Below are 116,214 nucleotides of genomic sequence, written 5' to 3' on the forward strand. Positions count from 1 at the left end.
GGGCTGGAATAGTAGATAATTTCATTGTTGGTCCTGTTATTTTACCTGATCGGCTTAATGGAGAAAATTATTTAAATTTTCTGAAAAATACGATGCCAGAATTGCTGGAAGACTTAACTTTAGCTCTGAGGCAAAAAGTATGGTTTATGCACGACGGAGCTCCTCCTCATCATTCTGTTAATGTTCGAGCCTTTTTAAATCAGCAATATCCAAACAGATGGATTGGCAGAGGTAACAACGCTCCAGTACAATGGCCACCACGCTCTCCAGATATGACACCTATGGATTATTTCTTTTGGGGAAGCTTAAAAGAAAAAGTTTATTCGACATCTGTAAATAATAGAGATGATCTGTGGCAAAGGATTCAGCAATGTACAAATGTAATTAGAAATGATAAAGAAGTTTTTCAAAGACTACAACTTAATTTCTTGCATAGAATTAATCTATGCAGGCGTCTAGGTGGCAGTCATTTTGAACCAGTTTTAAGGAAAGTTAATAATAATTAGTTATTTATTATAAATTGTAATTGAACTGTAATTAAACTGTTTTCTTTAAAGAAATTATTTTTAATAACTGATTGTTTCTACTATTAAATGTTTTGTTTATGTTTTATGCGTTTATAACTTAGAATGCCATTTTGTCGAAAACGGCTGGTTTTAGAGATATTAGCATGGTATACTTTTTTTAAGTAAAAAAGGTGGGAAAAACATTTCTGAAACTCAAAGTGACGTACACCGTGACACAAAAAAGTATTGGCGACTTAAATGTATTGAAATAGCTACTTGTGGCGCCCCCTAGGAGATACAACGAAATCGACGATAAATTTGGATTTCTGGTCCCGAGAAATTCCGAAATACAAAATTTCCTGAAGTTATTTCGAAGCAGTAGAAATATATTAAAGAAAATGTGATTTAATTTTCCACCTTTGACGCCCTGTATCTCGGTTATTATTAACTAAGGCACTAAGGCAAGTGTAGTTAAATCGACTTATTTTGAACTGTACTCTACGTGGTAGAGCGTTGTACACATCTTTTAGGGACACCCTGTATTTTACCTACGAAATCCTCTATTTAATTTTTTTCTCTCTGTTTCTTTAATTCTCTTTTTTAAGGATCTAGAGTTTCATCTTACATCCGCAAGAAATTTTGTATATGGTATTTTTTCTGTTTCAATTTTTGTTTCCTGGTTTTGTCCTATAACTCCAACATTAGGGCTTTTACCTCCCCAAGTCTCAGCGGCACCACCATTCGCATCTTACACACCGCCTATCATTTCGTCATTTCCTAATCCACCAATTTAACAAAATCAACGTTCCAGTACGTCATCGTATTAAGCCCTACCAAAACTCTCCCAACACTGATCTCACATTTCATGCGGTTTGTCACCAGTCTCCACCTCAATCAAGCATAAAACTCCGATTAATGTTTCTTCGATGATTTTTTCCTGTAATATTCTTCCGGTCATCGACGTATTTCCCAGGGGATTCCCGACGTCGAAACAGTGAAAAACCTCGACCTGATCAGTTACGTACTCAAATCGCGGTTATTACCTCTCATTACGTACAGAGTTGCGAGATGAAGACACACCAATATTAGCAATATTAACACCGACGAATGAGTCAATTAACTTGAGTTAGCGTACCAGCTCAGCAAAAATAAACCGTTGACACCTTTGTTGCAAGTCGACAATAGTGGAATGTAAGGGAAAGCGCCTCCCAGCACGGAACCAAGAGAGAACGAGCCTCCGGCTCCTAGGGGGCGTGGAGGCGGCGGGGGACTTCCCCGTCAGGAGGGACGACCATCTACCAGTGAGTTTGATGCAAGAGCGGATGAAGCCCTGAACCCGAAGCTGAAAATTGCCCTAGCAGAAATGTGCCCTGAGAACCAAAATCCAGCCGAAGATTGGGCCCCCACCAGCAAGCCAAAATGAGCTTAAATAGTTGAGGTCGCCCCCACCAAGACCACCGACCGAAGGTACTGTAATCAAATTTGAAAATGAATGTGAAATAAAATGAAATTGCCGGTTAACGAGGAGCCTTAATGGGATTTTGAATGCAATAATAAGCATTAATGAAATGCGTTGTTGAGTGACGCAAGTGAAAGGCGTTTCCCGCGGCACTTACTGCATCTGAATCAGTTTTGGACCTGCATTTAAGACACCTCAGCGAGGAGAACTACTGCAAAGTAGACCACGAATGACGTCAATGTTAATTTTTGGCCTTAGGGAACCGCGTTGATCGGAGCTTGGTATCACTTTTTGCTCTGTCCCAATCTCTTTTTCTAGGACAAGACCCGAACCGTTTCTATTGAAAAAACCTCTAGAACCTCTGAAATAATAACAAATAGACTCGTGTAATTAGCTTATTACCATAATACGCTATAACCAGTTTTATTGTTCGAAGGCAGATTCTCGGAACGCGAGCTCTTCGCATAAAGTCTGACCTACTCGAAACCGCTTATGAATAAAAATTAATTCCTCATAAATCCAATTACCATGGTTTACTAACCACTCGATCTCCGACAGTTTCAGAAATAAAAATTCATAATATGTACATAAATCGCTTGTAGCTTTGAGAAAAATCCGAATTATATCGATGGCACAGTTCTGACCTCGCAAATCATAGTGAATCACGTTTGGTCCAAACTGGTTGCTTGACAAATCCATTTCTTTTTAAATAGATTATCAGGGTCTTCCACAGAAGATCCCTCCGTGGAAATCCACTTCAGTCCTCCTCGTCCTCGCAACGCGAAATCAAAGAAGACATTTCGCACGGAGGAATGAAATAACTGTAAAGTTTATCGCAGACTCATGCTGTTGGCTCGAAGACGTCCACGTGCTGAAGGTTTTTGAAGGAAAACGGAGAGGCATTAATTTCATGTAAGTTCATCACTCACTAAACCCTAATAAATCGCAAAAATCGGTACCATAATTCGTGGACACCTTAATTACGGAGCCTTGGAAAGGTATTTGTCCAATCTACATTTGCCTCAAAATTGCAAAGAATAGGGGCTACAGGGACCTCGTATCTCAGAAACTAAAAGAGATTTTGCAACGCGATTTGTGTAGGGTTATGGAGGAACAAATTTTAAAGCCATTTGCGCCATAAGTTCCCCAGATATTGCAGGTTAGTAAGAAGGTCTAATGTCCACCAGTTGTTCGTTATAAAGTTATTTTCATCAAAATTAGGGTTTGTGGAAGCGCGAAAGGCCCTCTGAAAGTGTCTAGCAAATGCGTCCACTTTATTTTTGTCAATGCAACATTCTGTTCCATGTCCGTTAATTAATTGACTCGTTGATGGTATTTATTTTTTTGCATTGTGAGGTTTTTTTTTTAATTTTTTGCCAGTAAAATTTCCTTTGTCTTGTTAGATTTCTTGGCGTACTTCCAACCATTTGTCCTGTGGACATTGGTCTATCAACGTCTTTCTATTTCTGTTGAGGTTGTTAAGTTTCTTCTATTGCTAGTAGTCTTCAGATCTTGTTTGACATTTAGTGCAATTCTTGTTAACGGACCATTTGTGTGTCATTTTTAATTGTCAAAAATGGCAATAATAACAACCCGAAAAACCTGCGAATAATGGGCACTTTATTGTACGTATTTTGGATCGCTTTCAACGGAAACGTTATTAATAAAATTGAGAATTTCCACCTTGAAATAATAGATTCTTTGACCACACTCGCGTTAAAAGTCAAAAGGGGACTCACACCTCACTTGAAATAAATTTAAAAATAATATGATTTAAACAAGGAAAGAATGCGCTAATTTTACCCAATAGACCATACCTCCCTTATTATCAGAGGCATCGAAGAGCTAAAAAATAAAATGCCAGCAGGAAACGTGCCCTGATTTCATAGAAAACGCAATATTTTTAAAGTTTAGAATAGTCTATAAAGGGCCCGAAATTTAAGGGAAAACACTGCAATTTTTTGTTTCACCCGGTATGCTGTGATATTAGACTTTTATTAAAAACGCCAGTGCCTGCTGCGATTCTTGAAAAACAAACCTTTAATATAATACAAAAATCATTCAAATCGGACAAATTTAGAAGTTATTTTAGTATCAAATTTGTAGCATATTTTTAGCGATGTGTTAATCTTGTTCAGGAGTTAATCTCCCCTTCTTCAGGTGAATTGCGTTCAGATATCATGGATCTGCCTCCTAACGTGTCCCAATGAGCGTTCAAACCTGCTATTTTATGATACATATCTGCCCTCTATCTCACGAATTTCCCACAGAGGTAGCTCAGTGAGCATTCAAATATATCTATGATTTGCTTAGGCAACTATTAGTTCATCACCCCGGCTCGACGCCAAAGGCGTTGTTTTGTAAGCGTCGCGACGACGATGAGTGTATATATCCCAACAAAACATGCCATCACCGACCGATTTCGTTTCTCCAGCAGAGGAGAACTTCCGATGTAATGTTTCACTGCTAAGTGACTTGCCATATCTATTTTCAGAGTCTTGAAAATACGTTCTATTAGCCAAATCCTTATCTTAGGCTTACGTGGAAAATTCGTGGTGACGAAATCGCTTTTTAGATCGCAAAAGAGGAAACTCAGAAAGGATGTCTGCGGCTCAGAAAATACAAGGAAGTTTCACTAGCAGGAAATGCTCAATTAAGCGAAGCAAATGCCAATTTATTTTGCGTTAGTTCCTTTTTCATTTATCGTAAACGCAGAAGTTGCAAAATTTCTGGGAAATAGCGAAAAACGAGCTGGAAGAGGTGAAAGTCAAAAGCAGTTTCACGACACGTGGTTTTGGAGAAACGCGTAACAGGAGACTGATGCTTTTTGACAAGAAGGCTTTGGAAGCAAAACAATAACGCCTCAGTTGTCAGTATTAATGGCGTCTCCGCGTCTCCACCCGTTTCGCTCGCGAAATATATCAAATTTCGAGTGAAAATATGGACAAAATTTGGAAAAGTTCGTGCGGACTATAAGGTAATTTCATAGAAACGTAATGAGTTCTCGTACAAGATCATGCCTGATTGGAAACCGGTAAAAAATGCACTTTTAAAATTCGATTTAATTTGACAATATTGGAAATATCGCGTCGTTGACGTTCAGATCTTGGAAGTCTCACGACAACCGAGTGACGTAAGCAAAATGTCAGTCGCAGACATGTGACCAAGTAGTGCCGTGCTGAATAGAGCGATACCAAATATCAATTTATTATTTTATTTTAAGTCAATTGTGATAGGATTTTCAATTTTTCAGGTTTTTGGCTTTTGACTAGGAGTTTTGAGTCTTTCTCTAATTCTGATACGAAAACGCCACGAGCTTCATTTTCCCATTGTTTAAATGTTCTAATTCGAGATATCGCTCTTGCATTATTTGTCACTTTAGGTTTCATTACAACAAATAATATAAATTTACATAGGCTTAGTACACCGGAAGGCAGTATAACAATTGTTTATGAATTTGTAGAGTTTAATTTCGTTATCATTGTATTTTACTTACATTTTCCGCAATTTCTAGGAAAATTATTGGGTCATTGTTATATCATCTAAATTTTTTAAACATCGTGGTGATGAATTAGAAGAATTTGTTCTTGATGAATCACGAAAACTTGAAGTTGAGCTCGTTGATCGAATTAGATCTTCAGTTTCGTTGTGATTAGGGTGAATTGTTATTACTTGCAGGACTACTACGTAGTGTTCTAGGTATATTATCTGATTTATCCTAGTTTTGTACTCTTGCTCTTTATGTTCTGGAGCGGATTTCTCGAAACCCCACAAGCTGATTTGTGGCTTGGTACTTAGTTAAGGCACCTATTATTTCAGAACGTTTCAGGACGTTGCTAGATCCCACTTCGTACACCTGTTACAACAAATGGCCCGCAACGTCATTTGTTGTAATGAACCTTGGAATAGCAAACTCAAAAACAACTTCTCTTAAGTAATTTATTGCAATGTTAAAAAATGTACCTCAATCAGGTTTACAACAACGAAGAACTTGGCAACGGAAGCACACGTCAACGCGACGATTCGACAAATAGAGAGTTTACAAGATTTGCAAAGTTTTTAAGTACTAAAACCGAGGGCTAACACATAGACGTTTTACGGCTGATATCTCTTCAAAGTGTAACACTTAGAGGAATGGCAAAATCGATCTTTTATTGGGGTCTTGTCGTTTCGCTGATTTAACGAGACGTGGAAATACCCGAACTGTAGTTTTTACAAAAGGAAAGGGACAAGGTTTTATTATACAAGGCAGCCGGTGTCCGAGGATAAGGGATAATAAAAACTGGACATGCCAGGTATATTGGTAAGAAAATGGTGATGTACATAGACGTAGCATAAGGGCATATTTCAGTTTTAACTCAGAGCCAAAATCGGGTTATTCCCAAAAAAGAAAGGAAACTGAACTAACCAATCCAAGTGTAAGTCATTCAACTAAGCCCAAATATCCGCGGACATTATTCGCTCCTCCACCTGTTGTGTGTTGTAACTAAGAAGAATGACTTTCAATTATTAATATAAGTGGTGCTGCTATTTTTAGTTCAGCATAGCTTCCTAGTAGTGGGGAAAAACCCAACGTTTATAGTTGTTAAACAATGAAGCGATATATGGTATAAACGCGATGACGACCATGCGGTCGGACGAAGACTTTGGAAAGCGAACCGACGTCATCGGTCATGAGGTTTTTGCGGTGACGTCACCAATCGAGTAGAAAGTTTGTGCGAGAGGCAAAGAAGACATAGATTGCATGGGAAGCGTCGTTAAAGTATTCTATAAATAGGTGTTATTAAATTGCCAAGACGTGAGCGAGAAAGGTATAATATTATGCAAATCATCTTATGCGCAGAAGAGATATTTGGCAACTCTGCCACGCATTGTGGGTTCAGTGTAATAACTCGACGCATTTTAGTCCTGGATTCTTTCCGCAGAGCACATTTCTTCGTCCCCTTGCTCTTGTAATTAAATGGATTGTGCTCTATGAATTACTTTCCCCTCGCTAGCCAGTAAAAACCAGAATAAACGGCAAAATTCAGCATTAACACATAGACCTAGTGACTCCGCAATTTCGTAGCGTGTGGTGCCATCCAGACTTCACCGAGTTAATATTCCAGAGGTCTGCACTTCATGGCGTGTGGCGCCGCATTTCTTATTATTTGAAGTAATGGCATATGTATCACTTCCTTTTTTGTGTAGTTTCATTAGAAAAGTCGCTAATTTTCATAACTACCCCTAATACAGTCCGAAAATAAATGTATTTGCGGATACCTTCCCCATTTCGAAATATATCCAGTAATGCGTGGTGAGTCATCTTTATTCGTCCAAAAATAGGTCTCAAGCAACAAGTGTCATAGGGGCATAATTGGGGGGAGGTTCTGATTCATCGCCGACTGTAATGTCCGGGAATCCAGGCGCTTTTCCAGGTCGACGGGCCGGCTCCAGAGTTGCATGACTCATACAATGTTAAAAATTGAGTCTTCAAAATCCAAATTGAAAATCCGACACGAGTCGCATAATGCTAAATTATGCCGGACAAGTGGGGAATTCCTTAAAGGTTATTGTATGTAAATGTCACTTCTTAAATTCCGAAAAAGACACGTTTAAATGGTTCCACAAATTGCTGCAGTTACCAATAAATTACTTGTTGGGGAATACAGCGGCTGACCTGGGCTGACGATGGTCAAGTTCAAGGTTATTTTTGCCGTATGTAAACGCATGTCACTGATTATTTAAAAGGACAAACGTCTAACCGACCATTGACCATGGATCGCCCTGTATAAAATCAGTCAGAGAGGTGCGCAATGAATTCTGCGAGAAGCGGAAACTGGGATTTCCTTACGCACGAATCCACAAAATGGGGAAACTATGGCTTATGTAAATGGTATCGCGCAATCCTTTATAGTTAAGTGAATTTTTTATATTAAATTGTCAGGGAATCTGTTGCGGTAACCGATTGCCCCTTTAGGAGATTTATTAGAAAAAGATTTTGAAGATTTACTGTACATAATTAAGGGACAAATGAAAATAAAACTATGAAAGAGCTAAAGAATTTTATTTATTTTATTATGAAATAAAACAGAAAAAATATGCGCAATTAAAATGGTGAGAGAAAAAACATCCAGACACTACTTTATTATTATAATTTGCTTGACCCGTAAATCACGGCAACTGGAAGATTTCCAGGGCTCGAATTTTAAAAATAGGTTTCCTCTTACTGCTCTATATAAATAAATATTTTTGTTAAACGAATCATTTTATCACAGGGATTTCAAAACCAGCTGGATAAAAACGGACGACGCAAAGGATTGAGAGATAGGGCAGAAAGCTTTCGATAATTCTACGAAGTTGATGGAGGAAAAGGAACACAACGGAAGTAAAAAAACTAAACATTTCGCTTTATTGTCGTTATCGGTGTGTATTGCTCGCGTCCTTGGTTGATTTTGCTTCGAGAATTATGTTAGTTTTTGATGTGTAGGTGTGATCATACGTTTCGCTATTCGAAACTGGTTACAGCGAGTTTATCCACATTTAAGGCCACAATTTTACTGCGTTAACCCACTTCATTCCTACGTCATTTTTTAATATAAAAAAATCGGATTTGATTAAATACGGTTTTATAGATTACTGCTTATGAACTAGTAAAATTCCACTAAAGTGGAACAACTTCACAACTATCCCCTTAACAATTAAGCCACTCAGCACTGCACTGAATGGGAACAACTGGTGTGCCGTTTGGTGGTATTCCTAAAGAAGCAGAGCTTTTTTTTATTATTCCGGCCAATTATCTAACGCTCTCACAATAATTCTTATAACGTTTTAGAACAATTAATAAATTCGCTAAAATGCTATGAAAGGGCGAAATTGTTACAAAAAAATTCAAATGAGTCAACGAATGCTACAAGAAAATGACTAGATTAAATACTTAAATACAATAAAAGGTGTTAAACGTGTGTTCTCCGTGTTTAGGCATTAATTTTCAAATTAATTGATGCAATAAAATTGCCCATTAAAACTTTAACATTGATACCGGATCCTCATAAAAATAACAAGCGTAACACAATACCAATTTCAATGAAATAGCAAATGCCAATTGGAAAAAAATATATGTGAGATTAGATTTGTAATTTTTAGGCTTCACGGTTTGCTCATTGAGTGTCTAAATTCTAATAGCGGTCGCTGCTAAGAGTAATGTCACTGTCATTGTCAAAGTCTCTTTAAGTTCCATATTTGTTTACGTTTCCCATCGCCCTCAGCGATAGTTAACATTGCGAACAAAGGTGTACTTTTGCGCATCAGCTAATTAAAGTGTCTCATAAATTGCAATTTTAGCAAATAAAAGGCGTTTTAAGTGATATCTCACGGCATCTATAGGGTGCTTACAGCAATATGACATAATAGTGAAAGCTGCTTTAAGGCATGTCACAAGCGCATTATGCTCAAAAATACACCTGTAGTTATTCTCAAGGCCCATTAAACATTTTAAAATGCCACCGATTTTATTCGGAGTTTGTACCCTTGACAATTATTTCCAATACGTCATTACACTGTTCAGCCTCAAGGGCTTGTTTTTTGTATCCACCCTTCTGGGCATTATAGTTTGTGCTCCTGTGTTTTTTGTAGACATATGCCTATTCGAGTTTAGCCCGGAAACAAAAAAGGAAAAAACGAGGGAATCATGAGTAGGCTTCGGATCAGCATATGGTGGAAATGTCCAAAGTTTCCCTAAATATACAGTTCAATTCGGCATATTTTTTTGTGTGAATGAGCATTTAAGTTTAAGTAAGTATAAGCGATTTCGTTGTATGGCTGGTTGCCGAATCATATGTGTGATGAGTAAAACCGTCGCGATGCAATAGTAAAATAGAACTCTCCACGAGATTGACATGTTAATCTCGTAGATGCCGGCGCTGCATTGATAGGCCATTTTAACGTAATTCCCCGAAGAACATCCTATTCCAAAGAGTACAGAATCGGGCCCTGAATTTTAACGAAACAAATCACGCTCTGTTGCCAGTAAAGCGTTTCTTTCAAAAATCTTGCAGACATTCATTCTTTACACTTAAACATACGGTTTCGTTTAAAATTGTAGTGATTCAGTTTAACTCAACTGTTGTATGTTTAAAGAATGCTTAACTGTTCATTGCAGCACAGTGTAGACAGGCCTGTTTACTACTTTTTAATTCTAAAAGATAAAAGAATTGAGCGTCGTGTTGGTTGCATAGTAGTGTAATTGGTTGCAAAATATCACAATGTTATCTTCTACATATAAAGCCTTATAAAAATACTGAAAAAAACTCTATATGGCTTATTCCTACGCTAAAACTACTATTACAAATATGAGAAACATTAAGAGTTTTCGATTTTATTGGCTATAATTAATAAATGCAATCAATACAAGACTTGAAAACGAGAAGTATTTTGATTCGAAATTCAGAGATAAAAGAATTCTAATCAAGGTCGAAGTGCGCTCATTTTTAAATACTTAAATATGATAATCTAGAGTACTATTCCTTTTAAATCAGTCTAACAACAGGAAACGGTTATACCATACCGAAACCTTCGGTTCCTTCACTGATGGCCAGAAGTAGAGCTTTTTCGAAGTGCTCGTAAGAGTCGTAGTCTGGCAGGCAAAGTTGATTAAAACTGTAACAAAAATTTGATCAGTAGTTAAAAATTGATGGAACATGGCGGTAGGAATTTCCCCAAACTTACCACGTATGCGCAGTGGGTAAATTTCCAAACGTGGGAGCTGCGGTAATTTGAAATCTTGGAGTCAGTTCCGCGAATCCGCCTGCTGGTAACTGCGAGCACCCAGTAACAAACTGCAACAAACGGGCTATTTCCTCTTGGGTGAAATTACCGACAGCCGCCCAAAACCAACCCACTACTCGCCTAAATTCGGATGAATCTCCGTTTAGAACGTGATGGGCACGCAAGTCGGCCGAGCTGTATTGGCCAGTTCCACAGAGCAATAGCTGGAAGGCCCGTTGGGAAATTAACTTTAATTCAAAATTTCAGGGTAATTTACTTACTTCCAGTTCGTTTTCGTCGAAGATGCTCAGCAAATTGTCGGGGATTAACTCATTAAGACCTTTGAGGAAAGCTTCCAATTCGTCTTTGACTTTGGTGGCCAGCTTATACTGCGCCAAGGCGTCTAAGTACTGCAATTTTGTGCAGTCTTTCACTCGAATTTTCGTTCCGTTGGGCACCAATTCGACCTGCAGTTGTACAAGTTTATAAACAATAAAGGAAAACCTGTTTGTAGTACCGCTCTGTCCAACTGCCCTGTATCATCATATTCTTCTTCAACAAAATAGACCTCAGTCTCGATTTCGTCTATATTGTTTTCTAATAGGTATTTAATTTTGGTTAAATAGAGATCCGGATCATCTTGCTCGAAATACTGAAAAGTAATAGTAAATCAAAAAAGCAATAAAGCATGAAGCTCAAAAGTACTTTGTAGTGAACCCGAAGACCAATGACTTGAGCCAAAAACGATCTCGTAAATCTTGCTCTCACTAGTTGCCTGTAGGACCCTCCCAAAGCAGTTTCATAAAGACATTTGCCAACCACTACACAAAGGAAAAAATATATTTTTGGGGAAAAGAAGAGATGAATATGGAGCACCTTTTCCAGCAAATTCGTAATGCTTCAGTTTCAAACTGGGAGGTCTATTAGGGTTGGGATGAACTAGCGACTGTTGCCCTTCGTGGAAACTACAAAATAACCCATGTTTGGCGTCAAAGAGTTGGGCGCAGATGAGCTCGAACCATTCTCGTTGCAGTCCGCCCCAATCGATTCCTGCAGATAACAAAAACGGACCATAAAATGCTTATTAATCCTTATTTCATCATATAAAGAAATTCTTAGCCGTTCTGTTACCGTTACTTCACATTTAATTATTGCGTGTGTATATAGCACTACCTTGTTCTCCTGAGAACGTAATTTCAAAATTCTTGCACCAGTCCGAAACTGAAAAGTTTTTGGTGGATTTCATACTGCTTTCCAGCAATTTATCCCTTTTTACTTCCATCGCCAGCTTCTCACGGTAGTGTTTCTGGTGGTATTTTCTCACTTCGTGATAGAAAAAATCTTGTTTGTCCTGCAATACTTTCGTGAAGATTCGACTTCATTTCTGAGGTTGAAATTGCTTACTTTAAAAGTTTCAGAACCTCCCATATTCTTGAGCAGAAATTGCGCGAAAGTTGCAGCTATAACGTTTCGCTCCTTTGAAATTAGCTCAATTCGCGGTTGGCAACCGTCGTCGATTAAAAATGAATCGTTGCCCTTGTCGGTCAGCTTGAGAGTTTCCGATTGAAATATGAACTAAAAAAGATGTGTGAGTTACGGAACATGATCGCTTAATGGAGTAGTACCTTAGTCGATGGGCATAACCTGAAGGTGAATAATCTCTTTGGTATAAATCTCAGAATTAGCTCTTTGACTATCAGTTGCTTCGGAGATACGTAACACAGCACCTTTTTGGGCTTAACTAGAACGTCGCCTTTGACGCTGATCAGTTTCGCGTCGTAGCAGATATTGTGGCTTTTTATCGCCACGTTTTTTTGGACTAAAGTTGAATCCACACCTGAAACACTGTTAATAATCGAAAATCGGGATTATCACTAAAACTTACTGTTTAAAACGATAATGTCGAAGTCCCCATTATGAAGCTCCGTCCCATTGTACTTAATCGTGGCATGGTAACATCCCTCTTTGGCAAATTTCAACTGAACGCTCACTCTGTTTGTGTTCCAGTCATAGTCTAAAGTTACCGAATAGTTGTCCTCGCAATCCATTATACTATTTTGCGAAGAGGTTCCTAAAGGAGTTATTTGAACTAAATAACCCTGAAACAGCTGATTGATTAGTCTTTGTATAGTTTTGGGACAAATCCACGTACCTCTGTGGGGGTACGATCGGAATCATATTTACAAATGTTGCCATACTCATCTCTCGGCTCGATGAATAAGAGATGAGCCACGCTGGCTGTACAAACTACAGTGCTACAGTGTCTGATCACTACAGTGCGTTGTGCGTACGCCGGTCCCGCCACGAACGCTGTAAAAAAGGGGCTTCCGGCCACGTGATGGTTATTGACCATGACCGAAACCCTGTAGAGGTTTCTTTGCAATTTCATTTTCAGTAGAGCTGAATTTACTTACCGGTATTGGCCGGCATGGCGGACGGTAAACATGACTTTAGCCACGTTTGCGCTATTAGGGTCAGTCGGGGACCCCAGTTCTGTTATTACATTCAACTAAAGAGGAGAGGAATTAATTAAATGAAAACACAGAAAAAAGTAACCAACCTTCCTGGTACCCCCAGTAATATCTACATTAAAATTGTCAGTATCACAGATCGGATAAGGCTGCCCATTGCGTTGATAAAAGTTCACAGTGAAGCACGTGGTTTGCCCTACCGGGTGCGGCAAATTCCACTTGAAATGCACCTTTAAGGAGATATTTAATGAGAGAAAATAATAATTGAGAAGCGAACACAAAAACCTTGCAGTTAGATGGATGGAGGTACTTTCCAGTGACATACTGCAATAAGGTATGCTTGGCTTCCGGAGCTAAGGACGGCTGCGTCATGGCTGCTAATGTGACCAGTCCAGCTACAGATACTGAAACCACCAACATGCCACCTAGGAACACCCCCCTCCCAAATTAATGAAAACCTGAAAACACTCCATTACGAAATACCCCATGTCCAAGCGTCCTGATGGTTGCTGCTCTTCACCACCTCCGACCAGAGATCAGCCTTCAGTCTGTCCAGGTCCCCTTTGGAAGTCGGCAACGATTGCCGCGCCGCCGACCAATCCCCTACGTCTTTGTTGAAGACCTGCTTAGCCTTGTTGTCCTCCAACCAATAAGCGTCCTCCAATCGGGTCACTCCCACTGCTAACAACCTAGCCAAGTAACCTTGTAGGCCATGCCTGGCCAACCAGTGGCGCAACACCAGGCGTTGTTGCAGGGCAGCGGCGGCTTCACGAAGACGCTGCTCATCGGGAGCTGGGAGTTCTGGCAGTTCTTCGGGTTGGGTAGCAAGAGATATACCTAGTAAAAACGGAGTGATATGAGTTATGTTTAATCGAAGATAATTTGACAGTCGAAAAGTGGGCCATTTCGCTCCTAGGGCAAATGTTTGGAAAAATTGGAATGAGCGCTCACTCTGAGCTTGAGCGCTCATGAAGCGGGGATGGCGATTTTCTAATGGTCTAGATGGCTGGAATTTCTAGTCTGAGCGTTTGCCATCTGTTCGGCGAAGTTTAAGGGAAAAAGCGAGCCCTAAACTTGGCAGAGAAGTTTGTATATATAAACTTTGTCCCAGTTTCGGTTAATTGCTGGCACGGTCTTGATTCGCGCAGAACAAACCAGTTGTTACATGAACAACGTTAATAAATCATCTAGGACATGCTGCGACAAGGCAGAACACATTTACCTTCTAGGAAATGAGAACAAAACGAAAGGGTGTAAAACGGTAATTTAAAATTTACCATAATATATCAAATTTCGCATTTGAAGTCGGCCGGGATTCTCGCTTTGTCGAGAGATGCAGCAAGTTGCGACAATTACTGCAAATTGGAAAATGTACGGTTTAAATTGAATGAAACGTTGACAAGGTAGCAATTATCCGTTATAATCCCAAAACACGCGCTACGTGACGCTGCAGAATAATTCGATATTTCGGAACAAAAATGGAGCATGCCACCGCTGACCTCATTAATAGTCAGTGTTGGCACAAGGAAAGTTCACTTGCCCCATCCATTATGGATAGCAACAACAAATCCAGAGCTTATCGACCCTAGTCAAGCCGTTTTCTTCATCGATTCTAGATTATATTTGTAAATAATCAATGACCTGGTGTCCCTGAGGCACTTACCAGAAGACACACTGTTGGACGGTTGCATGGTCATTCCGATTGAGCATATTTCGTTTTCGTCGTCGAAGATGCCGGACATCGTTCTCCGTACTTACAACTATCCGATATGTTACTTTCTAATGGACGATTTCTGTAATATGAGGACTGTTTCTTGTACTAAACGATTTCATCACAAAAATGGATTTTTTTAATCAGCTCCGAACTGCGTCCCACAGGAAAAAGGCTTTGATGACCTGTTTATTCGTTACAGCTCAAAAACCGTCCAGGGAAAAAAATTGTGCGCCCATGCAGAGATTTATGAATCCTGGAATTTCAGTGCCACTCCGGGAATCGCTCTGAAGTGGTGTTTGGCTTAGGCAGAGAGGTACAAGAAGTATAGAGAATTTCCACAAGCACCGGATTCCTTGGATTATTAATTAAACCTGCCCTAAGGGAAACACTATAAAGCTGTATTCACTCGAAACTGAAGTTGGGAATACACTGGAAATCAATGGGCAATCATTACTCTTATATGAGTAATGATAACGGATGAGGAAGGTCAGAAAAGATATTAATATTCCTGGCTTCAAAATAGCATTTTAAGTGATTCATTACTTCCATTAGGTCCTCGATTAAGTCAGACTCCGAGCCAAAAAGGGATATGGATTTTTTGATAATGCACTGAGAAAGTTGATAAATGGACGTGAAGATTGATCGTTGGTCAAGTAATTTTAATGCGAATTAATGATATTTAAAGAAGATACACGAAAAGAACTTTTTTTAAACAATTTGAAGAACAAGGGAAACTTTTTGAACTGGAGCGGTTGAACTTTTCGGAAGAAACCGCGGTGGACACGCGCGCTTCGGACAGGGCTCCGAACCTGGCCAGTCGTCGGGACGCCGTGGCAAAGACTGCTGCAGCCCCGGGGTCTTCCAACAATGGATACGCGACGCAGTGACGTCATACATTTCCACGTTGCAGAACGACGAAGCGAAGACCCCTGCTGGGTGTTAGGCTAATGGACCACTTAGAGCTTTACCTCTAATCGCTCTAATTGTCCGACTGAGGCAGGGTTAATAAATGACCGTTACGTGATAAGGGATGATTTTGCTTTTGAAATTAATAAGATTGAGTCCCTTAGGAATCAGGCAAAACAAACACGAATCTTCTAAGTTTTGATTTGCGAAATATGGCCTGAATACAGATGAGTCCCAATGGGAGCGAAGGTGCTGAGACTAGAAAAATTGAAATAGTCAATTTAGCCTAATGGGATGCTTCTGAAACTCCCGATTTTATGTTGAAGAGAATATTGCCCTTCTTAGGGTTTTTGTAGCTCGCTGCTTTGCAGCCCTGGCTCTCACTCAAGCCCGGAATTTAAACCTCACTTGCAGAAAAAAAGAAAGATAGATTAGATTTATTCTGAGTGGGAGCGTCTCAATATCAATTAAAGCGAACTCGGAAAATTCTATTTACAGATTTCACTAAAATTGTAAGAAAATCTGATAGTTGGATCTGTAAAGTTGCATTTAAAAACTCACACCGTTGAATGTGAAGTTGCACTGAGTCGCCATTAGACTGTCATTGACGATTAACTGATTTTATGTTGGCACTCATAGAAAACCCACAGCACGGCATCACCGATTGCGTTGCAGATTTCCCTGTATATGAGCACTAGGGGTTTGCTGTCATTATAACATTAGGGCATTTGCTATGGAGGTCAAAATTTGTGAAGTTCAGGCTTATCTGATCTCTGACTTGACAACTCTCAGTCTTAAAATACATTGTATTGAATTGGATGGATTAATAGTAGTTCTCCACTGCAACCCGAGGTTTACTGTGGTCATTTAAAATGCAAGGGCAGCTATAAAAATTTGATGAGATGGTTTTTGAATATATGTTCACACTCAAGGATCAATCCATAAGTGGGTTTTGTGTTCCACTCACTCAGAAGTTTATTCTTTCTCCATGCTTAACGTTACACCATTCAAACAACCATTTCCTATTTCGAATAAAGGTCTTGTATGTATTTATTCCACTCAAAATGTCTCTCTTTCATTGATTTTCGTCCAGCACTGTACATATAATCTCTCACTTGTCAAAGTTAATCACTTGACTATGATCAAATCTTTCGATAATTTTATTTGGTTTAATTTTAGATAAAATAACCCACTAATACTTACCTAACAAAGGACTCCTGGATTGCTATATAGTTGTCAGCTAATGAATATGACCACTTGTGCTTGGGCACTTGCAATTTACACAACAATTAAATATTACAGGCAATCAATAAAGCGGTGAATTGATTGATTAATTGTAATGTTTAAACAACTTAATAAAGATAAGGAAGCGAAGTTATAATGGTGGTGGCTTTTAGCATACATTAAAGGCTACTTAATTAACTGAATTAATTTGAAGGCGACAAAAAGAAACGTGTCTGGGTTCTCAACTTGAATTGTCCCTGTTCAATTGTTGCTTTGTGCTCTTACATTTCTAAATCCCCTTGGGCGTGTTGGAGTTAAGCGTTTGTTTATAAACGAAATAAACCTATCATAATTAAGGGAAAGCTTACCGTTTCTTCTGAAAACAACGACGTGCCTTTCCAGCCCGAACTCTTTCAGCCACTTTAGCACATCCTTTTCCAGAGACTCTTTCACGTTTTTGGACAAAGAAGCTCGAAAACTAAAATAGACTGTAGGGATAAAAATAATAAATGAAATCGCTAACAATTTGACTTTGGCACTGTTCTGCATAATAATAATTACTGTGGTGTTTACATTTTAAAAACGCGAATAATGGGATGATTCCGGTCAGGAAACTTATGTGAAAATAATCAAATAACAGCTGATTTTGATTGATTAGTGTTTTCAAGGGGAATCAATAGTTAATAAGTGTAGCGACATCTGTTGATAAGGGGTAGTAATGTTATAAATTGATTTAAAAGGTCTTTTGTTCTCTGTCCGCTAATGGGAGTTTTTATACAATTTACATTAGAGGGCGTAGCAATACCTCTGACTGTAATTGAACTATTTGATGTTTGAGGTTTTGTTATGATTTAAAATATGATTTCTTATTTATATGTTTTATACTTAAAATTGTTAAGTAATAATAGGACTATACTGAAAAATTTCATCGTAAGTTTCAATTCTTAAATGTTTCATCAATATCAATCAAAATCAAGTTTCTTCAATAGTAGTAATTCAGAGTCCGAAATCTAAGTAGATACTTTCATTAGCAAAGGGGTTTGTGTTGGCCCCAAATTCAGAAAACATTTTAATTCAATTACATTTGGTAAGTCTTTTAACCAGCCTTCCTTATCTGCGTTAATGCTGCTTAAGCCAAATCTTAATTCTACAAGATTTCTGCTTTATCGCTAACCATAGCCTTTTTGCATGTTATCCACAAATTATTTAAATTGAATCCACATAGATTCTATTGGATACCATACAAACAAAACTTAAGTTAAATATCTTTTTCTAAATATTTAACTAATTTAACTAACACTTTTTAATTTTTATTTTATCTCAATTTTAATATACAATATGATCAAAGGAATTCTCAAGTTGCCTCTCTTCCCTGATCTTTGTTTGCAATAGCAGGCTTTCGAGAACTCCGATCCTAACGTCCATGTCAATAATTTCAGCCTTAACCTTTCCAATGGTTTTCTTGATGTTCACTAAAGGAGCTAAATAGAACGAACACATCACCACCCTTACTTTACACTGTGTAAGAACATACTTCCATCCGTCATGGAACTTCCCCGTTCTTCCATTTGCTGCTTTATCGATTCTACCTTGTCATTCAGGTTGTTGAGCTCCCGGTTTCGCTCCGCAACCCCCGTGCTAATGCTGCGGTATTTCTGTTTGATTTTCGATAATTGATCTTGCAAAGTCCTTATTTTTGTACGAAAAAGTGTCAATCTTACTAGTTTTTTATATATTTATAGATTATTTACCTGTAATTGTCTAAAACGGTTTCCAGTTCTCTATTTAAGTACTTTTCTCTATTCCCAATTTTGTCTAGTGTGGAGCTGATTTCTTTATGCAACTTTTCCAGTTGGTTTTTGGTGGGTGTTAAAGTCTCGTCTATGTTATTTTTGTAGTTTCTCATTTGTTCTAGATGGGACCTAAAATTACATTTTAATCACCAATTTTCCCAATCAATCCAAAAATACTACCTCCAATCCCTGTTTTCATTTTTAATTGTAACCTTCAGTAAAGGAAGAACCCTTTCTACCTCCAACTTCCAACTCTCCTCATCAATGGTGCTTTTTAAGTCAATTTGTTGCAATTCACTTTTAGCCTAAAACTCATTTTTATGTACAATACTATTAACCAATAACATGAACACACAAACTCACTGGTTTGATATTGTCTAATCGAAATATATTTTCATCATCAGAATCATCAGAATAAGCAGCAATCATCTCTTCCTCAACTCTATCTAAATTAAGCTCAGACTCATCATCAATAATTTCAGTTTCTTGCTCCTTTTCTTCAGGCGGATTTGGTCTGAATTAACACACATTCTAGTATGAGTGATTTGGAGGACATTCAAAAGAAACTGGTCAATTTTTGCCAAATCCTACCCCAGCATGTCCAAACATGGAAGGATACTTTAGTAGCCATGCAAGATCCTCTAAGGGCTTTATGCAACTTTTGTGAGCAGCTGCATTCAGTGGAGGAGGCTCATATAACATATATAGAAAATTTTGAAATCATACAGAGGGACTTACAAGTGAAAATATTAGGTTTATATGCACTTCCTGATGGGAACTGAATAGTTGGCTTACAAGAACAAGTTTTAGGTCATATAGAGGAGGAATTGGAAGCTTTAAAACCCCAAATAGAGCGACTTAATAAATACAATCATGACCTGAAAAATAAATTGACAACCCTGGAAAGGGCCACCATAGATTTAGATTGGGATTTGAAATCTTCAGTTTTACAGGGCAGCCCCATCCAGCCACCTCTAGACAAACTATTACAAATGGCATATGAGTTTTGGATATTCTTTTCAGAAGCCTTAAAGAATATGAATAATAATTTGAAAACAGTTAATGTTAGGGATGAAAAGTCAATGGATAAATGCCAGAAGGCCTTAAAAGTGGATTTAGCAGATAATAATAAAGTGTATGCTCTTTTAGCAATAACCCAGTATATAATAAATGAAAAGGCCGTGATGTGAATCAGATATGTCTTACGTTTGGAATGTGAGGTTTTGCTTTGTGATGGCAACATTAGCAAGGAAATCCAGAACCTCGACAACCTGCTCTCCCACTCCTTGTTTCAACTTATTTGCAGAGAAACCTACTTGCATTCCCTTCAAATCTTCCATTATAAAGTCTAATTTATATCACCCAAAGATTGAATTACCATTTCCTTTACTGCAGCTAAAATGGTATCGATAGTAGTGTTTGGATCATCAAATTCCTGAGGAGTAGAAAATTGTTTGCCAGCTTTCCGAATCAGCCATGCAGCTAGTATAGTGAAGAGATAGAATTGCTCTCCACTATTTTTTGTCACCACAAAGTAATATCTATGAGATATAGAATGAAAATTATAGAGTGAGAGGATAGAGAAGTGAAAAATGTAATATTGCTATTGGGTTTTACGTACTTATGTATGGGTTTGAGCTTTATTTCACTCAAAAAGTCTACTTCGTAGTTGAGTAATTTGAGTTTGTCGAGCAAATATTCCATTGCAACAAACGCAGTGTAAGGGTTTTCTTGTTCCTTTTCGGGGACTATTTTAGGCTCAATACGAATCATCTTTACAAATTTTTAAGTCTTGAATTTTAGGATTCTATAGAATAATTGAAGTTAAAGGTTTTTAGATCGATTGATTAATTTCCAATGTTTGTATCCTAATTTTGAAATTTGGCGGATAAAGTCACATGACTGTCACTGACGGGTAAATTAGTGCCGAATTAATACATTCTTGTCATTTTTTATTCAGTGGTAATAGAAAAGGACAAAATCACTTTCTGGTTTACTTCAAAAGTGACGTGTATCTAACCTCTAAAATGGGTTTTAAACCTAACCTCAATTTTTGTTTTATTTTCATTAAGTTAAAATATAAAATGTGATTTTGTTAACCGGCTCTGAACATAAAAGAATGTTAAAATGAACAACTTTTACGCAATATTGGATTGTGCTCCGGATGCAACTGCTGCCGAAATCAAGAGAAACTATCAGCGTTTGGTCAAAAAACATCACCCAGATAAAGGAGCACAGACAACCGATAAGTTTCAGCTCATAGACAAGGCCTACAAAACTTTAAAAGACGAAAAGTCTCGGAAGGACTATGACTCCTCTTTACTTGCCGATAGATGCAGGCACGAATCTCGTATTTATGTGGAACTGTCCAAAAACAAGTTAGTTTTAAACAACGAAGGTGTTGCTTTATATCCTTGCCAATGTGGTGAACAATTCATAATTGAGCAGGAACATCTTCGTGAGCCTGAATGTATTATTGAATGCAGTGAGTGTTCAAATTGTGTCGCAATTAGATAATACCATAGACTGAGAAAATATCCTTTTAATGATATATTAAAAGTAATTTATACTACGTTAGTAGTAAATCAGTGTATATTTGACAATAAAACTGTCGTCACCTATTTCACTTCCCAAAACAGCTGTTTCACAGGTCGAGTGAAACATAAAGAATCAGTGAAGGCAGACCCTAAAAATAATTGTTGTAATCTCATTATGTGTCTAATGTAGCATATCATTTACCTGCTCCACAGCTAATAAAACTTATCACTCTTAAATTAGGACAACATTCTGTGATCTTTCTTAACCCAATATCTGTGATATTGTGGCAATTGTCTATGCTCAGTTCATTGAGTGTTTGACTGCATTTCCCCTCTACAAATGCAGCAATGCCCTCATCAGTGACCTAGTAATATTCCAAGCAAATGGGGCTTCTAATGGGAAGATTGAACAGATAAATATATATCACATACCTGTGTTTCAGAGATTTTTAACCATTCCAATTCCATATTGCTTAAAAATTCCAAACCTTTGTCAGAGATGTTCTGACATCCCCCTATGTTTATTCCATTAATTTTTTTACAATATGTTGAAAGAATCCTTAGAATATCATCAGTAACAGCATCACTCTTCATAGCAATGAAAATGTTTAGGTTTTTAGTTTGCATTAGTAGCTTTGAAAGGCCTTAAATATGATCAATTTCTATCAAAAGGTAATTGAAAATCTATTAATTAATACCCTCACTGGTGAACTGGCAAATACTGCCATTTTCTGTAAGGTCCAATCTTTTCAAATTTGAACATGAACTCAGTATGTCGAGAATTTCATCACTGACTAATATGCAAGTTAGATTCACTTGACTTGTCCTGTCATTGGCAAAGGCTTTAAGGTAATCATTGAAAACTGGGCTTCTAAGTAATTGTTTGGTGAACTGTAATCTCTTTAGCAGGAGATTTTTAATTGATGAGGGTAAGATTGTGAGTTCTTCCAATTGGAAATCGGTTAAATGGTTTAATATGTAGTCAAGTGTACTGGAAAGAATTTCTTTTACTTCAGGTTTTTGTAAAGGTTTTGATTAAGCTTACATTGAAAACAAGGAATTGACCGAGGACAAATAGTATCTAGTTGACATTGTCGGCGCTATAATTGGATGAGCTTCACATTTTATTCTTTTAACCTCATGGTCTTTCGACGATCAAACGCGTTATTTCACTCAAAAACTCATGGCGTACCGATACCGAGCGGAACTGAATGATAAAATTAAAAATTGTTTTTTCTGTGACGTTTATGATGTCATTCGTTGTTTTGATTTTGCTTAGTTCGTACTGCGCAGGTTTGTTTTCTTGTTTTGACCCACTCGTTACCAGTTTATCAAAAATTTAAGATATTCCAATAATCGTTGCATCTATTTTAAATTTTCGTTAATATGCTTTTTTAAGAAACTTCTAACAAAAAAAATTATCCAGCATTTCCCCAGCCTTAAATAATGTGTTTAAGTAAATATCTGTCAAAGAGAAGGCCGAACGATGGCCGAATTATTGCAAGTGTCTTTGTTCGTAATGGCAGCTCACAATGTGTGGGACGAAGATAGATATTATAGTCCGCCATTTTGTGTCTTTCTTTTCAACACTGCGCGGCATATTTAAAAATGCTATGCTAGTAATTTGGGTTTCTTTCCCCTAGGATTTTCACATTTTTGATTTCAATGGTGCTGATTGGTTAAAGAACTGGAGTGTGGAAGTATATTCCTCCTTCAAGGTTTGTAAGTCAAGGCTTTCACACGTGCTTTCTCACATTAAACTGCGATTTAATGAAGGAAGTGCGATAGGATGCAAAGACTAGGGCCATCAAGGGCCGGAACTGGTTTTCACAGAAGAGAGACCCTGATGGATAATTTATTCAGGAAGGCATCGAGGAACTGCTGCTCGAGGGTACAGATGTAATAATTTTGATTACTGTTTTTCCATTTGAGGATGGGTTTTTCTGCATGGCTGAATGTGAGTGCTAAATCCCGTCAATTTTTTCCACTCTGTAGGTACACATAAATAAATAATTCATGAAATCAAAAACGGAAACGAGGCCTTAAATAAATAAAGAACGAAGACTGTCGGGGCTGAACAAAGAGTTACTTTTAATTCCGCAAGAATTTCGTCCCCGGAATTATCTTAGAGTTTTCCACTTTGTCACAGTCCCGCCTCGTTCGGAAAACTAGTTTTGGTTTAATTAACTGGTCAAATCTTCTACTTTTTTCTCATTACTATACCTTCCCTTTAATAGAAGTTGAAAATTAGTTCGTGTCTATATAAACTTTCCACTGGGAAACAGTTTTCATGGTGACAGATTGCGAAAAAGGGGGTATAAGGGGCCCGCCGAAGACAAATCTTTCGATTGTAACGCACGCACAATATTAAAAACTTGAAGCGACTAGAATGCGTGGACCAAATATACAGGGTGTCCCAGAAATAGGGTGATTCGGCTAATTTTGCCTTAGCCAGAAGTCCCCCCCCCCCCCCCCCCCCCCATAAGAATCCCCCATTATTGGGTTTTCAGCGAAATTAAGCGGTCACACTCGGACTTTTAAACTTGAGGAGGTACCTCAATGCAACCCTTATAAATTTTTTTAAAAATCAGTTCAGGCTAGTTCAGAGAGTTCGACTGAGTAATATATTTCGAAATTTTGGAATTTTTCTAAACCTCTGAAGTTAAAATTTTCATTTTCAATTTTACCTTTTCACCGCTTTCCGCGCACTTTGGGAAAATTTTTAAAAAAACTCACTCAGATGAATGTCTCATTAACCCTGCCACACATGAATCTATTCGTAGCAAATTTCTGAATTTGGTGAGTAGATGTACCTCAAAACAGCCCCTGGGAAATTTCAAAATTTAGTTTCCTCTTCCTTTTTTAGATTAGTTCCTCAAGTAAGCAATTTCGAAGATTTACGGTCCAATGAGACGGTCGTTGGTTTATTACAGGGAGTTTTTGATCTCGAAAAGCGTAAAGCATAGTTCATCTTTTAAAGATAAGTCACGTGTTGGTTACAGCTGGCAATATAAAACATTCCTCCAGTGGCAAATGTTAATTCCTGGCAGCCATTCCAAAGGGATTAATTCAGCAGGAACAGATTACTCGCTAAGCTTAAGCGGATTTCAATGGTTATTTGAAGCTTTCGGGGGCGAATTTTGACAAGGATTCTATGAATTTTATGTATGAAGTCTTATTATATTTTCCTCCAGTGGGATTAAAAGAAAATTCCGCGCATCTGCAAGCGGAAAGTACACGAGTGATCCGTGAAGTGGGGATCAGCTATTCTTAAGAAGTTCCCAGTTCGAACAAGGCAATAAACCAGAATGTCGCTGAAGTGTAAAACCGCAGAGACGTGCAATTACTCCTCAAGTGGGAAAGAGAGTTAAACATCGATGAGGCAAGGAATATAAAGCCATGATATATCCCCCCCTTAATTCCTATGTAGGCTTTATTATTTGCCAAGTTTTCTAAGGAATCGCGTCAGAATTCGCTGGGGAGGAAACTTTATTTTTGTCCAGTTTCCTTTAAGCCGAAAGGGTTGATTTATTTAAGGTTCTCCCATCGGCAATTATTTCGAAGACAATAATCTCGTATTACGTACCCCAACGCATTTCCATTCATTTTCATTGTATTGAAAACTGCTAATAAATTCATTGGGGAGGACAGTTCATTTCTAGTCGATTTTAACTGAAGTTAAGAGGTCAATTTTTGGAGTTTTCTTATGGGCAACAGTTTCGACTACAATCATCTGGTATTCTGAAAGTCAAAGCAATTTCGTTAATTCTGCTCTTTTTATATCGAAAGCTGCTAATAAATTCACTAGGGAGCAAAGTACATTTTTGCCCAGTTTTCTTTGAACCTAAGGGGCCGATTTGTGGAGTTCTCAGATGGGCACAAATTTTGATCGCAATAATCTCTTAATATGTAACTGGAAGCACTTCCGCTCATTCTCCTCTTCTTAAATCGAAAATTACCAACAAAGAAAACGTCTGCATGTTTTTTTAAATAATTATATATTACATTTTTGGCAATTTACATATTTCCTATAAAGCTTACAATTGACGGCTAAAGACATCCGCTTTACGCTTAAATATGGTTTTCAACACAACTAACAAATCGTTAATTTCGTTAATTCAAAACACTAATTATACAGGGTGTCCCGGTTCAATACAAACCTTTTTTCCGAAGAGACAAAACAAATTATCCACAAACAAATCCGTCTCCCTGCGAAAAGTAGCAACAATAACATTTTAGCTGAAATTATTACCGATAAATAATCAATGGAGTGACATTTAATAGCTTCCATGAATATGGAATATCCCGGTTATTGGTGATTAAATTTAGTATTTCAGTTCCATTTTAATTTAAAATAAATAATACGGCTAATGGTCTTCTGTACACCATTAGCGCAACCATGTAATAGCTCTTTAACCATAATTAAAAACCGCTGAATATTATTGAGATTTACCTATAGGGCTAATTTCAGCCCTTAACCCCGTCCTACAACTCAGTCATACTCGACAATAAAAACCTTTAATGGAGCAGGTATTTACATTATTTATAAAACAGCTCTAAGTCTCCTAGTTTATTGCTGAAATCTTATGTACAGTGACCTTATGTATTTACTTTATATATTTACATGGCAAAGGTTATGTATACGGCTGTTAACGACTTATCGTTAACACTCTGGAGTAACACTTGCTTAGGTTCCCTAAACTCAAAGATCTGGCAATAGACTTCGCGACTAACATTAACTTTTATCTACAAGAACTATCTGATAAGCTTTTTAGTCGTAGTTTCTGTACATAAAGCACATAAATGTTATTGTAAGCAATGGAGTAGCAATACGATGCACCGTAAAGCCCTGGGGGGACTTCAAGGGCGAACAATCCTTGTCGAAGGGGCTAAAACTAAGTCACCTCTCCCCGTATAGAAAAATAATAGTTTGGAAGGCTTTGGCTTATTTCTGTTTAAAAAGCGAGTGTCATATTTGGGAAAGTGGGTAAAATTTCTTGTGAAGTCACATCGGCGGGAAAATCGTCCGGAAAATGCGAATCTGCTCCAATAAAATGGAGAGATGAATTTTAACTTGGAGTGAACGAACTGTAAAGATAGGAAAGAAGCAGCATGGAAAATTTGTATTTTATATTAAAACGAAAACGACTGCTGGCAAGAAGGCTGAATTTTCATCGTTCCATACCTTTTTCCGGACATAATATTTTAATATTAGCTCTGCCATGTTCCGGGTCTCAATTTTTTTCTCTGCGATATCTCGCTCGACAGAGATCGAAATTAAATATCCGACGAAAAGGGGGCCAAAGTCTTCCAAGAAGCGTCAATGTATCGTTAAAAATCTTAATTGTTATCCCTAATGCAATGCGTGCATGCTCTGGAACGGATAGTCCTTGACACTCTGCGACCATTTGTTGGCTGAAACAAGAAAAGTTCATTTACCACTTTCGTTTTGGTATGTTAGGGATTTTTCCAACTTTTTTCATTTTGTCGGACTTCATTAATGTTATCCTAGCCGTGACAGATTATGCGAAAAAGTTGGCCAATTAATTGCGGGCCCGGGAAGCAATTAAATGGTTCATGTTTGGCGTTCACGCGTGATTTTCGCTTTCGGTTATTTTGACCACAAATGATGCCAAATGGAAGATTTTTAATGGGAAAAAATCTCGAAAGACCCTACAGATTCAAATTTCAGATTTCCATGTTAAAATTGCAAATTTATGTGGGAGGGACTAAGGCGATCGAGCCGTTCCTCTAAAAATCGCAATTTTTTTCAGTTTTTTGAGAATTATTGAACGCGACATGTCCAATCTTTGTTCTTAGTTGGCTTTCGACCTGGTGTCGGACAATTGACCACGCACAGAAAATTTAACTTCGGATAATCTGAAATACTGCTAGAGGTCCAAACTCGGAATTTCAATACTAAAATGGCAAATTAACACACTGGGGTGTTAGAAATAAAGCAATTGAGCCATCCCTCATCCAAAATTGCTTTCAGGGAATTTTTTACAATTTTTCAGTTGCGCACCTGAAAAAGTTCTCAAGTGGATTATTTAGTGCGATCTCTTGAACTTTTACTCTTAGTCACCTCTCAAAATGCTACCAGACGATTCGCAACGCGCAGAAAATTAAATTTTTTAAAATCTCAAAAACTGCTAGAGCATTTTTTAAAAGGGTCTCTTTTTCGGCCATCTATGACACTCCATGGAAATATATACTATTGTTTCTAGGACGCTGTGTATATGCATTCATTCTGTGTAAGGGTAAAAACATAGTGAAGCGTCGCATCTCGCTGGGTACCTCGAGGTTCACCTTGCTGACCAGTGATGATAAATTGAAGGAGCAGAATCATATGAGCGCAAAAAAAATCATATGAGTTCGCTGAGTTTCGCACCTCATCCATCATATCGCCGTGAAGTTGTGAACAAAATGTATTGTTTTCCAGCGGCCTTGAAACCTGCTCTGTGATTGGTTCCCTCGACCGCCCCCTCCATACGGCAACAGTGCACGTCACGTTTGCTCAGCAGTACCCCACATGTTCGGTTCGATGGAAGGACCCAAGGCACCTTGAGGGTAGAGGAACGGAATGCGTGGTGCTGTTGGAGGAACCAAACTTAATACAAACGAAGCATAATTAACAATAGACACCATATCGAGATGTTTGGTGAGTCACTATCACTATCTGAATCAGACAACATTTTTAATACCTCTGTGTTCGTAAGAAACTAGACAAATGAACTACGATATGGTAAATGACGATGCAAACTTCTTCGCTATGTTCCATCAGCGGCGATGTTCACTTCTTGGCGAGGTGAACGTCGGAGTGCTGTGCTTCACTATGTTTTTACCCTAAAATCGATAGATTCGGGAACATGTTTGCAAGGTCTTACCTTTATAATACATTTCCCTATGCATTGATGGACAGTTGTTTATCTGAAAAAAAAAATGGCATGAATAAGTTGGTATAAAGGTTTTGACCTTCAGCGGTAAAATTTCTTGGATTTCCAGCTCAACAAAATTAATTATTATTTTTCTTGTGTCGACAAGTAAGGGCAGATCAGCCTTGGAACGCTCATTTTGAGCTGATAAGTGAAAGCAGCTTAGAACGCGAAATTTGAGTTGGCTAGCGAGGATTATCAGATCGAAGGTGTATCTCTTGGGCTGAGAAGCGAGGGTAGCTCAATTTAGAACCATTCCGATTCCACGGGTTCGTGATGTTTTACCAGATTTCTTTTCCACTCGCGCCGTGTCGCTTAACTAAAGCATTGAATAAGAGCGGCGCGGGAGCAAGATGAGGGGGTAAGCTTCGCCAATCTACCCCTAAAGTTCCAGAAATAAATATTCAAACTCAGTGACAGCTATAATCCAGGGATGGATTATTCCAAATAGGACCTTCTCTAATTTACCTGATAAATCAGCCACTCTCCGTTTCTTACAACTAACCACATTTTCTCTCGAATTTAGCCATAAACGAAGCTAATACTTGCCATATCCAACCGGAATTAGCGAAAATAAAGGTATATTAGCCAGCTCACCTAGGAGGGCGTGAGAATCTTAATTAAGGGTTCTGGATTTAGGGGTAAATTCCCACGAAAATTACCAGGCAGCGGTGGATGATAATGTTTTAACTTAGCTCGCTAAATATTTCAAGAGGGTCATTTAATATTGCGCTTGTGGCAAAAACACGAGGATTACTCTCTGCTTAAGTTCCAGTTTATCTCTCAGCATAATTAAAACAGTTTTGTAGTGCTAATTTGGACCTAACGGATGGAATTAGATTCCACGTAGCTATTTGGTAACAATTGAGTCCTCGCGTTCCATTAGAGCCAAACATATTTTATTGAGCCCCCAAGTTGCGGTAATGTGGTATAATTAGGCGAGAATGGCCACATTATGCGCAAATTTGCAAAAGTTGGGCCTCGCGATTTTACGTGGTCGTTAGCTTCGGTTCGCCTCACATTTAATCCGAGATTTTACGCGGAAATATCTTCCGAAATGAACTTTGAAAATTTCAATCAGGGCCCCGGGTAAGGAGGACTTAATTTGCTTTGATGAGCTTTTGAGGTAGCTTTTTACCTGGTTCGGGTTTTATTAAAGGAACGAAAATCTTATTGGATTCCCAACCTTGCTCTAGCAACTTGATCGAGCCCTGTAAGTTTCGAAAAGCGAAGGAGGAAGTAATATTTTATAAGAAAGGCCAGCTGATTTATCAGCTAAATTAGAAAAGACGCGCGGCAAGTGCTTTCTAAAATAAGCCAGACTGGATTATGTTGCGCCGACATCCTTTAAGATTCTCCTCCCTGACTTTTTCGGTGATAAATTGCTAATCTAATATGCCCTTTTTCACGACGTTATGAACTAAATTTTCTTTCTTCCGTAAATTCTCGTTTACCAGGTCTTTGAAGTCTCATCCTCACTTTGCGACCTTCGCCCGTTTAAGTGGAAAATTCGGCAAAATTACATTTTGGATACAAGGTAATGCTAGGGATTTTGCGATTAGACTAATGGCTTTCCGGGGCTGAAATACCAGTCAGAACATTTTTTCAACCTACAAAATCCTGTTCGAGCAGAAACGCTCAGAAATACACTGCGCGATATAAAAAAGAGAATTTCCCCTAAAAATTATTCGATTTGAACAATTTTTCCTATGCGCGTTTCTTATACTAGCACAAGTACATCGTTAAAAAATTAAACAAATCTGATGGTTAAAACCTGAAAAAAACTTGATATTATGTCTGCCATCTGCATTGTCTTATGCACTCCTAGAGACGTCAAGGCACCGATCCAGTGGGATTATCGATATCCTCTTGAGGGATCTCATTTCAGGCTATCTCTACGGCATGACAGAGTGTCGCTGGGGTTTGTAAGAGATGGGGTAAATTGTGTAACCTTCTACCCACAATATCCCAGACATGTTCGATTGGTAATAGGTCTGGAGATCGGGGCGGCCAAGGTAAAAAAATGATTTCGTTTTGTTGGAAGAAATCCATAGTGAACCACATGTGGTTGTGGATTATCTTGTTGAAACATTTCTTGGATGTAGCGTTCAGCGGTCATATCGCCTCTAATGAAAATTAAAGGGACTTGCTACCATGAGCTATAGCACCACACAGCATTATGTCTACAGTCGGGCGCAGTTCGCCGTCTTCTCACTCTTCTCCGACCGTCATGCATATCTGGATTTTTGGCTGAAGACTACAGTATCCCATTCCAGATCCCGTTGCACTCACCCTCTGTGCCATTGCAATCAATTTTGTCGATGAAGAATGGTAAGAGGAGGCGCAGGATGGGGTCAGTAAGAAGCTAAGCCAAAACTCCTTATCCGGCGGTAAATGATTCGTGTCCCAATAGGTCTAAAGGAATCGGTTGCACCTGTAAAGTTTTTCATGGACGTATTCGTGAATTATCCCGAACCGCTTCGCATAAATTCTAGAACCGACTCGAAGTTCGTGTTTGGGCTTTCAAATTGCACTGTTTTAACGAAAAATACTAAAAAGGTAATAAAAATAAAATAATGATAGGAAGCAAAAATAATCAAAAGGTAAAATATTAAGAAGACTCCCATAAGAAAGTGGCCGACATTAAGAACTGTGAAGATGTATATATCTTCGTGAGTTAACTGCGACGCCAGAACTTCCGTCTCTGAAGCCCGAATTATTGTCCAAATTTCCTTCTCTGTCTACAATAAAATAAGCATTTGCAAAATTGATGCAAAATTAGAATATACCACAAATTTCCACGAGCAGCAGAGAGATTACCAGGGAAACGAGGTTTATTTAGGGATTATCCTGGGATATAATTGCAGCCATTTGAATAAACAAAATATGTGTTAATGGGGATCGTGACCTGAATTACCTACCCATCGAAGGAGGGAAAGGGGCAATTTAAAACCAATTTAGTAAACCAGGATTTTGGTCATAGGTACTGAGATGGTCTAGATTACATTTTGGGTACACAGCGATCGATAAGCGACCGATTAGTGAAAGGTCTCTTTCGTTTTTATGTAAAGCGATCCGGAAAATAAAATTTCCCCAACAGGTACACAACTTAAGGAAACTTCGTTAAACGTAAAACTTATTAATTTCGGGAGCTCCTCTCATTCAAAGCTGTTTTGAATTTCCAGCGAGAATTTAGATTGGAGGCAGAAGAATTATGAATTTTGAATAAAACTTCTGAAAGACAATGGCGTTTTAAATTATTTCTGAAGAGGAGTTTGTCTTGGAAATCCTCGTGAGATCGGAGTGCCGGAGAGTGCGCTTTATTTTTAGAGATTATTTTCACCGATTTTAACAAAAATACGGCACTCCTTTGTTGCGTTACCAAACAAACAAAAATTAAGCCAAATCGAAATTTAATTAAAAAGATACAAATCTCCGAAAACGGAATTAATTCGGGTTTTACGGCCACGAATGAATGTAAAATTTGCATTGTCTGGTTTTCAATTTCCTGGATGGAAACGAGCGGACAGGTTTTGTGACATGTTTGTCCTGCATCGCTGCTGGAAACGTACATACGTAGTCTCCATTTCCGGCTCCACTGCCCGAATCCAACTTATTACGTTATATTGGCATTTCAGACATGCCTGCCTAAACGGATGATGCATTAAAATGAAAGAGAACACTTTTAAATATTTGCGGGTGTCATTCACAGCGTCCACTTACCACTGGACATCACGCGATGTTCACGAGATGACCTTCGGAGATCCGCGCGGGGACTTTAAGCAAAATTAAAAAATATGTATTCAGCGTTATCGATGGAAAAATTCCCGGCGACAAAAGGAGAAGTTCTATTTCCGATCATTTTTTAAAGAACAGTGAATGTATTAAAAGTTCGAATGAATAAGTCGTCGCATTGGAAACTTTTTCAATTAATAACAGTTTCCCCGAAGTTACGCGACAACTTAAATGGATGCGAATTGATTGATATTATTTCTCGGAAAAATAATGTATCCAATTTTTATTTTTCTCCATTTATTTTTTGTCGGCAAAGTTCATGATTAGCTTACGAACGACGGTTAATTTGTTACATTTTTCTAATTTTCAGAAACTCGCTGACCCGCAGAACTTGGAGCGCTGAGGCGGGGCAGAGCGACGCAGGTTCAACAGTAATGGATGGTAAGTAAGTCAATGAGTAGTCAAATAAGTAGTTAAGTAAGTAGTTAAATAAGTAGTTAAAAAAACTCCCCTTCCCCCACTTCCTCTTCCCACCACCCCGCGACTCGGTCCCAGCGAGGGGGGTTCCGAGGGGTAGCTTTGCCGCGCCGACTTTGGGTACCACTCCTAAGTTGCTTTTTCGATCTTGGAACAAGAAGCTTAGGAACAACTCAGCAAGTAATTTATTTCACGATTAAATTACACATCTCAATCGGGTCTACAAAAACTAAGAACTCGGTTAAGGTGTTGAAATCAAGCCATGCCGGGTATATTGCCAAAAAAGCGACGTACTAAGGTGGAATATATGGAGCCATTACGCGGTCACGTGACATTTCGAAAATGCGACGAAAATTTCAAAAAAATTGAAGCTACGGCTCATACCTCAGAAATGAAGCTAAGCAGCCACATGAAAGTTTGTTAACTCCAGGCCTGGAAAAAATGATAAAATTTCACTTTAAGTTTTTTCATAATATTTTTTGAGAAATTTTGCCGTTTCGTCAGTATCTCGTAACCAAAATTCTGACCGATTTCCAATCCTATTTTTCCATAAAATTCGACAACTACGCGATAGCAGTGGTACACCACGGCAATCGACCCACCCTGTATAGACCCGCCTGCGTGGAACACCCCGTATATATCTCCACTATAAGCAGCCATTATCACCATGAAATTGAATTTTCACCATGTTATACAGGAAAATTTAATAAGCTCAAACCAAGGAAATATTTTAGGAAGTTTGCCAAGTAAGGGTCAAGTTTTATTGTTTCAGGAAGTGCCTTATGGGGCTCATACGCCGGAAAATAATTATTTTTCGCTTAATATAGAACATCGATGGGTCAAATAGATAGAGAGAAATTACCTAATCTTGTAATCTATGACTCACCTCTGCGTTTTTGAAATTTATATTCGTTCTTATGGTCCGCTGATGTAAGGGTTGAATAGGACGTGCATTATTCCCCAGCGGGGCCTTTGGGGCTTCCTCTGAGCCCTGCATTAGCTTACGTAGTTGATAGAGCTGCAAAATGCGAAAACAATCATAGAGTTGCGAAATATTTAAAAAACCATAGAGGTGCAAAATGCATAAAAAGTTAATAGAGCTGCGAAACACGTTAGAGGTCGAGTTCCTCAATACTTTTGCGCTTGTGCGTAAATCTGAATTAGGGAAAATTTATGAACCTAAATATACCCATATTGGGTCTTATTATTTGCAGCTAAATCTTATTCCGAAGCGGAAGCAAAAGGACCTGCTTTTTAGCTAATTGCCACCATAGATTACAGACATAGCTGACTCGTACCTCGTTCTTGGTAATATAAATGGGCTTATTAAGGATGATCCACACCGTGGTCTCCCAGCAACCCGGATGCGTCGTCGATCCCTCGTACGTCATGAAGAGTTCTGTATCAGGCAGGAGGGACCGCAACGAGATGTGCCTTACTGGGGTCGAGGCACCTGAAAGTCGAGGAAAGATATTAGTCTAGACCCCATAAAAAAATCGTCGGTTAATTATCGCGGAGACAAATAAGAGATTTTATTAAAGGGGGCCCAGAATTAGTCTCCAGCAAACGTTAAAAAGTCGCGAAGATCGAGAGCAAATTTAATAAAATCTCTCTAAAAGCCCTCATTTGCATAATGTTTGTGCTTTGATACTGCGCCGAGTTTACATGGAATGTTTTTCTTCGAAACTTTTTTAATCTCAGTTTTTCCAACTATAGTTTCTTTTAAGCTCTTTTAACCTCGTAAGTTTTGATCAATCCCAAAAGCTCATCTAAGCGGTCTTCGCACGCACGTCTTAATGGTCACTGTCGTTTCGGAAACGTAACGGAAAAATGTTTATACATTATGAATAAATTTCACAGTGAATAAGTTGCATTAAGAACGGTATAGGACGTTATCTCGGATCGTACTCCGCAGGCAAATGAAAAGTTGGCATAACAAAATGGCCTATTTATATGCTAAACGTTTGTTAGACTGAGCTATTAGGGGAAGAATTGTCAGGCCAATTTTCCGTTATGTTCCTTTGTTTGACTAATGGTTACAAGGGACTGTTTCTGGAATTCCGTACACAATGCCTTAATAAACATTTTTTCAGCCCCCGAAACAGAAACCATTAAATTTCCTAGTCCAGGGCCCGAGTTGAAGAATCTCGATTCCATTAGGCGAATACATACAATAGTAGCTGCATTTCCAACTAGCGAAGGCAACGTCTTCGCGAAATGTCGCCGGCATCGTGATAGACGCCAAATAGCGGATATGATAAATGAACCGGGGATCACCCCTCGAGTCTCGTTAATTGTTTCTGGATGTCGCTTGTTGTGATATCCCACATAACTAATGGGCTTTTAATATGAGGCCCTTCAGCTCTTTATATTGAGCCTTATAAGTTCACTTTTTGCACCAGCAGACGCCGGCTAAAATCGGCGAACGTGTTGGATTTGCAGAAAATTATTCGAGCAGCGCCATCTGCCGTGCGCAGGGCCGATCTGAACGGTCGGAATAAGAGACGAAGTCGTACGTCGTGGTATTGTCGTGTTGTTGCGAATTTCAAAACTATCTTTCGTATAATTCCAATTGAAATCATATTATTTCATAAATTGTTGCATGCGATAATTCACTCTTAGCATAAATACATTGTTTCCCGATTAATTCATAATTAAAAGCGATATTAGTAGGACAAAATATACATAAATATAATTTCATTACTGTCGAGGGTATAAATCAACATAGATACGGACCACATTTCTGTACAGGATGTGTCTGCTCACGGGAGAAATGGGTTTTAAACCAATGTGGCTGATAAAATATAGTATTTCGACTGCTCTATTTAATTAGCATGGATTGTTTTCTTTTATTCTTTCTCAAACTCGGAATTTTAGAAATTGAAAAGGATCTATTATGTATAGGATGTTTGAATGTTTGCGATTTGTTTTTTGAGGGATGGTTAACCACCTCAAAAGAAGCCGAGCGGACCAAAAACATTCTAATAAAAGTTGTACATCATTTTTTAAAGAATTTTCAGTAAACGGTGATTATTAAAGTTACAGCAGCTCTCGGGAGTTGGCACGTTGTTTCTAAAAATAAAGTCTCTAAATAATTTACAAGATCGCCTATCTCGTTGGTCTGTATCATGTTCTTCCTAAGGCCCTATGAATAAAAATTGAGCGGCGCCAGATCGGGTGACCGCGGAGGCCATGGAAAAGAACCGACTACACGACTAATCCATTGATTTCCTTGTATTTATTATTAATAATAATTACATGTTTTTACGAGCACACACAAAAATAACGGATATACGGGACACGGGATTATTTATAAACGTTTGATTGACATATGATTAGTTCACGTTTCCTCTCAAGGTAAATTAGTGTCACCTTCAGAACCCTACTAATTCGTAAGCCTGGAAATAATTTTTTACCGGTGAAATTTAGGTATTTCTGAGCTTTACGTGGCGATTCGTTCGTCTAAAACATTTAGCTTCCATTCCTCCCTTTCCAAGTGGAGGCAGAAGTAAATATACGAGCATTTCTATGCATAATACCGTTCGTGCGACATAATAACCGAAGCAGGCTAATAATGTACGTGCAAGTATCATTCCGTTTCAAAAGGCAACGTGCGTGATTCCCCGGCATCAAGGCCTCCATCTTGCGATGGAATGGTGTCGTTGTTTTTCATTACATTGTCGCCCGTTCTACATTTTAATGGTTATTTTTGTTGTTTCATCGATCGGTTTTCAGTAGAGAGATTTTCATTTATGCCTCTTTACTTTCCACTCTTTCATAGGAAAAAAAACCATTGTGTAAAATAAACACCACTAACGTTTGCGTTATCGTTAACTGGGTCCATCCAAAAAGGCACTCGTGCGAATGATGAAAAACAGCATCCGGCGAGTTGGAGTCATCGTGTTGTTTATTTGGGGCCTAAGAGCGTCGCTATCTGCGCTGCGATGTTGTGATTTACTGCCAGATAGAGACGTGGCGTCGGCGGCGTCGGATAACGGCAGCAGCCTCGATTTATGGACTCGCGACGCTTAAATATGAACCGCGTTTTAATTATTTAATCCACCGAGTTTTAGATGTTGCTCCACATTCCGGCCGACTCCTAATAGAGAGGCACCTCAATTCGGGGCTGCTTGGGGTTAGTTGGCGATTGAAAAGGTCACACCCGAAACGAGTTCTCTTGATATTTTTGGTCAATTAGTCCCGGCTTTATTTCCATAATCCGGAATCACCTTCGAATAGGCGCTGATTTAACGAAAATTAGTTTGGTTCGCTTCCAATTTTCCCGAAACGTATAATTCCATTGATTTACCGAGTTGGCCAACTTCGGCATTTGCATTTGTATAGATAGCGGGCGGGTTAACAATGCCGCAAGTTAAATGAATTGTCATCGTGTTATATATTATTAATTACGGTCGGTTATCGGATCGTGCGAAAAGGGAGAACGGTCGGGGTAAACGACTATCGAGGTCGGTTTTACTTGTTAGATGATTGTTAACAATGGCGGAATATAAGCCGGCGTTAAATCGGGATTTCGGTTTGCACAGCTTCGACGCCGATGGTAAATAATACGCCGATTTTGGGGATGTGCCGTTTTACGTATCGTTTGTTTTCGAAAACAATTTTCCATTAGGCTAGATGTAACGGTTTCCAAATTGGTTTAGCTGTTTATTTCGTTATAACTTGCCCGTCGAGGATTTTCTTTCGAGAGAATTACCGCGTCGTTTATCATTTTACGCACAAACGGATCGAAGCTGTTTGTTTAACTCTTAGTTTCCATGGGGGGAACGATGGCTTTACGGCCAGCGGCGTTTGTTTTATTTTTACGGCCCGCCGCTAACGGCAACAGATCGTTAAGTTCCGCTAGCGCCCGTTGCTCTCGGTAGCGGCCGCAAAGGTACGGCGGGCTCTCGGCAACGGGCCGTCACTCGCCTCGCGAAAGGCTCGATAATGTTTCAAGTCCGTATAAAACTCGCCTCCCTCGTTGCTTTATACGGGGTTCTCCGTATTAGACTATGCACTTTAAAAGTCGACCAAAAACTTCCCAATCAAAGCAAAAAAGGGGTCCGGAACGCTTTAGCACCTTTTGTATTTTTACGAAAAGAAAAAAAACAACCACATTTTTGGCATCCCTGGGACATTATCTAACAAAATAGATATGGATCTTTTTCATTTTTTTCGTTTTTTTTTCAATTTTTAACTGTCTTACGGGATCGAGGAGTGACAAGGGGTGCTGGGTGGGGTATAGTCCGAAATTAGGAATATGCACCTATTTATATTTGGCAAATTAGAGGATCCTCTTCCCGACCTTTGACACAGATCAAGGAATAATATCTGCTTTATGAGCTTAATATCGCTACCGCTCTAAAACTAATAACCTTATCTTACCTTGCCTTACCACCCCGATCTCTCCCTGCCGCTTACCTTGATTTACCCTAGCTTATTTTTTAAAAATATCTAGTGTTTTAAAAAATTTTGCCATTTGCAAATAAAATACCTTTTTACCCCTATAATTTTTAATCTAAAAAAATAAGTAAATCTTAGAAATAAATGAAATTAGAAAGTACTAACCTGAACTGACCTTAAGTTACATAACTAGACTTACTTAAGTGATTTATGAAATATAAAAACTCCGTATCTTTTTTTTTGTTTTTTTTTCTGTTTACTAAGTTTGTTTATTTAATACAACTAGGTACCAATAGATAACAGTATAGTTTTTAAACTTTGAAATATGTTAATAATGAATTAACAAGAAAACAAAAAGTCCATCCTTATTTTGTTAGATAATGCTTTTACAAGAGTAAACATGTAATTTTTTCATAAATGTAAGAGGTAACGTCACCAAAACACATTTTATTTACCCCACCCAGCACCCCTTGTCACTCTCAGATCCCGTAAGACAGTTAAAAATTGAAAAAAAAAATGATAAAGATCCATATCTATTTCGTTAGATAATGTCCCAGGGATGCCAAAAATGTGGTTGTTTTTTTCTTTTCGTAAAAATGCGAAAGGTATTAAAGCGTAACATCACCCAACAAAAAATCTTTTATTGACCTGACATACAGGGATTTGTTATTAATTTAGCTGACTACTCAATTTTGAAAAATCATATTTTCTGAATGCCCTCCATCAACCTCGATACAATTTTGAATTGAAGTTCAGAATTTCGTATCGTTCACTGAAGCAAATCTCAATCTATCCTTGCAGTTCCATCTCGCGTCCGCTCTTTTAGCTCCGGAAATATTGCTGCACCGCACCAAACAACGACTCTTGGATTGTGGAGATTTTTCGGTAAACAGTTCGCAAGAATTTTCACACCAATGACGAATAAGCAGGGATGAAAAAAAAACAAAAAAATCGTTTTTGAAAGTCGTCCAGCAATCATTATGGAGGTGAAAGGGCGGGTTGGAAACGGAGCTGCAAGGATAGATTAAGATTTGCTTCACTGGGCGATGCGAAATTCTGAACTTAACATTCAAAATTACGTTAAAGTTAATAGACGGCATTTAGAAGACATGATCTTTAAAAATTGAAGTCATATAAATTAATAATATGTCCCGTGGAATTAGCTATATCGGGTGATTCAAGAAGGCGGCTCGCCCTTATAACTTTTCTGTTTTTAAATTTAGAAAACTTAACTTTGGAAACTATATGAGAATAGAGCCGATTGATTGACGTTAATGACGTTTATCTAGCACTTCCGGTTTAACCGGAAATGACCTCAACTTTCGATTTTTGAATGTAATGCCCTATAAATTTATCTTATAAATGGGAAAAATTGTTTTTCGTTATTTAAATGGCTTATACAAGAAAAAGTACTCAATAAAATGACAAATTAGTATTTTTCCCCATAATTCTGACCTAAAATTGTGCCTAATATGTATATCTCAGTGACGTAGTTCGACGTGAAAAAAACACAAATTAACTTTTTTTTAATGGCATATTTTTAGACTAAAAATGGCCTCTAGATTCCAAAAAAATTATACATGTGAGATTCATAAGTCAGATAGCTTTAACCCTTTTGTGTATAGTATGTAGAAAGTTCTCTATTTTTACGACAAAGTCGAGGCACGATCAAAAAATCTCTGAGTTGTACATAGTGATAGTGTTAATATTGTTAACTAAGTTGGTCCTGTTAGAACTAAGATGAAAGAGCTGTGAAGGGGTTGATGTGCCCTTATAGGACGCCTATGTATGTCGCAACCTAGTTAGAAGTGTTCTCGTTAATTAAGAGGGTTTTGCAATCGTTATCTTCATGTGATTTTGATAATTTGACGTCTAACCACCCTTTGTCGGTACTTGTGGGAAAGGATAGCCGCCTTTTGTCGGCGTTGATGAGAAGTGCGGCCGCGCTTTGTCGGCATCTATGAGAAAGTACCGACAAAGTGTCATCAGTACCACGGTAACGTCGCAGGTAGTGTCATAAATCAATAATTGCTCTCTACTCAGGGTACGACACTGTTTTATTACCCTTAGATTTTTTCTAAATCTAAGGGTAGAGCACCCCGAATCTAAAGGGTCCTCTTTCTTTCGAGTGGCTCATCTGAACCTATTATCCGCGAGCAGAAATCTAAATAGTGTATCCGTTAATATTAATAAATTATATAAAACCCTAGACAACGTTAGAAAAACCTACATACATTTAAAAATCGATAGTTGAGGTCAAACCGGAAGTGCTAGATAAACGTCATTAATGTCAATCAATCGGCTCTATTCCCACATAGCTTCCCTCCGAATTTCAACTTTCTAAGTTTAAAGAGAAAAAAGTTTTAAGGACGCCTTCTTGGATCACCCAGTACATTATTATAGTCCAATAAAAAGCTTTTATACTTTGATTAGAAAGTTTTTATTCGCCTTTCGAAGTGCTTAGTCCAATATGGGGAACCCTGTAGAATGAGTCATTCCTTCCCTAACGCCACCCCGAGTATGGCTGCATTAAGGTGGCAGTGGAAAAAACTCGTCTCGTACCTCACCTTTCTCCATTCATTCCGTTTTTATTTAAAAATCGATCCCTCTTCAAGGCATGGAACGGGTCATTCTGTTCCTCGTGGTAACTGCAAGCCTGACCTGCTCGAGGCTCATGTCCCTCCCCGTTCCATAGAGGGAACGTTCGGCTTCTGTTTCAAACTACCGTCTCTCTCGGCCTCAGGGAGATTCGTTCCGTTCCGAATTCGAGCTCAAGCCCCTCTTCGCCGTCGAGATGGAATTTTCTCATACGTATTTCAATCACGAGTCATCCTCACTGCACCTAGAGGAGGATCGTTTTAAATTTGAGTGGAATTCTCGTCTGTCGGCCTCTGATTCATAAGAATGTTGCGCCATTCCTGGGACGTATGTTTTGGAACAGGCCAGAAAACGGCAAGAGCAATTCAAGAGGCAACGCCAGTAATTAATAGGAAATTATAGGCGTGATACGATCCCATCGGTCACGCCACGTTTACATACGACCACATTTGTTATAGCATTCGCAAGAAATCTCGAGTATATTATTTATTACACGGCATTTAGTTGAAGCATCGCGTGCGAGTATGGCGGCACTTTTACCCTAATGAAAGGGGCTGCTTGTTTTCGTACGACCAGCCCTGTTTCCCTGCTTAAATCAAATCGGGCGAGATTTATATTTGAGGTGTCGAGGTTCGTTATTTAGAGGAGGTCGGAGTGGTTTATGAGACGATTCGAATGCCGAGACCAAATCCCTTTTTTTTTCGGAGGGGAGTCCGCTCTAAACATTTGACAAAAGCTCTGCATTAGCGTTTTGCGGTGGTACACTTCCATCGGAGCACTAACGCTTTGTCAAAGGAATAAATAGCATCACGTCATCCTTTACAAATGATGGTGTTCGTTCGGGATCCGACCTTCTTAAAAATGATGGCCATTATCTGGCAGATGGATCGCGAGCAATCTGACTAATGCAAAACTCGGAGTTTCCCATATACTGCCGAGCCAGTGAATATATTTTAAAAATATGTTTATAAGATCGTGATTTATTTTCTCGCCATGTTTCCGCCGCTCGGGAACGCTCCACGTATTCGGTTTTTCAAATGGATGATCGCGATTTTGTGTCTTTTAAATAAATTGAAAATTATTATGATTATTTTCGGTCGTTCGGGCGCGGCGGGCGCTCCAGCACGGCCGAGCACGCGACACGTTCCAGTTTGATCAATTTCATTAAAAATCTCTGACGGATTTCCGCATTTTACGTCCGAAGCAAAACGTCAAATAAAGAAACATATCCGACGTCTCGCTATTTACTGAACAATATTTCTGGTCAGACTAAGGGCTCTTAAGCCGATTGTAGGGAGAAAATCCGCTTACATTCTTTACGACGATTTTATGTTTTTCATCGTTTCTTCGCATCCCACTCCAAATTGCATAAACAGATTTAATCTCGGAAATCTCAATGTGGCATTTTCCTGTTCAGTGAGTTTAGAGAAAATGTTTCATTGTCACAACAGCGAGAGATCGTTCCGCACCTGAGCAGAACTCGCGTCCCTCGTTGCTGTATAAAATTAGCCGCGTTTTTATTTTTAACTCGTGTCACTCATCCTGGACGGCGGAAAGACTCTTTACAAGTCTTTTTGCGGTTTGAGTGGGGCCAGGCTCGTATCTCTCCTTGTTCCAATGAGGGAGTCATCCTGTTTCTGTCTAAAACTCGCGTCCCTCATAGCTCCACAAAGGTGTTCATTCATGTTCTAATTAAAAACTGTTCGTTCTCATTTTATTGTAGGAGCACTTGAATGGATATTTAAATTCCGAGTCATGCCGAGGGGTTACTACGGCTGTTCAGATCTCGCCCCCTCGTGGGATTAGGTGTAACTCGTGTCCCTCGTGGGTTTAGATGTAACTCGTGTCCCTCGCGGGATTAAGTGTAACTCGCGTCCCTCGTGGGATTAGGTATAACTCGTGTCCCTCGTGGGATTAGGTATAACTCGTGTCCCTCGTATTTAGGTGTACATAATATTTTTTATGACGATTTTATGTTTTTCACCGTTTTTCCACATTCCGCCTTAAGGTACATAAACAGATTTAATCTCGGAGACCTGAATATGGTGTTTTCCTTTTCGATGGGTTTCAAGAAAATGTTTCTTTAGCACCAAGCAGAAGCGATATTATCGACCTTGTCTGCATAATCAACGTGAAAACAGCCACTAAAGAGGATTGATGCTTTTGCGCTTCCACGCTCTTAATATGAGATATTATCAAACAAACGGTTAATAGGCTGAAACAATCGAATCCAAAGTGGGGGTTCATGTAAGCGTGGCATTTCTGTTAGTTTAACAGATTCCGCAATAAATCTCCACAGTCGAGCATAGATCGGATCACACTAGGAATTGGATGGAATAGATTTCCACTTCAGGTTGGTTTGGATGCATGAGCCGAAACAAAACCATTGGAAACACGAGACTGCTAACCACGTCAGGAAAGCTGCATGAAAGTGCAATAATAGGCAAAAACGTTAAATTTGCCGGCATATTTAAAACCATTCATCAATGATTTATACAAGAGAAACGGAGGAAGGGCACGAATTTTCAACGGCGAGAAAATAATAATCGAAACCTTAAAGAGTACTTTCCCCTTTTTGAAGTTTCCCTCGAAATTTCCAAAGGGGGGAAGGTACCTTCCATAGGCCATTAACTTTAGTTGTTGGCCGAAAGGGGAAAAGAACAATTGGCGGAAGGAAAAATGACGTTATAAGAGACGCGAGGCAAACCGCATAATGGAGTTAATCAGACAGAAAACCACAGCAATCAACATATGAATGTGGGAGAGCCCCATGGAAAATGAACATTTTAATTCTAAAACTGGTTGAAAGCCTCGTAGAAAATAGAATAGGCAAATCCGCAAAATCAATGAAGAGAGCTGGAGAAAACCCCGAATCTCTCCATCGCAGCTTCATACTGTTCCTGAGATATTTGGCTGATTTTGTAAAATTGCCGGGGGACCTGGGCAATTGCCAGAAAAGCACGATTCAAACTTAAGCTCTTGATGCGCTCTGCAAGTACGCGCAAGCGGGGCTGGAACACCTCTTTCAGGTTCTGGGATGCGGCATCTCTTCGCCGCACGTATTCGCAATCTTCAAAGTGCTCCGAGTCGCGTCTTCAGTGCCTCTGGACTGCAAATAGCGTGCCTTGCCGAATGATTCGTCTCAAATCGGCCATGAATGAAAAATGCCCTTTTCCCTAACAAAAACGGTCCCGGCCCTTAATTGAAGTGGTCACTTAGCTTCGAGTTAATTACAGCTTACGTTAACCAACAAAAGGTATAGTACGTAAGCTTACGCTAAATATTATGATGCATTGCCGTGCTGAATATGCTTTGACATCGATATTCCCCGGAGTGTTTGGTTCAATTTGTAATGTCATGCCGAGGCCCTTTGTATGCATAGGTGGACTGAATTGGCTCAGGTCAATAGTCTCTCCGCGATAGATGTATTTTGATTAATTAATACGATCACATCGGGCGTCCTCAGGGCCTCAAGAGGTGGGTCAAATTTTGTGGAAAAACTACCCCATTGTTGGGTCTATTAACACGAGCCTTCGCAAGCAGCTGGCTAAATTGAAACCGCGGCAACTTGACAATACAACCGTCTAATCTCCAAGGATTAACACCTGCTCACGTAGTGTGTATTTGGTTGATTAAACATAACGGTGCATTGCGGGCTCATGTGAGTTCTCGTAGTTGCTCTCTTGAGCACACTAAATGATATAATGCATTACACTAACAGCGGGACAATAAACTTTGCTTGTGTTGCTGAAACTCTCCACCGCCTGAAGAGTATTATTTGCTGTCTAGGCTCAACGAATTAAAATTTCAAGTACTTAATCGCAGGGAGAGAAATAATTGCGGGCGAGAAAAGGGGCTTTGTGCGCGTAGATAAAGGCTGAGGTCGTGCAGGGGCGGGGGGGCCTGTTGCTGTTTAATTTCTGGAAAATTCCTGCAGGATTTTACGGTCCCGAGTGGGATAAGGGAAAAAAAGGAACTGAAGTCGATATTAGTTCGATTCAAAAAAATAATATTCATGAGTTCGATTGCATGTGGGACTCGTAGCAGCTACACGGTTAAAATAATAAACGTTTTTAATCGTCAGTGACACCTCCCCTGGGCATGGAAGGCTCTCACCGAGAAAAAGAACTGATGGTCGCAGAGCAATGCTTAATAACGCGTGTGTTTTACGCATAGATGCTCTTGAGCGTTCAAAGGAGGGCCGTGACGCGGGTCATCCTCACTCTATCCCTAGAGGCAGCCCAGGTCTTGTTAAGAATTCCACTAATCGATCTCCTCTTGGAGAAGTGCTGTCAGCGTTCTTCTTCGGGTCACGAAGGGGTCCACAGTACATAACGGACACTTTTGGTTATAGAGATTTATGAAAAATTCAAAAACATGGCTCTTTTTTATTAAATTTAGAAACTGCCTAGATGAGGAAAAATTGAATTTTCCCAAAAAATTTCCCCAAATATTTTCCACGAAATAAAGTGTTTTATGAGACCGTGGAGTGAAAAGGGGTGCTAGGTGGGGTAAGGTAAGGTAGGTGGGGCAACCAAAACGTGGTTTTGGAAAATTGGAAAGATACAGAGAAGATTAGCATGGCCCCTGCATAAAGATAACACGTAAAATCGCGAAGGTTAAGTTAGGTGGTAATACTGTCTGTGGTAATCTGCATTCATCCCACCTTATCCCGTTGTATTATCTTGTGCAAGGTCGCCTGGCGCGAAAGACAAGTGGAGCCCATTAGGACTACAAGATTAAACCCCTCTTAACCATCGAAACCACATCATTCTTCTTCAAAATTTTCTGTGAGCAGTTACAAGCTTGATTATCATAAATTAGTTCTTTAGTGCAAAACTAGTTTTTTTAATGTAATACGAACGTCGGATTATAGAAGTTTGCAGATCTATTAACCCGCAAAACTTCGTTAATGCAAAGCAGGAATTTGTTGACAGGTTCCATTTTGGTCAGGAGCAAAATAATGCCCATTTCGAGCGTTTTATTTAATTAATTTCCTATCAACAAACTTGTTTTTTTATTGTATGCACTCTGAAACCGGATTTTGATTGCATTTTTACATGCATTTTTTTATAGCGCTTTTTTTCAAAAATGTATCGATCGATTTTAAATCGCGTTACATCATGAAATGTAGTTATGAAATACCTCTAATTTGAGTCCGTGTTTCATTTTTAAAAAATCGGTCATTTTGCCTTATCGTAAGCAACATTCCCAAGATAAACAAACGTCCAAATATATTATTTTTATCCTATTTAATGCCGGTTTTGAATTTTTTAAAAGTAACTTATTGAAAAGTTATCAGGGGGGGGGGGGGACAATTTAGAGCCGCGCGGCATCCAGCTCAGCGATCACGGCAACTTCAAAAGCTACACACATAGATCGGGAAGACGGGCCCGGATTGCGGAAACTGTGGGGTCGCCGATAACACAGAGCGCTGTGTTTTCCCATGCCCGCTTCTCCAAAGTCAAAGGGACATCCTAATCGAATGTGCAGACAACCTGGCTTCAACATCCCTCATCAACAGGATGTTGGAATGCAAAACGAAGTGGGGCCGCTGTGGCAATGCCATTTCTGCGATGGTCAAAGAAAATGAACGTATGGGGCGTGCTACACAAGAGAGACAACAATCTCGAACCTATACAGAGAGAGGAATGTGTCGCACCACGGGGATGACACAAAAAAGATGACCACAATAAGTAAACTAGACCAGAACATCGCTAAATTTCTAAGCCTCTTCGATACTAACGCTTTATTCCCCGGGGACAGTTCCAGATCGGTGAAAGCTGCTGGAACAGAAACCTGAGGTTTATAGTGGGTAGGCGCCCCAGGGGGATCCCACACTATCCGGTCGCGAGAACGTCAGATGGGTGTGCCTTTAGGAGATTTTCCTCGAGAGAAAAAAAACGAACTTGTTTTACAACGTCGTCAGAAAAAATCGTTGTCTACGCCGCTGGACTGAATGTGAGCCACTGTACGTTGTTTGGTAAATATGGCTCGATCATCATGTGCAGCTTGGGCCAAGGACCTTCGATATGACGCGCAAATGATTCATATTTGTTTACATTGAGGCCACGCACAAAACTGCAGTTTGTTTGCGAAACGTTACGATTTAACGCGATCAACATTTTTAGGGTGGTACCCACGGTACCACGAGGTGTGCGTCACACTTCCTTGAAGCTGCGCAAACCATCCACTGTCGCCTTCGCCAAAATATTCCCACGCGAAGAGGCCGCACGCAAAACTGAACTTATCTGCGAAATAAGACGATTTAGGTACAGCAACACGATGCATCGTTTCAAAGGAAATTTACGGCCTTTCGGCGCATTTGCTAACACACTGGGCGTTCCATAAAAAGCCCACTTTAAGCAGGTTTACTGTCTAATCATAAAATCATTAATTTCGAGCCTCCCCATACAGGGCAAACGAGGCAAAATAGCATTAAAGAAGGAATTTGATGCGCCTAAAATAACCAATAGGGCCTAGCGAAATGTGAACAAAAACAATCAGAGTGAGATTAACGGAATATCATCAACGTTGTTAGTCTAATGGAGTTTCCATTAAACTACAGTTATGCTCGACGGTTGACGGGAAACATTCCGTCACATATTGAATTGCGCTGATGTATCCACGTGCGGAGCAGGCAAGCGGATCACAATACAAAATTTCATAGTTACTAAATTACTCCTAACAGCGCCGCTAATCTGATTATGCAAGATTATTTAGAAAAAAAGCTCGCTGCGTAAGCAGATAAAGACGAAAAAGCCCACAAAGCAGCCGAAAGAGGAACGAGAGCAAAGCGGCTTTGCCCAAAACAATCGGCTTATGACTATGACACCTTCGGCATCCACCAGTAAGGAATTTATGGTGTATTAGATGCAACAAGAAAGAGCAATGTCGATTTTTGTAATTATCGCGCCTGTTCAGGTTGAGTCACCATAAACCTTAACAGTTTTCATAGAAAGGCAATTTATGACACGACAAGGGTTTTTCGGCCAGAACTCGTCTAGACGATTAATTTGAGTCATAAAAAAATTTCTTGCGCTGTTTATCGGTCCAATGGATTCATATGGGTCCTGTATTGACCGCTGATACCTCAGTTGTAGTCCTGGGAAAGGCGCTTTTTGTGGAAGTAATTAGGAAGACAGCAAGGGAGGACGAACTAATCAAAATTAATAAATAACAGAGAATTTGAGTGGAAGTTCACCCCATCAGAGATCGCAATGATGAGCCTCGGATTTGGATCATCCTGTACAGTATCATTCGGTGGACAATGGTATGTTGCCGTCAAAACCCGATCTAACTAGGAAAAACTGGTATTAACCATCAGCCTCGGACAATTCTAGAATTTCCTAAGAAGGATAGTTGAAACCAGTTTTAACTTAAGAAGCGTTAGTTACTACTAGTTTTTACGGAACATGCTTTGTTAAAACTCGTTTCCACTAAAAAAAATGTTACTGTCAAAACCCGATTCAGTAAACACCCGATCTAACTAGGAAAAACTAGTATTATCTATCAGTCTTAGAGAATTCTAGATTCTTCGAGCCAAAACTACAGTATCCTTAGAAGGTTAGTTCAGGTTAGTGCCGGAATTTCCCTAGCTAAAAACGTCCCTAACCGGAAGATAATGGACGCAAGAATTGAGTCATTGTCAAGCATATTACCAAGAATGGCGGTCTACAGAGGCGTGCCATAAAGGCACATTAAATAATATGTTTAATAGTTACACAAAAATTCATGAGACACTTTTGTGCATGTTCCGAAAATTCCAAATAATCTACCAGTTAAAATTAGTTTTAACTAGATAAAACCGTTATAAAGTGAATATTCACTTTTAACTAAGGTTTTCAGTTAAATCTAGTTTTGACTAGGAAATTCTAGAATTGTCCGAGGCTGATGGTTAATACCAGTTTTTCCTAGTTAGATCGGGTTTTGACTGAAATCGGGCTTTGACGGTAACATATACATATACGTGTATGCATTCTTGATCAAAGGCTTAATCGTGTTAATATTAATATTACTTAATATGCAGGAAAATGCCGCTTCGAGATTAATAAAAACCCCGTATGGTTCCGGGTGTACGGGGAGAAATTAATTTTTTTTTAATTAACTTAAAATTAATGAAATTAAATACTGAGGGTATTAATTTGTTTTTCTCCTCTCGGGCATTAAAGTTTCCTAGAAGGGACGAAAACACTTACCTTTATACATCACCCTTTTAAATACGCTCGTGATCAGTCTCAGCTCCCCGTCTGGCGTGTCCCCAATCTGGAATCGTGACAAGAATACATTCGTTACTTTATTTCCTGGCGAGTGAAAAATTCATGGCAAATGTTTCGCATTCTCAAATTCTATAATTTAATGATAATGTAAATATATCGATCAGCGAAGTTAATACCAGAGCAAACAATACAGGTGTAGGAGAACAAAGCAACCCCTTCCAAAGCCGTTTTAGATTTACTACTCTACCGAGTAGTAGTTTAATCCGCCCAAATTCTCTTGCTCTCTGGCGTTAAACACTGTTTTCGCCTCGTTCTAATTGCTAATCCTGTTTTAATTTTAATCGTCTAACTTAGGGCGGATTTGTCTCTACCTAGAATCTCGACGGGTTATGGATTACAATGCGCATTATACGTGAGAGCGGGTAATAATTGAATATTTTCAGTACAGGAAGTCTACATTTTTACTACCCCAATGCACGAATTTGGCCTATCCAAACATCCCCCCATGATGTCGTTTAGCCGCGCTGTGAATACATTATCATCTGTATTCAGGTAACAGCTGATAATATCTAGTTTTATGTTTATGAGAGGGTATAATGCAGTGCAAAATGGGCAAAGTGGATGGGAAGTTTTAATGTCGTATAGTTTGCATTACGGACATTACTTTCGGTGGATGGAAGCTAATTAATTTCGATCACATCATGTCCGTAGTGAGATTTCTTGAGAGATCATGATTGCTCGGGGCTCGAAACGAGTGTTATTAAGTAAAAACTGAGTAGAGACTTAGCGAAATTGAAATTAACCCCGAGTGGTAAAATCTGGAATTCGGAACATTCGCCTTTTTCAATGCTTTAGACCAAAAACAGAATTCCTGTAGTCTGCATTCTGTGAAGAAAACCGCTTTAGAATTCTGGAAGGGAAATCCGTTAATCAAAAAGAACTTTGTGGAAATTCAGCAAAAAGTCGAATGGCGCATTCGCTTCAATTTTTGAGCCAATCGGACGTCGGGAAGATTCAGCTTCTCGGAGAGGCCCGACTGTAGCTTTTAGAGGCTGAATGGTACCTTCAAATATTCCAAAAATGGGCAAGAACCTTAAGATTTAACCTTTTTGCACATAACACTTTATTATGCTGAGCGGAACACATAGCTGCGCAGCACACGGACGATTGGAGATGTGCTGTAATCTTTGTATCAAATTACTGAGAAAAGAGCCTTGAAGAAATTTCGGTCTATCGAAACCCTTTTATCGAAATTGCGAGGAAAGTCCTTAAAACGTCCCTGATTTGCTTTCCCCTGATGGGGATTCCTGGAAACCTCATTCGCAGGTCTTGGAAATGCAGTGGAAACACCTACTTGAATTCGATAATTATGGGTTCTATAGTTCTTGCAGCTTGCCTTGGCAACCCTCTGGGAAATTCGGATAGTTCAGAAATCGCTCGAAAATATTTCCTTTCATAATGACCAATTCAGCCATTCCAAGCACACGTATGAATCATTGATTGTACGTTTTTGAAATAAATCTTCCCATCGGAAAATATCGCTCCATATTTGTCCACATTAACCGGGTTTCACGGCATCGTAGGTCCGAACCAGTGGCCATCGTCCACTGGCAACATATATCCAGAGCATATATCCAGGGATTTGTCGGATCGAAGTGCATCTGGTATGCATTTTTAGCCTCCCATGAAAATCCTTTTTGCGCTTTCCTGGCAAATTACGACCCGCCGTATATTTTATGCACGTGTGCTGCTTAATTTTCGTCCCGGAATAAGTTTTAAATCTCGGGAGATGGATTTACAACTGCAGCGATTATGAATAAAAAACGGACTTAATTTCTTAATTAACTTGGGCTCGATGGGCCCGGCCAAGGCCAATTTGCTAATTACACTTTTACAACGTTGTTGTGGCGAAACTTAATTACGAGAAAATATCTCCGGAAAATCAGTTTTTATTAGGCGGACTTGAAGCGAAATTAATTTTCGTTGGGCACACACACTCGCAAACAAGATAGAAGTGTTGCCCATCCCCATGCCGTGACTAAGCCAAACTAAAACTTGTATCTGATTTTCCTGCATGTGGCCTATTTCAGGATTTTAATTAGACGGAGGTCAGGGACGGACTTCGATTGACTTCAAATTTTCCGGAAATATGATCAGTAAGGTTGAAGCAGATTTGCCCCTTACTCTCAGATAAAATTAACTGTATACAACATTCTCTCTTTGCTAAGGGCGCGGACGACAACCCTTATTGATGTTTCGATAAAAGATGTTACCGTTGCAATACTATTTAAAAAGTAAGCATTAAATAAAAGTAAGCACGTGTATTTTCCTTAACAGAAACCGATGGGTAGCTTCTTGTCCAGGTTGAGACCATATTTTCAATTTTTCAAATACGGCCCTGTTGGAGCTGGGCCAGACCTTTCACTTTTTAAGTACGGACCTGATATTTTTGTTCGCATTTCGGAAGGTTTTTAGTCCCTTATTCAACGATGTACCGCGATCGCATGTTTCAACGTTTCGTTTGAAGGAAGGCTCATCAGGCGTTTTTATGCCATAACAACACAGTCACCAAAACGTCAAGAAAGATTTTCATCCGAGCCCTTAACGAAGAATGCATAGAATTCTCGATCAATTTTAACTCAGAATAGTGTGCAGTTTCAACTCTACCACTAACCAGAACTGTCATTACCAAACAGAATAAAAGAAAAAAATAAAATTTTTCAATATAACCTATTTGCATGAATATTTGCAATTTGTTTTTGTTTCAATTCTGCTCTCCGGAATTGGCATTCCTGTTAAAATGTTACAGATTCATGCGGGTTGGGAGTTTTCTAATTCGAAATTGAATTCGCAGATAATCCAGATCCCGTTCAAACATTTAGCGGGAGGTTCGGCCGGGAGAGCGGCAAATAATTCCACGGAAAATATCGAATACGGTAAACGCAAATATTGAACGAAACCAAACATAAACGAACCAGAGCTCGATCGCACGTAGAAACCGAAACAAAATTGCCGCCCGCTAAATTTATCGCTTGGAAATTAAATACCTGAGGTTTTGCCGCTTTTTAAAATGGACTTTGCGGCTGAAATTCTTGAAATTTTCCGGCGATAACGGGGATTTGTGTGGACCTATCAGTGTTTTTGTGGACCTGGCCTGTGGAGTGGGCATTTTGCCACTAGATTTTGTCTAAATTTCCAAGTTTGTACTCATAATTATAGAACTGGCTGTTTAATTACATGAAATTGGGGTGTTTTTCAAAGTGTCAACACCGACCTCCTTTCCTCCTTAACCCCGACCCGTTTCGGTTAATCAAATTTAAATCACTTGGTATTCAATTCTTTCTTGATTGTAGTTTTTGTAAGAAAACTCTCGACCTTAATCGCTTTATGTATTAAGGCTTTCGTGTCGCCTTGAACCATTTTAAATTTTGCGTCGCATAACAAATAATTACCTTATTATGTGTGCCATAACGAATATGTCTTAAAGTCCTAGCTGGTTACATTAGATCACCAGGAAGCTTGAAAGAGACGTGTACCATCTTCCTAACTCTGCATGATTGACTTTACATAGGCGAGAAAAAGCACGTAAAGGATGTTGGGTTAGGGGCTGCGGCAAATACCTACAGCGCCGCCCTCTACATTCCGATTACTAAAGCTCGACAAGTCGTGCAAAGCACCATGTAAATAAGTTAATAAATGCACTGTAGCGGACACGTCGCACAGCCCAAAGCCAAAGAAATTTGAGAACTTCTCTACTACCTCGTTCTAAATATTCCGGTTTCAGATTATTTAAATTTTACTCCGTTCATACTGAGATCTAGTTTAACCAAAATTCCTAGAATCTCTCGGATTTGTCTGTTTAATTCATAGTGTACTTTGTCTTAAAACAGTAACTCGTCCAGTTACGAAATTCCAAGTCCTTTGACCATCATCGCTCTCAATACCGTTGCAATTCTAAATTTGTCGGCTAATTATAGTTATTACTGCTAAGCTGATAATGAGCAAAGACATTGGGTTTGTTTCGAATTAATTCTCATTGTGCTCTTACTATTTGTTGGAGAAAAGTGTCATTTTCAATTGAAACTCAGCACTCTAAAGATTTTGAATAATTTCCCTAAACAAAATGATTAAGTGGATCTAGGTCGGGTGGTTCAGAAGGCCGAGTTAAGTGTTGGAGCAACAGAAAAATACTGCGGAAGCATTTTTTTAAGCATACCTTTTTTGCATAAAATGAATAGTAAAATCTAAAAATGGAGTTGAAATTTAAAAAAATGGCCGGCAGTTAACACAAAATGGGAAAAACATTACCATGAGCCTCGTAGCGTCGCCCCTGATTTGAATCTTTTTATACCGGTAACGCTCAAAATATCCGTCCATTGAGGATAGTTGATGTGTCAAATTTGGAAGAATTAACTAGCCGTCACTGAAACAAAAAGCAAAAATTCCTCTTTGGCCGCTATGTTTAAATAGCTCTGGCGCGCTTTATTGAGGCGTTTACGAATGTACATTCAGTTGATATTTTTATCTTTTTTCTTAATGTATCATCATAAAAATCTCTATTTCTTCACGGCTTAAAAATAATTTCTACTATTTACCGGTTCTGTTTGAACTTGCTTTTTCCATAATACTGGATCGGTTTCGCCCGGTCCTGGTTCACAGCATTTTCTCCCGATTTGAAGCAGAATTTGATATACATGAATTTAAATAAACCTAAATAGATAATCTAAAGGGTTCATTTCGGGCGATGTGAGAGGCTTCTAGGCGAACGCATATTAATATAACCTCATCGCTCTAAATGTCTTTGAATTCTGCTTAAATGAACTCAACTATCGTGTTGATTCGTCCTAATTCCTTTTCTATTATTCACAATATTTCCTGTCCTCAACGGCTTAAGAAAGCAAACCTTCTATGGCAAATCTACGTTTTTCAAATGCACTTTACGTACCGCTTTGCCTCGACATAAATAATTTATAAACTCCCGCTGCGGAGGGTCATTGCATACGGTTAAAAGTAAAACGGCTGTTACGATTATAAATGCAAACCTAAATTTCTTTCTTTTGTGGCTCGGGACACGACATATGGTCGGCTGTAAAACTGCCGGAAAATATTTCCCCATTTCAAAATTTAGAGCTATATACAGGGTGGTCCAGATGCGCATTAAACATTTAAATTGTTATGCGAAAACATTTTAAAGTCACATCAAACACTTTGATTTCGCTATAAAAAAATCACCCTGTTTATTGTCAATCGTGGATTCTCTATTGAGAAGCTTTGGAAATGCCATTTGAGGTTAGTTCGGGGTACACGTTACGGACATGCAGATGAGGCGCAGGCGCCTGACGCAAACTCATGGGCCACGCTTAGTGCTTTAGAAAAAGAAACCTACAGATTCGAGTTCTTTGCAGCAACGGTGCATGCTGGATTGTAACGCGATTCACGACGATGTTCATTACAATGAAAAACGCTCGTGTTAAACTTCTCGGATCACTTGAGCGGCAAAGTTTCAGGTTTATTTCACCAAACGGTGAAGTTACAGCGACGAACCCTCGGGCCGTGCTAACTAACACGCGCAAGCGAGAAACAATACTGATCCTATCTTCTTTGTGTCCCTTTAAAATCTGGAGTACTTCAAAAAAGCAACCCTCTGCGATCCCAGAGTTTTTTTTTTTTTAATCGATAATCCACAATGAGTACTGAGCATTATCTGCCGAGCGATGGTACTGCGCCAAGGCGGACGACCAACAGTCCGACCGGGGCTACGGCCGTGCCAGTTCGAAGGGGGGAGCTCCGCTCTCCAAACTCCGAAGGGGGGCCCCGGGCGTCCAGGTTTGACCGGGAGAGCTCGGGTCTTCAGAAAATATAAAAAATACGCGTGTTTTAATTTTTTTAGTGGAATCTGCGGTTAAAATATTTGTACAGTATGTTCCTTCGCCTGAGGCACCCTGTACACGGCCTGGCAAGCGAGCTCTCGGCGAGATTTGAATGTGACGCCTATGGCGGACCATCGGTTACACTGACCAGTCCTGTCCCATAAAGTCAAACGAGCGAGAGTTTCCAAATAAACGTTCAAACTGTCTCCACAGTTTCCCAATAAAAAGCGAAAATGAACACTTCGTGTCGCGTCACGCGTGCATTTTCGCAAAATTATCAGCCCATTGCTGTTCGTTTATTGAGTCCCAGGACTCGTATTATCGTTTAACGATATTTCGTTTCGTCCTCTATTTGCCCGTTGCGAGTTAATAATTATCCAGGCCATTTTCAATAATTAAACCGGTGTAATAAAACGTTGTGTCTGCGAAATTGGTTTTCCCAACCCGAAGTCATCTAACTCACTTATTTAAGCACCTGAGTACAACCGATTCGGGCCGAATTTTAAAAGCTAACTTCTCGTTAAGTAAAGTTTATAAATCCATTAGAGAGAAGTTCAAGAAGCTGCGAACACCTCCTCAAGGGAGAAGTAAAACTCCTGGGGATAACCCCGGCATGAGCCCTGTTATCCCTTTAAGAATTTCGTCCGCAGGGCCCGGTTTAAGAAACCACCAGGTATTTCCGTGAGTGGGACACAAATTTTGATCCTTAAAATTAGCAATTCTTGTAAACAAGGCCCGAATTAATGCGAAAGACATTTCGGACCCGGTGGCAGGTGGGAGGGTATAAAAATGGCTGTCTCGCAGGGCCTGGAATGACCCTCTGCTAGGCCAGAAGCAGCTGCTTTAAATCGTAGCACGTGTTTATGATAAAATGGAGTTGAATTGGGTTCAGAGCGGAGCTTAAATCTTTGAAGACATTAGGAATATTCTTTGTAATGGTGTTGGGAGTAAAACGCTCCTCCGGCCCTAGGCGAGGCCAATCCTTTCTGGGAGTTCTGTGACGATGAATAACTGACAAGTTAATTAACAGCGGTGCGCGAAAGCCATTATCCAACTCCCTTTTTTAATAATACCATATCAAAACCTCATTAATAATTAATACATCAAACTTCTGTGTGAAGTGCTAAACGAGCACAAAGGAAATTAAACGAGCTTATGAAGGAAGACAGGTAATTATAAATTTTCTTAGAGGCATTAGCTAACTTATAACTCGAGCCAAAAGGCAAATCTTGCACTTTGTTACTTTACATACTAGATTTGGAGATTATCGTGTACTTTCTTAATTAAACTCGCATTAGACTTAGGAGACAAGAAATCGTCTTACCTGTACCATTAGCGAGATGGCTACGATGCCTTGCGACTTGTGCTGCGCCTCTGACATGTTGTGATACAGTTCCTTGTTGAATCCGTAGAACTGGATCTGGAACGAGAAAATTTAAAGAATCTACGTGGTTTGCATGTGAATGCGGTCTAATCTCAGCACTTTCCTGGTAAAAAACACACACAATGATACACTATATCAACAATATGCCCCGGCTAGAGCCGGCTTCTCTCCGGAAGCAGCGAGTGTTCTATTTTCATAATAAAAGACATTATACTTGCAGAAGCCGCCATAAAAGTGCTTTAAGTATATGGATCATCAAGATTACTTTCCGCAAGTATAAAGAGTTTGACCTCGTACGTCTCTTTCTTAGAAAAGATCATGTAGCTGGTAGCTGGCAAGAGATATAAATATCAACCGAGCACTGCTTTTATGCGGGGTTGCCTGCGAGAATAAGATATCTGATCACGCGATTCGCGATTTTGAATGAAAAAAATTCCCGAATGAGAACATCCCTGGATAAGGTCATAGATAGGAATTCGGCGGCGAAGGTCTGGATATAGACGTAGAAACCTCCCAGGCATTTGCAGCTTATACGCCCGTCATCAATATCTCGACATTGGCTAGCCTAAACATTGCCTAAATTGCCCCGTTTCGACAAACTGTGTTAATGGGCTAAATGGGGCTGCTATCAGCTTTAGTTTCTCTCTCGGCGCAATTTAATAAGGCCTCCTTTGGAAGCATCCCTGGCTGCACAGGATGCAAACTCGCGAGATATGACGGGAAACGGCACCTCGAAAATTTCGGCTTTTCCTGAAGTTTTCTAAATGGAGCCGTCGATACCTCAGAAACTCGTGCGGCGAGATCTAGTTAATGCTGCTCACTTAGCCACCCAAGGGGAAGTAAGCACGTATCCGTAGTTTATTGCTATGTGCTCGTAGCTTATTTAGCCACGTGCGCGTAGTTTGTTTTTCACATGCCCCGCATTACTTTTCAACTCCCGTAGCGGGTTTCTACGCGTCCGTAGTTTGTTTATCACGTTCCCGTGGCTTGTTTTTCACCCGCATTATTTTTTCTTTTTAATTTGAACTTTCGGGACAATTAAAGACTTTCGAATACGTTTCGAGATATCGCTCGCCCTGAGCACCACTGGACCAAAATCGTCAATCACCACCACTGGCGCAACTCCCGTTTGATTTTTCCCATCGAGTGTGCGGACAGCGGCTTTAAATCAGCACCACTAATTGCTTCAGCATTGCTTCTGGAACTTCATAATCCAGATCGGCGCACTGTCGCTTTCAGTTTCTGAGACATGCGACTCGCAATTCCTCAAGGCTCCTTGAAAATCGCGTAAAATTGAGGTTCCTAAACTGGAATTTAGAGGTTCAAGAGTCGGTCGATCAGACCAAAAAGCGGCACCTGGAAATTTTGGAATTTCCCTTAAAATTCGCAATGTGGAATCCTCCGTGATGCCGCGTGGCCCTGGCGCCGTTTTCTGTGATTTTCAAGGTCCTCCGGACCGCACGTCTTTGACCCGAGATGAGGTTCCTTTGAGGGCCGATCCGGGCGCATCAAGTGCCCCTACCTATCATTTACTTAACGTATATAATTAGATTAATTGAAATTAGAAAGCACTTCACCGGCTCGATGAGGATTATTCGTCGAATTTGATCTTTCTTGGCTTCCTCAGCGCAATATAAGCCATTATCATCCTGTATGAGACTCTTAAGAGAATCTTAAATATCTGGATTACTTCGCAGATTACCTCGCAGCTCCAGCAAAGCTAATCTCGTGCGTCTTAGTAGCACAAAAGGGTTAAACTGCAGGAACTGGGGATAAAGAAGGGGAGTTATATGAAGAGTTATAATCTTCAGTCAGATGTATTTTTTGCGCCCAAGCAATGGGTTTAAGTTTCCAGATTTGCATGAACACGACTTTCAAATAAATTCAGATAAAAGCCGCCACCCGCCCCATTTAAACTTATATACTCTCATCGCAGACGGCAATGTTATCTACCACTTTTATTGTATTTTATACCCGAAAGTCTGCCCTTTCTAACACAAATTCGCCGTATTGAATTTCCCTCGAATTCAGCCTGATGGACTGGGATATGTATCTATTCCGTTATTACTTTATTTCCATCGATTTGGCTTTTCTTTTGTGGCGAGAGACGACTTGAATATATTTCCTCTCGGGGCCCCAATGCGTTTCCCCGGTGGAGTTCCTGATAAGTACATAAATGTAGTACAGTGGCATCTTTTCAATTCTTCTCGATGTACACTCAGCTTGATTAAGTGCTGAATTCTGAATGGCCCACCAGCTACGTCACGACGAAACTAATCAATTTTGACCCGATTTTCTCGACTCGTATAAATTCAAAACATTTGAACTGTAAAATTGAATTTACATTGGAAACAGTTTACCAATACTCCGGTCGAAATCAATTTATATCCTCCGCTCAAAAAGTAAATGACTTATTAAACAAACTTAATAAAGAGCTGAAGTTTGCTTCATTGCACCCCCAACTTCGAAGCCATTAATAAACTGAGATTGCAACTTATTGGGATTCAAACTTAACCACAGGCGAAAATTAACGAAAATTAATGAAACGCTAAATTAAATCAACCTGGGAAAGTTTCGACAGTATCAAATCGATGAATAAATAAGTCACTTTTAAGGCAAGCAGGGCCGGATTCGCCGCGAGACCTCGGCGCTCGCGAAAATAAAGACTTCCAAAAAAAAGAGCCGGCCCAGTTATATGTGCGTTATAAACCGGAGAAAAAAAGGCATAAACCATCTTGTTACGAGCGAATAAAAGTTTTGCCGAGCACTTTAGATCATCAAATCGGGACCCGATCTCGGCTGAAAAATGAGTAACTGCCCGAATGTGTATTGATTCTCCATTTCATGATTTATTTAGAAATGTCGGGTGCGTGATATCATGAATCTTTTAGGTATGTTTTGATATATCCTGGAAAACCAGTTAGATGCGAAACTTTATTCCATAACCAAAGAAGTACATATATTTCGTTTCCACCAGGAAACCTCTCTAATGCTCCTTTAATCGACAATGTCTTATCGAAAGCCAAACCCGAGCATGTAAAGTTTGCAAACTCACTTTTAAAGGTCGTATATCGAAACTCAACTTTTCGACCAGGATAAAACTGGGAACAGAGTCGAGCTTGGTTTAACAATTTTTATGTTTATGTTTGGACTTTTTGGTCTGAAGCTTTTGGGCTTAAAAACTGTTCAAAGTTCGAATTGTTCCAGAAAAGTGAATCTCGAAGGCCGTGAGTTAGGCTGAGTAGCTCATACTCTCGCCACGTGGTAAAACCACTTTATGAACTTTGAGGTGAGGTAGACGGAACAAAACGTCTTTGAAGGTTTAATCTTTTTTTTTTCTGGTAGTAGGAAGTTGAAATTCGCATCTTTACACGTTAGTTCAGATTGGCTGAGAATTATTTTTCACCATTTTTAAGCCAAAATTCAGCTCCACACTGGCGTATCAGGAAATCATTTATCGGTGGATACAGGTATAAATTTATACCCAACTTCTAGTAGCACCCCTAGTATTCCTCTCTATTTATGGGAAACTACGAAAGCCTTTATTTATAAAAATGAAGTTTTTCGTGTTTCCCCATAAATAATAATCTGATGGAGCAAGATCTGGTGAAAGTGCCGGCCAATGTGTTTCTCCATTGTTTGAAATTGCTAAATGGGGAGAAAATGAAGATTTAACTCCAAGAGTGCCATGATATTCCTACAAAATGCGCGCCTTCATTCTGTATCTCCAGGATGTAAGAATTAAGAGATATGTATTTTAAACGAACGATATTTATGTTTTTTCAAGCCTCTCCGCACTGTTTAATGAAACTTGTTAAGTTTTTCTGTTACAATCTTTGTGGAAGTAGAAGAATGATCAAAAATCTAATATGGTGGTCTTTTTTTTTGGAGAAATCTTACACAACTTTCACATTGACCCACATCCCAATACAAAAAAAAAGACAAACCCGAAAAGGGCCTGACAATACCTCATCAAGCTCTTTGTCTACTCCGGCAACCTTATTAATTCAGTTCCTTATGCCCTGAAAGAATGGTTTGTTCCGTTTTAACGAGTCAGTGGCAACATCATTTACACCGAAAACAAGGATACGTTGGTGCAAAGAAAACGCTTCGTTTTAAGGAAATATAAGACATTTTTAGAAGAGGAACTCGTTAAAGTTGAGCTCGCTTGTTATAATGGGCCTTACAGAAAATACGTTTCGTCGCGATTGATTTGCGAGTATCATTTAAATGATGCCATTATATTCGAAAATACGAGAATCTCTTGGAAATTTGCAATTTGTCTCGGGTTACGTTGAACTTCTTTGGAAGGTTTGCTAATACGCAAACGCAATTAATCGGTCTCGAATGTAATATTCGATACTTCAGTCGATATCTGTGCGTTATGAGAACCTCGAAACCTTACGAACTCAATTAAGGGCTTTCCGCAACTCAACAGCAAATTAGTGATTTGGTTTGCATTGTCGATTAATACAATTATTAAATTTCAATTAAAACTTCCTGGCATAAAGCCCTTTGTCGTCTACATTGAGATTCAGAGTGTACATAATTGGATTGAAACTTTGACGTTACGTCGACAAAACAGGAACAATCTTTGATTTTTGAGCTTATACAGAGTGTCCATTTCTAGAGTTTAACCATGCGGATCTCGGTAACTGTCAAAGATGCGGGAATATACGTTGATCGGAATGAAATGAGACACAGGTTGGCCGGCACATTCACCAGATCTATCCCTATTATACTATTATCACATATCGACATTAATCAGCTGCGAAGGAAAATCATTGCAACTTTAAGAATAAATAAGAAGAAAAAGGGACAAATCAGAAGAAGAGATGTTTTAAGGTGAATGCAAAATATAAAGAGACGCATAAAGCTCTGCTTGGAAGCGGACGGTAAACCCTCCCAGCACCTCTTGTAATTTTCTATATTTATTTCTCACTCGTTTCAAAAAGAGGATTTTTAATATTCGCACCAGAATTATCGTAATGAGAAAAAAGGTGGAATTAAAAAATTTCTAAGTCCAAAATGGCCCTCATAAGAAAAAATAAAGTTGATGATAATAGTAAAAAATTGAAACGTCGGATTTCAAATATGACATCACCAAGTTGTAAGAGAAAAATATGGCAATGATAAAGTGCCAATAATTTTTAATTGCTCCAATTTACCCGACCTCGTATGTTTTATGGTTCCTAAGATTTCTAAGGTTGAGCCCCAGAAACAGATACCTTGTATACAAATGAAAGAATTCATGGAATGTTTCACCTCGTGAAAAATGCTAAAAAGGATGAAGATTTATTCGCAATAAATACATTCGTGCGTCGCGTGATGGGTCTTTTAGTAAGCTCCACTATTCTCATAACGACAACCACTACATCAAACTGAGTGACGTGCGGGATGTCTTTATTTTGTATTCAGCGCGAATCCGCAAATAAAATAAAACTTTCCTTACGAGAGAGGGCAAGAAGGAGATTTCCAAGAAACGAGACCCTTACTTTATGTAATGGATTGTTTATTTATTTACCTTCTCTGGAGAAAATCGAACGTTCCGTAAATTAGCAAAGCAAACTTACCTCTGCGGGAAACGCGTAACCCTGGATTTGGTGCTCGGAACCCTGTTGATTATCCGCCCCATAGTGGATATAAATCTCTTCGAATTGATAACGGTACGCCAGCGGCCCTCCGGATATGTTTACGTGCTGTTTAGTGTCTTTTTCTACTCGAAACACTAGGGATTGGCCGGTATTGTGTAGAGTCCCGCTAACCTGAAATCAATTAGCTTTTGTTGACCTGGAAATGCTCAGAAATTAAATCGACAAAAAGTTGCAACGAATTCCTTCCATAAGCGACCGGACTAAATGTAGAAAGTGTTTTTTTGCCTACAATCTACCGGACTAAGACATGCAACGCGAAGCAGCGTGCGCGATTGGCGTATTTAAGGTTGCCTACTCTCCTCAGTTCTCGATCAAGCGATTTGAATTAAGCCTTTTAAGTACCCATGAGGATTTGATGATATTCATAATTCTTCTCGTAACAATCAGTCTCATAAGCTCTGCGAACAAATGGTTTTGGTTTAATAAAAATGCACACCCCCTTTTAAGATTCCATTAAATTCAGAATTTATGACCCAGCAAATGCTTGTCAAAATGTTTTATATGATCATTATGGCTCCTAATGAGCTCCTAGTGACAAAGCATGTCCACTCAAGGGCGCGTTTGTGTTTATTTTTTCATTCATTAAAATAAATGTTTCCTTTAATCTTGAAGGTATTTACGGGTCTATTAACATCACAATTATTAATGCATCGAGGTGAAAGCTTCCGTTTTAATCAGTTTCGAATTTCCCCATAATTCCCTTGATAATTGCGGGTCTTGTTGTAGTTTCGGGGTGAGCATTCAGAGAATCCACTTCCGACTAAATATTGCTTTTAAGCTGGTGATTTGTACGCGTTAAGTCTGGACGAACTACTATAATTTTCCGATTATCGGAAAGATCTGATAATTGAACTCTCTCTCACTAAATTATGATGGAGTTCGATTAATGCATGAAGAGGTCCCCGGTTATACACTTCGGATTGTGTTTTGCAAATCCGCGGTATTAATGTATGAGTTTCTATATCAGTACCTTTGTTTCGTAGCAAGCGAAAAAGCTCTGTTGCATAAAGCAAATTATGGTCCCTGGAATGGAGCTTAAGCGGCTATTTGTCACAGGAATATATGTGCCTGAGCCTGATATTGTTTTCTTTGAGCACGTCCGTATTTACGATCGAGAGACTGAATTATAAAAGATTAATATGCCGTTGGGGGTTCTGTCAGTGAAAAGAAAAATGTTTCCACGAGGGTCAGTTTTTACATTTATTTCCCGGCTAAAGATTGGTTCTACTGGTTGAAATAGACCCCTGAAACTCCAACCCGACAGATGGCGCTGGTGAAATAATTTCCTACAGGCTGAACCAATCGACAGTTGACGTTGCCAATATCTGTGTTTAATCGCCTCTAGATTAACCGAACCGAGCAGATCTAGTAGAATCCAATTGGTCTTTCGGGTGCTCGGGTCAATCAAATGCCGAACTTGAATCACATATGGTCATCATGGTTCTTAATTTTCTCAGATCTTTCCTGCGACTATTTACTTTCAGCTTCGTTGTTTTTAGCTACAAACCGACCCCGCGCACTAAGTCCTGCTGCTTTCACTCGAAGGTTTGGTCCAGATGGAGCAAAAATGACACGGTAGATGGCGCTGGTGGGATATTTTCCTACAGGCCTAACACATTTGCCGTTGATATTGTTGATTTCTGCTTGCACTTAATTTACTCGAGACGGAGCGAACTGACGAGATCTGGTAGGATTGAAATCTGTCTTTGGGGCGCTCGAGTTAATTAAACACAGAGCTGGAATGACGCATAAAATCGTGCCTCTTTTAAGACCGTGACCCCCCATTAAAGACTCTTTTAAATTCAGATTACACCGAATTATTTTAAATTCAGGCTACACACTTCGGCTCTATGATTTTCTACCTCAGTACCTTTATTCTATAATAAATGAAAAAAAAATCGGTTGCATGAATCAAATAATAATCTCTATTTAAGCGGCTATTTGTCAAAAGAGTGTATGTGCCTGAGCCTGATATTGTTTTCTTTAAGCACGTCCGTATTTACGATCGAGGGACTGAATTATAAAAGATTAATATGCCGTTGGGAGTTCTGCCAGTGAAAAGAAAAATGTTCCTCGAGAGTCAGTTTTTACATTTATTTCCCGGCTAAATATCGGTTCTCCTGGTTAAAATAGAATTCCGAAACTCCAACCCTGCAGTTCTCAAATGGCCTTTAAATTTTTAATAACTCGTCGTGGACAAACGACCCAAGTAACGTTCCTTTTACCAGAAACAAGTTGAAAAATGTCGACGGTCATCTATCACCAGCAATGGTCCGGAATCAGGACGATGTGAAAGGGCCCTTTCGCGGGCCTCCGCTAACGATCAAAGCCATTACACTGACAGGATTTCCACTTTTTGCCCATGGCCCAATCCGCCCTTTATTCAAGTGCAATATAAATATTTTAGTTCCCGATGTCTGCGTATTGATTAATAGGCATCTTCGATAGCTGGTACATCGTTTGGCCATTAGCGATCATTGGAAATGGTGATTCGCGACCGGTCCGAATGATGTAGCGAAAATATTGATGAAGAAATCGACGTTTCAGGGAGATTTGCGTCGATTAAATACTCCGCAATGCAACATAGATTTAGGGCCGAAAACCACATTGAGGCCGCAGCATTTTCATCAGTCGTAAAATTGCACGTTCGTTTATGCTGCGAATTCGATTGCGGAAAATTGGGGGATTGCACCCCTCTCCTGAACCGAGCTGAAAGCAATCTCCATTGAGGACGGTCCGAAAATTAAAAACAAATTCAAAAAAAACGTGCTCAAACTTACTTTGTGCTTGTCTATGTGCACGTGTCTCAGGTACGGGTCGAAGAGCAATTTGTCGGGTTCTACGTTGACAGGACTTTGCCTCCTACCCCGGGAACACATGTTCCATTGCGGATTCATAAGGCCCCAGTATGCAGGACCTGAAACGTGTAACAACGGTTTTGATGAAAAAAAAACTCTAGGCATTAAATAATTATATCTCTAATAACAAACAAGAGAACTAATCCTCTGTACGTGACTAAAAAAATCCGAATGTTTGCTCTGGCGATATAATAGGTGTGTGAACCTCGCATTTCGCTCCATGTTTCATAAATCCCAGAGGTTTAGGTGCGTGGACACAGCTCCCCGATAAAGATAACGCTGGAACGTTGTTTGCTTTCGCATTTCGAAAATACTTTCGCAGAACTTACTATTTGTATTATATTGCCTTAATCCATCATTAAAATACTACCGACTGCCCGGAATTTAAAGTTATTAAATATTTTAGGGTCACTCTCCGGACATAAATATTCTTATTATTAACTTAGTCGATGATTTATTGTCCCTGGAATATTAAAATTCCCTCCTTGGAAAACTCATTATCGATCTGCAAGGGGATGTTTAATATCGCATTTTCTGTTTTAAGAATTTAAATGCGAAATTTTCAGCATCTCAACAGTTTATTATAGAAGACAACTTATTAGCGTTGATTTGGAACTTATGACTCAGAATTCTTGACATAACTGTGAACGGATATCGCTCTCCTGATAAATTGGCGAATACTAAACTAGCACTTATTAAAATCCCCCTTATTGAAATTGCATCCAAACTAATTTCCAATATAAAACAACGGGGCAAAATGAGTTAATTGGCCAAAGAAAGAGCTTTTAAGCCCTGCTTTATTCTGTATATTTGTTCGAAACAGAGTTGTATGGAGCTTCGTAACGGCACATTCAGACAGAGAACGTATATAAAATGATGGACGTCCAGAATACACCCTGGAGAACTATTAATCTTAATTTTCGAAGCGGCACTGAATGATTTATTCTATTTTAATGAATTTGAATAAACGAACTTTTAGGTCCAACTTCCATCCGCTCAGGTAAATCAGATTGAAGGCATAAACACGGCAAAATAATTTATAACCTGTGAAAGTTTGTAAGAGAAGGCGAAATGAAATGGAAATAGAGTTCCTTAAAGCGGGGAGTAATGGGGGACTGCTGCCCCATCGTGGATGAAGTTCGGATCGTTTACGAGGTGAAATTTTTAATGAACTTTCCCGAATAGAAAGGGAGTTTATATTTAATGGAGTTTCCCCTGCCGATGATGAATGAATCCTGAATTTACTCATATTAGATGACTTAAAGACTCAAAAAATGACAAGAAAATTTCCTAGTTTCTCGCTCGAAATGGAAGTCGAATAAAGACAAACTCGCATTTTACTGCCTTGTCAGTATTTTCAGTCTCGGCCAATTTTTCTTCCGTATCTACCTTAAAAGCTATAAAATGTAGTTGCCCTTATTTCGAGAGGGTGCTCCCTGCAGTATGCGATTTAACAGAAAATTGATTTTCCACATGTTTAATACGTACATAGATCTCGGGTTTTTTAACTGTGCAAATAAAAAATTGAGAATTCCCGGCCTCAATCGTTCTGCATAATGAAGCCGACGTAAGCAGTTTTCAATTTGATATTTGATTTGATTATGAGCTGCCTTTGAGTGATTTGTCACATCTTGCGGCAAAGTCAAAATTTAGCGAAATCCATAAATAAACAAATTCCCACAGAAAAGTCGAACCCGAAGTAACCTGAACTAACTGAAAAACTCTCCTGGATACGATCCCGTTTGAAAGTGATACCAGAGAAATTTTGAAATGCTGATGAGAAGGGAAAAATTTCCCATATGATGCGTATTTAATGCGGACTCTACAGTGGCAGAATTACTTCGATATTGTTTTTGCATAATGGCTTTAACTAAAAATTTAGATTTTTTGCACGTATTTCTTTCGCCGTTTGTTCGACACAACTGAGGAGCGCCAAAGCTACAGCTCAGCATTTCAGCAATAACTTAATTAAATGGGTTTCACAACATCGCGAGGTGTAGGCAAATCCACTTTTACATTATGCAATTACTGGACCTTGAAAACAACCTAAAAAATGCCTTTGCCAGGTTGGAAGGGCGCGCGGTTTGTAAGCCGTTCGCCCTAAGATCTATTTTACGATTTTATTTAGTATTTTTCGTTATGGAATTTTAAACCTCCAGAGAAACACGAAAATGGGAACGAAACTGGACTCAATTCTCAATTCAGTGAAATCAAATCGACACGTGGTTTTACAATAATTCGTCACTCGAGAGCGACGCTTTTTGTCAAGAAGGCTTTGGAAACAAAACAATAACGCCTCAGTTGTCAGTATTAATGGCGTCTCCGCGTCTCCTCCCGCTTCGTTCGCGAAATATATCAAATTTCGAGTGAAAATATGGACAAAATTTGGAAAAGTTCGTGCGGACTTCAAGGTAATTTCATAGGAACGTAATGAGTGCTCGCACGAGCTTGTGCCCGATTGGCAACAAGTGAAAATTGCACCTTTAAAATTCCATTTGGTTCCAGAGTACTGGGAATGTCGCCTCGTTTGCGTTCGGGTCTGCGAAGCCGCACGGCCGCCGAGCAGCAGACCTGGACGGAGCTCAAATTCAATTGAAATAAAAGTTTTGGCGATCGAAAAGAAAAAAAGTCATAGGGAGAATTTGAAAACTTCCATCCTCAAGCAGTCATTCATAACGTCGCTGACTAAACCCTTTCTGATTATTTAATGTTTAATTTAATTGTGGGCTGTTCCGAATGATTTTTCAGCGCTCCCTTTAGACCCTCTTTGTTGATAACTTCATAAGGAAAGCATTTTTCTCTTGAAAACTGTTTACCTCCGCTTATTTATTTAGATTTGTAGACGTAAAGTCAATCCATCAGTCAATACGCTTTGTTGCCCAAACATTATAATGTTGACAGAGCGAAGCAGCAGCAAAAATATCGAGTATAAAATAAAAAATAACCGAGCTGGCGCATCGCACTTTTCCTTGCCGATGATGAATGAATTCTCAATGTACTCCCACTCTGCGACTCAAGTTTAAAAAGTTCGAAATAAAGTCTGTTAGTTCCTTTTTTACGAGGAAACGAAGTTTCCTTCAAGGAAAGTAGGTACATCAACTTCAAGAGGCACATTCCATTGACCATGGCAAAGCTTCGATCACTGAATCCCTAATTTATCAGGAGTCACAGTGCCCCAATAAACCACCCTCAAAAGAGCCAAAGAAAAGTGCACAAGCTCTTACAGGATGGAAACGTCTTAATTTCCCTTTCTATATTCATAAGCACATAAAGAAACATAAAGGATTCAGATGCTTTTCAGCATGGAGATCACGTATTTTGCTAGTTTACGGCATAAAAACCGTTTTTGGTTTTTGTTGTGTTTGCCTAAGAGCTTTCAGTACAGTTGCCCGCTTTTAAATTGAAAGCAGTTTATAGGAGATTTTTCGTCTAGAGGCGGCGGAGGCACTGCTAGAATTAAATTGGGTTTTGTATGCGCTGTCTGCCAACTTTCAGAATGTAAATTTATGGGTATTCAATTTGGAATTAGATAGGAAATATGTGTGTGTCTCTTAATGGCTTCCACGTTTTCATCTGAGAATTCTATGCCTTCACATAAAATAATCCGCTAAAATGTTAAACCGGGAAGTAATTTCTGCAACAAGCCACCTATTTGGTACTAAAACATGTTACGTAAACCTCTAAAGAATAGTTCTTTAGCCGCAACACAATTTGGTAGTATAAAGCTGTCACCGTAGGTTGAGAGGAATCTCGTCTGGCATCCTAAACATGGAATCTTCCATTACTTTGTTCACGGTTAAAGCTTCAGGGGGACTTTGTCCTTTCCTTTTATACCTCCAATATTTGATCTTCTTGTTAGCTGCAGGTAATATTGTTGTCAGTATTTTAGTTTAGTCTCAGATTTCTTTGTTTCATCATATTCAACTTTAATGAAACATTCAATAAGCGCAGGGACAAAGAATGCACTTCCTAGGGGAGAAAGTCTTTCCGTTCATTAAAATGAAATAAATCATTCCGTACGGTTTATAAATTGAGATAAATAGTCCTTCGCATTTTCAAATCCTTTGCGGCTTCCATTCGATCACTTTAGATGCATCCGGGGAAAGTAGCTCTCCTTCTTGGCACATCGGCGTTGGAAATACAATATTAATAAAATCGGGGATCAAACAGAGCTGAAATTGGAAATTCAGTTGCCCACGTTTCACCGAAATTTCTCTTGTCTTCCGCGCCTTTCAATCACGAGCTACACCCTTCGTGAAAATAGCTCTATTTACTTAACGGAATAACTTCATTGTCACCTAGAGAGAGAGACAAAGAGACCCTTTTGTTTTTACCCAAATTCTGAAAGGTAAATTGCATCGGACAGGCGGATAAGCAGAAAATATGTACTTTTCAGGCAGATCTGAGGGATGAAGTGGAGGGCTAATAAACGTCCGTATCAGGTGGATTGTTGTACCCTGCTATTAACTTCCGAACTTTGCATTGATGACTGACGATTGTCAATTGTGAACCGCGATCCGGTCCGATGAATTAACACGATCCGCACTGTATGTTATTTGGGTTTAGCTACGCTTGTATGTGTCAACAGCACGGTGTTAATGAAAACAATTTATCATCAGGAATTTAGGTTCATTTTCCTGCAAACCCTCTCTGAAATGCTTTTAATTTAAAAATTTATTTTGTCCTTTTTGTGGGCCGACAAATGAACCGTTACGTGCAGTTTCGTTAATCCCTATTTCTATTTAAGGCAATTTTTTTACTTCGGTTCCTTTTCGCTTTACCCTGTATACGCGCCCTGTATATATATGCCGCTTTTTTATTTTGTTTATATTTACCGTTTGCCTTCTCATGTAAACATTGAAATCATCGCACGGTGTGAATAGTACACCCATCTATGCTGGTTTGAGGAAGATAACAGAGCTTGATAAATGTAAGAAATAAGAAAAGAAGGCGCACAAAGATTTATGTTTTCTCGTTTGGCAGTCACCCCTAATTTTCACTTTATTTTCACTGCGGAGAAAATTCCTAAAGTTGCACCGCATTGCTTCCCATTGAAGCATTTTCATGTACTGCAAAAGCAGCAATTTGCTTTTTAAAAATACCATCGATCCATGTGAATGTACTAAAAGCCTTAAGCAGACAAAATGAGGGGTGTGCTTGAAGCTGCACGTGCATTTTACTATCTAATGCAATTTATTTTTAGAAGGGTTGTGTAAGCGACAACAGCCGCCATTGCTCTTTGAGAAAGAAAGAATAATTTAAAACATTTTGCATAAACTCCTTTAAAGACCTTTATAATTTCCGCCCCATAAAACCGTAAAAATTTCGCTCGGCGAAAAATGACCCTTTGCGGGTAGTAGTGGACGTGCCCACCCCTGCAGCCTGACTGGTTGCTGACAAGTGTTTATTTGCTGAATCGCACACAGTCATAATTTAAATCTGTTCATGACACCGTGTTTAAACGCGCTTAATGCCTCGTCCGGCTGAATTTTAATTTGCAGTTGATAAAGTTTTCGCTGACGTGGTGAATATGATCTGGATGTGCGAGATAATCGGTTAAGTGTGGGTCGCTAGGACAAAGGGTTATTAAAGGAAAAAATGAACGAAGGTCAGAAATTCAAAACTCTTTTTTGTATTGGACGATGAGTTCCACTGGCTGCCGAGTGACACGCCTCCTTTATTAGTCCGGGTACATTTTCACGCAGTAGGGATTTAGATCGGGCAATTATATTCGAAAAGTTTGGAAAACTCACTACGCTGCATTGCACGCGGATTTGGATAAAATTTTATCAGATATTTATTACCAGCAACTAATATTAAGGAATATATCAACTCTAAACTCTTCGATTTTTATAGCCATCCTTGCTTTAGCTTTCGTCGTTTTACGCAGATATATCAAGGTCTGAAAGGATATCGGATGTATTTCACTTTTTGCCTCCGTTCCAGTCGAAAAGCAGAGTACACATTGGCCCCTGTCATGTATATCAAAACTCGGAAATTGATTTTCTTCATGTATATAAAGAATTTCTCGGTGTGAATAAGGAACCTTTCTTTATTGCCGTTTTTTTTAGGCGGCAAGTACATTTGGAAGAAAGTGTGACGCACTTGGCGAAGCCAGAGGACAAAATTTAATTAACAATGAAAAGAACTAAAAAAGGGACTGAATAGGAACGTATCAATTCTAAGACGTGCGACAGGCAAAATACCTTTGATAGAATTGATTCAGTGGTCTTTCAAAATGGACATTCGCCGTGAATATTTTCTATCTCAACAAAGCTAAAAGTGTTAAATCAGCGGGATCTCGAAATGTATATTTATAACATTCCGGCAATTTCCATGCAGTGCCTCGGTTGTCTTTTCAATTTCCTACCGGTAAAGCTGGAAATTGTTGTCGGCATTACCCATCTGAAGTCTAAACCCTATTCGTCGAGTCGAAAGTGTCTTCTATAATTTTAAAAGCTGAAAAGCTGATGCGAGACGTACGGAAATCAAATAAAGACAAACTCGCATTTTACTGCCTTCTCAATATTTTCAGTCTCAACCAATTTTTCTTCCGTATCTCCCTTAAAAGCTATAAAATTTACTTGCCCTTATTTCGAGAAGGGTGCCTTCAGGAGGATGCGCGCTAATAGAAAATTGAATTTTCAAAGCGTCTAATATGTAGATGTCTGATTTTTGGACGTACTGTATAAAATTTGATTTTTTTAAAATAATTTGAGACTTCCCAAACCCCAGTGTAAGTTTATTGCGCAATAATTTAAGATTTAATTTCACTTAAGCTCTTTTGAACGGTTTTACCTGTGATGTTATTCAGTACGTTGTGAATTCAAATTTCCAGTGGAAACGTTGGCCGCCGATAATGTTTTTTCTTATATTCACCGAGTCGGCCGATTTCTGGCCGATGCAACAAAAACATCGGGCAGCACTTGATCAAAGGAACTCTTGAAATAGCTTATGAGGTGGGCGGGATGCGCTATTTTTAAATCAGCTGACTGTTTAAAGGAAATTATACTATCATGCGACAGTATTTCCACTGTTTGTATTTAGTTTGCCATGTGGCTCAAAAGAAAATTATTTAAAAAAAAAACATGAAAAACACGATTTTGCGTTAGAGCCTACTTAATTTTGAGAATTTTTATGAAAAAGTCCCCTGGGAAAGGGGAAACTTGTAAGAAGCTCTAGTGAAATGTTTGGCGAAGCTTTATTTAGGATTTATTCCGGTGTGAAGGTGCTTTTTCGTGCAAAAATTGGGTTTTCGATCAGCTCATTATGTGTATGCAAATATTCCTCTTGAAGTCGAATTTAGCACATTTTCGTACCTCTTTAAGGGTTTTGATCGTTGTAAGGACGGAACCGGGGGGCAAACCGCTGTTGGAAATGTTATACACAAAGTACGAAAATAACATAAACATCCATAAAGATGTGAAAAACTACTCAACTCGGTTTATTTATTTAGATTCTCGGACTTAAAAATAAATCGAGCTAGCACCTTCGGCAGAGCGCTTCCTCGACTCGTCGGCCCTTGTAAATATCTTATGGGCAATTCTCGTTTGCAAAGCCTTCCTCCGGATTCAATCTTAACTGTTGCCGTGGCACACGTGCAAAATGCCCCCATTCCGGGGGCTTAGCATAAGCTTCCAGACAGCGATTTCGCCCCGTTTTCGTCTCGGGGTACAAATCTTGAACACATATTCCCCACGCTTTCATACGCCGGAGAGCCGTAATATTTGACTAGTACGATGTGTTTGGCAAGGTGAACGCAAACAAGGCGTAGCCGACTTATTTCTGTGTCTTGTATTGCTGGAAATCGACCGGTTTTTGAACTTTCGGCTTCAGAACTTGTAGAGATATTCCTCGAGGAAATTCCCAGAGGCGGTTTTACATGGTGGAAAATTCGAAAACTCCTCCCTCGATCGTTCTATGCAAGGTGTCGGTTTTTGGAGCCCAGCCATGAAGATCTCGATAACCATCAGAGTAACCATGACCCGATTCAGATACATCATTGTAATAAGAAACAAGAGCTGTGTTCGAAAGTGTGCAAGTCCCAGATGGTGCCTATAAGAAAAAACGAAGTTGGTGATGGTTTGTGGAAAATCGAAACGTTGGGCTTCAAATATGTCATCACCGCGTTATAGAAAAGTAGCAGTTGCGATGATGAAGTACCATTAATTTTGAGTTGGCCCAATTTGCCCAATCGCGTATCTTTCATGGTTCGCAATATTCTCGTGGTTGAGCTCGAGAAACAGACATCCTGTATAATGAACCGGACTAGCAGGTTAAATTACAAAGAACTGCAGTACGCAATTTTGTTTGTTGCACGCAAATCCTCCGCAAAAGTTGTTTTCGTCACATATGAAGGATTAACTCATAATTCAAATTGCAGTATCAAATATTTCCAGAGGGGATTAACATCAATTAAAAACTCGATTTCATGAGAGCCGTAATCCGATTTCCATATTGCGACAAGACCGATTTCAATTACCATTATCGCTCGTCTATTTCTAATCTACGCGATTACGGTTAACCGCCCAAATTGTTACGTGGGCCGATTCAAGGACGAAGAGGGAAACAAAAATTCATTACACAAAAAGTAAGGAAAATTTAATAAACAGAGGCAGTATTGGGGCCATTATCGAGAGGTCGGCATTGGAAAAGAAGGCCGAGAAAAACAATGAGTCTTTTACGGAATGATTAATGATGCGTCGTTGAAAGCATGTCTTTAGGAAAATGTATCGCCTCGAATAATTTAGAAGAGTGACAAGCCCATCCATTTAATTAAATTAATGCCAGTAATTGATTTTTAATAAACTGAAAGCCCACAGAATTGAGCCTAGGCTCTTGGCCTCAATCCACATTCTGTGTAAGCGGTATTAAGATGTTGAGTCTGTGGGTGAAACGTGACGAGCGTGTATTCTTCTCTTTCGAGAGAACCCTCCTAGATAAACCTGATTCCTGAACAATTCGGCTTTGAACACCAAAGAAAAACAATTAAGCGCCCTAAACTACACTCGATGAAGAAAAAGGCACATTTCCCAAAATGGCACATTGCCGACGTAGCTCAAAGTCGGTTCGTCAACGTCTTCCCTGAGTCCTAACAGACTTTTTTGTCTTTTATCAAGTTGTCGTCGTTTCCACTTCATTTTTCACAACGACCGTCATTTGTCAGCAGCCTGGGAATACACCGTAATGAACTAGAAAACAACAGAAGGGCGTGCTCAGGGATGGAGCACGGATTTCCGTACGTTCCTTTGCAAACAATTGAATTGCCGCACTTAAAAAATCAAGCCGCCTCTGTGTGGGATCCATTAAGCTTTATACGACTTTCGAGTGCAATTGTTTTTTTCTCGGGTTGACATGTTGACATTTCGTGGCCGTATTACGGACATATTAACATTCTGCGATGGGCGTCCTAAAACGGTAACGTCCCGTTGATTCAAACCGTTAGTGCTGTCAGATCCTGGAAAATAAACTTTAACGGTGAATTTAATGGAGTTTTGCCGAAATGATAGCACATTCATTTCAAAATCGCCCGCACTAATGTTGCAGCTGCTAAGTGAAGTATCTAAAACGACCGGACTAATGCTGCGCGCATTCGGTGCTGCAGTCATGCGTGGTCGTGTTCCTGACCGTTGAAACGCTATAAAATACCTTGTGTTGGTATTTGGAAGTCAGTGAATCTGCTGGCTCCTTTCAGGGAGTACTGAAGGGTCTGGCACAACCATCTCGGTTCAGCTTATCTTACGTGGTGGTTAACAATTTTAAGTTAGAAAATTTGTGTTCCGAGTCCAAAAACTGATAAATCGCATTGTTGTTGGTCAGTAAAGTCATCGCTTCTCCTAGAAACCAAAGTCTCATTAGGAGCAAATTTGTTCCAACATTAATCCTTTTCACGACCCAATATAATTTTATGATCAATTTTACTAGAGTATATTCGTATGTGTGTGTGTGGGTGTGAGAGAGCTCATGTTCTCTTAGTCCTCTTTTTACCTGTGTTTTGATGCTCCTTATAAAAAATTTATACAAACAGGAAAAGATTTAAATCCCTTGATGCCTTTATCTCGGATGCATTTTCTTTCGTGTGCTTTTACCTTATTTTAAGCTGCAAATTGCGTTTAGCAGGTAAATAATGTATTAGCTCCATCCTTGCCTCGGCTCCGGTGAGAAAGTGAGATGTTTCCAGGCTTCTTTGAACATTTTACCTCGACTATTAAAAGTCTGCATCGACATTTGGTCCTTCATTGTAATTCATGACGGCTCCTGCGCTTACCCTTGTTTCCTCCTTCTTTCGGTTCTTCGTAAGGTTACCGCTCAATATTCTCGAACGAAGGCAACTAATTCAACTTTGAGACTATTGTTTTACGCTTTTGGTCCGTTTCATCGGACTACTTCAATCCACGAGAGGAATTTCTAAGGGAGTCTGTTTGCTAACTCGCCGAACTTTTGCTAATTCTCTGTCGTATTTAACTTTCCAAAAACTCGAGGGACAGCACTATTAGTAGAACGTCCAATTAGGTTTTCACCTTTTTTTGGCAGGTCTTCGCGGCAAAATCTTGCCTCTATTACTCATCCTATAATGTAATTTTCCTTGACTGGCACTTGATCATATTGCAATAATATAAGTCTGAAGGTTTAATAAAGGCACGTTCCTGCGTGATTAATATTGGGAAATGGGTTTATTATTTAAGCAATAATGAGTAATTCAAACATCTAAGAGGGGTAAGGCAGAATTTTAGATAATGTAATATCTCGCATCTTGTTCAATATTAAATAGCCTATTTATACCTCTAGTGTGTCAAATTAGCGCGAGGGGGGTAACACTCGTGAAGCAAATTTGCCCTGATTGTTTGACTATTTGCAAAAAAAAAACTTGAGGAAAGAAAGCTCCTTCGTAGTTCAGATGTTTGCAACCATAAAAGGATTGAATAGAGCTACCTTTTTGCTTTCGATTGACCCCACAATACGGCCGAAACCGGCAGCAACAATCCGAAAGGAATAGCTAAACAGCGAAACAGTTCCTGGCCAGACGTTGCGTTGTTTTGTTCCTCTCGGTGGCTGCTTATATTAACTTGAACCGCTCGCCCGGAGGGCAGGGCGGCTTATGCAATAACCATACAAATACAGAAACTAAATTATACTGCAATCAGCTAATTTACATGACAGAAGGCCGCAGATGGCGCCGCCGTTCTTGTTTCCCGCCGGTCCGGAATAATGCATGAGAAGGTGACGGGCGGCCACTGCCGGCCCAACGCCGGCGACCGGACCGGCCGACGATGTTTATGCATATTAAATGAGCTTATGTTGAGACCCCGCTTCTGTCGCTGACAGATCCGGAGGAAGTATTCAATATGCTACGGCGGGACGTTTTTGAGCTGTAATATGTCTTCTTTGCCCCGCCTGACGGTCAGCGGTCACGAGAAACGCGGACTTAAGGTCCGGTACCCGACCGAAACAATAGGCGCCTAATCCAAGCTTGTCCGATTATTGAAAGCTCTAATCCCAATAATCCGACGATAAATCGTATCGGGACAATGCTAAATCTAATGCGATGTAATTCGGGCCTTAGTTATGGCTCTAACCTCAATGCTCTGCGTGGAAAATGATGAACGATGAGATTAATTTGAGATTTTCCCGTGGCGCTCTGCGGAATTTTCTAGAATGTGATTCACACGTTTTCCCTGACGTTTCAGAGTGTACATTAAACAATCTATGAAGATCTGGAAACCGCACGGGACCAAGGTTTGAAGTCCGGAAAAGTCGGATCGCTGGCGGCAGCCCTGTAGGTTTAAGTTGGATGTTTGCCTTACGCACGCCAATTCAAAGCTAACCCGGGCCAATTTGAAGGTGAAGCATTGTCGATATAGCTTACCAGATATTCCATCGTAGGTCCACCATTCCTGCCAATTATCGCAGCCAACTGGAAAAGGAAACAAGTGTAAAATTTTTATTCTAAAATCTATATTACATTATTGAATTTATTTATTGTCTATAGAGGCATGCCCCATTTCCGTTGTCAGACGTATTACGACCCCCATAAAATACATCTTCCTCTGATTTCAGAAGGGTGTAAAGTCTGCAAAACATCGGTTTATTGGAATATTGTCGTTCCAGCCGACAACTCGAGGACATTTTGAGCAGTTTAATAAAACGCCTGCAGATCTGCTTAGTCGACGAAGATGCCGAGAAAGGGCTGCAAAAGGTCGACTATTGCCGGAAATATCGCTAGTTAATAGGAGATGGGATTTTTGTTACGACCCCGTTATTGTCGTCGATAGCACAAAGCATCTATATTTTTATTGCTGTTGATTTCTTCAAGGGATCAGCAACACTTTAATACTAGTCGAACACGTTTTCATTCTTGTAGCCCTGTTAAGGAGAGCCTGAGCTCTAAATTAAAAGGATTACCTGGAAAATTCCTCGGCTCGTAAACTGATTTTATTTCTCTATTTTCTGGCTGGAGGATTAACCCGCCTTTAAATAAAAGAAAAAATCCCTTAATTTTGATTACTTCAGCGTTAACTGAATCTGGCCCTTTGTTCGCGCGGCAATCAGCAATATTGGCCCTTTGCTAGCTGTAAGATGCAACGAGCATTTATTCTCTAGAGGAGAGAGTCCGGCTTTCAGGGATTTATTTAACGTTGCATATGTGTAAAAAACGAGCAAACATAGGGGTGCCCGGTTGTTCGTAAGGGCTTTTTGTTCTTTGTGGATCTAAGCCGGTTTCTTTGTTCCGTGGCCTTTCGCCCTTCCATCGGGCCGAGCAAATACTAACATTGCAAAGGTAGAACCTTTATGACGCACGTAGAATTCAGACCTTTATCCGAGTCTTCCCGCAGCAATTGGTTTTCTCGTCACGGGACTAGGTGCTTATTGGCTTTGATTTCCTCAAAGTAAATCTCCCGAAAATCTCCTATCCATTACTTAAAAAGCGGATTAAAGCCCGGGGAGTGCCCGGAGATTATTTAAAAGCTCCGCGAATCATTTATTTTGCAAATTGCCTTTCTGGAAATGTTTACTTTCATTAGCTGGAAAACAGGAAGTTCCAGTGTCGTGCGACACGTCATGTTGGTCTATCAGTCCATGACCACGTGAAATCATTGAATTCGAGATTAAGAAATGCCCCGTTTATAATAAAGTAATGAGCTGCACACCGTAAAGGCGCGTCCAGGATATGCAACAGAACACGTTTTACAGCAAAATTATTCAACTTGTTAGAGAAAATGGTAACTGTTTCATGTAACAAAGTCGTATAACATTTTTCAAGTTACATGACATGTTTTCTGTTATCTAACAAAGGTCGGTAACATCAAAGAGAGTTGTAAAATCGCTTTGAATAACCCGAGCTGGCTGGTCCATTAACTTTTGCCCCTTTTACCCCGCCCTTACTCTGTAAAATCTATTAATGTCGTATATTTTCAATTTTGATATCTTAATTTATTTACCTCTTTTGAGGACATTTAATATTTAGACGTGAGATTGTCCAAATACACGTGGCAAGTCTGACGTCATTAGTTGAACGGTCGCCCGACACGTCGGGATCCGACTTGCCCGCTCTCCACTAATTAAGGGCCTGATTACGTAAAATGAATTATTTCGAGTTGATGCAAAGACGTATCCATAAAATGTGGAATCCGGCCAAAAATGTCTCATACCTGCCTACCATCAGAGCTATTCCGAGTCTCTGGAACTTTAAATACAATTTCCATAAAAGACAACTTTTATTACGTTAGTATACGGGTAAGTGGGGTCCCAGAGAGATACAGAATTCTAGCGCCAGTTCGATACCGAACGTTTCAACTTTTATTTAAGTGTATAACTTTTCAATTTCCTCTTTCAGTCTTTCCCTCGTGCCATGTAAGTCCCCATATAAATTTCAGGCAAGTTTTGACCGGAATTCTAATACCGGAAAGCTATTACCATGTAAACAATTATTTTGCTTTGGATCTGAGCGAGGTGCATAAATAGGGTGTTTTTGAGAACGATGCCATAAAGATGTAACGACTGCAGGAAGAGCAACCGGAGCCAGCCAGTCCGGAGCCCGGATCCCCGATAGTTTTTAGCAGTCTGGGCGCCAGTTTGGCTGTTTGACAAAGGGAGCCATCGACCCCCCCTGAATGTTGTTGAGGCTGCGGTTGTGCTTTGTTCAATAACGAACAACTTAGAGACGAAGACAAAGAGTGGCTGAAATCGCAAAGAGACTCTCTTTTTCCCTTGAAGAAGTTTAAAGTTGGATCCTCAACATGTCGAAGCAGATTAGTTCCAGATCGGCGAGCGTGTGCCGGACTCAGTCAAGCATCATGCTAATACCGAGAGTATGCAATTCAAATTAGGAAGGCGAGTTAACGACGCTTTGATTAGCACGTCTTGCATGCTGTGGTGCACCACCCTTAATAGGATACTGATGAACTTCAGCCACGTCGGGTTTGACTGATGCTTAGGAAGTCGTTTTGCAAAGATGATTTAAAAGCACTGTTCCAGCGCCCTCGAGGGTCAGTTGCCAATCATTAATCTGGCGTCGCGTTTTCATTAAACAGACGACTTTGCAGATCTACTTATTCCTGCAAAAATATAAACGTCCCCCCATCAATCAAGGAATATCCGAGGCACTCCCGACGAGTCGGAGCCACTTTGCTGTAGCATTAGGTGGCAAATATCCAAAAGATTAATTTTACCAGAATAAATGTCAGAAAGTATATTAATGATTTTCTTCAATTATCAATTTTCCAACTTTGACTTACTGTCTGCGTCGCCATTAGGGAGATAGAAGTGCTTCCTGCGCTAATGGCGTTTGTTTGCAAGATTGATGATCAGATTACACGCGAATCCGTCCCAAAACGGAGACCGTCTCTGATTGTTTGCGGAAACGCGGCAACAACGCGAAGGGCCCCAGTGTAAGGGATAAGGGATGGTCCGGTTGCATGGAAAACAATATCCGACCCTTAATCACTCGGAATAATTATTTCTTTTCCCTCAAAGCGAAGTCGCCGGAGAGCAGCCTTTGGTATTGCATTTTGGAAATTTTCAGCAACCTCCTGGGAAGACGATTTGCAGGTGTCGACAAGAGGGCAAATTGGGGCACCTGGGGATGAAGAATTTTCCATCGAATGCCCCAGATAAGGTCGCGGATCAGAGATTTGTCTAACTCGAGGAAAATAATAAGGAAAACACCGAATGATTGGTAAATTCTGACAAGTTTTCAAAATAAAAACTCAAAAGTTGCACAATGGAGGGCATTGATTATCCATAAAGATTTGCCGCATCCTGCCAGGGAAATTACTGATAAAAGAGAGTCTCAGAGCCAGAATTTCGGAAATAAATTTGAAAGTTTGTCTATTAAGCTGGGATTGAAATACTGATTCGTCCATAAATGGTCTATAAACCTAATTTGAAACTTATGACTGCCTCATACGAACTTAGAACGTTCCAAGGCCGTTCTCGATGAACCAAATCCAGGATAATGTGGATGAGGAGGAGTTAAGTCCGAGGATCAATTGTGCTTAAACTGCGAAGTTGTGCCTTGCCAGACTTCCCACCCAGAAAGTGCCGTCACCTGAAGTGTCGTCGCACCCTTACTCTTGCGTGGGGCGTTGTGCCCACTCTCATCTTGTCGGGACCCCATTGGAATTATGGCTTTTAATCCCGGGTCTCCATTAATTTTGTGTGCCATTAAAATTTCCCGATGATGAAGGATAACCGCAATTTTTGGTAATAGAAAACGTCATCAAACTTCCTGGTTGAAAATCAATACACGAGCGAGCAAATCAAACCGGAAATACATTTTTATTCGCCGGAGATTTGCCCAGTTTTAAAACCTGTCGACGTCTATGAAATTGTTTTAGCGGCGCTGTCAATGTAACCTGAATATTTGATTTCAATTTTAAATTCAAATTCTGGTTCATGACGCCTTTGGAGGCCCGCAAATTTCGACGGCAAATGGCCACATAGAGGCATAATAATTGTTCGGCAGAATTCAATGCCGGGGATTCGTTTCAGGCCTGAAGGAAACCCCAATAAGTAAAACAGTGAAGAAAATAAATATTTAAGTTTCTTTCTCATTAAAGAGGAAGCGAGGAAATAAAAGAATATAACCCTGCCGGAACAAAGAATCCCTGGGTCAGCGCAGAAGGCAGTCAGGCCAAATGAAAGAAATTCAATTCGAGTGACTGCGATAACAGAATATCCAGCGCCCGAGGAGGATCTTTCCAAATCAAATATCGGGGTAGTTTTCGAATATTTACTTTATTTCCATGGGAAAAATATCTGCGATTTGCACCTAAGATTGCGTTATTGAATCATGGGGACACGTTGCGCGCATTGGAGGGGCGGAAAAAATCTTTTGCATTAACCCTCCTGCAGCTTCATCCGTAATAATTCGCGAACGTACGCGTTCGTTAATGATGCATTTTAATTAACGTGTAACCAAGGCGCGTTGTAATCACGGAACATAATTATTAGAGGTAGCATTTCACATGGAAATCGCCTGAAAAAACATGAAATTATTAGAAAATTAGTTTTGCTTTGGTCGGGCAAGTCGCGCAACGCTAAAAATTAACTTTAACGTCGTTGGGGCCGCTCTAATTACCTCCCCGAAAACAAAAGAAAAACGCAATTTCCAAAAAGAGAGATAATTTCAGAGATGGAGGTGGGCGAAACGGGGGAACGGAGCAAAGAAGCCCCCGAAATTTACGGCTATTTATTGGCCGACGAAAACAGAACGATAATAATCGGTGTCCGGACGCGGCGGATTTTTACCGGAGAACAGATTATGGCACTTAAAGCGTCAAATGGAGCTAATTTCACGGCGAGCGACTTAAAATCATAAAGCAAAAGCCGGTTGTGTACAACTGTCCGGCCGGCCGGCGTTCCACTCGAGGTTGTTATTCATTAATCCGACCGCCGGCATTGTCCCACCTGTCCGCAACACGCGGGCGCAATTTATAACTGCCCACTTGATGGATGAATTTATTCGCCCTCTTCAGCGGAATTGACGCCACCAACGGCCAACAAAGATTTACTATTCTGTTTATGTGTTTTATTTTAATTTCGGCAGTACCTATAGTCCCGGTTCGGACCGCTGCCAAGACGGGGTGGACCAGATTCCGCTGACGGGGGTCTAATTAATTATCAGATTAGACCTGCGTCTTTGTGTCTCGACTGTTTTGGTGTCGAAAAGAGGCGAAAACTTAACTCGAAATCCCTGGGTGTACGTGGGAACACGACTTGTGCGCCCTGGGAAGGGAGCGAGTTTGGGAAAACTGTTGTTCGGCCTTATACAAAATGCCGCTCACCAACGTAACCTCGAGATCTGGGTCAACAATTAATTAAACACTTCAATGTTGCGGTCATAACTTGCGGAGATGGTTAACCACCGCGGTGCACATTCGAAGGCGCCTTGTTTGTATAACGTTAATCTTTTCGCTTCCTACAATTTAGTTCATTTCGCGAGCATGCGTAGATCAGCTGGGAGACACGTGGGAGGACGGCTCATTCGTTCCCACGGTAAATTCTTGCAAAAATTATTTGGAACTTGATTTTTTCTTGCAATTCAGCTTGCGACAGTCCAACGATTTCAGATTGAAAAACTCGTTTTTTTTCTCCAATTCCCAACTTTTAATTTCCACCTTGGCATCTTTCAGGCCGGGATCTACGAAGCCAAGGCCAGAACTACAGGATCCTTTCAAATGGCCCTTATTCTAAGTAAATTTAATTAAGGTCGCTTTAAATTGCTTCATAGGCGCATACTTTTAAAAGGAAATAAATGGCTTCGGGTTAATGGGAGTGATAATATTTATATGTTCAATTTAAAAGGAGTCGGAGGAGAGATTTGCCTTCTCTCGGAGTTTTGTTAAGCTTTTTTCTTTTATTTGCCACCTCTGAAAATGCATGGTTCGGCTTCAAAAATTTTTCCTGGCAACAAACAGCTGCATTTGGGGTTTAAGTGAATTCTCGCCTCGACAAAAACTCACTGTCTTGATAGGGAAGGGTTCCTGTATCGATTCCCGGTCCTGTATCGATTCGAGGTTGGCCATCATTCCGAAACCCAATAAACCTGGACCAGGTCCAATGGAATCCAAGCAAATAATTGCTGCCATTCTTAGAGAAAACAATAAGAGAGTGTTCGTAATCTGCACCCTTGTTTCCTCAACTACTTGCGGTCCGGCAGATCATTTTCAGCCCTCTGTTATCGCGGCTCTCTTATCTTCCCTCCTGTGCTCTGGCCCTTCATTTACCGAAGGGCTCCGCTGCCAAATTTCTGTGGACTGGCTAATTACGTATTTACCAGGGGAAACATCTCACTCCCCAACTATTGTGTTAGCATAGAAAAACTATGTGAACTAATTTATGTGCATAAATAAGGAAACAGGACCTCGTAAAGTATGTGAAGAGTTTGAATATTTTAAGGACCTAATATGATCTTAATGGGGTGGAAACACGGAAAATTCTTGTTTTGGTCGCCGTTTCGGGCGGAATTTAATAGCTGCCCCCGGTGTAATGCCACTGGAACTAATGACTAGAACAAATCACCACCGTTTTCTTATCTCTGGAAATTTGCAGGCACATTTACACATCAATAGTTCCGCCGAGTAAAGTTTAATAAATACCATTTTGGGGCTATTATCTAGGGGTGAATAATAAAACCTCTAAATCGTGTGGGTTTAACAATTGGGTCAGAACAAACAAAATGGGATTTTAATTAAATATTTTTCATCAGTCAAATGTTCTTTTCCTTAATCCGCACTCTAATGGAAAATTAATTATGGCTATTGGCACTCAACAAACAAAGATAAAAACTTGACCGATAAGGCCGAACTAACGATGGTTGGTTTGTATTAAATTTTAGCCGATCACGACGAAAGATCGTGAAAATTTTAACAGGATAATGACCATTTTTTTTTAGGTTTAAATTAGGGGGAATTACTATTTATATTTAGAGTCAGGACAAATAGTTCTTCAAATGTATACTGCGTGACATAGAAAAGAGAACACCCCGCAAAACCGCAGGTGACCGGCTACCTTGACCACTCCATACCATTATCATCACACGTACAGGGTGTCCCGGTTTGTTTCGGACAAATTGATATGAAAGGTAGACCTCATCATTTTAAGCAAAAAAGTTCGTACGAATATGAGTCCGATCTCGATCGGTAACGGAGTTACAGGGTGTTAAAATTTAAGAAAAAAATAGGTTTTTATTTTATTGTGTTTGGCCTACTACACATAGACCCTTCAAAGTTTATATGCATATTAGGTAATAGGTGCTGCTTAAAACGAGAGTAAATTTCCTCTAATTATTGTACAGGGTATTGCATTTTCCGAGGTCTTGATTCATAAAATCCTTTAAAAAGAATTTGCTCGTACCCTGCTGATTAATTTTTATATTTTTTTAACTTCTCCCATCTATTTCCTAAATTTTGTCTCTCTTACTTTTTGGTCGAATTCTGTTCCGTTTCCTCGTAAAATTAGTTAATTTATAAATTCAGTCAAATCTACAGACATCAAGAGGCTCATACTATTTTGACATTTCACATTAGTTTAACTATCAAAATACCATTTTTCTTCCACATTACCTTTGAAAACATTTGATTTCATTTAAATTCGTTCTTTAAAATTTACATTCCGTGTATTATTATTTTTTTAATGAAAAAGCAATTACAAACATGTAGAAAAAATAACAAATAATAATATGATAACCTCGGAAAATGCAATACCCTGTATAAGTGGAAAAAATTTACTTTCGTTTTAAACAGCATCTATTATCTAATATGCACATAAATTTTGAAGGGTCTATCCGTAGTAGGTCAAGCAAAATAAAATAAAAACTTATTTTTTCTTAAATTTTAACACCCTGTAACTCCGCTACCGATCGAGATCGGACTCATGTTCATATGAACTTTTTTGCTTAAAATGTTGAAGTCTATCTCCCATATTAATTTGACCGAAACAAACCGGGACACCCTGTATATGTGTGTGCAAAATGGCGAATGCGAGAATATAATTGAAAAACTCATCGTTTGTAGTACTCATATGAACAAACGTGCAAATCCAACCGTTTTTATAGGGCGTTCTTTTTTCTATACCAAACAGTATATTTCGGTTTTTTGTACATATCTATACACTCTATATCTCGCATCTCGTGCAAGGGAAAACACCCGAATTTAACATAACATTTCCTGGCCAAAGTCCCTTATTCAAATTAGTCATATCGCGCGTCAGTTCACATCTGAAAATGTCAAAATTTAACAAATTGCTGTTTGCCTTGTGCGTGTAAAGTGGGTCGAAAACTGAAAAGGGTCGGAGAGATTTGCATGAAGTTCTCCCGACTGCGCCAATAGAGTTTATGATAAGTATTGTCGGCGGCAAGGGGTCTTAATATTGCGTTTGTCATTAGTAATATTCATATCATAGTGGGAACGAACAAAAACAATATTTGCTGAAATATGTATAAGCTCTTCGGAACAGGTTATTAAAAAAGAATTAAGGGCGATAATTGAAAGAAAATTATTACTACGAGGGTATTTGTCATGATAATATCTGGCATTGTCCTGAACAACATTGCTTAGATATTAACACAGTGATAGAGTTAATTAACTGTCTACTAAAACAATATTATGGCCAGATATTAGCGAACTCCTCTCCCTCATCTGTCCATATAATAAAGCAACAAAATAATCTAATCAGGTTTCCGAATCCCGATAACGAATTCCATTTCGACCACTAAATCAGACTTAGAGCGAATGGGAAACAAAGAAGGACTGATATCGCGAGCAATTGTAAATGCTGTTAGGAAATTTATTTGCTTACTTTGTGAAGTTGATAATAAAGTGGGCACCAGGGCTACAATTTCAGCAATGTTTCAGCCATTATCTAGTTCTTTAGCGTATATATGCTTAATTTAACAACGGCTCTATTTTATCTGATTACGGTCGTGTGGCGAATTTTAAACGAGGCCCCCAAGAAATAAACAGTTTCTCTCCACTTTTAAGTGCGCGCTTAAGCAATTGCCCGGATTTCTGTTGAATGTTAAGTCGTTTCGAATCCGCGAGCTGAAAGTATCGGATATCTCTTCTTGAAAATGCAACGTTAAAGGTAAACCGAATCGTAAACGTGAATTTCTTAACTGAAAATAGCACGACCTCAATTTCCACAATCCTATCGCCTATATAAGTTATAGAGAGGTAAATTGATTTGTTCTGGGGCTCCTCTGGCTGCGGTCACTCAAACGGAATTAGATCTAATCCAATTAAAAGTTTGGAAGGGCAACCGAACGGTCGAAACCGGTCAGTCGAGGATTCCACTACATGAAAAAGGATCTGCAGTGCATTCAAGTTTGATGACCAGGGTTTGTCTATTTTTCCTTCCAGACTTGCTCCATCGTAATCAACTTAATGTTGCATATACAGGGTGCCCGATTCCGGACCGCGACTGTCGGAATCCCGATCTGCCGTAGAAGATGGGAGGACGGTTAAATTTCAGCGAAGTTACGCGATTTAGAGTTCAAGACTAGGCCTTTCAAAATTTGAAAAATCCGATTATTTTCGGGGCTATTTGGAAAGAATTGAAATTTTGGAAGAATCTTTTTATTCTTTTAAGAGTGCTTTTGAAATAATCAAATGAGGAAATATTAAGGGATGCTCGCAGCACTCACCCTCCACTTCCAAGCACAGCTCTATGCGTTCTGCATTGATCTTAAAACTTAAAAAAAATAAGAGCTTTCATTCGGTCATTTCAGTTACGTTTCAGTTTCAGCCCCCTAAAAAATAATCTAATGAGGAGAGATCTGGTGAACGTGCCGGCCAACGTATGTCTTCGTTACTCGAAATGACTCTGCGAAAAATTAAAAAAAGTAATAAAAAGAATTTCATAGCGTTTCATGTATTTTAGACATTCACCTTTCATACTTTTTAGTTAACTGCCATGCAACATTAAAAAATTAATATTACATTTTCGAGCTTCCGCAACCTAAAAAAAGAAATACGTCATAGAAGAGGACTGTTTAATTACAACAAGGGCAATCTGCATGTAATCTTTCCCATTATCTTCCACTCCAAAAAGTAGTAATTTAAACGGTTTAAAACCTCGTTTCGTGTTCAGGGAAAGTTAATGTGTATATTATCAGTTTTAATGTGATCACCGACACGATTCTCTTCAGCGGCCAACGTGGCGGAAGGCGGATATCTCAAAGTGTATGTTTAATTGCTGTTTCAGTTGGCTCCGGCATTGTTGTTCGAACCGGGGGGGCCGGTCTGATCTAACAATGTTGATAAGTCGTGTGAATAATGGTTTACAAGAAACTTTGGTCAATTTGCGCGTAAACATGAGCGAACACAGCCAGATAGCGACACAATGTCGTGACAGATTCATTCGTCTCTGGACTGACTGTTAATTTTCTTGTCGACGAGGTACGGAAACTTACTTTTGAAATATGGAGGCCCGGATTGCATCTTTGATTAGGGCAGAGTTGAAATGAAGAGCACTCCTGAGACTAAGCAGATATTTTGATCGCTGGGGTATTGTAAATGCTTCTGACTGGGAAACATCTGCTTCCAAATCGCCAACGCCAGATAAAATTGTCAAAAGATCTGTGACGTGCAACAACTGATCTTTCCAACGGATCTGGCGCGGACTAGAGCGAAAACCGGTCGAGAGAGAACCAGCGGTCAAAGTGAATTTGTGAATAGTCTCAGATGATCGGCCTAATATGAAAAGTTGAAGACTCATTCGATCACCATTTAACTGTTGAAACTACGAATCTAAATCGTTCCCATCGATGAGTGTTTTGGAATGGCTGAAAATGCGCGTGCATTTTATGGATTTTTATAGAGATTCTATGCGAAGAAATAGACGCTCAGAGTGAGCTTATACAAGATGTCCCGGAATTAAGTAGCAATAATTTAAGGACTAATTCTATGATCAAAAATATTAAGAAAAGTTCCTGTAAACATAGGGCGGCAAATGAACACTAAGGGCGGCGCAGCCCTTTCAAGGGCCGCCCTTAAAGATGGTTTTTCCCCTTTTGGATTGGCTTAGAGTATTTTTGGCTTTAACTTTTCTGCTTGCAATTGTTTTTGCGATTTGACTTCAGCAGTTGAAAATATGGACTTTTTTTGCATGAAAAAGGTACTTTTAATTGGTGTCGATAAAATATACCATTTTCGAATAAAATGGACATTACTTCCTACAGTATATGCCGTAATCCCTGTTGTTTACGTACATTTTCAAAAGCAAAATCACGCATTTCGAAAAAAAGGACGTTATTGTCGTTACACAAAAACACTACATAGCATACGTTGGCGTCAAAAGGAAGCACAAATCAAGGAAAAAAAGTACATAATTTTACTTCTGAAAATGTACGTAAACGGGGATTACGGCATGTACTGTAGTAAATAATGCTCATTTTATTCGAAAATGGTACGTTTTATCGACGCCAATTAAGAGTACCTTTTTCATGCAAAAAAGTCCATATTTTCAACTGCTGTAGTCAAATTACAAAAACAATTGCAAGCAAAAAAGTTGGGGCCAAAAATACCCTAAGCCTATCCTGTATAATAGACTTATGAAACTTTGTTTTATATTTCGTTTAGATTTTTGGATTCGACGTAAAATTTTTGGTAAAAGTACAAAAAAACGTTACTGTATCTCAAACCGTTTCGATAATGTTGGGGAAAAACCGTCTTCAGGACCTTGAAGGAGCTGTGCCGCCCTATGTTTACTTATGGAACTTTTCTTAATATTTTTGCTCGTAGAATTGGTCCTTAAATTATTGGTGTTTAATTCGGAACACCCTGTAGATGTTTTCTGAGGATCAAAGTTTAAGTATCACTTCTACATATCCAGATGACGTACTTAGGGTTCGCATGTTAACCATCTATGAATATCCTTCAACTGCTGAAAATGCTGCCTCAACTTCCATGACTGTCTGATTAAATTTTCACGTTAACTGTTTATTATTATAGTACACTTGGTAGGTTATCGGATAATTAGCCCGGCTCCACCAATTTATAAATTCTGGCGCATTTCATGCATTAAATTTTGAAACTATGCTCAGGCATTCCACAATAGCAGTCAACTATCTTAATTGAGGCGCAAAGTTTGGATTAACTCCATACGTAATGCTTGTTTGTCCAAAGTTAAATGTTGCCTCTGTCGTACGAGCGGTTATAGAGAACTGTCCTAAATATGTGGACGGTTTATTAATTTTGGGGACTGATATAGGGCTAAGACGTTAATATTATAGCAGTACCGACCCCTGGAATTTTGCAAGTGATGAGGGATGGAAAATCGATAAAGTTTTATATCTTTCTTACAGCCGAGACGTTTAATTCGCGCAGGCTATCAACTTAATTTGACAGATTTACTCTTATATATCTGGATCGTCTTTCTTCTAAGGGGAAATAAAAATAAGTCATAAAAGGCGCCACGTCATAAAAGCTCCAATTATACCCGGAGACAATCTTCCCCCATTTTTATTTTTGTGCACGCCATAAAAATATCTTTATAGGTTGATTTACAAACTTTCATCATCGTGTATCATCAAGAAAGGAGACTCCCCCTTGTGTGAAATAATCCCCCAGAATTCGCTTGATTGAATGAATATTTATGTTTTTCCCGAGTCAGCTGCTCACAGAGCTTCATTACCTACATCATTGTTACATGTTCAACATACGCCTTGCCAAACAAAATTCAACTCTAAATAAACTCGCTTTATGTGAGTAGCGAGTTCAAACTTTCGTTTTGCAATTAAGTTAGTTGTCTCCCAGAATGGAATACACAAATACTGCTTCGAAATTAACCCGGTGATGAACATTATGTATGTATGAGTTGTGCCTCTGTTCTCTGATAGATAAGTTGTGGCTTCGCTGTCGGGGATATAACTGGAATGGCCACAAACGTTCATTGATCAATGGTTAGAAACTAGTCAATTATTTACCGAAGCTTGATAACTGAAGAAACTCAGTGTAGCTCAGTATTTTTGCGACGATCTGGCACCGTGGCATGCTGACTAACTGTCACCGATACGCCGTCATCGCAACATCCAAGTTCCATGACAGCTGAACAAAAGGCTGTTGCAGTGTTGCCATTTCTGGATTCTGAAGGTGTTTCCATGGCTTATTTATGCTTTGAATTTTATTTGTCGGATGTGCATGGCGGAATAAATCATAGAAACGTTAAAGCCGCAACACAAGTTAAACTCAACTAAGGGGAAATGAGTTGATGCAAACTTTTGGCCGCAATTAAGACAGTTGAATGCCTTTGTGGAATCTATGGCTTTGTTCGGATATATTTGCAGTATGAGGTGTGCTTTCAGTCATATTTCATTTGTCTAGAAAATTCTGTAAAATCCTAAAATTTTTTGAATAAAACTTGCGAAATCTAAGCGAAGAAATTCGTTTCCAACTGCTACTATAGTGCAATAATAATTGGAAATGGGTCAATATTTAAAATGATAATATCAGGTTTATATCCCAGCACGAAACAAGTTTAGATTAAAGCTCTCGCTCGAACGAAAGGCTTTTTGCACTCGCAGCAGGATCAAGATTTATCAAATTACAATTTAATTTCCAGCTGAAATAATGAACGGTTCGGTTTTTGAGTCGGGAACAAAATAAATGGCGTCTTTTGGACCTTAGAAGTGATGCTTTTTTTACTTAAAAGATCAATTAGGATGAATTAATCATGGTGACTGGTTTCTTTCGGATTATGCAAAAATTCTAATTATCGGTTTGGGCTATTTTTTTCTGTCGCCAAAATTTACTGTCTTCACACTTTGATAAATTTTATATTAAATTGCAAAACAAAAATGACGTATTAGCTCGTAACCTATTTAAACACCGAAAAACGGCCGAAGTCATGGTTGTCCCAATAGTCCCAACAGTCCAATAGGATTTATATGATCGGTTTAAGCGAAATGTGCATTGTAGCAGCATCGATTTCCATTTCCAATAAATATAAAGCTAATGGAGAGCCGGAAATTGGTTTTTGTTACAACGGGTTTTCAATATTTTAATTCAATTCGAAAACACTGTAATACCGCTTTTTATTAAATCATTTTCGGCTATTTTTGATAGCACTATCGGGTCAGCTATACATATTATAATGCATGTCTCGACGGGAATTATTCACATGTTTAAATTATTTAATAGCGCCAATGGACATATATTTTATTTTAATTAAAACGACAGGTTTAAATAAAGGAATTTAATTCTCTAAAATTGTCAGGGATGAGTAGAATTAATAAAAAACAAACGCGAAAATCGGAATTTATTTACGAGTGAAACTTTAAACGATAAACCTTTAAGTTCAAAATTCAGCGCGATACGTAAAAAGCCTCTCTCCAGCAGCTCTTCATCCCTTATTTCTTGTAACCCCCATCCACCAAGTTGATATTTGGGATTTATAGTCTCATAAGAAAGGGATTTTATAACTATTTTTGCACCGGGTGTGAAGGACGTTTAATTTCGGTAAGGCACCTCTAAAGTTCAGTTAATATGACACTTTTAACGTTTTATACGAACAGAAGGAGTTTTCTTCCTGTGGTGTTAAATAATAATTTATTAAATCCGGTAGTTTTACAACATCTGGGCTTTGTTTCTGTGTTTGCGAATGAGTTTTCAAATAAATGGATAAACAGACCGAATATAATAACTAAAGAGCATTTCACAGACTTTGCAGTTACAAAATAACGTTGCAGTTCAAAGAGGTTTTTGTAATATTAAATTTAGGTTTCACTCAGGTATTTAGTTTACATTATTTTCCAAATTGATTCCGTTCTTTGTTGCACAATGTTCTCCTCCATTTCTAGGTTTTAAAATATTGCTCCGATGGCGCATAAACAATATTTTAAAAAGTATTATTTGCCTGAAAGCAAGAGATACGCAATAATATTTTGTCCACGTTAGTGCTCCATATTCGAGAAAGAGAATATATTTTTCCATTAAAATATTGGCGCAAAAATATTTCGCAGAACAATGGAAGTACGTAGGTTATGAGTTTTTTGCTTTTAAAGGCTCTTGTGCATACATGAAAGAGAAATAGGCACAGTGTTACTTTTTTAATATTTTATCAGCAGCTGATGGATTTAATTACGCTAATGGGCACTTTTGTTTTGTGGCACAATTTTCATAATTTTTTGGCACATGTTAAAAACGTTTAAATGAAAGCCTTAATCGGGAGCTTAAGCATGGATGTTTTATAGAGCGATGCAGGGGAGGAGTATTCTAATTCTACTATTCGCCAAGTACCTGCGAATGGGTACGTAAATGAGGACTAAGAAGCTTATACTTTGCTCATTTGCTGGCCTGGAGCACCATAATTTCGCAAAAATATTTCTGACATTTTGTTGCATTTTATTTAAACAATTCAACAAATTATTCAGTAACATCATCCCTCTGCCTCTGTTTTAATTTTTTCATTATCGATCATCGCTTTCGCTCTTTCCTATATTCCATCTGGAAAACTATCACTCCCCTCGGGGATCACCTGTCTTAAAACTTACCGTAAAAGAACAACCCCACAAAAATCACCGCCCCCGAAGCAGCCCTCATCTAATCTGGAATCCAAAACCTCCAAATTCACCAGGAGCACCCAAACATTTAACAATGTTTCGATCTATTTTTGTCACGTGTAGGTCACATCGAAATCCCGACAAACAAACCGGGGCTGCTGGCCAGACCACGTCGCAAACTGACGTCTGAAAGTGGCGTCGTCTGCAGCGTCGGGACGCCGTTGCCGGCTCGACACCCATTGGTCGGACGAGCCTACGCCGGCCAATTGAATCGGTGCAAATCGCGCAACTTTTTGGAAGTTGGTTCTTCGGTTTTGGATTTGTTTTTGTCTTGTTGAGGTGTCTTTTTAGGCGTGGGAAAGTCGCATTTAATATTGGTTTCCGCAGGAAAACCTGTTTGAGAGTTTGCCTATAGAGATTTCATCAAACTGCGGTTTGACGAAGTTCAAAGGCAGAAAACCGAATTCGTGAGATTGTGGCAAATTATAATCTTTCGATAACGATCGCTTCTTCTCCCCAAGTTTTTCCTATTCGCTTCTGTATTTTGCATAATTTTCAATCTCTGTTGGAATGTGTATTTCGCAGTGTCAAACGAGGATTAACAACGTAGAATCAGAGCACATTAGTCTAATAACGACTAAGGAAACAGCTAAATATTGGAATGTTTTATTATTCATTTAGTACAAAATGCTAGGAAAGAAGTGTGCTTGTAACACCCTGTAGTTCTGGAGATCTTTATTTACTTAAGTTTCAAGGTCCTATTGGTTCAGTAGAAAACGTTCAATTTATTTAAAGCCACTATCGGAGGAAATTTCCAGGGTTTCGGAAAATTTCTTTAGCAGAAGTTGCTTGAATCTATAGACAGAGGAAGGAGGAAAGTTTTCGAACAAGCCCCCGTGCAGTAGTAGGTCAGATGTTTTGATTTCAACGTTGAAAGTGATGAAAAAACTTAATGTAGAGGGAAAGAACGTTATCCTTCTTAGAATGCTTGCAAATTTCCAACGAATGGTGAAAGACTTCGGAAAATCCCTTAAGCAGAAATTGTATAGCTCTATAGATAGATCGATGTATGGAATTGACTGATCATCCCACAAATAAGAATTCGAGGCTAAAAGGGAGGGGACAATGGAAAAGAAATTTCATAATGCCCATATCCAAAAATATCCGGTGTGTTGTATAGCTTTTCTTCAAGAGCTTCAAAATTTTTCCTCTCAGCTCGGATGTAAAGCAACTTTGCCAACAACACTTCTAATGAACGAAATATCCACATATTCAGTATTCATATTTCGGTGTGGATTTCACCCAGAGAACACTTTACGCTTCGTAGTGAAAATTTTCACATTTCCACAAATTAACGTAATCGTAAAATTAGATATTTTAATTGTTTTTTAATTATAAGAAATAAATCTCTTTCAGTCCAAAATTCGGCCATTTGTTCAGACTCAAGCACGTTCGAATCCGCAACATTAACTAACACTTACTTATTTGTGATAAACTGCTCGTAAAAGGAAAAGCTTGGGAAATTTATGTGCCAGAATTCCTGGAAAACGCTGCTGTTTACTGCGATTTTCTCTCCCGATCTTAAGCTCCAAGAGCAAATCGAAAGGTTATTATTGTCAGTATTTAATAAGTTTAAAACTGCTTTTCATTAATGGGGGTTTTGAATTCTTTAGGCGTATTGTGAAACGTCTTTTGGGATTCGGGGTCTATCAGCAGGGACAGTTTTTTGAGCAGCAAACTTAGTGGTCGTTTCAAAGCCGGATGAAACGGACAAGCAAGAAAAGATAATTTAATTGGTGCATTCTAAAGAAAAGCCAGCCGAGCATAAATAAAATAAAGGCTTGCTCTCGATTTGTATTCCAGTCGCGAATGCCTGGATACATCAATATTCCGAAGGGAAGTCTGCGGTAATGGAATGTGGCCACGGGCGGCCCTGTCTTTTCCTTCAATGATGACCTAAAGACATGCCGTGAAGTGAAGACACATACGAATTGTTCAGCAACGAGAATAAATTAAGTCAATTCGACGAAGGATCTCGGCTAAACGTATGCGAAAAGGTTAAAATGTGCCCCGCCCGCTCAATCCGTTAATAAAGCTCCGACAGCGAATCCATCATAATTTTCTATGGCTTTTAGCGGGCAGCGCTTTCGGCATTAGAATGCCCCAAAACAAAGAACGCCTAATTGACATAACATTAATTAACACCATCATTTCCACGGTAATTAATCCAGGCTGCGCCCATATGGCCGTGTCGACGTCAGAGGCAGGTATCCGGAGGGAGCGATTTGAATTTTTTTGAAAAATGTTGGATTTTTGCAAGTAATTCCAATTTAACAATCTGAAGACCGAAGGATTTGGTTCATGCCAACTTGCTCAGAGAATTTTCCATTAGAAACTTGTGATGAAATTACGTAAAAAGGACTGAATGTTGAAAGATTTTCCACATAGTTTAAAATATTTGTGAAGAAATTTGAGACTTGAAAATTTATTTAGCTGCTCTAAAACGTGTTTGCTTTCAGTAAATCGATTTTAAAAAATAAAAAGGGCTTCGGCACCATTTTTTTTCCACAGCCTATTGAGGAGGTTTCAAAGTTTGCGCGCTGATCATACTGGCACTCTGTATATTTACAAGCGTTATTATCAGAGAATTAGTGGAGCTTTGCCTGAAAGTTTCTTCCACTTATTAGGAGGTACTACACCAAAGCTTTTACGTATTGTTGGGGCTCAAGTATTAGCATAAGGCCTGAGTAAGATTCTACAATCAACAGACACTTAGACGCTTAAGTGGGGACTATTCCCGAGAAATAAAATTTCCGTATTTTAAAATGAAAATCAATAAACGGAACTTGTCCTCCAGAAAACAATTTACCATTTTATGAAAGCCTTAAAGTTATATGCCCGTTGGTTTATCTCCATTGCAGATGTCACATCGTAAATTCAATATTCATCCTGTGAATGGCGGGTTGTTAACCACGAAGATTTAATATCCCCGAAAAACCTCATTAATGCGCATAAAAACTTGAACAAAATGCGCTTTCAAACCTGCCTGTTGAATTAGATTTAATCGAAGCAAACGGATATTTTTGGTTATTCACTCATTAATTAATAAACCCGTAGAAGTTCCGCGTTCTTTAATGAATATGCTTTTTAATTAATATCGAGGTAAGCACTTGCTCTCGTTAGCAAGGCGAAAAGGGCTTAAAAGGAAAACAGTGGGACTGTTTGAGGCTGTAATTGGGGATCACAAACAAGTGTTTTGTAACTTGTTTTCGATTTTGCTCCAACTTTATTTGCTTTTGCAGCCTCCTCAAACTTGAAACTGGCATGACTTTATAATGCCTGCGTATTGTCTGAAGTTGTTAGTTACCGCCACAAAAATGGGGGGACTTCTTGGGAATTGGGGGGGGGGGGGGGGGGAAAGCGGAAGAGGGGAGGGATTTCGAGGTGTTATAAGAGTTCTCCGAGACAAGCAAATCAAAACGGGAAATCCACCCATCCAGCGGTAATCCACCAACCTGACACTTCGCTGACCTATTTCGGAGTTTCCCGAAAATTTATGTCTACGTGTAGATATAAATCTCGTTGTTTTATCTCCGCCTGAGGTTTCAATTACACGGGAATCTTTTAATTGAAACCTGAGCCCTAAAAGTGAATGGGGGAATGGCAGCCTTGCAACAGCCGGCATTTCTTGCCATTAAATTGTGATCCGAACCTCCGGCTCTTCCCTTATTTATTCCTTCAATTCTTCTAATTGGGCCGGTCATTTCCAGCGGGATTTACGTCCCTCGGCCTAGTCCTCTGTTAATTGCTTTGGGCGATAATGCCAAATGAGCATTAATTCATCGTCAATAGTGCAAAGAATGGGAGCAGCCAATAAAACAATCAGAAGAGTGACTTAGAGTGTAAAGCTCGCACTCCAATCCCCAGCTGGTATGGCAATAAGCTGTTTCACCATTTCGAGCTGAATTTATTTCCGTTTCGAATTACGACGTGTCCATATAAATCTTGATGTTTTATCTGCGCTTCCAGGTTTCAATTAAGTAAAAATCGTTTAATTGAAGCCCGTCCACTTGAAACATGTACTTGATTGTTGAAATCTTCAACCGCCTCAAAGAAGTCTTTCAAGGGTGGAATTTCAGTAGAAGCGATCCGATGGACCGTCAATACCCGCGATTTGGCTGATTCCAAAAGAGTAGGCAAAATTCGAAGTCACCATTGTACACTTCCGACCGCTGGTGCAAAAGCGGAATTTTCCGATTTTCATTTTACCTCAATACTTCAGAACCTCCTCATCGCAGAAGGATGAAAATTGGTCACTGTAAAACACGCATTTTCCATATCATTCAAAACACAAAGGGTCCGACGTTTTTTTGAATTTTTAAAATCTCTCCGAAGTTCATTTTCATGTTGAATTTTTCCATTTCGTAGGAATTGCTTGTTTTCGACCTTCCAGCAATTGATCACCTGGGTCTAACAGTTTTTAATCCTGATGGTTTAAAAAAGAAAGGGTCTGGGGCATTTGCTATGAGGGAAATCTAAAAAAATAACTCTAAACTAGACGTATGGACCGCTTTAGATGTTCTGATATATTGGAAAGACTGTTCCAAACTATCAGAATGATGAGGGATGGGAGTTAATGATTTGTTTTCCCACCTAATTCGGGTGTTTCTTGAGAACTGAAATACCTCATTGTAAATAGGTTTTCCTAATACTTCCTGTCATTGGGAGCTCAATTAATTATTTAAGGCCGGCTGAAGATCAATGCAGAAGACTGACGCAAACTGAACAGAACTTTCGGACAGATGAGGGGTGAGAGTTCTTTAAACGAATTGTTAATTATGCAGGGTGTTAATATGATCGTGTTACAAACTTTAAGGGCAGACTGCTCTCAGCAAACAGAGGAAAAATCTAAATACGAAAACGTTTACAGCTTAATTTACCTCCGTCTCGAATTACAGCGTGCCCATACAAATCCCGGTGTTTTATCCACGCTTTCAGGTTTCAATTAAGAAAAATCGTTTAATTGAAGCCCGTGTATTTGAGCCATGCACTTGATTGTTGAAATCTACAATCCCCACAAAAGGATTCTCTCAAGGGGGGATTTCGGTAGAAGCGAACAAATAAAACATCCAATATCCGTGATTTCACTGATTCCAATCCTATAACGTATACTGCTCGCAAATAATCCTAAAGCTCCCCGAGCATCAGATAATATCATTTTCTTGCGTCCGAATATAACCAGTAGATCTAAAGTGCCCTTTCAGCACTTTTCGATCGGACCTTTTCGATTCTAGAAATGTAATATGACATGTGTGAGAGGAATAAAACTTCATCTTTCTAGTGGCGACAATATCCAAAGGCTCACACAAACGTCTCGAATTTCCTTGAGCAACATGGAAGATCGAACACTCTATACAGCAATTTGCAAGGAAAAAGGGAAATATAATAAAGAGCCAGAGCAGCAATCCCTTCAGGAGGCCATATTTACTTTTCCGATTTATTTTTCATAACTCTGGGGGATTTATTTAAGCAGACGAAAATCAATGTCAAGGAGTTATAGGTAGTTTTATTACCCGGCTTGTTTGCACAAAAATATCTCAGGCATCGATGGCCCCCTTTGGGAAATCCGCCGGTCTTGCCAACATGAAAGGAACTTATCTGAATAAGTATAGATCCAGGGGCAATGCCGACTTTATTTGTTTGTTCAAGTGAAGCCAAAACTGCCTGGAGAAATTAGGAACTTCTGTGCGATTGACGGAGTGATTTTCTAGTATGTATTAACTTTTTGTTTTTTCTACTCCTATAAGGGCATTTTTATGTGCCGAGCAACGATTACAAATGGACTTCGGGCTTCGCCCGCTTAAGGGCTCATTAAAGCTTGATAAGCTCGTGATGAGCCAGGATTTAAGGGAGGTTTGTTAAGGGCGATGGTATAAATGAGCACAGGTGCGAAGGGTCCACGAAAAATTAGGGAATGTATTGTTTCATGAATTAGCTCCCATTTGGCCGGCCAAGCATCTTTGAAACAGACTGTATAATTTTGTCCTTAAATTGGCTCAGCTCATGTCCCATGCATCCGTCATCCGACGATTTAACCCAGGTCAAAAACATGTCATATGGGACACAAGCTTGACGAATGACGGATAAATGAGACAGACGCTTTCAACCTGAGATCAGACCGTGGATTTTTGATTTTGAAAATCTGCCCCTCATGTGGCAGAAATGTTGTGTAAAGGCGCTCTGAGCACAATAGTGGATTTTCGTAAATTTCAGGCCTGCAAGTATCGCGCCTGACCAATCAACTGCATTATCTTTGCTACGTGCTTGTGAAAGGAGAACTATGATCACTCGGACAAAGTCCTGAAAATAAAAGCAAAATTTCCACGGCCACTAAACTGTATTTCTACTTCTCCACGAAACGCACCGTTCCGACTGTTATTTTATTTAATTTTCCATGTATGGAGTAAGTTGAATAGGGAATGTGAAAGAGTAGATTTTTTATTTTTCCAGCCGCAAAATTGCTCAATCAAGTTGCTTTACAGTCGGTCCTATATCGTGCTTTCATCCATTCCGGAGATAACTCTAACTACTGATCACTTCAATAGTTTCGTTATTCAGTCGGAGGCGAGGGTTAAAAATTGTCCAACGAGTGCAGTGGCAGGAAATGCGGTAAAAAAGCAACAAAAAACAAAATTCCAACTCGCATTCTCGTTTTAGCCATTGAAAGTGGATGTAAAATTTCAAAACTCCCAACTTGAATCGGTTTACGAGATTTTTACTACAAGAGGGAGAGAGCAATTTTTTTGCCAAAGCATCGACGTTTTGGTCCATAGTATCTATCGCGACAGTAGTATAGTAATGCAATGCACACAGTATCAAGTTCGTAATTTGAATGGGTAGTTAAGATGAATTGAAAAGACGGGAAACGGCACAGAAGGAGCATTAACGTGCGGCGCCACAGTAATATGCAGTAAATTGTGCTTTAGACCAACGTCAGGTAATTTCCTTTTCGGGACGCTCATAAGCTAAGAGCGGATTTAGTTGTTTCTGACGTATATAGTTGTCTTGTTTTGTCTATCGAAGTACCAAACAATTTTGTCTCATTCACTGCCCTTCGTAATGCGCGCAGCTTTAAAACCCTAAAGAAAAATTTTCCTTTCCCCGAATCCACGCAAAGGTTTTGGTCCAAAGGGAATTTGCTTTTAAGGTGGAAACTGACGCCTATATACACCTGATATATTCGATTTTTACTCCCTCGAGATACCGGTATTCACATCGTTCGGCGATTTCTGCTCTCCTTTTTTTATTTTATATGCAAAATCGGTTAAGAGAAATGGAAAATATATACTTCCAGAAGTCAAAATTCCTGCCAAGGTTATTCGAGAAGCGACATTTTTAAGTATTATTGTAATTGAAGTGGCTGTAACCCGCGAATGGCTACGAACGAAAGTTCCTTCTCTGGAACCAGCAGGCTGATTGAACGTCAAACGAGCCCACCATAGCATTTATAGGCCTATAGTTCGATAAACGTCCGCCGCGTCTTAAGAGCTAGTTGCGCACGTCATGTCTTTAGTGCGGAGGTTTTCGGTCACTATTTATCTCTAACAGTATTAGTCCGGGCATTTTGAAGAAAAAATATATAGCATCTTCGCTAGGGTGCGAACATTCGCCGCTCTCTGGGGCTGAGTTAATTCTAACTTACCTTATTATTTTCGCAAATAAAACAAACCGTCGTCCCTTCTTATCTGTATCATTATGTGCCTCATTTTGTCCGCTCGAAAGCGATGGGAAATTATTGAAGATCGAAAGGAAATGAGGTGTTAAGGGCGATAAAGAAAATTTTATTACTCAACTAAACAGTGTAATGGAAAAGGGAGCAAGGTCCCAAACGAAGCCTCCTTAACGTAAATTCGCAATAACGTTATTATTTAAGGTCGTCGTTAAAACCGATAAATTAGCCCAAAACGTTGTTTAGTTGGATAGAAATTGTGCCAGGAAGTCCTCAACTATTACCATTGGAGCGAAGTTTATATGGAGGCGAAAGAAATCTATTTATTCAGTTGCAAAGGATAGCTTCAAGCTGTTTAAAAATATTTCATTTGAAAGCCCTAAATCATCGGTATCGGTTCCCCGGAGGCACATTAAGAGCCCGTTCCAGAATCCCGGATACTTTGTTGGGTGAACTCTCACAAGAGCGTCACGTGTTCCGAAGCTATAAAATAAGTTATTGTAGTCAATAAAACGATGGAACTTTCGTACCGAACATAATATGACCGATTTTATTGGAAAAGTCGGAGCTGAAAATACGGTTCCCGTTTTGTCACACAGGAAGAGCAATGGAAACGGACTGCTTCGGATCGTTTTTAAATAAAAATATTGCCGACTTGTACTGGGGAGTATTGACAATATATAGGAGACTGCTTGGCGGGCTTTGGTAAAATATGAGAACTCCTTTTTGATGAATTGTTGAGGAAATTTCTATATACCTAGTAAGCAAACCGGGCATGTAACGGCATGCCCAAGCCCCGACGCGATGTGGTCCAAAGGGCAAAACTGCTCAATGTGACGTAACTGCTTGCTAGTGAACTACTCGAGAAATTTCTATAGATTGTCAGGGACGTACTGGCCACCGAGGCCAAAAAGTCATTCTCTCAGCAGTGTGTTTGTTTATAAAATCCCCGCACGAACTTTCCTGCTCCCATAAAGCATCGGCTCATTTAGGGCCAGTTTTTTAAACGCCCGGTAACTTTGCGAAGAAAAATGCAGAAATTATCTTCTTAGAATTTATCTTCTTAAAATTTATCTTGCTGGCAAAGTTGCCCGAAATTTGAAAAATCCGGATCTTATAACATTTAAATACAATGCGATCCGGATTGTCGATTTCGCAGAAGAGCCAACAGGTGTCATCATCGATTTTACCAATTCTTTTCAAGTATTTACGAAAAATTACGAGGCGTCTTCAAGAAGTTCGCACTTTCTTAAAAGTTTACCCTTGTACCGCGGAAATACCACGGCCGCTTTTATAAGACAAATTGGCTCTAAAAGTTTGATTGTAAAATCAAAGGAATAGTCTGGTGGTTAATAATACATTTCTGTTCTATGATGTCAAGGATGACAAAAAATTTAATGAGAAACTGTTTAATTTTCTGTTAATTAGGACGAGATTGCGGGTGCATTAATTTCAAGGCTTTCATTGTAATGGCATATTTTAATAGCTACGGTCGATATCTCATTTTCGACGGTTTTTTGTTTCTTGATCTACGAAAATGGCTACAGGGCGTTCACAGAAAGTTCAGCTATGTTATAAGCTTAAACTAAAAAGAGCCAAAAAAAAAGGCTAAGAAAGACTTATTTAGCCAGGAAAATTATATTACTATGAATTTCTGTGAAATCCATATGGATGGAGGGCAACATTGGGATTTAAAGATTACACCTCCAGATAAGTTTAGGTTAGCTGGTGGAGAATCATATGTACAGGGTGTCCCATTTAAAGCTGTAACTGAAGAGTATTCAAAAATGGTACGTTGTATGAAAAAAAGTTTCAAATAATTTAAAGAGGTAAAGGGGGGGACATGAAGATAGTGACTTTTAGCCGAAACGCCATTTTAAGTTTCAAGGACAACTTTTTTTCAAATCGCAATCCCGTAATTTTTACAGATCCTTGTAGATCTTCAAAAAATAAATATCTTTTATTTGAACAATTTTTTTACAAGACGTTTTGCTGCAGAGTCAATATCCTTGATTTTTGTCCAATTTTTGAGATACTCTAAATTATTGCATTGTTTTTCTAGAAAAGTTTTGCAATGCATATTCTGTTTAAAACTCATGACAATCTTTCTATCTAATCAAGAAAAAAATTATTTCTATGGAAAAAAATATTTTCTTAAATTTCCTCTTGTTAAAGTCTGCCTTATAACAAGGTCAACAGAAAATCGATATTCTTTTTTCGACAATCAATCTAATTGTTTTGTATGAAATTATTCAAAAATGATTCTTTTCATTTCAAAATTCAATAATTGAAATGGATCGCTACACTTTGGATGAAAAATTAGAAATGATTTTTATTTATAGAAAGGCTGGAAGAAATGTTAGTCGGGCAGTAGAGCGAGAATACATGTACCAGGTCTTGTACTTAAACGCAACAGGTCTCGAGAAATTTATGATTCAACATATCAAAAACTAAACTTTATTGCTTGTTGTTTTATTTAATACAGAATAAAACAACAGCAACAATTAAATTAAATGTTTAAATTGGATCCCACCTACTTTTTAACAGTAAGCAAGACGATGGATGAGCCCCTGTTTGACATTTGAAGCATTGCTGGGATAATTGTTCTTATTTCATTACGGATTTTTTCTTTTAAGGCTTCGATAGTTGCTGGTTGGTTAAAATATACCTTACTCTTAAAACAACCTCATAGAAAGTAATCTAAAGGCATGAGGTCAGGTGATCGTGCCGGCCATTCAATTATCCCTCGTCTCTCAATCCAGCCTTCAGGAAAAATTTCATTTAAATAAGCCCTAACATCAACGTGGTAATGAGGGGGTGCTATTTTGTATTAAATCGGTCCTTTTCAGGCCTAAAGACATTTTAAAAGAAATCAAAAGCTTTAGTTTTTGATATGCTCAAGTGTAAATTTCTCGAGACCTGTTGCGTTTAGGTATAGGACATGGTACATGAAACACACTTAGAATTTTGCGTAGAATTTAAAAATGAAATAAAAAGTAGGTGTTTCCATTTGAAAAAACAAAATTGGTGGTCGTACCTGATTTTTGGGCTACCCTGTATACATGAACTTACCATCAAAAAACCGCAAGAAAAAATAAAAATCGGCGTGTACGAGGATTTTTGCCGCATATGTTCTTAGTTGTACGGACTGTTCCATCCAAAACTTCCACACTGTATATAGTATCGCGTTAGCAAACCTCTGTTTGCTTGGCTGGTAGCTCTAAAGGATTATAAAATATAGAATAAGTTGCCACTGGCCGGAAACATTGCGAAAAAGGGCACGAGACTTGCCGGTAAAGCTTGGAAAATCTTCGTAAAATTCGCAATTTTCCTTCGTCGTCCAGTTTAACCCGGCTCTGGGCCGCATTTTCGTCAAACCAGCGATCAAAGCTGAATATTGATATTTATATTATAATACACGAATTGACGTGAATAAATTTCCAAAGTTACGTTTCATCTGAAGTGGTGGAAGTAGGTGCGCGAACAAGCCGAGGAAATACTTAGGGTGACAATTTTTCCGTTGGAAATTGTATTTTTTCAATGATAATTACAGCCCCTAATCGATTTTTTAAGGAAAACTCAGAAATCCACCACGAATAGAGAAATCTCGGAGATGTCATATGGGTCTTTATGGCAAGTCTTAAGCTGATAAGCGATATAAGTATTACGCTAAATCTCCCAGAAAGATTTTCCCTTTCTCTGAGTTCTATACAACCCCGATGGAATGGAATTTTTAGAACCCCTCGTGGCTCACGACAGACGAAAATGTGCTTAAAATTAGGTCCACTTGCACGCTGAAATTTTCAACACCGTTTTACACCCCTTAGACCCTCGGGCAACTGATAAACGGTACAAATGTAGCACGGATGATTCCCTTTTTGATGCCATAGGGTGAGAATCCCCGTGTCTCGGAGAAGGGGAGCTCATACGCCCTCGCATGGACAATACATTGGAAAAATCGAAACTACGAGATTTTTTTTCGTTTACTTGTTACCACACACCATTTTAATGTGTCAGAGACGTCTACCCTGGACCAAGTTTCGGCTCGTAAGAGATGCCATGGTGGCCTGGAAATTTTCAGGAAGGCACCTTTTTAAATGTGACAAATTTCGACTTTGCCACGCCACTGCTCCGGCCCCCCTGACCCGACCGACCTCGGAGGAAACACGTCGGAAAGCTCGAATGTTCGCCTTTAAACGACCTTCAGCCCCAAACCGTTTTCAAGCAACCGTCCGCTCTGAAGGACCCTCTAAAGCTCAAAATTACACAAAATTCTACGTCGTACATCTCAAAAAGGACTAAGGCATATAAATCTCCCGCCTGGTCACATTCGGATGACAATATTAATTTGTTATTGTGGTGTTTTTCCAAAAATTCTCCCTCATCTCTCCAAAAAAAAGACATCGAAGATATCTCGAAAACAGTTGAGACTGTGTAGTTCCCCCATTCTTCGACATATTTTTATTACTGGAAACATAGCTCTACAAAGTCCACAATGAAAGTTAGTTCTATGTGGACGAGTTTTTACGCTTGATTTCGTCGTGGATCTGTTATGTTCGGCTTATCGCGTCGATTGTTCCTTCCTTCTCTGAAACCGTATTGTTCCTTGCTGATTATTCCTCCGTCTTGCAGGGCCCGCTTTAGTCCCTCGTTCGGTATTATTTCAAAGAGCTTTCTCAGCGAATTAGCACGGCACATCGATCTGTAGCTGTTATTTGATAAATTATCCTTTGTCGCTTTTTCTACCGACATTAGCTGTTTTCCATTCTCGAGGAAAGTTCACGCCAGACAAGATGCTGTATGCATAAGCACCACGTCACTCGTTTGAACAAGTCGTGACGATCTGGACCACCTTCAGAGGTTTCTTTAAGCCATTCTTTTCGCTGCTGTGATCCCTCTTTCCTTTGTCGTGACTGGAAGTGGGACTACGCCGCTGATCTTAAATCGGAAACTTAAATCACAAAGCGACGGACTTCTACAGATAGATGGTCACGTCTATTTATTTTTCTTTCCGAGTTTGTGGATTTGCTCCTTAATTTCTCGTCGATCTGATAAATTATTCCTTGATCATAAATTCAGTCTTCTGAAAACCCAATCTCTGAGACCGGTCCCCCAAAACGCCACGTTCTTTCCACTTATTGTTTTTGCTTGCATTAATGATTTTTCCGTTCTCTTTTGGCTCGTTTTTATTCCTTTTTTATCATCCTCGTTTTATGATCTCATTTATATACATGTCTGCGTCTTCGCCTCACCGTCCCGCCATTTTCCGTACACCTGTCCACTCCAGCAGGATTCCCCGTTGGCGGTTGCCAGAGGTTGCAATCAGGTTTAAACTGTATACAGTATGTTCACAGATAGAGGGCCCAAGAGGACAAATGGACAAAAATGTCGTTTTTCGGCAAAAGGTCATTCTTGATAAAAGTCTCTGCTTCTTGAAAAAATGCGATTTATGAAGATAACTTTGAACTTTTTTATACAGGATGTCCAAAAACTACGAATACATGAAATACTATCAAAAGTAAACTACCGTTATTTCGCGTTTTGGAGCTAAATGGTAAAGAAAAACAGATTTCAAATCCTACCCAAAGTTTTACAAAATTTTAACTGAGTGTTCCAAGTTTTATTTTTCTTTTAAAATTCAAACAATTTCTAATTTTACCTTTTTCGCCTCATTTCACGGATTCACAACAAGCATGACAATAAATGTCACAATATTAAATTTGAGAAATGCATGAAATACAGAGGAGATGTGTTTGAATAAGTAATATCTACTAACTTTTATTTCAAATTGTTTATAAACTATTTTAGAATAGTGGAATTTTGTCTGCAAACTTTAGATACAACTTGAAATCTGGTTTTTATCTACCATTTTGCTCCAAAACGAGAAATAAAGCAAGTTTACTCTTGATAGTATTTCATGTTTTCGTAGTTTCGGGGGGGGGGGGGGGGTGTACATTAAAAAGTTCGAAGTTATCTTCGTAAATCGTATGTTTTCGAAAAACGACATTTTTTGTCCATTTGTCCTCTTGGACCCTCTATCTGTGGACATACTGTAGATCCGTGATCACTCATTCATCACTGTGTGATTTTCTCGACACACATGCTGGTGCCATTCGATGTTTATGCCGCTGGCGTTTGGCGTTGCAACAGTAAAATCTATGGCAGAAGGATAACCATTGTGTTTATCCAACGTTGGAGACCCTTGATTAAGTTAAAACGTACAATAACGGGGAATGATAGGAAATCCTCGAAGCTCTAACTCGAACTAACCGAAACTCACGTAAAACCCGAAAAGTAAAACATAATATAATATTTACTTAGTTCTGAAGATGTACTTATACAGGGTGGCCCGTTGATGAAAAATGGGCCGAAACAGATCGAATATACATGCTTCCTAAATTTTTCTTAGGTGCGTCTCATAGAAAAATCAAGTATATAGGGTGTCCCAAATAGCGCCGCACTCCTAAATTGTGCGTTTTTGAACCTCTGCGAAACTATTGAAGATGGATGCCGGAGGAGCCGGAAGAGAAATTTGAGATCAGGGTCTAATCGCAGCGGTTGAAGCGCGGCCGCTTGCTGCCGGAACACCCCGTATCAAGCCTGCGTTCATTTCCAATTCACGTTAATAATAATTATTATAATAATTCCTCCCACTGGCAAACTACATTAAAGCTGAGTCTGGCATATTAATATTAAAACCCTAAAGGAAAGAGGAAGATGGTGTTAATTTAAGTTTTCGACTCGAGCGTCTCCAGCAGGTTAGCAGGAAAAACTTTAAAGTATCCCCCGTAATTACGCGGCGTTCCTCGAAAATATAAAAGGAATTTTCGTACGAGCCGAAATTTAATTTTCCCGAAGAAAACAAGTAAAATTTAGCACTTGCCAGGATTAAAGAATCTCATCAGCCTGAGGAATATCATAATATCTGGTTTATGCGTCTGCGGATTATGCAGCCCCGGTTTAGCCGTACTTTCGACCCCCCGTAATTGTCTCAAGCTTTAAATATGTGTTGTTTTTAATGGCCGACTTGGGTTACGATCCGAGAGGATAAAGAATTTTCCTTTTATTTTTCACGCTGAGTCGGCTCTTTACCTTAATAACTTTATATTCCGGCAGCATTTTCTTAAATTACACGGCCACCTTTAAGTGAATTTGCTTAGCTGGGTGTTATGAAAAATGCCCAATTTCATTCCGCCCCGTCTCTATTAATTCTTTAAAACGCTCTAAAATTATTTGTTTGATAAAGAAAATTGAAATGCAGAAACTCGAATCGAAGAGCGTTAGAAAAAGTTTATTTACCATCTTCATTCCTCTACTCAATCCCCGATCCTCGCTTGTTTTCTTTGAGGGTGGCAAAAAGTTGAGCAGCAATTTTTCTGTCGAGATAACAAAAAGGCAGATTGAGCAAATGTCTGTGAGTTAAATGAAATTGAGTAGACTTGGAGGGCGGGCGCTGTTTGCGGTGTACGTCAGGATTAAAATCCTTCAGATAAGGAAAAGGAATGGGAAGTCTTAAGCTGATAAGCGAATCTTCGAAAGCTTTCTTGTTAATAAAAATCCTGAGAGGGGATTATTTTTATTTCGAAGGGAATTTCGCTCACTTTATTTCTTTACTTAAGTGATTGACTAGTCAAGGCTTTTCCTGCTGTTAGAGACTAATTCAAATTTAAGCGGTTTCCCCATAAAACACGTTCTTCACATCACCCGCTTCTAACGGGCCCTCTGCCTGGAAAATTACCTTTTTATGCCTTTATCGCCTTATTATTGCCAAGTGACTCCTCGTTTTATCTTTCGTAGTATCGAAGGCGCTGCAGTATGATTAATGTGCCGCAGGAACGTCAATACAGGAAGTTATTATTATTATTTATTGGCAGATACGAGAATGATAAGACTCACATTGGAAATCAATGAGGTTTTCATTTGTTTACGACGTTTGTTTGTGTGTGCCCTGCTGGAAATTTTAGTACCTTTAATGTCGGTCGGGAACTTCGACTGCAGAAGGAATGATAAGAAAACGAAATCATAATCGCTGAGGCCTTGAAACATTTGAGATGTCCAAGCCAGCGGACCAAAGCGAATACTGCCCCGATTTGGGTTGCGAAACGATGAACATTTGACATGCGCCGCTACTCTGCGCGGAGACCGGTACTCGCAGGTGTAAACAAACTGAAACCAGTGGCGCCGACGAAGGGCGTTCGAAGTAAAATTTTTCCTGCCCACTTGCGGTATTACGTAGTTAAATTAATTCATAGTTTTATACAGGATGACACGGGAGGATCGCGCCAAACCTCAGGAGCGTATTGCACACGAAAAATAAATGTAAAAAAACGCAAATGTTATCATCTAATTTTCATTTATTTACAAGTTGTAGCAGAAATAATTTTTTCAACTAACGCTCTATTTACGGCAAAAGCACCTTCATTTTCGAGGTCAATTAATGTGTTACAAAATGCCAAATATTTATTCAAATTTAGAATATACAAATACGGTGTTTGTTTGTAGTTTTTGTAATGGGAATGCTGGAGCTGCTGTTAAACAACGTCGTCGGCGGTTTCCGCGTCAGACATCTTTCTGAAAACGTGTTTATCCGAGTTTTCAACAATCTGTGCGAGATCGGAAAGCTCCCCAGTGCCAACATATCATCTGAATGATCTAGTGAACAAAACTTCCAAGAATTATAGAAAATTGGTTTCTAGTCTGGAAAGTTCATATTCTGGTTCCGGTAGAAGGAGATGCAATCACCAGCTCACGAGGAATTGCTAATCAATTGGGCATTCCGCAAAAAAGAGTAATAAACGCACTCCACGAGCAAGCCTTATCACGTACAGATAGTACAACTCCTACAACTGAAAAACTACACTAAAAGTAGAGAATTTTGCAGATGGATCAATAATAATCATGGTGTTGTGTCAGCCCTTCTTTTCACGGATGAAGCAACATTCACCCGTGACGGCGTTAATAATACACGTGATTGTCATGTTTGATCAGACTAAAATCTCCACGCAATCATCGAAAGTAATTTTCAACACAAGTTTTCAGTAAACGTGTAGTGTGGTATGATTGAGAGTTATTTAATTGGCCTTTTCATTTTGGAGAGTCGTCTCGCAGGAAATCACTTCTTGAATTTCATTCAAAATGAATTACAGGGTCTCCTAGAGGATGTGCTTCTAAACGTCCAAATCCAAATATACTATCAGCGCGATGGAGCTCCTGCACATTCCGCTCGTCAGGTTAAGCGACATTTAGACGAAAGGTTCTCAGGACGTTGATTGGTCGCGGCGGACCTATTAGTTGGCCTCCAAGATCTCCAGACCTCACATCGTTAGACTGTTGTTGATGGGGTTGGTTTAAAAATGAGATGTACAGCATAAAAGTGAACACTCGATATGTGCTAATTCGAGGTATTAGGAATGCTGCAGTTGGTGTTAAACAAAGACATGAAACAATCAGGAGCGCGCCGAGCGCTTTTCATAGACGAAGTAGAAAATGTTTAGAAGACAATGACGGTGTTTTGGAATGTTTATTAATACAACACTGATAACTAAAATGTTAATTTACGAAATTTCTTATTAAATTTATGAATTTTTTGAATTTTATGTTTTAATTTTATTTACGCTATAACTTGTAAACAAATGAATATCAGCCAATAATATCTGAGTTTTTTACGTTTATTTTAATGTTACGCTCGTGAAGTTTGGCACGATCCTCCCGACTCACCCTATATGTGCAAATTAAAAACCTGGATGAATCAGCTAGGTATGGATTTTGGGAGGCCCTCTGAAGACACTTGGAAAAATAAAGTAAATGTGAATCCTCCAGAGGCTAGTAGTGATTTTAAAAACTGAGGCTTACATCTGCAGTGCGAACGTCTCGTTTTGAATATTTATGAGTGCTAAAGAAAGAAAACAAGCATAATTCAGTTAAAAGCGCTGCAACAAGAATAAGCCAAATGCTTAAATGATTGTCAACGATTTATCGGGTTATTAAGGAAGAAAATGTTATAAACCACAGCTTTGAGAGGAAAGGGACTTCTTGAAAATTCAAACAAATCGACGATGGCGACAGAAATGTTATTCGAAGAATTATCCATAATTTTGATTCAAAAATACGGTGCCTGCACTAGAAATGGTTCGAGAAAAGCTAAAGACTATTTACATTAAAATATAATTGCTTGACAATATTGCGGACCATGATGACGGACTGCGGCTTTTTATATATAAAAAATTGATAACAGAATGGTGGCAACGGAAGCACGACGAATAGTTGGTTTGCGGGGAGAATATTTACGTTAAATTAGGGAGAATCGACAGTTAGGAAGATGTATAGTTTACTTAGATGAAACGTGGCTCGACACTCAGGGTGATTAAACATGGTTGTTGGTACCATCCCAAGCTTTCGTCGGTGTGAAATGACTTGCCGCACGTTTGAACGTTGCCAGACTTCGTCTAAATTCCGCACCTCCCTCGTGCGATTTCTCGGTCGTGTATGCTTCTCTCCCCATTCTCACAAAAAACTAAACTTCAATAACACCTGTTATTGATTTTGGAACGTAAATTTTCAAGTTTCAAGGGGCAATACAAATGACGACGAGATACGTCCATTATCAGATCATACCGGAAATTTGATGGGTAGCAGGCTTTCCTTATCGGCTTGAAATTTGATTAAATGGATAGACGACTGGTTTATAAGAAACGAAGGGGTGTGCTTCTACCGATGTAGGTCATCAATTTCTCACTAAACTGATGTTGATATTGAGTAAGGTTTATCAATCGAGAAGCAAATTGCGAGGCGAGAGCCTTTCTGAACGTGAAAGATTGTCCTTTTCGGCCCTAAATTATGCAACTGCTGAAATAATAAAAACGTTTGTCTTTGACGGTTCCAAGCTGGATTTCCATTGTCGGGAGAGCACTGTAGGAATGTAAAGAAAACGAATAAAAATTGAGGGAAAATATTCAATTCAGCAATTGGCTGCAGGCGAAAGACAAACGCTTTCGGAACATTTATTTCACGTGTCGCCGATGTCATCCACTCTCCGAAGGGCCCGATAATTTATATCTGGACCAGCGGAGGGCAGTCGGGGGCTTTCCGGATCTTATTTACACACACCGGAAAATGTTTTATTGCCTTCAGTCCTTTTATAACTTTTCCCATAAAAAAAGCACGAAAGCCTTGTAGACGTGTTTGCTTCTGTGCACAACCCAAAGACCTTTTATGTCTTTAAATATGCATATTGAAAAATTGGTCGCTATATGCCTACTCCCTTTGTTTTATTTCGAAAAAATGTCCTTTTTATTACCTTCAGCGCAGAAAGACTCATCTATTTTAACTTCGCTTCAAAAGGGATATTCATCCCTTATTAAAAAATCTGTCTTCGAGCCCTGCAATAAAATTCGCAAATCCCAACTCGGTCATCACTTCAGCCCGGAGGCTTTTGCAAGTCAAATTCTCATTAGCGCATCTCGCAAAATGGGAAAGTTTCCTTTTGATTTTCTCAAATTCTAGAGTCTTAAATTTCGTCAAAAGAAATCAGGTCGTTTAGACGGGGACTTATGCAAATATGCCCCCGAAGAGAAAGTCACCTGATACATTAAACATTTTAAATTGCACGTATACGCGTGTCTGTCTGCGCCTTTGATCTCGCACTTTTTTCTAGAAAATAATGCGACACACTCTGAAATCCGGAGAGCTACAAACAATGTAGCCGACAGTAATTTGCTAAACGAGACCGGCTAAACTTTACGAGCTCCTAAGTAGCTTCCCAAATTTGTCGATTATCTCCCACTTTTAAACCCGCGTCCGTCTAAAGTACCCACGAAGAATAATAAAAATCCTTCTCAAATGTAAATAAAACTTAAATAGAGCCGAGAAGAAAGAGAAAAATAGCGCGTAAACTCCCGGAAAGCCTTAACGTACACGTTAAGTGAGTCGAAAGAGGCGAGGCGGGTCTTAAAAAGTCGATTTAAACTTCCGAACTCTAAAATATCTAATCTGGAAATCTTCGGAGAGTCGTTTAGTGGCTAGGGGCTCCTTTTTTTTCGGTGGTGTATTACCCCGATCACATATTTTCACGCAAGCTGACCCGGTCCCGTGCAGAGCCGGCTTTTCTTGGCAAAAAAATCCGGCAACGCGGTCTGTCAATCTTCCTAAGGCAAAAACGGTGGCAGCGCTGCCAGCCTCAAAGGTCTCAATGTGTCACAGTCAATGTGTCAGCGCGATCAAGTTTGGCAACGCGGCGCTGATTTGACAAACGTCCGAATTTTCACTTAACTCGGTACTTAATAAATTTGAAAACGTAACACATGAGCAGAAGCAGGAAAATATTCCGCTCCACCGAGACCGCTGCCAATATCATCAACTTAACTTGCGTTAGATAAAATGAGGCCACGTAGGGCGAGTTTGACAGCCTTCAGCACGTGCCACCTTACGGTGAAAGAGTGTTACAGCGCTGCCAGTTTTTCACTTACGCGCTCCTCACTTATCTGCGCTCCCATCCGTGCAGTTTTGCTGATACAAAGGGCATTTAAACACTACGCGGACGGAGATTCCATTATGCCCGACGATGGTCGATGGCCAGTCAGAGCAAATCAAAAACTTCCCGGAACTTTGATTAAATGTGAACCGAGAGAAAAGTCAATTTCCTATATATCACATCCGTCCTTATCAAATTTGCTAGAAGAACTGCCAAGCCACATATTAGTCAATTAAAGTTTTAGTGAATATGACACCCCCTGCTTCCGGGAACTGGCTCTTACAAAAATTGAGTTCAGGGTAAGTGGGTTTAGGAAAATCGAATCAGCCCTTTACACAGAGTGAGGTTTTTTTTCCCGTTGCAGGAGGGTACAGGGATCTCGATAAGTAGCAGAGTTGGAAAGTCATTTAAATTATACGATCAGTATAATTTGACTGAAACGTCGAAGAAAATTCACCCTGTGGGGGTTATGCAAGGAGACATTCTATAGGTTTCTGACGTTAATATGCAAATTCAAAAATTTCCTACCTGCAAAGTATAGTCGACTTTCAAAGGTAAAACTGTGACTTGCCTTCTAATGAACCTTCTTATTAGCGAGTTTTTGCCCTGATACAAAAAGCTTCTGAATCCAACGATACGTCTCTCTCCCCACTCTAATCCGTTGGGAACTGTGAAGCTGTAAAGCTGGAAACTTTTTTCAGGTTTTCCTTGATACTTCCTTTGGTTTGCATATTATTTATAAAATTTTCATGACGATTTAGTATAAAAAGCGAACGTCTACGTTAAAAAACTCTCTTTCAGCCGAGTGTTCGAATAAAAGGAGGGAAACGAGCCTCTATTCGCTTTGATTTGCATACATTTGATCAAAGGTACGAGTTTCATGTTAAATCTTACATTAATATTTCAACTCTTTATGCCTTCACATTATCTAATTTGCATGATACGGGCCTGACTTTTCCACGTTGTTTTAGTGGAGATAGAAGATACTTTTTTTAATTATCGTAGATGGTCGACGGTAAGAAGTAAGTTCAGTTTAAGTAACTTTCCATTTTTCCCCAATTATTCCCAAGCTTGTGAATGTCAGGAATCAGCACAGGGCCCGTATAACTTCGACAAGCTGAAAAACGGCACCTTAAAAATTGCCAAATTTTAATGGAAATTTCCAGAGTTTGGAAGCGCCCACAATTCGTCAATTTTCGGAAATTCCCGTAGCAATCGCCTTCAAAAGATAACTCAGATAAATGAGCCCGAATTAATCTCAACAATCAGCGTCGCAACATCTCTGATTCTGGACTTAGGGGGTCGCACCAGTGCCTTTTTGCGTTTTTCAACGAGCTGTAAAACGAAGGTCTCAAAAACGTTCGAGGACCTCCAGAGGAGGCGAATTTCCGGCCTAAGGAGGGATGCCGTTACGTTTTTTTTTGTTTTAACGAGAAAAAAGAAATGATGGGAATTTATTGACGACATAAAAAAAATGATAGTAATGCAATTTAAGGAATTCGGGTTAACACTCGAGACGAGGGGAGCTTTTAATTGAGCGTCTTTGTTAAAACTGGGAAGTAACAACTTGCAAAGAAGATACAATTAAAGAGCTAAGAGAGCTCTCGTAGGCGAAAAAATAAAAATAAACCTGGTTTTAAAATACAAAAAAAATACAAAGGGAACTTAAGGGACGTAGGCCCCTTTAATGGGGAATTAGGTTGAAGCTCAAGTTCGCAAAGGAGTTTAAAAATAAAACTTCATCAGAAACTTAGTCGCTACAAATCGATAGCAAAAAGGTGAATGACTGTTAAATCATGCTGAAATATGTACTAAACTTGCTTTAAGTCGACGCAAAACTGACTCAGCACAACGACCACTCTGTGGGCTTCATAGCCGAGGTTGATCGCATGTAAAAAACACTGTGGATTGAGAAAGTACCAAAACGTAAACAAAAATATTCTCCTTATACACAGTACCGGCCTTATGGGGGGAGAGGTCGGGCCACTGCCCAGGGCGGCAGACCTGCTAAGACCGGCCCTGCTTACACACTGAGTTGTTAACGCGAAACCTAATTATTGCGTTTTAGCCAGAAACACTCAAAAAACGAATAAGCATTACTTATTGTCTGATTTTCAAGTTCACTATTTTGGCGGTTTTCTTACTTAGCTAAGGGACAGTACCTTTGACAAATCTAATCGCCCAACTTCGCATTCTAAGGGCTATTTATGCAAACAAGCAACAAGCGAGCACACAAGTGAGAAAGAATTTTATTAAACTCACCTAGCAAAATCCAGGGGTGTACTCTTCCCAAGCCTCTTTCACGATCAAAACTGAAAACACTTCACTGTTATAGTGGGACGTAATTGGTGAAGTCGAGCAGGCCTCTCCAGAGGAGCCCCCGATTTTAGTTTAGTTCTAGAATCAAGAGGAGTTTGGCTTGAGATTTTGAGATCATCAGGCAGAATTCTTTAAAACGGGCCATTTCGGGCCTCGTGCAAATGTAGAGTCGCTCAAGACATCGCAACTCAGGAGTGGACTTAGGCCCGCCATCCTCGATGAGGATGGTATCTGGACGACAAAGTTGTGGTGCATCAAAGTTTTATAAAACTTGACTGGACCGAATTTTATGCCATTGAGTGTATGGCGAGGAGCTGCTTAGGAGAAAAGAAGAATCGGAGCTATTTATATCGTTCTCGAAGACGGATGAAGTGTTGAACGAGATTATGCGAAAATTTAGCAGAAATCTGCTCGCAAAGAGATTAAACTCAACTGTGCCTTGGGAAAGCATCCAGATGTCTGGCTTTGCGGCTTTAATAGGTATAAATTTACATTAGTTGGAGGGCCCACTATATTTTTGCAAAAATCTCAACAAATTTACCTCGCAGGGGAAATCACATCTACGGCAATTGCGTAATTAATAAAGTATACAAATTACCGGGGAAAATGCGGTTTAGTCTTCCCCGGTTGGGGCTATTGACGGTTACAATTTTTTACCGAGAATGAAAGAACGCATTTGTCTCTCCGACTAAAATCGAATTAGATGTACGGGAAAACGATTCGCAGGCATCTCGAAAGGCGGGAATTAAGGAGGATATAAATTTTAATTTCCTTTTTCTTAAAGGCAATTATGATGAGAGGCTATCCGCCGGTATCTGGTTAGACTTTTAAATGTGTAATTAGACTCGACATCTGACAGCTGGCGCCCAAGGAAAAGCATTAAACTTTTGAAATTATTATTCGTATTTCACTTTGCACTCGGCGATGAAATACTGCCATAATATCTTGAAATCCAAATTTCTGGACGGTAATTAATAAACACGTTTTACACCCGCGTTTAAAACGATTTCCTTGTGGCATGTCAGTTATTAGCACGCATTTTTCCTTTTTATGTTTTTCCCGGGATTTCCCCGGGACACCTTCACACGAAGACAAAAAGTGACAGGATTATTCAATTTGCGAAATTTGTCTGTACTTCAACATATCAAGCCCGACAGGCCCGATTCCCTTTCTCCTTAAATATACTAATGGATTATAAATGTAGCGGAAAACGGCCGCATTCAGGATTACGTATGGAGTTTTTTCGATTTTGAATTTATCGTGCAGCTTGTCTGTATCCCTCTCGAACGAGTAAATCGGGAACACGGTGGTTCCCCCGGGATCTGACCAAGCACTTTGCGCGGCCGTTTCGGTTCGAACAAAATTCGCCCACGGCCGCAGGCTACTTTTTCTTATTCGGAATCAAATATTTAATTTGTTTTATGGAAACCGAGAAGACCGGGAATGCTTTTTATCGGGCGGTTATCGGTGAGAGGCCCCGCAAAAAGTCCGCTTCCGGATCACGCTCAACGTCCAAGAAAAATAGCCGTGATCCCTTGTGTGTTCACTCTTTTTGCCTCTTTGTTTCCTTGTCGGAGGTAAATCTGCATTACTAATTAACGGAGGCATTAGTCGTGCTCTCTGCCACCATTCATCCGATCTCTGGCATAAACAGCCAGAAAACAAGGTTAAACGACACTAACGAGGTTCTCGAGCAAAGAGATACGGCGG

General features: G+C 39.4%; 4 protein-coding genes and 1 pseudogene across 6 annotated transcripts; 2 read left to right on the forward strand and 3 right to left on the reverse strand.

Moving 5' to 3' along the window:
- Positions 1-10,171: 10,171 nt before the first annotated feature.
- On the reverse strand, positions 10,172-17,679 carry LOC136416013 (apoptosis-resistant E3 ubiquitin protein ligase 1-like). Its single transcript, XM_066400969.1, has 16 exons — positions 17,394-17,679; positions 13,665-14,018; positions 13,467-13,606; positions 13,271-13,411; positions 13,125-13,219; positions 12,863-13,073; positions 12,596-12,809; positions 12,336-12,547; positions 12,115-12,285; positions 11,884-12,061; positions 11,587-11,760; positions 11,416-11,531; positions 11,228-11,362; positions 10,992-11,177; positions 10,672-10,934; positions 10,172-10,602 (listed from the first exon to the last, which is right to left on the reverse strand). Exons 1-16 carry the CDS (start codon positions 17,572-17,574, stop codon positions 10,500-10,502), a joined length of 2,874 nt encoding a protein of 957 aa, XP_066257066.1. The 5' UTR covers positions 17,575-17,679; the 3' UTR covers positions 10,172-10,499.
- A 236-nt stretch (positions 17,680-17,915) lies between these two features.
- On the forward strand, positions 17,916-20,012 carry LOC136416099 (uncharacterized). Of its 3 annotated transcripts, XM_066401109.1 has the most exons (4): positions 17,938-17,955; positions 18,015-18,112; positions 19,322-19,571; positions 19,629-20,012. In XM_066401109.1, exons 3-4 carry the CDS (start codon positions 19,355-19,357, stop codon positions 20,006-20,008), a joined length of 597 nt encoding a protein of 198 aa, XP_066257206.1. In that variant the 5' UTR covers positions 17,938-17,955; positions 18,015-18,112; positions 19,322-19,354; the 3' UTR covers positions 20,009-20,012. The 3 variants fall into 3 exon arrangements, with proteins under 3 accessions (XP_066257209.1, XP_066257207.1, XP_066257206.1); XM_066401112.1 differs by having other exon boundaries at positions 17,916-18,112; positions 19,354-19,571; XM_066401110.1 differs by having other exon boundaries at positions 17,917-18,112; positions 19,301-19,571.
- Positions 18,326-22,574, reverse strand: IFT57 (intraflagellar transport 57). Its single transcript, XM_066401425.1, has 13 exons — positions 22,401-22,574; positions 22,054-22,346; positions 21,788-21,999; positions 21,558-21,720; positions 21,440-21,504; positions 20,440-20,600; positions 20,197-20,359; positions 20,025-20,143; positions 19,182-19,332; positions 18,999-19,123; positions 18,777-18,947; positions 18,560-18,714; positions 18,326-18,506 (listed from the first exon to the last, which is right to left on the reverse strand). Exons 1-13 carry the CDS (start codon positions 22,445-22,447, stop codon positions 18,352-18,354), a joined length of 1,980 nt encoding a protein of 659 aa, XP_066257522.1. The 5' UTR covers positions 22,448-22,574; the 3' UTR covers positions 18,326-18,351.
- A 2,766-nt stretch (positions 22,575-25,340) lies between these two features.
- Positions 25,341-92,162, reverse strand: CARPA (Carbonic anhydrase-related protein A). Its single transcript, XM_066401235.1, has 10 exons — positions 91,979-92,162; positions 76,355-76,402; positions 64,411-64,547; positions 61,550-61,741; positions 55,917-56,012; positions 48,702-48,768; positions 33,801-33,955; positions 33,389-33,520; positions 28,243-28,285; positions 25,341-26,770 (listed from the first exon to the last, which is right to left on the reverse strand). The coding sequence occupies exons 1-10, from the start codon at positions 92,025-92,027 to the stop codon at positions 26,709-26,711; spliced, it is 981 nt and encodes a 326-aa protein (XP_066257332.1). The 5' UTR covers positions 92,028-92,162; the 3' UTR covers positions 25,341-26,708.
- Positions 45,036-45,135, forward strand: LOC136416348 (U6 spliceosomal RNA; annotated as a pseudogene).
- Positions 92,163-116,214: the final 24,052 nt, after the last annotated feature.

This window comes from Euwallacea similis, chromosome 22 (genome assembly GCF_039881205.1).
Source record: "Euwallacea similis isolate ESF13 chromosome 22, ESF131.1, whole genome shotgun sequence".
Lineage (NCBI taxonomy): Eukaryota > Metazoa > Arthropoda > Insecta > Coleoptera > Curculionidae > Euwallacea > Euwallacea similis.

Excerpts from the sequence above, each read along its gene's own strand:
- LOC136416013 (XM_066400969.1), bottom strand. The coding sequence starts at position 17,574 with ATGCAGAACAGTGCCAAAGTCAAATTGTTAGCGATTTCATTTATTATT. Across the intron at positions 12,548-12,595 it reads CGACATTATCGTTTTAAACA|GTGTGGATTCAACTTTAGTC; the intron begins GTAAGTTTTAGT and ends ACAGTGTTTCAG. Across the intron at positions 11,761-11,883 it reads TACGTTCTCAGGAGAACAAG|GAATCGATTGGGGCGGACTG; the intron begins GTAGTGCTATAT and ends TGTTATCTGCAG.
- LOC136416099 (XM_066401112.1), top strand. The coding sequence starts at position 19,355 with ATGAGTGATTTGGAGGACATTCAAAAGAAACTGGTCAATTTTTGCCAA. Across the intron at positions 19,572-19,628 it reads CTTACAAGTGAAAATATTAG|GTCATATAGAGGAGGAATTG; the intron begins GTTTATATGCAC and ends AACAAGTTTTAG.
- IFT57 (XM_066401425.1), bottom strand. The coding sequence starts at position 22,447 with ATGTCAACTAGATACTATTTGTCCTCGGTCAATTCCTTGTTTTCAAT. Across the intron at positions 22,347-22,400 it reads GTCAATTCCTTGTTTTCAAT|TACACTTGACTACATATTAA; the intron begins GTAAGCTTAATC and ends AATTCTTTCCAG. Across the intron at positions 20,601-21,439 it reads AGCTGTTTTGGGAAGTGAAA|TTTGTAAAGATGATTCGTAT; the intron begins TAGGTGACGACA and ends AAGACTTAAAAA.
- CARPA (XM_066401235.1), bottom strand. The coding sequence starts at position 92,027 with ATGAGGGCTGCTTCGGGGGCGGTGATTTTTGTGGGGTTGTTCTTTTAC. Across the intron at positions 48,769-55,916 it reads CCATCTCGCTAATGGTACAG|ATTGGGGACACGCCAGACGG; the intron begins GTAAGACGATTT and ends TCACGATTCCAG. Across the intron at positions 28,286-33,388 it reads TAAATTTCAAAAACGCAGAG|ATAAACAACTGTCCATCAAT; the intron begins GTGAGTCATAGA and ends TTTTTTTTTCAG.